A 144,179-nucleotide genomic window follows, 5' to 3' on the forward strand; every position below is an offset into this window, starting at 1 on the left:
GAGCACATAATAAATCAAATGACAGTCTCTAAAAAATAGCTGTCCTGTCTCCTTAATATGAGTGAGAGTAATGTTCTGAGGGCAGGAAGAATTCGGCTTTAGGCTGAAAACATTCCCCTATTGGGGTGCAGAAAGTGATCACTCTGTAGTTTAATCAATCTCAGGCCTCTCTTTGAGGGAAATAGTGTATTGCCTGCAACAGTACATGTAATAATGTTTGCTGAAATATAAACTGTGGCTGTATACCCCAAAATGGAAGGTCAGAAGTCAACTGAGGACCTGGCTGCAGAAGTTCAGCAATAGAGATCAAAAAGCAATATATCAAATCCAGTCCTTTTCCCCAAGGAACAGGTTGCAGAAATTTCTCAGCCCATCTCCTTTCCCAGTAAGTGCACTCACCCTGCATGTAACAAAGCTGTGCACCACAAACTGCCAGGTTACTCAAAGATGAAGTTTCCTAATTTCTCCTTGTCCTGTGCTCGAGGATTTAAATATGTACACAGTGAGTTTGCTCTTATGCACAAACACAGCTCCCCTGAACCTCTGCAATGCTTTTCAAGTCCATCTGCCACAGTGAAGAATCACATGACACACCACTTTGTCCTCCCCCAGCCCTTGACGAAGATTTCCTAAAGCCGACATTTGGGATTACGGAATGCGTTGTAATCAATTCTTAAAGTTATAGCACCACTCTGGATTTTTATTAACTTGCACAACAACAACAACAAAAATCCAACAAAAAATGGGCCCTCATAATCAGTCAGCCTTGTTATATCCTTGTTATAACAAGCAGGGAGTAATATAGTGTAATTGGTCCTCCACAATTTAATTGTTCTGTTCTTAAATCTAATATTGCAGCTGTGGGTTAAGTTTACACCGCAGCTTTCAAGAGAACATGAAAGTGTGGTACATCTGTGCAACAGAAAGCTAAACATCTCTCATCTGATGTGTTTACAATGACATTTGATAGCGTGGAATTGTTTGGAGTTCATTCTTAAAGCTGCAGAGCTGCTTTTCAATGCTGGGGAGGGGAAAAAAAAAAAGGAAAAAGCCTCCAATCTCCTTCCAGCAACTGAGCCCACACAACCCTGATGCTTGTGGCTGCTGGCATTGCAGGGAAGCTACTGGCTGGAACAATTCCTTCAGGTAGCCTTGAGCATTTGTCACTCAGGCAGTGGACAAGGGGACAAAGGCATCTTCCTCTTCAGAAGATACAATAATTATTTGAAAAACAAACAACTCAAAAAAAAAAACCCTGGACAGAACATGCATAAAACAGACGAAAATATTTCAAGAAATGTTATTTCATGGATGACTGTGGCATGTACAGAAATGGTGGAGTTTTCTGTTTAGCAGGTGGCAGAACTGCTTATGGTATCTTGAACTTCACATTCTGCATAACTAAAAGCTTCAGCATTATGTACTTGTTAGTGAATTTATGAGGCCCATAAGTAGTTCAAGAAACTTAGGAATGAGCCCATAAACGTCATCTGCAGTTTGTGAACTGCAAGTATCTGACTGTTTTGATCAAGGTTTTTATGGGAAAGTTAAATGTTTATTAAAATTATTTACTACTGCCCCACAGAAAGAGAGCAAGCCTGCTGAAGAACTTAGGTAGTGACGTGATAGGCTGTAGGTCAAATGAGTTGGCAGAAAAGCATTTCTGTTTATGTTTAAGCCCAAATTTTTGTACAATTCAAAGTTTAGAACGCATTTAAGTGACCAAGAATAGGTCTGGGGAGAGGAGGAATTTTCCCTTTCCCATAACCTGCTGTCAGAAATACATGATCTCATCAGGCTACTTTTCTTGTTCTCAGCATTAGCCTTTTTCTAACACTTTCTTTCCTTGGAGAAATGCATGATAGTGCAACTTAGTTTAAGAAGTCACTTTCTGCTCATTCCTTTGTAGCAGTCCACACCAGCGTGTCGATTTATGCTCTTTTAACAGATCAGTCTCACTGATCAAGCTCAGCTATATTACACTGGAATCTATTAACTTTTTAAACTTTATTATTTCATTCACAATTAAAACTATCTGAAGCCTCTTCATAAAAAAGGGCCATACCAAAAGCTGTATTAGCAACTGGATCAATGGATGCATTCATTCTGCATCAAAAATACCTTAAGAAGGACAGATCTCCTGGGGAGGCAAATCTGTACCAATATTTCAGTCTCTTGGATACAGAAGTTTGGTACAACGTGATGCAACACCTGAGCTTCCCCTCCTTTCAATGAACTGAGAAATAAAAATTGTCCTTAGAAGGGAAGAAATGCATTTGTATTGTCTAGTTTTCAGGTTTTCCGCCCTTTCATAGCATCATAATGTTCTTTTCATGGGTGGAAAACTTAATCTTCAAGTTCAAGCCTAGATTCTTCATACAGTTCAGGATGAGATGACTTGGAATACCGGGAATATTTCAGATGTAGAAAGTCACCCAATTCATCCAGAGCATTCAAAACCTGTAAGACCATGATACTTTGTTAAGTCTATTGGAAAAGAAATTAACTTCTACTAAGTTTTACTTTATTGCAGAACAAGAAGATTATAAAAAAAAATCAATTAAAGTTTAAAGGACAAATGGGCAAACTTTGCATTCAGTCTACAACAGTGAACATCAGAGCAGTTGTAGATGTACAACATCATCTACGAGAAAGGAATTTACTCCTTCAGTAGGCTAGGGTTTATTAGTAAGTATATTAATTGAGCACAGATGAAAAAAATTACTTTTCTCAAAAGCACAGAGAGGTAATAACCAAGATAAAAAGTTATCTTTGCATGTGCAACAGAAATGTGTGAGGCTATACTTCAATATTCCTCTGTAGCTCCCAAAGCCTGGACTTGCCAATGCATTTTCTTAGGTAGTACTCAGCTCACAGTGCTGAGCAGAGTCAGCATAAATAGTCTGAATAGTTTAAGATCATTTTAGTGAGTGTCTTTATTTTCTACATCACAGGGACAAATTTTTGTTCATTAATACTGTAATGCAATTTGCTGAGCAGTGTCCCCAGCTCTCAGTGGATTCAAAAAGTAGCTGAGGAAATCTGTACCATAGGGAAGCAGCTCAGTGTTTTGCAGCATCTGACCCCCATTCAAGAGCAGCCAACATTTTGGCATCAAAGAAGGAAACAGCAACTTTGATTTTAAGCCCGTTTCTATTAAGCCACTAAAACAAGCTCACAAACAAAAAGTAATTTAGAACAAAAAGAAGTAATTTAGAAATGATTTATGCAGAAAGATAGCTTCCAGGTCATTAAGGAAGTTATTCTTGGGAGCTTGCCCTTGCATGGATCTTTTCTCTTTAGTTACAGGCCGGGATACAAAAGGGAAATTTTTTCATTGTGCTTGTTACCTGTTGTTACCCTGGGTTTAGGCACAGTCACAAAGTGTTTTGTCCTAAAATCTTTCTTTCTGCAAGTAATTAAACTCAGGGCATTTCCATCCCCCCATGCTGTAAGAGAGCCACAAGTACTGTGGCAAAAGCACAGCATGTTCAGTGAGGACTGGGGAGTGTCAGACCTCCCCTGGAAGCAGCAAGGTGCAGGCAGCAGGAAGCGAAGGCACAATGGTGGCCCAAAAATGAGGCGGGCTTGACATTTGGGGGTGGGGAGAAAGGAAGAAAATCAAAGCAGCAACCTCAAGAGATAACTCTTCAGATCAACTTCATTGCCTGTTACCAGTTACATATGCCAAAATCTTCACAGTCAAACAGCAAAAGCTGGTGAGGGGCAACAAAAGAACGTAGCTATGCTCTGTTCTATGAAATACTGCCTTGGTATTGTACCTTGTTAATAACTACTGAACCTTCAAAAGCAGCAGGAATTTTGCACTGCACACATGCAAAGCAGGTTTTTGATGTTGTTTTAAGCTACCTACACTGGTATGGGAGCTGCTCAGCAGGGCAGGGCTCCAGCCCCCACATCCACGTGTATCTCAGGATGCACAAGGAGATTCAGGAGCTCTCTGCAGGCCCTAGTGTGTGTCTGCATGAACCAGTGGCACATTTAACCCAAACGCCTTCCCATGTCGAAGGATTTTTTGCTTTGACCATCAACACTCGTGCAAAGAGAGGAAAAGCAAAGCCTGAAATTTATTGTTAAGCCTCTTTGTTTCATGCCTCTAAGTTGGCTTATTCTGAGACTGAAAGAACGTATCTCAAGCCAGGCCAAAAACACCTTCGGCAAAAAAAGGAAATGAAAAATTTCAAAGAGTTTATTTTAAGCATATTTCCATGTTGGAACGGAGGTTTATGATGGAAGTCTCAACACACTCTTAATAGTATTTCTGATATCAGAGAAAGATACAGAACTGAGACTTTCCAGACAGCACCAATTAAACTTGATTAGGTTCAAACAGTTCCAAAACTGTTTGCAATTTCCACCTGTACCCCCAAGGCTGTCCCATATACTTCTGCAGTTCAAGAAACACATGGAAATATGGAATGGAACTGTGGGTATGGAAAACTTGATTTTCAATTATTTCCATACAGTTTCAGGTTTCCTACTCTGATAGTTTTGACGTAGCATTTAACTTTTGTCTTGCTGTGCTCCTCATGTAGGTTTTTATTAATGATGACAGATTTGGTCACTATTAGAAATAGAAGAACATAAGAAGTTAACTCTCTCATAATTTATTTTAGAAAATAAAATGTCTAAGGCTCAAATGCCTTTAAAGATCGAGTGCCAAGGCCACAAAAACAAACGTAAAAATGAATTATTGAGATTCAAAGTAACAGAGGCACAGCTCCTCCCAGCCTCCTTTGCACCTGAAGTTAATTTGGGCAGGACATCTGCTGCACTTACCGTGTCTAACATCTCCCGTGTGTGTGCAGCTGACACGCAAAACCGAGCCCTGGATTCTGTGATAGGAGTAGCTGGAAACCCAACCACCACCACCCCGATGTTTTTTTCTAACATGCGTCTTGCAAAAGCCCTAAGTAGAGAAAAAGCAGAAGGAGAAAAATCAAAAATAAATTGTCCCCAATAACCTAAACAGAAAACATTCACATATAACGCAACAATAGGTAAAATCTTGTTTTCAGTTGATTGAATATTGCCACTGATTTCCGTAAAAGCCAGAATTTTACCAGCAGGACTGAGATTCTTTGCTGCTCAGCAGCTCATGAAGCCAAGTGGGTGTGAAATACTAGAAATGTGATGGCACAGAGGGCTCTGCAGGCAGACATGATTCATTTTTTTTCAATTAAAATCTCTGAGTACAAATCAAACCATGTGGGCATTCACAGTCCCAAACGATGGAAGAGGCTGGGCTTGTGGAAGGTATAAATTCTTGGTTCCTGAACACCAATAGGAATAAACCTAAAAGCTGTGTGATGGTTTATTTGCTCTCACAACTGATCTGCTAGATAGGAAGGCTTGTGTGGCATGGATGAGACCTAAAGCCCACAGCCACGCAAATCTTTCCTACAGCTCAACACTTCTATTATGCTACTACTGACTTCTGGTCTCTGGGTCCAAGTCAGTGCACAAGTGCTGCTTGAGATGAACTGAATGGTAAAATTTGTAAAGGCCATTCAAAGATCAGATGGGGGAAAAAAAAAGCATTCTTCTAAACCAGTTTATACATCAAAGGCAACGTGTCTCCTTTAATAATTACAAATTCAAAACCAAAAAAAAAATCAAATCCAAAATGTTATCAAAAGTATTATTCCAGGCCATGTTAAAAAAAGGAAAAGATAAAAATTTTAAAATTCTGACATCTGGAACAACTCAAAATTAAACCCTGGGGCAAAAAGCAAACAGAACTAAATCACGAATTCAAACTACAGTGTATATGTTTCTCCTGGGAAGCACCTACCACAGAGAACATTATCTTCTGCAGTGTGTACCAAATAACCCACAAACCTGAATAGTGCTTGTTTTGCCAGCAAGGCTTTTTCAGTACTTACCCTATCTTACCAGGCATGTAAAGGAGCAAGGGAACAACAGGAGAATCATCATTGCCATAAATGATGAAGCCCATTTCATGCAGTTTTCGTCTGAAGTACCTTGTGTTTTTCTCCAGCTGACGCACTCTTTGGAGCCCTGAAACGAGCCAGTCAGGAGAAAAGTCAGTGCAAAGATCATAACTGGAGTTCAGTCATGGCAAGGATCAGGGCTGGGGAGTAGCAGTTTGGCTCAAATGTAAATGTTGCTTTTTGATTGAGAGGAAAAACATGGAATGAGCTAAATGCAACTACATTGATTATCATGGCATTGTAGGATGGATGGCTGATACTCCTGTACTTGTAAGGTGCCCTCCCATGGACAGAAACAGTCCCTGTCTGGGGATAGACATGTGGACAATTCCCTGGACTTTGTTGTGCTAAATAAAGCCTGCTAGATGACACACACCTACAGAGAAGTAGTGCAGACAGGACATGGAAATAGAGTATTTTCTTTCTCAACATAACTGACTATTATCTCTGCATTATTCCTGGCCTCATTTAGTCATGGATCCACAGGTGGGACCCCAGCAAAACTGACAGGAGAGTTGAAAACAATTCTTTTTAATAAAGGAAAAAGACAAAAAACAACAGAGAAAAATTCGCTTGAAAAGACATTTCAGCCATTTCCTTTGCAGTGCTACAAAGGAGGTGGTTTCTGACAAGTGCAATTGCTTTCCAACCCATCGCATAAAGAGGCAAGAACCACGCTCTACATTACTGCAGTAGGAGATCTGTCCTTTCACCATTCCACCTGCATCATCTCTAATCAGTGAGCTGATCTTTGTGCTGCTTTTGCACTGCTGTGAGGTGCTGACAGGCACGGTGCCACCTCCTCCATACCCACATGGCTGCCCAGTGCCAGCTCAAGGTCACACAGTCAAATCCAGCCAGCTCTGTCATCTGCCTGACCTTGCCAGAAGCAAAACTGCCAAGCCACCGTTAAGCAGATGGAGTCTCCAAACCCAATCTCCTTCAGTAGCTTGAGTCTGCCCAGCAGAGGTGGTGAGAATGTGTGGTAAGACTGGGAGTTAGCAGGACACAGTTACACTCTTGACTTTCATTTTCCTGCTGTTCATCAGCCCCTACTTTCAATATCATTTACACCAGGCACGAACAGTGAAACCCCCAACACAACTCATTTCCTCTTTTCCCTTTACTTTTCCCTTTGCCTTTGCACAAACATTATGTTTTCACTCTCCATTTACGTTTTCATTTCACTTTACATTTTGTTAGCTTAATTCTTCATTTACCACTTTCTGCTATCACCATTCTCTGACTGGATGCTCGCTTCCTAATTCCCCATCTTGCTCTGTGTAATCACAGCGGCCACTAAGGCATTTGCAGCAGCTACATGCTACCTTGGGCAGATTTGTCCTCAGACCACATTCTGCTCTCACCATCTGCTCTGGCTTTTCTTCCTTTTCCCTCTTGGCTGAAGTGGGGATCAGCACACCTACATGACCCTCTTCTACATTAATATTTCTGAACATGTGTAGGTTTGAACAAGATCTACTGCTTCATTTGTTCTGTATCCTCCAGGGTCGAGGTTCTGCCAGTGTTCTGGCTGGGAAATTTATAGGGAAACTGGGACTTGCTTCACAGTGTTTGGTGTTTTGCTTGAACAAATTAAAAGATCTCATAAAAACAGTGCATTTGTAACTTTATGCACAAAACTGCCCACGCAGACAACCTGTTACTTACAGTCTCAGTCATTCAGTTTAAAGCACTCAGTGGAAGAGATCTGCTGGGTTAGAAAAGGCCACAAATAGTTTAACTATCTCTCTAAGGCTGCTAAAGCAAAAACAGCTGTGCCAGAGCAAGGAAAACAAATGAAACACAAAAGCATCCTACTACAAAGCTTTCCAGTCACTAATAAAAACAATAGTCTGTGGTATTTCCAAAAATATTTTTGGTGTAGTAGATCTCAAAGAAACAGGAGGAAGTATTGAGGAGGAGGAGAAGGCCAGGGGAGATGATGGTAAGGACAGGGAGTTAGAGAACTACAGAATAATGTGGTTGAAGTCTACAGAGAAAATTTTTCCCTTGTTAGAAATTGTTAAGATGTTATTAGCACCTCCTCAATGTCCAAGTTATGAGGAGGAGGGTGGGGGAGTAACCTGAACTCAGCGCTCGAAGCCACTGCTGTTTCTTGCTATCTTAGCAGCCCCTGAGCTAGTTTCCAAACTCTCAGTTGGAAAGCATTTGAAACTACTAGATTTTCAATTAGGGAAAGCTTTTCATAAATGCAGATGTTCTTGGCGAGTGCAGTTGAAGACTTGCTGCCTTCTCCTTTCTATTCATGTGTTTACCACAGAGCTGGAAACACAGTGTGAGCCACGCAGGATTCCAGGCTGCGCTGCTCGCTATTTATCAAACCATATGCGCAGGACCCTGAGCCGAACACTTTTGTCTCCACTTATTTTTGGTGCTGGGAATTTCGACTCCAGCTAAGGAAACTTTAGAGCTGAAAGAGGAGGTTCAGGCAACCCCCTAAAAGTCAAACGGCTCTTCCTTTTCTAATCTTCCTTTCCTGATTCTACATCCTCAAAGAGTTTGTGATGCGAGATTCCCCCCTTCCAAGGCTCCCTATGGAGCTCATTTCAAGCCAGCCAGTGCTGATGCAAAAGAGCCACTTGGATGCTTTAGCAATATCCCAGAATACTAATTTCATTTGCAGGGATGCATTGAAGAGCCAAACAAAAAGATCAGAGCACTCACATATATCTGGAGGGAAAAAAAGCACATTAGGAGACGATTGCTACACACACTGTATTTGTGGGTGGGTGGCTGGGAGGAACCTATTTCTTTACCAAATGTCAACACTTTCCTTTCTCATGTTAAGTTTTGTGGTCAAAGACCACAGACACCCATCATATATGCAGACTTCTTATATGCTGTCCCAATAAGAGCAATAAAGCCGTTAAAATTTGTAGCTGTATTTCAACACTCTTTTTCATTCTTTTATGGGACCTTCCAACATCAGATAAGGAGGCAGATCTGAGCAAAATGTTTATTTTTGTCTCACTGGCCTGATTTGCCCCCCACACTGCAGATTAAGAGTGATGAATTCAGTTTAGAACCAGGTCTTAATCCAAATTCACTGCAGGATGTTTAACTAAAAGCACCACATTTAGAAAACATTTTCTTTGATTCCTGAGGCTGGGATCTTGCATCCTTTAATATTTATTAGTAAAAATCTGTCAAGCAGACCCTTGAGCTAAAAGAATACAGCTGCATCTATGTAAGTGTAAGAATTTACCTGTATGGGACAAATTAGAGGATCAGGTCCCTAGACAGTAAATACGTGTTACAAAATTCTTACTTTGCAAAATCCTTGAGGATTTACAGTCTATGCAAAGAGCTTATAGCACAGCATGCAGCATATCCAGAGAGTTTTATTCCATGAAATATGTGAACCACAACACAGCATATGTTTGGAAAAAACCAGCCTGGACATGGAATACCAACACTCCTCTATTTAAAACTAAGCACACTAATGCTCCACAGTATTCAGCTAAGGCTGAGAACAACTTTATTAAGTGCTCTATATCTTCTTATTGGCTAAATTGAGAAGGGACAGAAGGAGAGAAAAGTGAACAATAAACAATTCCCAAATTTCACAAGTTATCTTCATGCTGCTAGGAACACACACAGGTGGTTTATGGGGATTTTTCTGAAATAAAAGATTAATTGCCAGGATGGCACGAGAAAAGCAGATTTACTGCATCAGCAATCCACCTTCTGATGGCAAATTTAGAGTTTTCATTTGGTTGCACCACCTTAAAAATATTTGGTTTACTGCAAAATTCTAAGGTGTCGGCAGTTCTGGGAAAAATGCTGATTATGTTTTTATGTGACATGCATCATTGCATACTGCTGGCTTTAGTTCTTTAATTTATACAGGCTTTTAGAAAGCTTTATAGCTCAAAGTCAATATGGTCTAGTTTTAAGAAAAATACAAAAAGAAGCCGAGAGAGAGATAAATAATAAAATGCAGTAGCTGATAATTTCTTTGAAGCAACAAACTCTTTCAGAGAGCCACTTGGAGTAACAGGCTTGGCAGAAGCTTTGTCACACATTTTCAGGGCACCTGACATCAGGAAGGCATTCTAGTCAGAATACAGTCACATATCTGGGGGCCTGATCTTAGGCTGGCTTTACCTGGCACAGCCCCACGCACTTCAATAGAACTCTGCTGTTCATGCCAGCTGAGACCTTATCCTGGCAGCAAAAGAGGCAGTAAAACTATCAGCTCTCTAAAACAAAACTTTGTTTTCCTCTTCCAGAGATGTCTGCTTTTGCCTCCTGCAAAATGCTCATAAGCAGAGAAGCTGCCGGCGTCCAATTCCTGCACAAACATTCCACCTTTGAATGGAATCAAAGGTGTCCTACCTTGGAAGTTGTGACTCAGTCTGTTGAAAAGAGAAATAAGCAACCTGTAGCCTTTCATATCAAGATCTCAGGTGTAGGAGGTGAAGGAGAGATATTTTTCCTGAACCCATGCCAGGAAAGCTAACCCCACACCGTACTGGTTTTTGGCAGGAGGTGGACAAATCCACCTGCTTTAATCTTCTCCAGCTGTTGTTTCATAGGGTCTTTCTAGATAATTAGTTACACAATTGAGCTTGTACAGTGTCAGTGCTCCTGGGATGGAGCACTCCACTCCCTGCCTTCCTCTCCTAACAACTAGATAGGAAAAAGCAATCTTCCATAGGCTGAAAAAAACCTGGAAAACAATAGCTCTTTCCCACTAAACTATTGCAGATGTACAGATTTCCTTTTTTTTTCCTCTGGCTCCATTATAAGAGTAACACACATGTAGCTCCATGTGCATTAAATCACGAATAGAATGCTATAAAAACCGGGGTGCCTAAAGGAAATATGTTCTTAGATAAAACAATTTTCCTAAAAAATAACTTTGCTACAAACTGGAGAGAAGTGAAGACATTTACTTGTACAATCTAACTAGAACTCTAGTAATTTCAACTTAATCCAGCTGCTAAATAATCCCTTAAGGACTCATTTTAACTGTGAACTGCTGTAAAACACTTCTCACAGAAGATTAATCAAGAGAAGAAAAACAGCAATTTCAAATGAAGCAGAAAGGAGAAAAAATGGTAAAAATTCTGTCATTTGTATTTGATTTCTCGAATGAGTCAGATCTGCCTACCCAGCACCTTATCTATGTTCAAATATACAGTGCAGGGCAGTGCTTGGCTGAGCCCTGTTTACCCCCAGCACAGGTGATTAATCCCAGGGTGGGTCTGTCCCCTTGCTGAGAAGCAGCCAGTGCACAACACCCTCCATCTGCATCCCATCAGGGGTTTCTGAGGTGCCAGGGATCCATCCAAACGCTGCTCGGATCGGCACCTCCCTGCTGCGCGCTCGGGAGGCTGAGAACAGCGCTGGATTCCTCCAGCAGCATCTGCAGCAGAGGGATTGTCCCTGCCTTCTGGCAAGAAGGACACCCTGGAGAGGGGACTGGGGCATCGGCATGGAGCTGCCTGCTGCTGTCCCTCTGGAAAGCACAGCTTTCACCGCTGGGGGACTGGCGACAGGTGACAGCCCGGTGTGACATTCCTCCTCTGCCTGCAGCTGATGCTTGTGTCAGGATACAGGGAACATCTATCCATGGGCAGAGACTACTAGAGGATTACAGCACTGGTTTAACTTCGAATATGAAATAACTTTGGATATGAAAAAAGTGACTGCAAATGAGGTAGAATTTGATTATTCCTCAGAGATGCAGCAAACTCTCTAGAGATTATTTGCTCTGCTTGTTTTACAGATTATTACTTGGTTTCAAATTTTGATTTACATTTCAGTTTTGACAGTTTGAGTATACAAATATTATAAATTAGGAGGTGATTTGCTGAATTTCCCTAAGCTTGATTTTTTTAAATGGATTTGGAAAAGACTAATAATGACTTAACTCAGGCACATCAGCCAGTTACTTTCCACTGTTGTTTGGAAAACTATATGCAAAGGTAAAAAATAAAAAGAAAATCACTTTCATCATATTTCCAAAATAGTAACTTTTAACTGATTAAAACAAACAAACAAAACCCAGCAAAGCTTCTGTTTCTCTCGACTATTGATTTTGTGATTTTCTAAGCTTTCATGGTAAAGACTTCTTGTGCCTACAGACAGTAATATTGTCATATCAACAGATTCCTTAGTCCAAAACTCCTAGTCCAAAACTCTTAGTCCAAAGCTCCTGCTTGTTCAGATCAGCTGACCCTCCACGGATACATCTGATGTCCTGGCAGGTAGATCACATGGCAGTGTCTGCACTAGAACAGCATGTCTCCTTCATTTGCAGCAAAGATGTCAGAATTTAGCTCTGTTCCATCATCCACTGCTGGGAGAATATCTGTGATGTTCACCTTAGACAAACAAAAAATTGTGGCAGCATATTGTCATCACTAATATCTTCACTGTTGTCATGACTGGGAGCCCTAGTCATGGAGCCAATGCTGTGCAAACAGGGAGTAAATGTGCTTAAGGGCTTGAAATGTAACCACATCCTTACTGGGAATATTAACTTTAAATTAAGCCAGGGTTCAAGCTTTCTTCTTGCTAAGGACCGAAGAGAAGCAATCCGTTCCAAATGAAGCAGCAAAATGAGAGTTTGATAAAGTCAGGCTTTATTTAGCATGACTGATTCTGCAAGCTGTTTTTAGCAGGTCCAAAGAGTCCACTGCTAAGTCACTTGCAGATTTAAAGCTCACAGCAATAGTATCATGATCAGTCCAGTCTGGCACAGATTCATTCTGCTGCGAAATGGATTGTTCCTCTTGGCTCCAGCTGCTCAAGTCCTGACACTGGGACTCATGGAGCCATATGGCAGATTGGCTCTGGGAACCAGTTTGGGTGTAGGCGAACCATTTTGTGGGAGGGTTGGTTATTTTTCAGCTACATCAGCGCCCTGATTCAGTTCATTGCATGGCTGCATGAACACTCACGCTGGCACAGGGAGAAGGGGCACGAGAAAGGGGATAGGCAGGGGGAGGAGAAACTGAGAACAAGGCTGCACTTCATTGCACCACTGTTGGTTTATGTCAGGTCACAGTGATGTGGAACTAAGGTTTCCGAATTTACAGAGCATCCTGACAGAGCAAAACTAATGTTTTCTAAAGACTGTTGAGGACAGGTAGCAGAGGAAGATGGAAACTGATTTTAAGGAGCTGGTCCTCCAGTTATACAAAAAATCTGAGGCTGATGGAAATATCGTCAAAAAGAACCTCTGAAAAACATTTTTTTTAATGTCAAACCAAAACAGAAAGCAGCATTCTGCCATTTCTCACAGCCTGAATGAGCTCAAATGCAAGAACTCAAGAGTTTGCTAAAAACACAAATGAAAACAAGTAGTTCCAAAAAGACAAACCAATCAGCACAAATAACATTTTAAAGAAACACAATCTAAATAACTTCAGGAATTATCTTTTAAACAAAATATCTTTTACTAGTAGATTCCAGAGGACAAGCTTTTAAATGTTTCAGCATCCCATAAAAACATAAAAAAATGCCCGCTTCTGTTGGTGAATTATTGTTTGCCATGCATTAAACAGAAAAAAAATGTTTCCTTTAAAAATGCTGCAATTTGCTTTTTACACCAGTATAATCTATTCTTAGTCATCAAAAAAAATTGCTTTGGACTTCCCAGCAGTTTTAACTCTGTCTGCCTAATGGTTCTATTTTATACCTATCAAATTTAAGTGTAAAAATATGCTTTCAGTATTCTCATGCAGAAAGTGGGGAGGAAGAAAAGGTCTGAGGTCACAGCTGGAGGGCTTGTGTTGCATGCAAGTAAGTGTACTTGCAAATTTGTGCAGGGTCCAAACACTCTGAGTCAACTCCAGTGTCATCATGGGATAAAACCACTAAGGCAGCTGCTGAGTTTCCTGAGGTATCTCCAGTGGTGTAATGAGAAAGCCACGAGGAAAACACATAAAGAATGTCTATATTATGAATTATAAAGAGTAAATGCCACGGGAACTTCTGCTTCCCATATTTCCTAATAAATGAGCAGAGACACATTTGAGATGAAAAGGCCGCAAAGGCTTAAGAGGGATAAAATTATTTCCTTTTTTTTTTAATAGACTACATGAGCTGAACTGCAGAACTTGCTGCCTTATGACATTACAAGAGGAAATACAGCTGCCAGAAGTTCATACACTTTTGAACAACTCTATTATAGGAACTATGAAAGTGTCTATGATGTTATGGTACTAAGAACAAATGTATTTTGTTCTACAAGACATCGATTTTCAGAGTTCTGTAAAACATGGCACTGAGAAAAACAGGACTTTTACTCCACGAAAAATCTGATTTCACATTTGCATATTTTGTAGTCAGTTTCTGATTCTTTGGACATAGTTGCTCAAGGAATACTAGTAATATTGACCTGAACCTGTTCCTCTTTCCCAATGCTGTGTATCAGTTTTGAGGGAGCTACTACCTTCTCCTAAATTAGCATTCCTCACCCTTCATTTTCTCAAGTCACCACAGAAAACATGGCAAAAGAAATGAAAATGTAATAGCTAGCTGGCTGTGGGCTCTGTAACATCCTCCCAGTGACATTATCATGACATTGATGTCTCACAACTATCACAAACATTGATGTGGGATAGACCCACATGTTTACACCTTTCAGCGTGGAACAGACACTGGCTGTGGGTAACTTCCAGCTGAAGAGTTTAGGTTTCACAGAATTACTCTGAAGCTGCTAACTTGCTCCTTCCTTGTGATGAAGCAGCACTCCTTGGCCCCTAAACATCTAATAATATCCTGCAGTCATGCATCCCCTATACTGATCCTATCCTGGAAATGCCCACCTTGATTCATTTTCCAAAAAACCATATTCTTACTAACTGAAAATAAAAGAGGAAAAAACGGAATCTATTGGATACACATCAGGATACACAGGAGTATCTGCACTTCTGGGCTCTGGCATTGCATCTGTGGTAGTCTTTTCTAAATGAGCTGCTTAACAAATTAGTGGAAAATAACCACCAAGAAATTCAAGGGATTGTAATAGTCTTATATCTGGGAAAATAAAGAAGACTAAAAAAAAAAAAAAGGATTTTTTTCTGAGTGGCAACTTAAATGTCCAAGTCAATCTTCCTTCTCTTTGTTGTCTATTAATCTGCCAAGGAGTCACAAAGTTCAGACATAAGAACATGCTGGGTTAACACATTTTTTGTCCCCTTATTTCATCCTCTTTCCAACAAGCACACTCTAATTCACACGGAACTTTTTAGCAAACCCTAATTTCATTACTTTCTAACACATTCCCAGTGATTTCTGCAAGGCTCACCCCCGACAGAAATTACCTCCGGAAGATAAGCCTTTGGTGGGTGGACACCTCCTTATAAAGGATTCCCCAAATTGTCCGGTGGGAAGAGAATGCCATTTGAAATAAATTGCAGAATAAACTCCTTCTATGGATCAGAGAGGCTTCCAGAGAACACATGGCCAACACTGCCCTGCAGCTACTTCGGTTTACTTGAAGCTTCTCTGCTCCACAGCTCGTGCTCTCAACAAGAACGACTCGCATGCAGAATTCACCACTTTCCATGACAGTGGACCAAAAGAACTCTACCAAGGTCATTGCCCTCAGAATGCAAAATATCTAAGGAGAGGCAGTGCTTTCTCCCTTCTTTCTGTTCCTTGCTCCTTTCTAAGCCACCACCTTCCTCTCTCCAATGCCAAAGCAACACACTGTATGTAGTGTGGTCCAGCACAGCTTTTTTTTCCCGTATTTTGGCTTGTGGGGTTTTTTTTTTGTAGTCCACAAGACAGCCTAATGAAGGGAGGCCCACATGAAAGAAAAACCAAAAGACTAAAATAATGAGTCTGGCTCAGAAGGACAAGAAATATTTTTACACATCACAGCCAGCTTGCTAGCCTTTGTGCAATGGTCTAAGTTGTGATATATGATTTATTCATTTGTTTTTCTACTCATTTGCATTTCGTATTACAAGACAGTTTAAAAAATTGACAGAACACTAATTTACTTCATAACAGATTTGCAGAAGGCTTAACAATCTCTTATTTTGTGCAGAAATCCAAACACTGTCTCATTAAACAACACTGCTTGTTGAAGAGAAAACTCTTAAGACTTAAGACAGACACGCACATCTTAAAAGACTCCATCTTGAACCCAGTTCTCCGGTTATCCTGCACTGAACTGCCTGCAGAATCACGCTAGCTGAGGAGCATTTTTAACAGGCTTTGAAGGCCGGGAAATGCTCTGCATGTTTGTGTTTTACAGGCGGCATCTGCGAGCGCCTGAGTCAGCGAGCGCCGGGCAGGCTCAGTGTCAGACCGCCCTCTCACGGCAAGGAGCCGCGCCCGCCGCCACAGCCCCAGGCCACGAGAAGGATGTCAGGGACCGTCTCTTATCCCCAACAGATGTAGGCATCAGCACATGCAACCGGGACCTTCCAAATTTCAAGCTGGAAGCAGTTTTTGTCCTCTGGCTTCTCTGCCACAATGATAAAAGCGTCGTTTTCTCATCGCCCGCGCATCGCGCTGGAGTTTTTGCTGCCTTTGGTCCTGGCACTCAGCAGAATTTGGCATTGGGATTGGATTCTCCATCCCTCCTTCTGTACTCTGGGTCTTGTAAATTCTGGCCTGATGAATGTCTTAATAGCCTTGTATCTGTCATGGCTTGAAACAGCCCTCTAGGGCACTGCAACAGAGCAGTGCACGGCAATATCTTACCTGCTCTCATCTACCCTTTATCTCTTCCATTCCCACCTTATCCCGGTCATATCTATCAGGGAGGATTAATACAGAATTAATTCTGTTAGTCACAGGCAAAGTAGGAGAAAATAGCACTGCAGGACCAGTATAAAAGGGATTGCAATTCAGAGCAGAATCTGTATCTTCAGCTGCACATTAAAGAACATCATGACTCTCAGGCATTCCTGAAAGAAAACTACACAAATTCAATCACTTTTTCTCCATGTTGGGATGTAAATCCTAGATTACCAAACACATATCAGCATTGCTTTGAAACAGTAACAGATAGGTATGTCACAATTGTTTTGTTGCTTGTTGTACAGAGAACACATTACACAGAGGATAAAACATCACACAGAGGATAAAGCATGTCACACAGAGGACTGGACAGCAGCTGCATCTGCAACTTCAAGAGATGAATAGAAATGCACCTAATTTTTCATAAGGACACCAAGCAGTCAATTCTTTTGGGACAAAATGTAGTACAAAATTAGGCTCAGGAAACCGTAGTTGATGCCTGAGTGAGGTAGGAATTATTATAGTCATCTCCTCATACTATTATTTAACATACAATACCTGTTCTGAAATGCTGCACCATGCTTGAGTTGCTTGCCATTTTGAAGGTTTACACTTACAAAGAAGCTAAACTGACAGCACCTAGCCCATAAATGAAGTCATATCCTTACGAAACCCACCAAAAAGTCAAACAGTATACTCCAAGGGAAATCTATGTATTTCAATTTGTTGCTGCAAAGCAGAATGGGCTGGCAACTACACAGCCAGAACTCCAAAATATTTCCATCCCTGCTGCATGTGGATGAGTATGGAAAAAAACCTCAGGGCTGAGAGTACTTAGAAGTATGATGATTTGGGCGTTAATTTTACAATAAGAAGGATTTCTTTTGCACAGCTGTTTGTGATACTTCTTTGCTGCTGGATGATGTTTTGCTTGTGCATGTACCCAGACAGACACTAGCAGCTGAAATAAAGAGAAGGAAGGAAGGAAGGAGGCTTACCTTGTGTTGTCCCATCCAGCCCCATGAGACATCTCATTGCCCTGATGATTTGCTCTGCCACGGGGGGACACATCGATGTGGCGTACACAGCACTATGAGAATGAGTTCGTAAAAAGTCCACAAGGTCCTTACACAAGCAAAACAAAGCATGAATGAGCTTTGAGCTGGCCAAACAGCAGATCTGCCTCTTAACTACTGCAGGAGTGGGAATGTGCAAAGGGAAGAGGACGTTTCACCAGCTACTGGATTGCATTCTTGACTGCCACTGTTAGGACACGGCCTGAAGAAACATCAGGCAGGTCCAAATGCTTTACCATATAAATGGGACAATTACAGCTGAAACAAAAGTCTGGAATAATGTTTACTTCTGTGCTCAGACTTATTCTAAAGGAGCCAAAATAATTTCAAGACCAATGAACGGCCGCACTTAAAATAACACTGCTCAGTTCCCCTCTGGTGATGAAACAAAGGCTATGTGACATCAGTGTAGGTCCTCTGCTACATGACCTAGCCTGGAAAAAACAACCTCACTGAGGTCTATCTTTGTCTATAAGCACATAAATTTTCACTCAAAATCAGTGTGGCAAGTACAGTCATGTCAGAGTTGGTATAATTGCTTTAACATTTCCTAAGAACACGATCTGTCCTCTTAGAAAAACCATTGATATGCTGTAGGCATGTCAAAACACCAGTAACTCTACTGAATTCAGACATGCAGAAGGAATTCAGATCTTACTAAGATCATAATTGTTATAACAACTTATATCTCCTAATGCAAAATATCAGAGCAACAGTTACCACACTAAAAGTTGAGTGCGTGCTAGTGAGAAAGGGATGAGGCCTGCTTGAAAATTGACTTTGATAAAAAAATATAATCAGAAAAGAAAATCCAGTGTGAATAACACAAATCACTACCAAAATACTGTATGAGTCTACGCAGTAACTCCAGAGCTGAGGATAAAGATTTACCTAATCTTACACAGGTTGTGCATGGCCATATTGCAATTGTACTTCTAAAGGTTTGGTTAAAAGCTCAGAAGGCTTCTGGGCTCCAGCTGATGCAGAATAAACAGCGCCACTGTGAGGTTTTGGCTACAGAAAGGAACATAAGTGGGTGAATGGGTGACCAGCCTTCCAAGGTGGAGAAGCCTGAGGCAATGCTTAGTGATACACATAGGCCTGAAAGAGTGACCTGTTTTCACTCAATAAAAACCCCAAAAACCTCCCAAAGGTTTGAGGATAAATTACATGGCACTACTTTTCACAGGTCTAATCTTTCTATACTTTCTAGCTACATTACTCACATTATTTTTGGTAAGAAATAAACATACAGATATAAACTCAGGAAGCCAAGGAAACAAAGAAAATTGATTCTTGGTATATTATGACACTTGGTTTTAAGATCTCCAGGGGCAAACCCAAAAAAGACAGTAAGAAATATACAGTTTATACTTTCTTATAGCTCTTTTATTCTACTGTAGGGCTACCCTTATTAATGTTATCCTGACAACAACCATATGGGCTGAATAAACAGGCTTCCCACTCATTCAGCAGACTGCTAAAAAAATACATTCAGCTGGGTATGAAAAGAGAAAATAATCAGCAGCCATTTGATCTCTCTGTCAAGCAACAAAACCAATGACATTTCACAATGGTGCTGATTATGCTTTCTCTTCTACACCCCCAGTTAAAGCAAGCTCAGCTCTACTTTTTGTTGACATCTGTTGTTGGCAAGAGATTGTTTTGTTAATGTATGCGGAGCAACTGAGGACACAGAATCTACTATTGCAAAAGGCCCCCAGTAACCTCTTTCTCCATTCTCCTAAAAAATGCAACTATGTCAATTCACAACTCTTTAGGAATTTTATTATCAGTGGATGAAACTGTGGTTTTCATCTCTCAATATTGCTTCACATACTGTTTACAAATGTGAAACAAAGTAATGAGCAATCCGCATGCAAATTAATGTAGGGAAGTATATTAGCCAACCACAACATGTCCAAACATTTCCAAGACAAACAACAATCATCAGAGTGGCACAGAATAATCCAACTCAAGCAAATTACATAACATGAACATGAGACGAAAATAAGAAAGTCTGACTGTTTGATGTGCATTTAGGATCCAAGCAAAAATGATGCTAACTTTAGAACAGTGCTCGTGTTAAACAGTCTGTTCAAAAAGATACTGAAAAATATCATACATCATTCAAAAGCAGTTCCCACACCCTTGATGTGAAATTGTTTATGATTTCCTCCTACCTTTTTGCCAGCTATGTATCCTCCAGCTGCGCCAAAGCTCTTTGTGAACGTTCCCATTAATACGTCAACATCATTGGGACTCATTCCGAAGTATTCCACAACTCCTCGGCCCGTTGCTCCCACTGCACCAATGCTGTGAGCTTCATCCAAGTAGAGGTATGCTTTGTATTTGTTCTTCAGGGAGACTATCTCTGGCAGGCGCACGATGGACCCTTCCATGCTGCCCATGGGGAGAATCAGGGGTGAGCAACAAACCCTCTACTCTTTCCCATACTGGCAGAAGATACGGCCATTAATTGCTTTAGCCCACCAAAGTTCATCTGGAATCTCAATTTTTACTTACAAGCCAAAAAAAACAACCTCGCAACCCATTCTCACTTGCAGGTGAGTACGAAACAGTTAAACAGTTTTAGAATTCAAACATTGAAAACCAGTCCAAAAGTCTTTGAATGTTTGTAAATTGTCAACATGTCAGAGGAGAGAAGGAAAGGTCTAAAGCAAGGTGGAGGTACTTAGCCTAAGCAGCACACTACTGTTCATCTCTACAAAACAAATATTACAGAGAACAGCTATAATTCAGTCTGGTCCCTGCTTACTTCATCGTCAGCTACTGTGGCAGTATTTGGGCATAACAGCTCTAGAGCAAATTCATCTGGTGCAGAGAAATTGGGTCCAACATACACTGGAGATGAGCCATGTGAAACCCACAGCTGGTGCCATAAACTCTAAACATTCCCAGTCTTCACAGAATCAGGGATTAAAACAGGCAGCTGAAATCCACTCTTGCCAATTTTTGCTTTGATATGAACTTTTTAGGAAATGTAGCCTGCTACCTAGTAATCAAAAGTAAAAAAAAAAAAAAAAATCCATTCCTTTTCTTTTTACTTTCTTACAGCCATGCAGAAAAATATAATATTTGGAACTGGCACAGGTTGCCCAGAGAAGCTGTGGATGCCCCAAACCTGGCAGTGTTCTAGGCTAGGTTGGATGTGGCTTTGAGCAACCTGGTTTAGTGGAAGATGACCCTGTCCTTGACAGGGGGGGTTGGAACAAGATGAGCTTTCAGGTCTCTTCCAACCCAGACCATTCCATGATTCTGTGATTAATGGTGTACTGAGATTTATAGAAATGGGAAGAGATGATCTTTTGCACTGTTGGTGGTCATGTCAGTAAATGGCAAGGCACAGAGGAGGTGTCCAGCAAAATGAAAGTGCAGGGAGATAAATAAGAAATGCTCTCTGATCCCATAAAGATGACACATGCAGAGTATTGCTGTGAAGACTTGTGTCTTGAAAACCTTTCTGAGATGACCACAGCTATGCTTTGATATGCTCAGATGCACTCGGTATTCATTTCATAATGAGTTAATTGTGTTCTCTTCCACTAACTCTAGTAAGCAGGTCTTTAAAGGCTAAAATGTTCTTATCAAACACAAACTCGGTGTGCTGTGGGCCAGGAAAACCAGGGCTCTGCAGCTAAGGCCCACAGCTAAGGTGTACCCACTTGCAAATGCAACGAGTTTCAGATGACCAGAAACACAGACTTTGGCCCCAAATAGCAAGTACAAAAGAGAAATGCAATCAATGGCATCTTGGAAACTTTTGGATCCTGGACCAATGGCTTTTACAGGCTGCTTTGTTGCCACTTGTGCTGTGCAGCTGGAAGCTTGGCACCACAAAAGGAGCACGATGTGTTTTTAGCACTCGGGAAATTCCTCACAATTTTAGTCCTTCATCCTTTGGTCTCCTGAGTAAACTTGGAAACTGGTCTCCAGTCTTGAAGGAGACCTGCCCAAAGACAAGTCTCCATTAGTGTAACAGCATGGGGGAGTAGCCATGGACAAGGGTTGCCTGTCCTGTTCACACTGGGAGGTTCAGAGAGCCTGGCTGTGTGTGCCTGGAGGCATATTTTTGGCTGTTGCTGACTGCTGGCAAATCATGTCCTTCTGTCTTGCCCAGCCATCAAAGAGGCAGCTGTAGGACTGTGTGTTGGCACCACGGTCCCTTGCAGCAAAGAAGGGTGGGCTTGTACTGCAAGCTCCTGAGGACTGGGCTTTCTCACTTTTCCCAAATGGCACTTGGCAGCTGGGGGAGAAGCAATTTAAACCACCACAGCTATTTTCCTAGTGAATACAAGGGCAGGGCCCACAGTCCTCACACAGCCCAGAGTCAAAGCATTAGTCAGCTAAAATGACACTGAGCCACTGGATGTGCTTGGACGTGCACTGTCGTATGTGCTGGGCTTGGCAGCTTTCAGCTGTGTCTGGTGGGTCTGCAGGGAGAGCCAAGGAGCACCTCTGCAAACTGCAATCCTACCCTCCACCTTCCTGCATGCTTGGGCACAACACCCAGGCACAGAAGGACAATAATGATTTTTCCACATTTATATGGTCATCATTAGGCTTAGTGGCTAATGGAGATTCAGGCAGGAGAGACAGCATTTAACTTCAAAAAGAGTAAAATAGGGTAAATTAAAAATGCTGGGTATTTGTGTAATGGAAGGAAAGTTGTGCTGAATCCCAGAATACATGAAGCTGGTACATGGCTGATGCAAGATTTAACCATTTAGAAGATTTAATGAAAACTTTCCTTTCTCATATGAGTAGGAGATTTCTCTTGGAACTCTAAGCTGCTTAGCAAAACAAGGCACTTAGTTTCAGTTCTGATCTACTGCTCTTGAAAGATGCTGGCTGACATAAATGCAGTAGTTGACAGAGGTCCTAATGTGGCCTTGAAGCACCCATGGAACAGATAAAGTGCTGCTGGAGTCATGCATGTGTTCTGTGCTGCCATTGCAACAGGTCTCAGCCATCCTGATGACAGAGACGAGAACTGTTTTGCTGCCAGCTCTGGTCTTGGTCTCTCTTTTGACCCTGGGAGATGGTTAGTGATATGCACACCACTCTCTCTAGAATTGCTTCAAGATAAAGCTCACTTCACATAACCCCTTGAGTAGCCCCAATGGAAAGTCTACTGATTTCTCCAGTAAATGTTTATGTCAAGTGAGCTTAAACCAAAGAGCCAGAAGTGAACTGTACTGGTTCTGTCTCACTCTGGCTGGGCCTCTTGGCTTTGTGTACAAATGTATTGATCTGTTTCCAGATCTGTTCAAGCACACAGGGCATATAAAAAGCCCCCAGATACAGATGAACTAAAGCTGGCACTGCCCAGGCCAGGTGTTCTCATTGCATGCTATGACAGCCTGTCTTGTAGCACAAATTCCTAGCTTAGTGGCAGGGATGGAGAGCTTCTAGATTGCAGCTGACCCTCATCTCCCTCATGTGGTGGACAGGCATGAAAATTTGGGTCAGTACACACTCATTTTGAATGTACTTCCAGATGTAAGGAGATATCTCAAATTTTTAGAATGCTCCAGTTTGAAACTGGATTCAATCCCCACCAAAGCACTGATGTTCTTTCTGATGCTGCTGTTGAATTGTGGATCCAGGTGCTTTGAGATGCAGGAGATGTGTGCTTGTAATGGTCACTTCAACTGGAAAACAGGCTCGCCCTTGCCACAATATTGATTGGTTTTTTTGCCCAGTTTATCTTGAAACTTCTTGGAAAAAGTGGTTTCTACATTCTACTATGGTACCACATCCTTTTTCTTATTTTTTTTTCTCTCAGGAAAACTAATGTACAAATATTCCACCTCTTACCTACTTAATCTCTAAACATCCCCTAGAGATGTTTAGAGATCCCCTAGAAATCCCCACTATCTTTTCAACATTTGAAGAGTTTATCTGTTCTCCTTTCAGGCTAGTTTGTAATTGGGAAAAATCCCTCCTTTCCTGGTCTGCTACTCACAAGACATATGCATTCCACTTTAACAGTTACTTTAGGTACTGTTTTCTTACATAAACTTTGTACATTCATACAACAATCTCTGTTTTGTAGTTTAGAGTAATAATTTTAAGGAAGTCTTTCAACTCTGCCCTCAAATACAACTCCATTTCAACACTGAAATTATAGAAATTTTAACCTTTAATGCTGGACCTTGGCCAAAGACACTAAATGTTATCTCATTTTTTTCTGGAAGTCCAGTCACCTAATATCCCAGGAAATAAAAAAAAAAAAAACCCTGCTAAATTTCCCATACACTATTGGCATTGAATCCCAAGGAACTTCTAATGCACACAAAAAGGCATTGGACAATATCTAACTGATCAGAGCTATTTTCTTAGCTGGAAGGGAAAATACACAAATTAAATTAAAAGTAAGGAAAAAACAAATGAAAACCAATCTGTTTCGATCAGTTTCTGATTCTCCATCACTTCTGCCCTGAGCCTTGTCCTATCTGACTCCTAAGTAAATATGCATGGAAGAGAGCAGAAACCTACCACAAACCATGTAAGAACACAGTAACTGATTAATCCTGAACTGGAAATGGTAGAAGCCAAGGAAAACATGAGCTGGAATTCAAATAATAAAAATATTATTTAGCAAGTCAGTTTAACTTGTGCCCTGGTTACTGCCAAAACTTGTTCATGCTTTTTGGAGTCAAGATTGATGGCTAGATGGTCTCCCTCAGTTTGGAACACAAACTGAATATATTTGCTCCTAGGCTGGTCCAAGTTAAAAACCAGCTTTCACTAGGAGTTATATTTACTTTTGATGATTTTTTTTTTCTTTTTAAGATAATAGAGACATTAAAAAGCAAACAAAAATATACCTAATGTTATTTATTTGACATGTAGCTTGAGTGCTTCCCAAGTCGAGGGGCCAATTCTGCCTTCAGTTGTAACCAAGCAAAATCTGTGGTTTATGGCTCCAAACACAAGTCTGATTTCCAGAAATGCTCATGTTGGCTAACAATGACCCTTTTCAAATTTTGCCAGCTGGTAAGTGTAAACACTTTAAGATGCTCCTAATGGAAACAGAAGGCAAATTTCTTTCCATACCATAAACTTCATCTTACTAAGACTATGGTGTCCCATATAACAGTATTTTTTTAAAGAAGGAAAGCTTAGTGTTTTCTTTCACATCTCTGGAAAAAGCATTTCTGTAAAAATTTGCCAGGTCAAACTTGCAAATCAAGATATTTTAACTTGGAGAATGGCTCTGACCAAGTTATTTAAATTCTATATTTGCTGTCCCTGAAGCATAACTTAAGGAAAAAAAAAAAGTGGTATTAACTATTGTAAGAAGAATACATTAACTGCATTCTAACTCCTCTAAAACCCTCTTGATGAATGTTAATTTGACATTTGGCAAACCTTCAAGAAAACTATCATTAGCCAATAAGGGGCTGGAAAATTTTAGTCTTTTAAAAACCTAGGCCAAGAAAGGAAAGAACATACATACGAAAAGAGTATTTCTATTTTTTTTATTTTTTTTTGGGATATGAAGTGTTCTTAGCTACCAAGTGGCTCAGAGTGCCTGGGCTGTGAGCCTGCTCCTGGCAGCACCGTGTGTCCCGGGCTGGCAGCGGCGGCAGGGACACGGCGCGGTGGCACATGGTGGCATTCGCCCTCAAGCCACAGCAGAACTGCTTTACAACCAAACCACACTCTCCAATTTCTGATCTGCTTAGACTGTGAAAACAACTGACTAACTAACCAACCAACCAACCTAGCTACTGCTAGGGATAGTTTCCAATGAGAGACTACTAGAGACCTGAGCTGTGTTTTTTCAGGACCTTATGCCTTTCAGAAGCATAGACACTCAGGGCATGAGTGGTCTTAACATTATTTAGCCTTCATGGAGCTGAAAGAACTTTATGGCTCCTTTAAGTAGGTATTCTGAAGTTTAAGGTGCTTTTATTTTGAATTCCAACAGAAGGTTTTTGAATTCTGGCAAATTAAATCTCATTTGAGAATGAACTGTAAAACTGCAGGAAAAGAAAACTCCACACCAAACATAAATCTGGAAATGGAGTTATTAGTTAGTGTACTTTAATAGCTGACAGTGGGCTTGTTCCACTTCTTGGCCTGATCCATGCCTCTGTGTTACCAGTCTACCTTCTCGTTCCCTAGTGGTCAATATTCAGGATAAAGGATTTAAAAGTGAACAAAGCTCAGCAGCTGGAGCCTTTTCTGCCAGCCATGTGACTCAAGGGAACATTTGTCAGTAAAATGTTGGTGGTCCACTTAATTTCTGCGTGATCAAAGTCCTTAAATCCAAGCTTTCTTTTAGTAGTGCCAAGCGATGTTTATTTGTAGTTTTGCTCTGTTTACTCTGGTTGAAAGGACACATTCAGCCTGCTTTGGATCAGCTGATCTGCTGATCCTGTTTCACCTCTGAGTGACAGGTGTTTAGATAAGGACTGATTTGGTCTCTTTGCAGATGGAAAACGTTAGGCAAAAAGAAAGCACTGACAACTGTGAAGTTGTGATGACATGAGATCCTAGAATATTTCTTACAAAAAAAAGCTAATTGGCTAAGCTGTGCCAGCACTTTGCAGTAAAATGGCATTAGTGACTGCCCGTCGAGACTGGCTGCATTTCAGCAACACATGATACAATCCCCACGTATAAAGTTTTAATGTCACTTTTATAAACCCTGTCATGCTCTGTGAATGAGTGGTTCTGGTTTCCTTCTCTCTGGGACAGGTGTTGCTGCTCCCCAAACCACCCTTGTCCTGCTCCCCCATCTCCTGCCGTCACTGCAGTAGCCTTGCCTACATCCCTGCAAACCCTCTTTCTGTTCACACCCCTGCTTCTTCAGCCCCTCTCTTCTCCAACTCCCGCCCAGGAGTGGCTCCTCCTCCAGGAGCTCCCTTGTTGCCTTCCCAGCAACTTTCTCCTGACTGGAGCAGTGGCCGGGATGAAGCCCAGGATGATAATCCTGGCTGGTGCCACTGCTTTGCTGCTCAACTCTGGTGGCTGTTTGCCTTTCTGGTTGGGTGTAAGCTGCACCACACGAGTGCACTACACCGTGTAGCTATCTGACTTAGGTGCTCTATAATTACATTGTATTAGTGAAGCTGCTATTATCAGATGCATTCTCAAAGGCACTTCTCTCACTTGAATTCCTCCAGGACTAGGGCTATGTTAAATACCACTGTATAATTCTTTGAAAGCCAATCTTTCAATTTCCCAGTTAAAAGTGTGAGTCTATTACATCCAGCACTAGTTCTTAAAAAGGTGCTGATATCACTTAACCTAAGTTTAGCTTAAGATTTCAACAGCTGGGCAAGAACTGGGCACGCAGAGCTTAATCAATTCTGCATTGTTGTCTTTTGATCTGCCCATGTGTAACAAACAACTCTAGGAAGCTCGGCTTGCTCAGCAGAACTCACCAACTATAGTTCCACAAACTTTATCACACCTGTCACAACATACATCCTTTCCCTGTCTTGCTCTCAGTGCATCTCCCACTCAACTGTGATTTTCTAAATCAACATTCAGAACAATATACAGGATCTAACTGGAGCTACAGGATGCAAGGTTCAGGCTGTCATAATGGAAATCAACTTACTCATGAGATCACAGAAAGTTAGTGCAACTTCCACTCCTATTAAGATTTCCCTCAGATACCTAGAGTCAGAGTTTGTCCCACTCAATTCATCATTCTGTCCTCAGAAATGATAGAATACTCATCTTCCTACAACACAAACATACCTGTAAATGCCCTCCACCAGGATGATAATTTTTCTCCATGCTCTGTGGGTGCGAGGCTGTCCATATATTATTGCATCTCTCAGCAACTTCTCGAGGCTCTGCATATCTTTATTTAAAAATAAGAACAAGGAGGAAGGAAAAACATTAACAGTTTTTTTTGTCAAGAACTTTCAATTTTCTCTCTCGGTCACTATTCTTCCTATTCAGAAAAAGACAACATTAAAAAAAAAAAGTGTCCTAAAGATAAACTTCTTTTATTAGTAGGCAAAACCCAATAATTCTCTTCATTGGTGTGAATGCAGTTTAGTGACAAGAAGAGTTATAAAAAGCTTACAGTTGTGCACCTGATCTGGGAAACTTCTAGAAATACTCAGTGTGCATTTGTATTTAAAGGCAAAAGGGAATAATTTTGCTTCAGTACTGAGGCTAACTGCCAGCAGTTCTATGTTGGGGGTGCTGATACTCATAATTTATCAAGGCTTCAGTTGTGAGTTTTGGTTCCTTTCCAACCACAAGCTCACAGGCAACAAGCATTTCTTCAGCAAAGGTTTTTTCAAGGCTGCATGAAGCACATAAGGATGGCAGCAAGAGAAGCCTTGTCCTCCTCAAGAAGGAAAGCAAGTGGAAAGTTCCTGATGAGAGAGGAAGAGGCAGGTGGATACAAGCACATGGCATGGATACACTAATCTGGTGCCTAAATGCTTGGCACTGGCAGGACATCAATATAAGGAGGCCTGGAACAAGGTTATGATCCTTAGCTGCTTCCTTAAGGGCTGAGTGTGGGTCATAAAAAAATATCTTGAAAGAAAGCCACTGAAATGTTGAAAAAGATGGAAGAAGCAAGAAAAAAATACCACAGAAATCAGGGTCAGGCCAAATGTGACTCTCAGTGCACCAGCACTCTGGTGTCTCCAATGAATGGACACTCTTCAAAATGAATTATTTGTGTACTTTTCAGGAATCTGAGGTGGCATTTCAAAATATTTTCCAAGAACATCTTGTAGAGTCTCATAATACCCAAAAAACACTACAGATCAGCTCAAACTGTGGGCTGAGAAAATCAATGGCATTTTTCCACAATATAACCCAATTTGCTTCAGCAACACATCTTAACACAGTTGATGCAACCTTCTACAGCAGCACAAAGTTAATGTGTAAAATTAATTGTCCTGAGAAAGAAAAATACACCTTAGAAATATTAATATTGACCCACAGTTTGGTTTCTGCCCTAGGGGATGGAGCCATCTGCACATTAATTGCCCATTGGGAGTAAGCTGTGCCCTGAGAGATGGCCAGGTTATGACCTGAACCCTTCCACATCCTGATGCCTCACCTCTTCCTAGCAACATCCAGTGATGCTGGTGGAAGGTAAAGTTCTCAGTAACGAAACTGCCCCTCTGCACCTGACCTAGCAAGTCCCTGCTGTAGTCTACAAAGCACAAAACAGGCATGGACAACATCAGCCGCCCCTTGTTTCAGTGGTGCAATGGCCTGCACACCTCAGTGAGCTCTGAGATGGAAAATGCTGCTAGGAATAATGCAATGCAGACAGCACTCTTTCCACTAGATGGCAATCAAGGAAATGAAAGTTCTTTGGTGCTCTACATGGGAAAGTTAAAACCAAGCTGAGAATTTGCAGCTGCTCACGTTCTCTTTTGTTTCAAGTAGATAATATTTAGAACTCCTCTTAAAGGGCTCCCTCAGGATGACAGAGAGCTCACAGTAAAATTTGGACACCCGCTTTTCTCCACCAAATTGTTCTCTACTGATGTCAGTGTCTTCTAAATCCTTTTGGGGGCTTTGAACCCTTTTTCTGAATCACACAGGGGTTTTCAATTCAGTGTTCTATGTGCCAGTCCAGATCAGCTCTTGACTTCAGAAAAGCTATTCTGCCTCTGAGCTAAAAGCATGGCTTGAAGATTTAGTTGTTTTGGCACATGCACATGAAAAGAAAAAAAAAAAAAAGGAGAGAGGAAATGAAGTGAAATGTATATAATTCTGTTTTAAAAAAGTCATGGCTGTGAATAAGTCCTCTGTCCAAACTACTGTGGAACATGAGACCTCAGACTGGGGAGAACATGTCCAGGGGATGAGGTTCCCTGCTTTTACAGATAATATAGTCCTGCCGGAGTACAGGCTAAGAACATGTCTGTTTGCAGGATCAGGGCTATCTCACTTTCTTTCTGACTCTCATTTCGAAAAACGTGTATGTGTGACCCTTTCTGAAGCCTGTAATAGCCAACACATAATTTGTTCATGTGCAAATGAATTTTACTGACCTATTACCTGTCTCATTTGGAAAGGGGAAATAGGCAGAAAGAAAAAAAAATCTTTAGTATTCCCCACAAAAGGCTGCTTCTGTTCTTCAAGGTGAAAACAGTGCTCTCTGTGCTTAAGCTTTTCAGAAAGTGGGACATACTGAATGCCAGGAAAAACAACAGCACAACCCCAGATGACTTTCAGATATCAAATTATTTACTCATTAAATATAGTTAGATTGAGAGACGTTAGGATATTAAGATGATGAGCTGCACGAGTCCATCTTGAATAACCAGTTATAGAGAAAATAACAGTCCTTGTTTGACCATCACCAGCCCAGGGTTTTCAGTGGCAATGGCCAACAACTGCCCAGCAGCCCAGGCAGGAGGTGGTGCTAAGAATTTCACTTGATTAATCAGTCAAAGCACAACCAAATCTATCCATGTTTCACTTTCCACCTTCTCCTTACGGCATATTCCCCAGATGTGGAGGACAATGTTTCCTAAGTGGATCTATCAGTGGGTTGGTGGACTTGCATAATCCTTGTTTGGGATCTGTCATAATTAATTCAAGAGTAATACCAGGAACACAAACTGCCAGTGGGCTGGAGCAAGTCTGAACCTGGGCAGGCAGCGTGTCATGCTGCCTCCAGTGCAGGTGGGACAGCAGGCTTCTGGAGGGAGCATGACATGCTCAGGAGACACGATGTCTCCACCCCTCATCCTCACACTGTAATGCTGGGGATGTCATCACCATTCCTCCGTGTGGGCTGGAAACCTCCTGTGTGATGTCAGCTGAATCCTGTTTAATTAAACTAAACAGGCTGCTGCTACTCTTGTCACATTGTTCTTTCTGCTTTGTGCTTGTATTTCTGATTTTCAGTTTCTCCCCTTTTGCACTCTCCTGCAAGGTGGCACAGACCCCGTGGCTGCACACAAATAACTTTCTTTGGAACGTGGGAGTGGTGATCACTGCAGCCACAGCAACAGCCTGAGACTCGCCTCCCTGCCCCTCTATAAATACCAATCTCTCTGAAAGTAAAGGGCAGTGGCTCAAGAAAGCTCCCTGTGCACACTTGGCAAGTCAGATGTGGCTTTCTCAAAGCCGAGAGGGCGAAGGCAGACACGGTGTGCAGGGAGCAGGACAGACCAGTCTCCTTGCCCTGGCAGCGTCTCTATGTGTCACAGGGAATTACACACCCAGCTGGATTAGGCTGCAGTCCACCTATCTGGGCAACAATCTTGTCTCTGATAGTGGCCAGAGGCTTCAAGGAGCACAAAACCTAAGTGGGTAATGTGCCTTTCATCCTGCTCTGCAATAGCTGTAACACTGCCCTCCCTTCTGAAATTCAAGGGCTACCTACAAAGTTTGAAAAAAAAAAAAAATTAAAACCATCTTGTACTAAGCCACCACAAACTCTTGGAGTTTTGCAGCCAAAGAGATTTCTTCCTAATTTTTACCTACTTATTTATCTCTTTCATTTCCCCTGTTTTATTTGCTTGCTTAATCAATTGCACTTAGTTTTCCACTCCTTTTTTTTCTTTTATTTCCTTCTTTTTAGCTAGAGAATATATTTGCTCTGAAAGGTGAAGGCCTTCTGCCACCTAGAAGTTCCTTCATTATTAACTGCAGCTCCTCCAGATAGCTGTGCATTCCCAAGGTGTCCTCATGGCACTTGCATCTGAACTGCCAAGCAGTAATTTGACTGAGTAGACTGAGAAATGCCAGATTAATTTAAATTCACAACTGTATAGAAACCTGGACAGCGCCACACCTGCATCACACACACGTCAACTACTCGATCTGTGAGAAACTAAAAAATCCCTCACTACTTTCACAACGTTGAAAAGGTGCATGAGGAGGAGCTAGGAATGTATTGCCCTGATTGCCATTTCAGATGCAGATTCGAGCACCAGACTACAGGCTGCATTTTCACCTAACCAATGTGCTTGGTTATGCTTTGCAATTCTCTGCCTTCCTCATAGGATCACTTGTTCTGACTGCTCAATCCCTTGCAATGAAGAGAACTGCAAATATTTCTTCCCCCCATGGCCTGAGTTCTGTGCCTTGTCACAATATTCCCACTGATTTTTCAGGCAATTGCAAATCTAAACCTGAAAACGGGACTGCAGTTGAGTTGCTTGATGCTACGTGGGGAAAATGTAGTAGAATTAGAAAGAATAAATAAATCCTAAGCCTTGCATGGTGCCTTCTTTTACAGGCTGGTAAGAACAGAAGTCACTTGGATGTAATCAGTCCATAACACCCTCATTTGTTCACTGAAGGAACACCTGATACCAGAACAAGACCCAGAACTGCTGTGAGAGAAATACTTTGATAAAATCACAGGCTGATTCACGGTTAAATATTTGGTTTTGCTTTTCAGGTTTTATTGGAAGGGTCAAGGATTTTGACTAATACTTAACCAGATAAAGGTCAGAGGTCATGAAAAAGGGCTTTTAAATGTGTGATGTTACTAAAAGATTGCCTTAGAAATTAAAAAGAAAAAAAAAAGGCCAAAAACCTATAGTCAGTCTCTCCCTGAGCCAGAAAGTAAAAACATCTGAGTTTAGCCCCCATTTAACTGAGAGATCCCCAAGCCTGTCACTTGGGGAAGGTGGGAGAGACTCCCTGGAGACCAAGGCTGGTGAGGGTAACATCAGACACCTTCTGGCACAAAAACCAACCAAGGCCAGGCCACTTCTGCCCCAGTGGTGGAGAGATGTTTTAGCATCCCACCTTCTCCCACTGCACACTGGCTGCTGGACTGTGCCACTGCCTGAATTCCAGTGCAGCACTGCAGCTCTGTCCTGTCTTCCCAAAAAAATCACTGCCTAGGAAATGGCAACCTGAGTGGTGTCCACCCCACAGCAGGGGAGACAAAAGGCAGGTGCTTTATGGGCAGGTCAGGATGATTTTAGTCCACTAAAACACCACTGCATACATTAAGGACTGCTTAGACCCTAAAACAGAATTGAAAAAAAATAAATAAAATCCCCTAGAGCTGTGATTCAGAGCAGGAGCTCCATGGAGCTGAACTTTGCTGTCTGCACCCTCAAAACCTCACAAATGCCTGACACAGAAAATCTCCCTTAAAGGCCAAAACCCATGTGCCAATATTGCTGTGCCCTGAGAAGGGTGAAGACTAGAGACAGAGCTAATGAGAGCCCACAGGAAGGGAAGGCCCTGTTCAGTAGATTTTGGCTAAGATGGAATATTCTCTTCCACTTCTCTCACACAGATGATGTATAGGTGTGTGTGCCTGTGCATTTCTCTCAGCCCAGGCCAGTAAATTCCTGTCTGTTTACAAGGAAGGGATTGTTCACTGGCAGTCAGAATGCAGGGCACATTCCTATGTCCAAATAAAAACAGACTTAGAGGTCCACAGCACTTTTTTTTTTTCTATTATTCACTTTAGGGCTTGAAAATCTTCTCTTACACGCATGCAATGTTTTTGTCAAAAAGGAAAGATATCCAGATGCCTTCTATCTCACCTAGGAAAAGCACAGATGTCCAAGGATTTTGTCTGTTCCAGAAAAGCTATACAGAATTTTATGGAAATTGTAATGTCTAAGAGAGCTACCCACTAATTGAAATAGAACTTCATTAACTTTTGTAAGAATAAGAACTACACTATACATAATTAAGGTAATAGGTAGAGATTCTTTCTTCTCTTACAAATGAAATAATTATTAATAATAAAATAACAATTATTTACTTTTGAAAGATGACAAATCAATCCTCTATTACAGATTTCATGCTTTGAAATAAAATAGTTTTACAGAATCAGCTACAGTACAGCCTTTGAAAAGAAGAAGGTACATCACAGCAAGTTTAAAATGGTAGATTTTACTCTCTTTCCTGTGAAATATTTTTATCATAGAAGGAAGTTTTGCGTCATTTTTCTTTAGACAAAGAGTTTTTCCATAACAGAGCAGGGAAAGTAAAGAGAGAGATTTATGCACTTGTTAGGACCTGATGGTGAAATCAATGCTTATTAAAGATCTTGAAGAGGTAAATTAAAGTGCAAAGTTTCCTATTCATGCACAGGGCCAGTACAGCAGAAGGAACCTTGCATTCACACCAAGCAGTGTGACATGGAGCATGGCTCAATTCTCCTGCTCCTAAGCATGACAACAACAGGACAAGCACAGTCTGACAATTTGGGCATGCCTGTAGATGTCACATACCCACACATTAGCAAGAATGACTCTGGGAGCAGAAGCAACACAGCCCTGGTCTAACAAAACAAATCTGTCTAACTGAAAAGAACCCTCCCAACCCAAGCTGGAATTTTTGGTTACTTAATTAATACAGTTCTGGTCCTTAATTTTTATGCTGTACCGACTTGTGTTACACTATTCCCTGACAGACTCAGAGGGCACAAGGCTGTCCTGCTCCATTTTGGGTGGAAGCATGCATCCTACAAAGGCAGCAGTCCTGCTGGGTTATGCTTTCACTGCTATCACCCCCAAAACACATCCTAATCCTATTTCCCTCAAAGCAAAAGGCACTCACATACATCTCTGCACGTGTGATTTTAGTTGTTAGTGATGTGTAACTCGTGGTATGATTAAGGAAATATTAAAAGACACGACTTTCTAAGCAAAGAAATAAAAAGCTGAGAGACTCAGAATGGGCTGAGACAAAGCATGGGCACGTGAAGCTCTCTCTAAATGCAGCTTAGGCTCAAATTGTGACAACAAAATTGTGACAAAAAAAAGCTGTCACTCAATTCCAAACAGTACTTGCAAAAGTTCCCGAAGTTTCATTTTGGAAGTAAGCTAAGGTGATGTCCCAGCAATGGCATATAAGGCTGTCTTTGGCAGATAAGATCTTTAATCTTGAAACCAATGAGTTTTTCCAAAGCAACTTGGATGGGCTTCCGCTGAGGTTTGCCAAGATCCTTAAAGGAACTGTCTGCATTTTCCAGTGCTGTTTGGGTAGCTCACCATTATTGTTAGGCTCACCCATTATTCAGAAGAGCTTTAATTTACTGACAGCACAACAGAAGCTGGTTAGGTATCAGGTTCTGGGGAGGGGAATGAGATATTGAAGAATGGTTAGAGACTGAATTCCTTAAAGTGAGCATGACAGCTCCAGGTGATATCTTCACAGCTAAGAGTAATATACTCCTCGAACTGAAATTTTTCTCTGAAATGATGTTGGAAGTGATACAAGCCAGCTGGACTGCACACAGCATAGGTTGGTGGAGAAGCTGAGAGTGTTTGGATTTGGGTAGTAAGAGGTGAACCTTCAGGATGTGATGTAACCTGATTGAATGGGATAAGGCTTTGAACAACCAAGGAAAAGTTGAGAACAGACTGGTGTGGCAACCAGGCTTAGCATATCCAGATTTGTGGAAGTGGACCAAGTTGGGGTATGCTACAGTTAATCTATGAATAATTAATTCTGTAAAAATATTCCTGTTCAGATGGTCTTTAATCCTTGAATGATCTTCAGAAATTGCTTCTTGCCCAAATTATGACTTGATATTAATTATAACAACATCTTATAGTATAATTATAGTGTTTTCATTCCAACTCATCCTTAGACCTTCTACAGCATATGCATAATTCATTTTTGCTTCCCTTAAGCAACACTTAGTAAAGACAAGGGATTGTATTAGCCATTAAGAGAGGTAATCAGACCACTCTTCTGATTTCTCACCCCTACATAGCTTCTGAACCTTTCTTGCAATCACTGCCTGCTGGCAGCAGTGAGGATGGAAAAGGGAATTGTAATGGGGAATAAGGGAAAAGAACAAGCTCTTGTCATCAGAGGCAGTCCCAGTGTCTCTGACAGTAACCACAGCAGCAGTAACTAAATGAAAGTTAGAGAGCATGAGCGTTTTAGAAGCTAACTGTACAATTGCAAAGTTAATGTGTGATTTCTATACTAAAATACTATTTCAAAGAATATTTGGGATGATGCTGTTGATGGAACCATCTGCATCTTTACTATTAGATCCCAGAGAATCCAGAGTAACTGCTTCAAAGGAATGCCATGTTAAGGTAATTCTGGTTTCACTGAAACTGCTGGAAACAGGCACGTTTTTGTAAGTATGTTTCTACTGTTTGGGCTACAATGACAAAAACAATAAAACTTTTATGGCAGCACACAGTCATTCAGCAAGTCAAAAAGACACAATAGCAATTATAGCATTGCACTATTAATTTTTCCCATCAGAAACCACTCATCATATTAAACAGTTGATCCTCCTGCCTGGACAAAAGTATCATCTGACAACTGACAGCAAAGTTAGCAATAAAAGAAATCATTCTTGCCTTTGAGGTGTGAATAACTCTCTCCTTAAACTTCTCCAACTTCAATACTCACTATTATGCTTGAAGATTCTAATGGTGGCACCTGAAAGCCTCGCACCGAGAACGAGAGAAGTGTGGTTCAACTCATCACTTAAAATGAGGCAGCCCTGTGGAGAAGGAGCACAATGAGCATCTGCATGAACAGGGAGGCTGCAGACTCGTGTGCACGTGTGTGCCAGCATACACATGTGTCTATGACAGAGCATTGCACCAATTAAGCTGTAGAGATTAAACATTAAATGAATTTTCTGCCACTTTCCTGGAGGTGCTGGAGTGTGATATAGGGTTTCTTTGAGTTAGGTCTTATAAACTCCTGGAGATCTATATCACACCTGAGACAGCTCAGCCACCTCAGATGGCATAAAATCAGCAGGATGGCTTCTGTGGCAGTGTTGCAAACAGACAAGTTTTAATAAAAGGCAAAATAACAAAGCTCTTTACAGAGAAAAACCGAGCCAGGGCAAGAGGTTCTTGCTCTTGGTAAAACACCCCACAAAAGCCATTAGTTTCTTTGTTCTCTTCTTTTTCTAGTAAATTGCTTAGGCTGGGCTTTTTGGCTTCTGTCCAATTGGCTGTGGAGGTGAAGTCCCCAAGGTCTTATGAGGTGTCTTTTTACCTAATTGAGGAGAGAAACTTCTGGGCTTTTTTCCTTTTTTAAGACACAAAAAATAGTTTTGTCACTCCGTCAACAGGAGACACATTCCTACAGGAGTGCACTGCAAAGGAAGCCTGAAATAGTGGGATCAGATTCTCGGGCATTCACAGGGGCCCAATATTTCCTGTAACTGGAAAGCAGCAAATAACCCTATTAAAGACTGAGTGCTTTATAGTAAAATCAGGCAACGTTGCTTCCTCTATCACCTGTTTACAGCCTATTTTGAGTTGTAAGGAAAATGCAGCCAACACCCCACATATGAAGAGTGTATGGCAGTAGTGTAAGGAGGAGCAATACTGAGGCTGGCCTGACATCAGCCCTTTGGACTGCAGAAATGAGATGAGGAGAGACTGATGCCTTGCAAGTCCCACCTCCATTAGCATGTGAGTGAAGTTTAGGAACCAGAGTCTTTCTCTGGTAAATGCATATAGAGTTGACCTGTAGTATACTTTTCATTAATTACCTCAGTTGAAAACTCCTTTTGCTTTTAGAATTAAAAACAGAAATGTGGGAGAAGTAAATTTGTCTATTATATTAACAAGGAGCAGGACTCACAGTTGAAATTCAAGCTTGAACCCTTGTTTAGCTCTGCTTTCTACTGAACATGTTTTGCTGTATTTCATTACCCAAAGGGCAACACATAATTAAGCAAAAACTTATTCTGGAATCATAGATTAGGCCTAGGTTGAGAGATACTCACACAATCTCCATAGAGACTGGTTTGCAGAACTAACAGTAAGTGCAGATGCAGCTTGACAAGAAAACGTAGCTGCTAGACTTAATTGCAGAGGAAAACAGAAGTAAATATCTCAAACACAGGGTAGTTGAATAATATTTGTAATATATATAATATCTCAAACACAGGGTAGTTGAATAATATTTGTAATATATATAATAATACATACTGAATTTTCAAATATATATATATACACACACACATATATATTTATTTATTAAACATACATTCAGTAATATCTTTATTGATGCCACTTATATCTATCCCACCTCTGACAGAGGCTTGAATCTCTACATGAAGCTAGGTAAGGGAGGGAAAATCATTATACAGCTAAGACAAGTGTCTCACAATGCATATCTCAATTTCATAAATTTACCTTCATTAATTCTCTTTTCTGTTCCCCTTGAAACTGCTGGACAGGTTCTCCAGCACTGCTGCAGACTGAAGTTTGTGTTCTGCATGACTGAAGCAACTCTCCCTGCCCAACACTTGTATTTTAGAGATCTTGCAAAAGCTGCAGTCATCTTCAACAGAGAGTGCAGTGACTTCACCTCTACGCTGGTGTTTCAGAAGTCTTGGCCATACACTACAAACTGAATTCATTCTACCTCCACCAAGAGGGAGGTCATGCTTTGTGCTTGCATGGGACCCTTCAAGCCGCTCCTCACCTGGACAAGCCAGGAGGAGTTACCACTTTCCAGCTATCAGCAGAGTGATAGCTGGACCTGTTTGTGATGCCCACAGCTACCAGTGACAGGATGATGGGTATCCATGCCTTTGAGTTAGCTACTCCAAACTGGAGAGAAGGTCCCTTCAGCACCAATAAGAACCCAACTTTTGTAACATGATCACAGCTTTAGACTTGCATTTCCTGCCAGCTTTCTTCACAGGGCTGGCCGGAGCTCTGTTCAGCAGGAATGCTAAGCACTGTGCTTTTCCTTTTCTCAAAGTGTTGTAAAAACTATCCTAATCATCATGTTTCATCACAGGCAGCTGGGCAAAATCTCAGCAAGTAGCCCAAATATTTCATCCCACAACACCTGGACATGGGAGTCAGCATTTGGTTACTTTTTAAGGAGAAGCAACTTCCATAAGAGGAGCTAGAGAGCGTATCACTGATCCTTAAGCAGATGTTAGGTATGTGCAATAACAACACTCAGTGCTAGCACAGATGATAAAGGAGCATATTTAAAGTCACAAGGTCATCAGCTTTATGACTCACACATTCCTGATACCAAGCTCTGTTCCTCGATCAAGCCTTTCCACTCACTGAAAGCCCAGAGTACTGCAACAGCAGTGAAAACAATAACTGATTGTTCTACGTGTTCCTGAAGGGAGTACTCACCTTTCCAACAAGGGCTGGAATATTCATTGAGTTAGTTGCAAAGCCCATGCCAAACACCATAGCATCTTCCACACCAAGGAACTTGGCCACGAGTTTCTCTAGTTCTACATGTTTATCTAGGGTGCCTGCAGAAATAAGCACAGGGGATATTAAATCTTGTTGAACTGTGAAAGTTACTATGACACAAAACACACAAAAGAACAGGCTAGAAGTGTGTCATTAAGCTATGTGACATTAAGTTCTGATGAGGGTTTTCCATTTGTATCCTGTGCACGTGGGCTAATGCAAGAGGTGCAAACCAGCTGTGACTAATGCTAACAAACAGTGCTGCTGGTAGGGCAGCAAAGCAGCTGCTATGGAAAAAGCTTCCTGTTCCCACAATAACTTTTGATATAGTTTATCCTGAAGACTAATTTTTTGTCTTTTTCTCTCCCCTGCAATGAGGACAAAAATACCTTCTTTTTGTAGGAAATGTGTCACAAACATTTTAGGCATTCTTGAGTTCTCTCCAGATGTGAAAACAAAAATGGGTGACAACAAAATTCTTCCTTTTCTATTGTCTGTTGATATATGTGTACAAAATTCTTAATTAGGATTTTATATGGATAGAAAACCAAAAGCATTCTCCATATTTTTCTGCTTTGGAAGGTAAAAGCTAATCCACTCCCTATAACTGATGATAACTCTGCTCTTTCCTTCCTCTTAAAGATAAATGATAATGCAACACTAGAGACTCTTCTTTATTGCATATTAATTATCTAATATTAGTGCTTGAAGTCTCCAAACAAGTAAGGTTCTCCAACTCTGCAACAAAAGCAGTATCCTTCCTGCCAAACTCACAGTGAAGGATGACAAAATACAGAAGGCAAACAAACAAAGGAGTGGTGTTAAGAGACTGAGATAACAGATAGCTTTGAACAGTAAGGAATCATCTCAACTTGCCAGCTCTCTAGTCTTTGGTTGCCTGGCTGTGCATTGCAGGGACCAAGGCAGAAGGAACTCTTACAGGATGATCTGTGGGGAAGAAAAGAGAGTGGCCTGTGGATTCGGAGAGAGCATTTCCCCTACGAATAAGGCTGTAATCAGAGAACAGAGGAAAAAAATTAGGCAAGTGAATATGTTACCTCACTTGCACTGCATGAGCTGATGGCACAGTAATATAAAGTGAATTACAATGGATGGAACAAGAAAGCTGTGTTCACTGTGATGGACAAAAGGCAGATGAGTGGAAGAAATGCAGAAGCTTGGCTAGAGTGTCTCAACAAGAATGATGAGTCAGGAAGATGATCTTACCTTCATCATGGAGCAGAGCTCATTTTAAAAAATCAAATATAAACGGCAGGAGAACAGTTTCAGCAATAGCAATAAGTCAGCTGGTTACAGTGAAGGAGTGTTTTCATTATTTTTTCTCATTAAATATCTAAAGTAAGAATGACCTCCATTTGGAAATAGAATGTGAAAAATATCTATCAGGCAGGTAACTCTCCAACTACCAGGGAGATAAGGAGCAAGGATCATGTGGCTTCTTGAAAAACCTGGATTACATGGACAGTAAAGAACAGCCGTAGTGCTGAGATTTTGCCAGAGCCTTCCTAGGTTGTGCTAGACCTGAGCCTACTCCAGCAGAGCTTCAAGAGTGTCTCTGCACTCCTTGTATCACACTGCATGTACCTGGGGCTGGGTTGTCTCTGTGCTCTGAGAATTAGGTAATGTGACACAGAAAATGTGGCTCTGCAGAAACTCCACTGCGTGTGAGCTGAGTCTGTGTGAAGCTCTTTGAGGATGGCTGTTTTTGAATTTGTACATCCCAAGACACACGAGGATATGAGCTGGCTCTGCACACAGCCACTGTTTAGTACCCAAGTTCTGTGAAATACAAAACAGTGTTTCAGAGCTGAGCTGCTCACTGGAAATGTGGGTAAGAATCTGTCTTAAGGGGTAAGCCCAGCAGGACTCAGCATGTATTTCTGAGGTACTGTATTTTTTTGCAAATTGGGCCCATCTAGTCTTCCACCTACAGCACCCATGGACAACTAAGAGTTCCAGCAGGATCAGCTGCCTTAGTGTTCCCTGCAGATGTCATTTTGTCACTCGAGGGCTACCAGCACACCAAAAGAAGATGAAGTCTGAAATGGAAGCTCGAAGCCAAGCACACTGTGGTCACAGCTTGAATTAGAAGGTTTTTGAAAGCATGAGAAACAAGCAGTGTGTGCTTTGCAAGGCAGGCATTTTAAGGCATGACACAATTGTCTCTGACTCTTCCAGGGATAAGGCTGACATTGGGGTGGAGTTAAATTGCTTTTTGGGGTTGCATCACATGTTTTCTGTTTTTATAAACAGGAAAGACCTGACTCAATACAAATTGTTCTGTTAAAGCTCCTATTAGATGACCCACAAAAGAAGAGCACATTTTGCACCTATTTTTATTGACTTTGTCATGGTGAAGAATGACTCATTTTGATAGGGATTGATTCCTACTTATTATTTACTAATCCTAAGTGAGAATGCAGATGATACTGTACATCACTGTTGCCTACAAATCCTGGAATACAAATTGAAATTGGTTAGCAAAACAAAACACTGAATGACAAAGATTTGCAAAATGGTTTTGAATGGAGGGAACTGGGTTTGAGTTTTGTTAATAACTGTGGCAATAATGTTGGTGGTAAGGTGTTGCAGAAGCAATACAACACATGCCAGTACTGTCAGTGGGAGGTTCATGACAGCTGTATACATTGAACAGAGTTGAAAAAGCACATGATTATGCAATTATTTAATCATATCAGGAGATATTTCTACACAGGATGCCCTTCGACACTGTACAAATGGCATCAATTCTATCACCTCTCTCCACTGGAAGAAACAAGGGGTCAGACATGTGCTGCTAGGATGAGGTTTGTCCACTAGCATTCCCAGCTGGTCCCAGCCACCACCATGACAAGCATAAACAGCACTGCCAGACAGATGCAAATCTGATCCAAAGAAACTGGCACAAGCTGAAACATCTCAGCAGCTCAAGCTGCATAACAAAGGCAGTAATTACACAGCTCTTCATTAAATACAACCTTAGAGATGTCAAGTAAGGTTAGCTTGGCCCTTAAAATGTTTTGTATTGTGCTAGATTCAAGACCAGTATCATGATCTGATGAATGAAAAGTGATATACTAGATATATCTTTTTAATTCACTGTATACACAGATACCTTCTATGCTTGCCCTATAAACAGACATTAGAATTTCCCCACTGACTGACTACGGCTTGGCTTGATCCAACAAATGAGGATACAACTAAGCAATGCACACCAAACCATCAGGAAAGATTTAAGACAAAAAAGAGAAAGGTACCTGCATCTTAAGGTGACAGAGTCCTTTTGAAAGTTATTCTTCCCTGCTGAACAGCTGTAAGTAATACAATACAGCAGGAGTTACTGTGATCCAAGACTATATAGGTATTCAGATCACAGATCATATCAAAAGTGGACTTTCACAATAGGAACCACCTCCACAGATTCCCACACTTCTCACAGAAAATCCCCTCCTTTTCAAAATCTGATGACCCAGTTCCCTCCACTAACTTGCCACTGCACTCTGGTGACAGGGAACATGCAGTACACTGTGTTTTGACAGGCTTTTTCATACACTTACCCATGCTGTTGGGCTGAACGTCACTGCCAGACTACTAGAGAGATAAAGCTGGAAAATGGACTTCCCATGATCCACAGAGCCATTATTTAGTTTGACATTTTCAGCTTGGACAAGGTGGTTTATGCCACTGGTTAGTCTGCCCAATACAGTCTTTCAGGTTCTTATACACTAATGACACAGACTGGTTGAACTGCCAGCACTGGCAACAGTATCCTGTAATAGAATTTTATGTTTGGAATTCTAAGACCCAAAGAAGACAGGGGAACACCTGCTCGCCTCAGGTTAAACAAAAGCTGGAAGAGTAAACCAATACAAGCAACAAGGCCTTGAAAGAAAAAAGAACTGGGAACCCTATGCATCCCTGACGTGACTCACCAAGGTGACTGAGAACCATTACACTATGAAAATGAGGGTTTGTCAGCAGCATCCTTGGGAGGGTGGGGAGCAGAGCAAAACATCTGAACTTCCTTGTCACAGCTGAAACTTAAGGTCACAAACTCACTCTGGTAAGATGAGTACACTGCATGGTAAGATGCTTGTCAGAGATGAAAAAAATCTGTATTGTTGAAAGACACACACGCTTTTACAAAAAGCAAGATTGGATGAGTTATTAATGGCAAGATGAACAAACAGAAGCTGTGGAAATGATATTATATCTTTACACTGTGTTTCCAGAGCAGATGGTGCAGATGGTATCACTGTCCTACTGACCCACTAGCAGAGGAAAGCCTCAACTTGCAGAATGAGACTTGTTGGAAAGAGAGGGAGAGAAGCACACAGTAACATTATGCAGTTGCCTCATTTAACAGTGTCTGTGCAGAAAAAAGTCCCAAAATAAGGGGGTTTTGATGAATCATTTGATAGAAAGGAAATGCTCAAGTTTTCTTAACATTGCTACCAACTGACTGGGCTTTCATAAGCTGTCATGGGTGTCATAAATCTAATGTCTAATGTGTAATTTACTGATTCTCAGAAAAAAAAAAAAAGTAGATTAGTTTTAACAGAACTCCCAGCTGAATTCAGATCTTCTGGTTTTGTTTCCTTTTTTTTTTTCCTTTAGAAAAACACAAGGTTAAAATTTCCACTGTAAATCCAGCATCTTCGTGCCAAAGCCTGTATGGCAGCATCTTAAGTATCGGAATATTTTGCATGCAGATAACATCATATATCAGAGACACTTTAGGTATTAAACAAGTCACACAACCCTTAATTCCTACAGATGCCTTCAATTCCACCTGCTAGAAGACGGGCTATCCAGACTATTAATCTTGCATTGCAAAGCATGCTTTTGCAATGGTGAAATACAAGGAACAAACCTAACCCAATGATTATAAATTGATTGCAAACTGGATTAGTTATTTATGAGAGAGTAGGCACAAAAAGGAAAAGGATGTTTGTGGACATGACAAAAGATAATTCTTTGCATGAACTGTTTCCTAATTTATACCATACCCTATCAGAAAATAGCTAAGATTATGAAATATGGGTATAAATACACACACACACACACACACACACACACACATATATATATACATACATGCACACAAATTCTCATTTTTGTGGTTTTATTTCTCCTTAAGATCCCACTTGGAAACTCTAAATTATGGGACATTCAGTTCTTTATCTCTTTCTCCAAACTGAAAAATCAAACATTTATTCATGTTTGTACAGCATTATGTTTAAAATGAGCCTTGGCCCTAACTAAAGCTTTGAAGTAGTATAAAAGAAAGAACAGCCAAATAACTATTTTTATCTTCTTGAAATGCTGCTAGAAATTCACATTAGGCCTTAAAACCCAGTGGAAGGAGGTGAATGAGTTGGAGCTACTTCTGTATATTAAATGTTGGCAAAGATTTTCAGATCTGCTTTTTAGAAATGAGATCACAATCAAGTGTAAAAAAATCCTCAAACAAAGAAAAAGCCCTAAACCTGAGTGCAAGTTAGGTGTTAAAGGGTAATCTCCTAACATGCCCTCCAGAGTGAATCACTCTGCAAGTGTTCTGTGCAGGCTCCATCTTGTTTTCTGGTCCAAGGCATAATCACAGGAGAAGTATTTCAAAAGGCAGGAATCCTGCCTGGCTGCTTAACCAGCACTAATCACACGTTTGCTGCGGTTACTCACGTATGTCATCTCCATGAGGAATACTGGGGAGTTAGATAAACACAGCATTGTTAGCACTGGCTGCCCATGTGACAGTCCTGTCACCAGCCTGGCCCTAGGAGGGCTCAGAGCACGATAATCTGCCTTATCTTAAAAAAAAAAAAAAAAAAGTGTAACTTTGCTGATTTTGTTATCATCTGCAAGCAGCAAGCAGGAAACTAATCTGCATGTTTCTCAATAATTCTCAGTCACATTGCTTAGAAAAGGCTGACTATAAACACTGAACAACAGGATGGGCTCAGACAAAAGGCTTTTGAATCTGCCTTTAATAGTAGCCAGCTCCCACTCCAGCCATTAAAATACATTGCTTTGCATGGGAAAAAGGACTTTACATTCAAGTTGTCATTCTTTCATATTTTTTATTATATGGAGGGAACACTTGCTATTTCATATTTATTTAGGTTCCTATGTGCTGGCAGTTTTATTAAGCTAAAAAAAATCACACTTTTGAGAGAAAAATTAAAATGCATGTAACAGCAGAGATATTTTTGGGAGGCAGTTTATATGGGATGCCCTAACATTCCCAACACTCCAGCTGGTTAAACAGTTGGTGTCCAGTTACTTACGGAATCATAGAATGAATCACAGAATAGTTTGTGCTGTAAGGAACCTTAAAGATCCTCTCATTCCAATGCCTTGGACAGAGACATGGACACCTTTCACTAGATCAGGCTGCTCCAAGCCCCACCCAGCCTGTCCTTGAACACTTCTAGCAATGGGCATCCACTGGACAACCTGTTCCAGAGCCTCACCACCCCCACAGGGAAGAATCTCCTCCTGAAATCTAATCTGACCCCACCCTCTGACAGTTTGAAGCCATTCCCTCTTATCCTGTCACTCCACACCCTCGTAAAAAATCCCTCCCAAACTCTCTTGTAGCCACCTTGAGGTACTGGATGGCTACTTAAATCCTACAACATTCAAGAGTAATTTTCTCAGACCCAACATTTATTCCTAAAAACCAAAACTTCCTACTTCTTATTATGTCCTAGTTGGTTTCTTGACGTATAATGAACAAGACAAAGAAGTAAAAAAGATTACCTTTTGCTGAACCTACAGGAGAGACTGCTGCTGACAAAAGCTGATTTAATTTAAATAACACCCATGGTCAATTTTCTCAGATACAGTAGGTACAGATCACTCTGTATCCTCTCTTGGCATCTCTCAGAGTCAATGACATCCTGAATCAGGTACAGTTTGGGTATTTCTAGTAACTATCAGGGAGCACTCCTCTGCACACATGGCCAGTGTCCCTTAGAACACAAGGGAGTGTGAAGGCCTGGCATCTGTAGTGTTATAGATACATATTATAATATTGGCTTTTTGCAAATATTAAAGTGGATTTTATATGTGTCATGTTCAAGTAACTTTGTTATATAGTTTTTATTTCTGTTGTTAATTAATCATAGTAGTGAAAGAGCTATGCTTGTGTTAAAATGCCTGCTTGGATGGGATGACACCCAATGAACACAGGAAGAGGACACCTGTACAGATCTGCCAACTAGCAGCACCAAGGCCCAAAGTGGAAGTGATAAACAGGAACCAAAACCACACCCAAGAGACAGGCATGCTCTAAAAAGGCAGACGCGAGGAGGGGCCATGTAAAATAGTTCCCAGGATATGTAAACTAGGCTATGCATATGCATAAGGGTCTATGAATATGCAACAGGCTGATGTAAGGGAAAAGGTATTTAAGGGGTGTCCCTGAAAGTGACAGTGTGTAATAACCTTTGCTCCATGGTCTTTGTCTCCTGTTGTCCTTTATGAAACTTCTTACATTCTCACAGGAGAATGAACATGTTTTTCACAGCAGCAATGAGCTCTTTGGGTCTGGCAGCCTCCAGCATGTAGGTGAAAACCTTCTACCAGCTTCATACAATGCCCTGTACAGCTGGTAGTGGGAAAGGACAGTGAACCCTGTTCACTGTGACCACTCTTCCACATCACACATTATGTTGAAAATGTCTATAATTTCTCCCCTTAGGCTCTTCTTTTGAGACAGATGACAGGCATTTGTGACAGCTGGAGACAGCAAGGTCAGCCGATCTTCACTGAGCTATCTGAGGCCTTCATTGATCCCTGTGGCTCTTCTCTTACACTTTCCAGTTTTGTTAATTACTTTTGATCAGACCAGCACAGAGTACTCAAGACAACAACAAACAGCAGTTTTATGCAGTAGTGTACTGAGGCTCTATGGTTGGCTTTCTGTGTACTTTCTAGTAATTTCTAGTGTTTGTTTTGCTTTCTGATCGTGGAACAGCAAGTTAATTCTTCCATGGATGTACCACTTATAAATTCAAAATCTTGCTCCTAAGGGCTAATAGCTAGCTTGGTCTTAAAAAAAGGAAAGTATTTTTATTTCACATTGAAAGTCCCACAAAACCCTCAGAAATGTGTCTGAAATGATGCCATTATAGTAAGAAAGTAATTTATTATTATTATAATTAAGAAGAGCATGGAATTAAAAATGGATTGAAAACTCTTAACTCTTTTTATGGGGGATAAGTCTTGGAAGGTCAGCCACTGTTTTCATCAGTTTTAACCCTGTTCTAAGAGGACACTACCTGCAACAGCATTCTGATATGATAGCATTGTATGCCCTCTCCACAGCCTCCATAGTTTTAAGAGCAGTGAAGGCAGAAGACCATAAAGGACAGTTTTACCATCATGTATTCCTTCAAACATCACTCACATTATTTTTATTTGTGTCCTCTTTGTTTTACCCTCCATCTGAAATCCTCTGAAAGTAGTGGAATGATTTCTCAGAAAGAGAACTACCACTGCTTAGAGAGAGATCTTGGTAAAACTCAGACATGCCAGACACTTAAATGCACACAAGCAGAACAGTACTTTCAAAGTGAATTGGCTTGAAAATATAAATACATTCAAGTGCTCTCTTGGATTAGAACCCTACAGGCAATTTACAGCCTTGGCTCTTGCAGCTCACCGCACTTCCACTTCAAAACACTTTAGCTCCACACACAATAACAACAGAAGTTTTGAAATGTGATCTGCCCAGAAACAAACTCATCCTGTTCCTTTTATCTAAGATGAAGATGAGAAATGATAATTTATAAAGGTAAGATGTTTCGTTCAGACCCTTCCCTGTCTCTCTCTTTGATATATCTAACTCAGAATTTTTCTGTTCTACTGTGATGAGAATGGAGCAAAAGCCCATAAAGGAACAAGGAAAGAGGGTATCCACTGTGAAAAAGAGGCTGTTTTCCTGAGGTCGTTTGTAGAGATCTTGGTGACAGACCAAAGAGCCAGCACCAACAAAGGAGCCACTGCTCAGTCCTGCTCTGTTGAGCCACCTCTCTCCATGGAGCACACAAACACAGGCCCTCTGCTACCTGCCCAAGATGAACTGCTGTGACTGCTCAGTTTCACCAGCTAAGCCAGGCCTAAACAGCCTGCTTTCCTTTCTTAATAGGCTGATGTCCAAGCTGCTCTCCAAAATCCACTTCCAGAAGACTGAGACTCACAAGGCTTTTAGGATGCTCTTTATCTGTAGCCCGTTCTTGCGTTGTGAATAGTCTTGGGACTGTTTGTTGTGAAGGCAATTAGAATGAATCTCAACCCTTGCTCAATCAGTCAAGACAACTTTGAATGCAGCACAGGAGTTCAGATGGAGAGAATATCCTAGAAATCACTATACGTCGGCTCTCAAATAGATGGGATGAAGTTACTTAGTAAGATTTTTAGTATTTGAACAAAGAATCATCTTTTAATAAGTTGGGTTGGGGGTTTTTTGGTGTTTTTTGTTTTGGTTTGGTTTTTTGTTTCTGCTTTTTGCTTGTTTGTTTATCTTTTTAAGAACAAATCTTTCAGTAAAAAAGTTCAGCAAAAGCTACAGAAGAAGAATCACCAGCCATAATCTTAGATGTCCTGAAAACAAGTTGAAATGCTCTTAGACAAAATGGAATCTGGGAGAAAAAGAGAGAAAGCTTCCTTCAATACCTCAAAGGACTAGTAATGGTGACCACTTTCAAGCATGCAATTCAGGTTAAATAATAATATACTGCAGTCACCAGATGGGTCACCTACAAAAGGAAAGCAGGGTCAATCTGTAAACCCTCTCTGAGTGGTGTCACTGACATAATTATTATTGGCAAATCAAACCACAATGACAAGATAAGAAGCAGATCACAAAGTTTGCATTACTTTTTCTTCTGCAATGGAGACTTTATATAAAAAAATAAATTAAATACAGTATTTTTTCTGTAAGATTTATGGAAGAACATAGTTTATGTTGAAGATAAAAATGTAATTTTTTTAGGTTGCTGGATTAGAAAAAATAAATCTTTTATAGACTTCTCCTATCTGGGAAGCCTTCTTCTTCTTCTTTTTTTTTTTTTTTTTTTAATACTCTCAAGAAAGGTAAAGCCTGAAGAGAAACCTTCCCCTGCATTTCTCTGGTTTGAAACTGTTTTTTTTTTGAAATGTAAGATGATTGTACCATAAGGGATGCAAGGCTTTGTGGTGAAGGTAACACTGCATGCAGCCTACAAAGTAACAAAGCAGACAATCATAACAGATAAAACCAAAAATGTCAGTGGAGCCTTCCTGAATTTATTTGCTAATGGAAAACTAGAAATTTCTGGTTTGTGCCAGTAGTATCTCATAAAACATTCCAATGCATTCTTAGAACATAGGATTAAAAACATTATGCAAAAGATCACTTTACTAATCTGAAACCTTTGTGTGTGGTAACTGATATAAATCTGTGATGCAGTTGAATTTGCCCCAGAAAAATTGTTGAAATCTCAATGTGGTCTATGTTTCCATCATTAAAAATCCCAGGCCAGTAGACAACATGTTTGGTTTAGCTTTTCCAAAAACCAGTATTAGTTTTCCTTTTGGAAAAAACCCTCACGTGAGAACAAATAAAACACAGCATTCCTTTTAATTGTGAAACAAGTAATTGCTGATGTGATTAAAGTTCTCTATATCTAATTCTTTTAAGATATCTGTGAGAAGAAGACTATAGTTACAGAACCTTTGGTGGCCGTTTTGCTGGTTACTCACCCATCTCTTGCCTGGTACTGCAGACTCCTGTCCCGTATTTTTCTAACTCTATGGTCACAGTTTTCAAAGCATTAACATCTGTTTCTGCAAAGCCGAGGTAGTTATAAGAACCCATATTGATTACATTCTTGATAGTCCTTCCTGTAAACCTATAATAAAGCAAATTTTGAACAACAGTGCAATTTTCCTTCCAATCCCAAATGAAAAGAAAAAGACCCCAACATTCCCACCAGATTTTGTTCCAGCATCAAATTCCTACTTGTGAATTCACAATCCTAATATTCTAGCAGCCCAAATTTTTTTTCTAGCCTTCCTCTTTTCCTAACTAAGTACTGCTTCATGGTCAGAGTGCTTTCTAGAAGCCATGCTGTAGATGGCAATATACTGGTGTGGGACCACTGGCTGCTTTTATGGATTTAAATAAACAAGCAAACCTACGACTTTATTTAAGGAACAACTTACAGACATTAATTTTTCAAGCAAGTTATCAGCTGTTTCCATTAAGTCATCAGCGTTCTCATACACAGACAGAACTTAAACTTGATGAAAATATGGCAAACACCATGATACATTCTCAATAAGCTCAAATATAGCCAACCTGCACATTGTCTATGCTGTGAATTCCCATAGCTGCGTAATTCAGGTGCAATACACCAAAACCTTCAAGCTGTAATCTGCTTAAAAGCCACAGCCAAAGACTCACTATGAAGGCAAGAAGCCGCATTCATGCAGTGCAAAAAATTATTATATGAAACCTAACCAAGGGATAAAAAAATTTTGTTGTAATATTCAGAGTCAAGGTCTGTTGTTATAAATGGTGTGTGAGCAGTCTTGTGCCAACACAGCCAAACCCATTTGCGATTGAGCTGGAAATCTATTCTGCATTTCCAAACAAATACTCAGAAGAAAAGGGTCAGATTGTCAGCATGGTGCTGACTGCAGAAAGAAACATGCTGGTGGATATTAGACAAGGATGTGGACACAAGTTTCTGTGCTTTGCAGAGGTGTCAGGAGTATGCTCACGAGGCTGAGAGCAGCACAGCGTAAGATGACTCACCTAAATGTCCAATTGTAATCATCTGTAACACGCTCCATGAGGTCAAACTGTGGCCCAGGGACACTGCAAATTGGACGATTCCAGTTATCCCGTATTCTCAAATAGAGGTTTCTGGTGTAAAAGTTCTCAAAATCTTGATAAAGTGGCACAAAATCCTGGTTTGAAAACATGCAGAGGGTTATGTTGCTGTGAAAATAATCTCCTTCTGTACCCAAGTCATTCCTATTAACAAGGAAAAACTGATTCATCAATAAACAAGAGACCCATAGCAGGCACACGGTCCTGTGTCACTTACAACTCCAAACATACTGTATACTTACAATAATCCTTTTAAAACATAATGTTATATTTCTTAGAGGGTAGAATATTTTGTTTCTGTTTAAAGATTGGGGGGTTTTTTGGCTTCTTTTTTGGTTGGTCAGGTTTGGTTTTTTTAAAATGGTAAATAAGTTGGTCTAACTCTCCCTATATATCCTGCAAGTTGGAAATGGAAGATAAAAATCAAGATTCTTTCACTTGAAGAAACCAGTTGCTTCAAATCAAGCATTTTTCTATGTGTGGAGCAGACTGCAGAAAAGTAGGATAAACAACTCACTGCATTTCATGAAATGCTGGATACATTAGACAAAAGCTAGTCCAATGTATGTGATTTGGGCATTACTGGACTAGGGTGGAGATGCAAACATCCAGTTAAGACAATTTTTTTTTGGTTGAGAATTAATGAATATCCATGGATGTTACTTGGAAATTAAATTTAAACAAAGCTTTATATGAAACAGCAATATTTCCACGTTGGGCACTGCATACAATAAACTGATAAAATAACATGGCATGCAGTTAACATGTGTGGGGAAACTAAATAAACATGTAATCCATAGTGAAGGACAAAAAAAAATGTAACTGGCACAATTGGAATTAACAAATGGTCAGATCATAAAGTGAATTGACAGTGATATTAAGTTATGCATGCATCTTTAAAAATCTAAACCAGGAAACAATTTCAGGAGTTTTATTTGCAAGAGAAACAGTAAAACTCTTCATGTTTTTCCTTCATTATGCCAGGTGTTACCAAAAATGATGACTCAAACTGCACAGAGAAGAAGGAGGAACCAAAAATTTGGACGAAAGAGGAACCAAATTCCAAACAAAGTTGGAAGGCAGTTGATCTTGCTAAGGTGCAAATTTCATTTGGAACTATATGAGATGGAAAAAAAATTGGGAGTTACAAGAATTCAATTATAATAAAATTAGAACTTCCTCACTGTGAAGGACCACATAAGATAGCCAGATGGGACAAAGGAAAATCGGGGTTGAAGAGATTTGGAAAGATGATATATTCAACAATAAGGCATATATTTTCTTTTTTCTCTTTTTCTTTGGATTGAATTTTCTTTTTCTGTGGATTGACCCAATATTCTGAGATCCTGTTTTGCCAAGTGTATTATGGCACTCTTAGAATGAGGTGAACATGTCCCTGGGTAAAAATGATGACTTTACATAAATGTAGGTACATAATCATACACATGCATACAACTCCACTGGCAGGGTGTGTCACTCCTCTCACCCCCGTGCAACGTTCTGTAAAATGAAAGTTGTCTGCCTTGTAACTTCCACAAGTTGCTGTAAATCACTTGCAATGAGAGGAAAACTCAGCTGTGGATACATAATGACTTCTTCATACATACTTTTTGTTGTTCTCTCTCCGCAGCAATGTTACGTTTCTCTAGTCCCCAGGCTCTCATGAAATCTCGCAGGTAGCCAAATATTGTTCCCACTGCAAACCCCACGAAAGTAAAAACTGCAACATACATTGGTGCCTGTTCAAAGTGCTCAATAAATGTTTTTTTGTAGAGGGTTCCGTTTGATACTCCATTCTTCTGAAAAAAACAGAACAGAAACTTCTGATTAATACATTTGATCTCATCAAAGCTTTGACCTTAGGGCAATTTTTTTCTCTAATTAGGAGAGACATTTAAACCTCCCACTATGTATCAGCTGAAGAAGAGGACCTTTAACACTGCAGTAGCTACTGACCACTACAAGTATCTTCCATTTTCCCTCCTCTCATGTCCTCAGTTGCAGATGTCTTCAACACCACTCCCCTGTCTATTTTGAAACATATGAAACTTATGAAAGATTGGTTATGTATTATTGTGCAATTGGACAATTATATCAAAGGTGATTAAATGGAAACCACAATACTCTGTCTCGCAAGAGAGGGCTATAAAAAGGGAAGGGCAGCATTAAAAGCTCACCTACACTATCCCTGACTGCTTCTGGAAGTCTTGTGTAACCAACCCATTGCAGCAACTAACCTATATAAAACAAATCCTGCCTAAAACAGGGCAGCTTTACCATGATGTTCTCCAGACCTGAGAAAGTATCCAGAACTGTTATGATCCCTGCCTTCTAGTTCTGTTCTGATTTCACAAATGCTTTTAATCCTATTTTCAGTAACGTCTCCCCTAATTCTAAGGCTACTGAAGACTAAATAGAGAAGAGGAAAAGTAAAGGGAAAAAAAGGAAAAAGACACGCAGTCTTGCTTGCTGGAATTAGTGATCTCATTGTGAGCAAATTCTAGAAATTTACAACAGTGGGTGGACAAAATATTTTTTCATTAAAATACACTGAGCTTTCAATTTTCAAATTAAAGAAGGCAAGCTTTGCAGTTGCCATATTCAATAGGCTCATCAGACTATTCTTTGGAATAGTGGTAACTCCCTTATTTTTGCAAAACATGACAGCCTTTACAGTTACTGTCCAGTAACAGCCAATCTGCTAATTCAAAATTAACAAAACACAATCCAGAAAGAAACACTGCCCTGTTAAAAAAAAGCCAAAACCAAACAAACAAATACCCAAGACATATATTTTGACATGTTATAAAGCAAAACTGCCAGCACATGAAGAAATACCATTAATACATTTCTGCCTGTGGGAAGGATGACCTAAAAATGTGTATTACCTAGTTATGCAATGTAGCAAGCTGAAATAGAATATTCGTATTAAGAACAATTTCCAATTCACTATACTTGTAAGGACAGAATATTATTGATCTTCATATTGCATTAAAATGTATTCATCCTCACAGGATTTAGGTTTCTGTTTTAACTTGCTGGTCCAATCACTGGATTCCCCAGTGGTTTTGGAGGAGAAAAAGAAATTTTAAAAAAAAAAAAAAAAAAAAAAAGCTTTGTTGGGCACTAGAGAAAATAGAAAGGCTTTTAAGAAAACCCAAAAAAGAAAACAAAATGCTGGTTGGGCTGAATAGAAACATAATTAGACTTTGGAAACACTTACTGCCCTGCAGGGAAGAAGGAATGCAGGACTGGCTCTCACCATGTAAGGGAACATCTCTGAAGAAATGATACACATGCACTCCTACCTCAAGCTAATTGCTCTTTTAGGGCAACCTATTTACCATGAAAAACATTTTATGAGTATGAGTTAAATACATGGTGAAGTCAAATTTCACATGAGTCACAACAGCTGTGTGCACATAGTGATGAGATAAAGCAAATATTTCAGAAAGGATTAAGCTTGGTCCTATTACTTTACGTTTGCCATGGGCTAAGAGCGTGTTTATGGTCATCTGTGGAAATCCAAGTGGCATTGTAGTTTGATGTTCTTGAATGAATTGGCATCAAGCTGTGATGATGTGATAATGCACCTGAGCCCAGAGGAGAAAGTCATGATGTTTCTGTTAATTGATTTTATTAAGAAATGCTTTAATGCTGTAAACCTTATTGGTTAAGAAACTGGAAAGCTCCTATCAGACTTCTGCACTGTAACATCCTTCTTCCACAACAAAACTCTGCTGTTGTGGAACTCTCATTTCAGCAGGTGCCATTTGATGCAGTCAGTACGACACGTGTATTTAACCAGGTAACCACTGTCACTGTCCTTAACACCAACAGCTGGGAGGAACAGGCATAGATAGTAGTGAAGTATGAAGAATGTGCAGCCAGATGTGACCCACATTCTCCAGGCCGTGCAGGACAAAACCCAAGAGTCTTCAAACAATTGGTACGAGGCTGGGAGAACAAATTCAAAAAAACACAGTGACTCCTTGTCTGAAAATAAAGTGAGGAAAACAAAGAGTATTTAAACCATCCCTAGAGTCCCACAAATAAGTAAAGAGAGAGTCTCAAGAAAGAATAATCAAAACAAGGGGATTTGCTGCTTCTGGAGAGTGGGAGAGTGGTAGCAGGGATGTTTCTGTGCAGCATTTCTGATCCAAGCATGGGGTGTATGAGTGACTGACTGAACATCATGTGGATGTCCAATTTCAGCCAGTCTAAAGTTGCTGAACTGGTCAGTGAAGCAATGGCTGTCATTTTGCACGACAGAACTGTTGACTTTTTCTATGTTATCATCCAGTTTTATCTCAGAAGAAGGAGGTGGATTTGTGGACTGTGCACTTAGAACAGTGGCTATGTAGTGAAGGGAGATGTAATTCAACTGTTGCTGGCACTGAAATCAAATACAGCAGATTTCCTACAAATGCCTGAAACAATTCAGAGATCATTATTTACACCATTACACAGCAGATACTCTGCTGAATTATGTCTTATTACCTGTAATAACACCTGCAGCAGACAGTACATTTTCTACTCCATACCTGAAACTGTAGCAATTGGTTGGGCAAGATTCTAAAAAACATATATATCCTTCCAACTTTAGCAATTGGTGGCTTTGAGATTTTATGACTCTAAGACTGTATTATCACATTATAACAGTCATCAGGGGATAACTGTGAATGTGTTCATCATTTTTGAACCAGAAAATGTTGGGGAAATAAATTGTGACTTTTGATAATTTATTTCATCTGTAAAAATGTCCTTCCTTTTTTATAATAAAATTACTTGACAGTGTCATGACAGTTTACTTTGACTGCTGTGCTCTCCTACTCAGTCAATTACACAACTCATAATTTTCTATACTTAAATAAATTCTGCCTCTCCATTTGTCTCCTCCCAGCCTAGAAGAATCTTAATTTATGTAATTCTAGTCCCATCTCCGTGTCCTTACATGGAGTTGAACTCCAAAAAATAAATAGAAAAATTCTGTATTTTCATGCTCAACTTTCTCTTCACTCTGCAAAAATCAATAAAACCTTTTTGAGATGCAGAGGATGTGAATTAAAATTGCATACCCCACTTGAGGGCACAGTATGGATTTATACATCTGCAAATGATGCTTTGTCTTCTTTTCTGTTGCTTTTTAAAGACTGTTAACATTCTATTTGCCTCCTTGCCACAGTTTACAGTTTCACCTCTTACGATTGCATATATCCTTCCTCAGTTGCAAAAAGACCAAATTTACAGAACACTGCTGTTTGTGCATTCTTGGGACCATTTTCCCTTCCAATTAATAATTTGGTTTTTATTTAGACATCTGCATTTTTTTCTGATCTTTTGTCAACATTATACACACTACCAACAAGAAACTTCTACAGTGTTTCTTGTTCAGGCCTAATTTTTCAGCAACCTGGAGAATTCTGTACTGTCAACACATATTGTCATCTACTTCTCCTCACCCCTTTTTCCACATCACTGATGAAAATATGAGAGCACATGGCCAAAGAGTGACCCCTGGGGGACTCCATTCCCTGCATTTCCCTCATTAGCTTTTCAAAAATTGTTTATTTGTGACCCCTAATTTCTCTGGCAAAAACAAAGCAACATAAACAGCAGCCCTGAGTTACTCAGCAACTTCATCTTTGGCTTCCTTCAAAAATCTTGAGTAAATACCTCTTGTGATATGTTAATCCACAATTTACTGGCTTTTAAAAAAAATTCTGCTGGCATCTCAAATCAAAATAGTTTCTCAGTGGCTTGCCACAAAGTACATTTACCTTCCAGGCACAAATGCAGGGAATCTACTGGTGCAGCATAAAGACACTCAACACTGAAAGGCAATGGGTGAAAGTCAAAGAGAATGGATTTTTTTTTTTTACCAAGGAGTTTTACAAGCTTAGGATTTCATCAGCTTGTTGGAAACCAAAAGTGCAATCGGGATATGCAACTTTTGTGTGCTGATCCTCTGCTTAGCTGGCTTCCAGTGAGATACCGCAGCAAGAGAATTCCTTGCAGCAAGATTTTGATGCCAAGGAGGTCCACAGGAGTGATGGCAATGCAGCAAAGTCAGCTTTAAGCACAGTACCTCTTAGACTCCCATTTTTCCCATGTAGTATTTCAAAACTCTCCCCTAATAGAGAACTCCTTCCAAAATGCCTTCAGTTTTTCAAATGGAGAAATCAACTCGGACAATAAATCTCAGAGTGCTATTAGAAAGGACATCAGTATAAAATACTGATTTAAATTTAAGGGACACTCAATTTTAATTGAAGTATCTTGCCCTAATAATAATGTAAACTCATCTTGAATTCTATTAAACACACTTCTGGCAACACCTTTACAAGCAATAGTTACAAAACACATTTTCATTTGCAAAGAAGAAAATTATAGCTATGCAACAGCTGCAAATATTTGTTCATACTACTGTTAAAATTAGGAGATAATTTTTCATTGCATTTAGGTCCTGCAGCCCCTGGAATTGTGCTAATTGGCATGAGCCAAATTTGCATCAAGGGGAGAATGAAGAATTGAACAGCCACAGTACCAAACCTGTGTGCTGGCCATGAGTAACTCCCCAGCAAAGAAGTAACCATGTATGCTGGGTGAGTGGAGCTGTATCAAGGAAACTGAGCCCCAAAACCCCATGTTTTCATGCAATTCTGTTCTACAGAGACAACAAGCTCTAATTAAATATTCTCCTGCTATTACCTCTAATTCCAATATAACAGCAGTAGGTGCAGACAGGTATATCCTTGAAATAAAACTACTGGGAGAACAAGTCCTTATCTTTAAATAAAAGTTCCCTGCCAGGAACAAAATCTGATCCAGAGGTGGATGTAACTTTATGTATGTTTCTGGATCAGATTTTATCAAGTTTTTGTATACAACCTATTAAAAACCAATGCAAGCTGACTGATCTCCATAATGCTTCCCATACAGATATGCATATGAAGAGAGAGGTGTTGAAAACTGTGAGCCAAGTGACAGCCATGTTTGCTCAATATCCGACAGACCTACGAGATGACAGTGAAATCTTAAGCAAATGAGGACAGAGTGCTCCTACAGCGAAAAAAACCCCATGGGAGAATAGACACAATTGCTAATGCAACATCTGATTGCTTGCAGACAGTTTGGTTCTGAATAGATGTTTCCTCCCCAGCGTTTGAAGAGCAGCTGGGACAGGACCCTAAATGGAGATGATTTTAGATGTCCTAGGATGTGTGAGACAGCCACATGGGGAAGAATATAAATATCTACATAAATAATGACATAAAAGAGTGACAGGATCTACAGAGGCCTGTGATCTTCTGGAGCACTACAGGATTCCATTTCAGCCACGGGAAGAGCATGGTCCAGCTGAATCCCACTTAGCACTTGCCACTGGATAGTCACAACTTTAAGGGCCTGGTGTGCAATTCTGTCTCCTATAGATCATTGTCACCAGAGGGCTGGCTCCCAAAGATAAAACTGTCAGGTTCTGTGCAAGCTCACCACGTTGACTGTCATAATTTTCCCAAAATCACTTAGGAATCCATTAGACACTGGAGGTGTCTGGGTGATTGTGTGCCGTTCCCAGGAGAGAAAAAAAGGAAATTGAAATTATGAAAGCAGAAGTTCCCTGTAATGAATATACTATTGACACAAATTTGGATTACTTCATAAATCTCCCCACTTACTGGCAGTGATATCCTTCACTTCAACTTAGTGTTTTCTTTTCTGTAACAACACATTTCAGATCTTATAGGCTCAAGTTTCTAAACCATAAACCAAAAATAGCTACACAGGGAATTCATAGATTACTGAACTATAAAGACAAGACTTAAAATAAAAATAGTTGTGAAACTTATAAGTTTCTAACTTATAACTTAGAAATTAACTTATAAATGCTAAAATGAAGGTTGCTGCCTCTTGCAATGTGACAAAGCCACATGAAAGTGGCTACAACACAAACTACAAGTGGCAACCAAGCCAAAAAAAAGCTTTGGTTGTTGTAAGTGAGCCTGCAGAATCCTTGTTTAGACTGATGATTGATTTCTACTGACGTTTCAAGAAAAAAAATATCCACCTGGTAGTAATACCATGAATAAAGACTAAGAGTAAAGTCTCCAAGACAGTCCAGAAGGTTTAGGAAATACAGGACACCCTTGAAATAACTTAGGAAACCGTGTACTCTTGAACTTGCAGAGATTTAGGATTTAACAATTCAGAAACTCTAAGAAGTTCACTCTCTGTAAACAGCAATAAATGCTGCTTGTTCTGCTGTCTGAGGTTTGTTTGAAGGCCGGGTCTTCACCACACTTTTCACAAGCATCAGGAAATGGCTCTTCATTTGTTAATGAACTGTCCTCTAATTGCTGACTAAAAACTTGCAGCCTCTCCTCAAGACAGCACACTAGAGGCAAACACCACAAAGGTATGAAGAGATCTTCACCTTCCAGACTTGCCTAATCTATTCAGCTGAACACAAATCAAACTACAACATATGAATCCTGCAGCAATTCTTTCAGCATCAATACACAAGTCTTGCAATGCTGACTATTACATTAATACTGTGAAAATACAGGCATGAATGACAAACACATTACAATATACTGTGAAATGCTGTTATGTAATGAGGAGAAAAATACTCATACTGGATAATTTTCAGGCTAACACTGTAATGTAAAAATGAAACTTTTGATTGCAATATAGTAGGTTGGGAGGATAGAGAAGACTTTCTCATAAATACCATTCAGGAAGACTATTCAATAGTGGCAAGTGTTCCAAACAGGAAGAAATATGAACACAGAAAGTACACATTTTATCTCAGTCCTGTAAGATTTTATTAAGATACTGATATTAATTTAGTAAGTGACTTATCTGATATATCAGAAATTCTACCACTGCAAAAGTTACAAGCAACATGCACTCCAGCATCAATGAATGTTAATTTCACCTATTAAGAAACTGCCTTCTGCATGCAATTTTTGCAAAACCCACAGAAAACATCAGCAGGTGTTTTCATCTTGCATGAACTTAGTCCAGCAGGCAGAACTGCACCTTGCAGAATGGTCACACCACAGTGCTTGTCAAAAGAAAAGCCACCTGTAACTCTTTACAGCACAGGAGCTCAGACTAATGCACACAGACTCAGGACAAAACCCAGCTGCAAACCATGAAAATGCAATCTGATGAAGGGGAGAAAAATCGTAGAAAACACTGTTCTGAACTTCAAGGTTCATAAATTGCAATGTAAACCATAACAGCTCCTACCCAATATCAAATAATTAAGGCATTTACATCAAACGGTACATGGGGGATAAAAAAACCTGCACAGCAAGCTCTTTTCCCAATGGCTTTACATCTGTACATTTCAAGCAATAGCAAGAAACACTAGAAAGAAAAAGTAACATGATTGTCTCAAAGAGCTGTTATTCTCCTATTACTCCCAGAAACTTCAAAGTGACTCAATGTAAATAAGAAGGCATGAGGGCAAAGATGGAGCCTAATACTTTTAAATTATTACAGACAAAACAATAAAGTTCACTACCCAGAGAGATACTCACAAACACTAAAAGGTATTTCCTAACCTCACAGCAATTACAGAGCAGAAAGCCAGGCATGTGGAATCAGGGAGAAGTGGATGAAACACCTGGGTTACAGCAATCCCCACATAGTTTGTGGTGTCAAGTTGCAGCATTTGCTATGATTTCCAAAGCTTGGGGTAAGTTACAGGATTCACACTGCTTAGCTGCATCAGAATATTTCCTGATCATCCTATCCTATGGCTTTGGCCTTAAAAATACACAAACAAAGATGATGATGAGGTGGTATCTCTTCAAAGGCTGCCAGTTTCTGCACATGACTGGTGGTGATCTGGTAATAAGGGAAGCTACTTCCAGAAGTGATCTAGCATTTAGAAATTAATCCTATGGAGATCACCTACAGTTTTGATATGAAACTGTTTATTGGGATGGAGACTGTAATAGTGTAAAGATTCTCAAGATGTGCCAACCAGATTTTACCCAGTGTGGATTCTGAGTTAATACCCACATGATGCAATCCACCAACTCCTACGTATTTCCTACACAGTGACTTTTCACCAGAAAATGTTTTAGTTAGCTATCAGATTCCTCTTCATGCAAAATTCCCTCGTGGAGAAAATTCTTCATCTTCTGCTATAACTAGCATAGTGAATCCTCATTGTATCCCTGACCTTTCCCCATTACATGGCACAAAAGCTTCAAAGAGGGCCAGGATTTTGCACAGATTTAATAATGAGTTTAACACACACTCCGTATCAGAATGGAAGCGGCCATGGATGCTGGATCATGCCAAATGAACATTCAGAAGCAGTCTCAGGCCATTCTTTGTTCTGAAGATTACGGCGCCAGTTTGGATAAAGACTTCTGGAAGTCACAATAACCTTGTTAAAGGAGGAAAAATGTGTTCACACTACTTACCGGAAAGCTGCACATCATTAGGATAATTTGTGCATTATTTTCCTGTTTCTGAGAGTTATGCACAAGTTCAGCTGAAACTGTGTGTCTTCCAAGACATTCCTATGATTGCAAGGAGTTCCTTATCATATTTCAAAAATGTGATGAAAGAGAAAGTCATTGCCAATCTTGTTAATGCAATCAGTTTAGCTGGATTTATGCTACCTCCTCCAAGGTAATTAACTACTTTAAAATTATATTTAAATACAAGTATCTTGACATACCACAGATGGAGAGGAGAGAGAGAGATGAGAAATTCCATAGCAAAAATCCCCAACAGGGAAAGCAGAATTTCTCATGAACAGCTGAGAAAGAAGCAATCAAACTTGTGCTGCTAGCTTGACAGACAGGGGGATTAAAAAATCAGTAGGAAGATGACTATCTGGGTAGGCAAGGACCACCTCTGAGTTAGGATAAGAATTCAGCATCAAAAGAGAGCCCTAGGGTGAAAAAAGAATCAGAATACATTCAGTTACGGCGTAGGATACAGGTTTGTAGGACAGAAGATTGAGGAAGGTGAAGACAATACCCATCCTTATGAACATGTCAAGAAAATTAATAGCTTCACACCTTCAAACACAATAAAAGATGTTTTAAGCAAGAAGACAAAAACTCATTTAGCCAATCATTAGGCAACCTGGTAGCAGTGACCATGGCTAATTAAAGTCAGTTGTCCTACACCAAAGCCAGCTTCCCAAGCGGTACATGTGATCAAATCTCTGCGCCATTTAATTTAACAACATGATGAAGGCTGTCAACCCACCTATCATCAAAGTGTCCTCAGAGAACCCCAGTCTAGAGTAATCCAGATTCACCAACCTGTTCCCTAATGTAGAAAAGCTACATAGTTTAACCAGTGGCAAACAATTACCTCTTTCTTTTTCACCTAAAAATCTACAGAAGCAGTAACATCCTGCGCTAGCTATTTTTTTTTGTTTGAAAACTATCAGGAAAAGGCAGTTTCAAACTATTGTGGTTAAGTAGTGCCCACACCTACACCTATGAGAAACTCACAACTGGATGCCTCCAGGTACAACAGTTCTGCAAGAGGCTCTCTCCTCTTCCCACCAATTTCAATTTCTGCTTTGTACTACTGGAAAAGATGATCTTGGCCTATATGACTTCTTAATTGCTATTTAATTGTTATATTAATTAACTATTATTAAACTAACTAATTCAATCAGAGCTCAAAAAAATCCGTTTTGCTTCAATTGCTTGAAGATCAATAAAAAAATCTAGAAATAAATTGATGTGGGCTTTTTTAAAGTGCATTATACACTGAAATGCTCTTTATAAGTTGTTCCAGTAATTATCTGAGTCATAACACTGAACATGAGATCTGATGGCTTTCACTCATCTGAACCTTCTGTACCTATCCAGGTTTGCAGAAACACCCTTAAATAAATGCTCTCCTCAGATTTTACAGCAGCCTAGATACAGACAAAAAGGGAAGTCCTCACCCCACCAGGTACTGATTTTCACCAGTGGATCAATGCCTACCTAGGGGTAAACACCTAGAACCTGTGGTTCTTGGCTGAAAAGACAAGGGTTAGGAGAAAGAAGCACATGAGAAGCTCAAGAGACAAAAATCAGGTGCAAGATTACTGAGGTAAAGGGGTGACCGAGGTGTTGTTTCAGTAAAGAAAGACACCTTTTCAAATGCATAGCAAAAAAGTTGAAAATTAGCCTTTGCATTTGAACAATCTTAACCTTTTTTTTTTTTTTTTTTTTTTAAGAAAGCAATGGCTGTCGCTCTCGCGGAATGGAAAACACAGAAACACAGAAACAGACAGAGGCAATCTTGTACAAAAGAATAAGAAGCCTTTATTCAAAGGAACTGCGTGGTTTTTATAGTGTTACGATAGATTCTATTCAATTGGCTAACTAACAAAAACATCTTCCTCACACACTGTCCTTGAGAAGGAGAAAAATAAGAAGTAGAAAAACACCACTTGCTAATTATTTATTTTAACAAATTATCATGTCCTTGCAGCTCCCTCTAAATTCTCTCAAGCCACTGTGAGAAATGCTTGCCGTTTCTCTCTCTCTGTCCCATGGCATCCACAAATGGCCTACTCTCTCATGTTACCACTCGGTCTGCAAGCACCCATCTACTAAAGCTTTTGAGCTCACAGAGCAATTTCAAATCTGATTAGACCTTCATGATATCATCTCTTCTAAAAGTTTCAGGAAAATGTGACTTTGAGAGTGCAAAGGGATCCAAATCTCTCAACTGAAGGACAGACAGCAATAACTTGGCTCTTTAGCCATTCTTGGAGGGAATTACATGAGCACAGTTGCAATAACCCATGAACCAGCATCTCTTTAGGTCTGAACAAGGTTCAGCACATTCTGACTCTTGCCCCTCTGGAAAGAAAGGATGTGCTAGGCAAGCTGGGATGTTCCAGGGTGGTGGAAGATGCTCGATATGTAACAACATGAAATCACTGCTTGTGGAAAAAAATGCTTACAGGCATTTCACAAGTCTTTTCCTTGCCTCCATTGTTATTTCTTCCCATATTGCCATGGGGCAAATTGGAAGACAATACTCAAAACATTGCTGCACTTTGGAAGTAATTTCAGGAGCGATTGATGGTGTATTAACTCAAAGTTTTCATTTCTACTGATCATAAAATGGTAGAAATCAAGGGACCTAGGAAAAGCAGGAGATGGAACAGCAGAATCACAGATTTCAGGAGAACATAACTGTATCCAGAAGTAGCAGGTATTGCTACAGGAAGCATCATTAAAAGTAAAAGGAGTTAGAGAGAAAAAAAGCCATCTCTTAAGAAACTCATGTTAAGGGCAAAAGGACAAATCATTCTAGAGCTACTAAGCAGTAGTAATGCAGGTCTCAGCTGAAGTGTCCATCCAGCTTCAGACACTGCTCTCTTCGAGAAAGAAGAGGTGAACCAGATGGAGAGAACTGGGAAAAGAAGCATAAAGTCTGGTCAAGTAAGTTATGAGGAAAGAATGAATGAATCTGAATTGTCTGGTTTCAAGAGAAGATAAAACCCTAATGACTAGCAGCCTAAGAGTCTTCAAACATGTAAAAGATAACTGCAAAAGAAAGACAGTAATCTGTGCTCTGTTAAGCATCAGTATGCTTAAATTACACCCAAAGTGATCTAAATCAGATATTAGCAAGAACTTTGTACTGATAAAATCAGTTAAATGTGAATCTAGAGCAATGGAGGTGTTAAAGATGGATGTAAACCTCTAGTAGGGACATTTTATGTGAAGTCAAAACTGATATTGTCTATCAGAAGACAGAAGAAAGCAGTCCTGCCAGTCTTAACAAAACCCCAAAAAACAGTGACACATCTTATGAGATAAGAGGCTCCAGAATATCCTTCAAGATATTCCAGCAGAAAACCAGCCCTGGATAAAAGTGATTTGCAGAAATGGACTAGATAACATCTCAAAATACTTTTAAGCCTCATGTCCCATTTTCCTACTCACCTCACGTTCCTAAAGCTCACTATGACATGAAATGTGGAACAGAAATGACTGAGAACTGCAAAAACAGCTGGGACACGTTATCAGAGGGTGAAATGTAAGCAGATAGAAAGAAGCTCTGATTCACAGATGCTGGAGGAAGGAAACAGGTATACAGACTTCCTGCTTAAAATTAAATTTATCAATCAAATTTGGGAAGTACAGAGATACAGCAACAATGGCTGGCAAGGCAAAGACTGGCAGGGTCATCTAGAAGGATCTAGAAGCTCTGATCAAGAACACACTCTCCTGAGCTACCAGACAGGTTTCAAGAACAACAGAAGATGCCTAGACACCAATCTGATTTCTTGTCAACACAATCCAAAAGGAAGGCTCATGTAAATGGAACGTGGTTTTAAAGCCCAATAAAATGTAAAGATTTTTAAATACTAGTAAAGTAGTCTCTTACTTCTGAAAGAAAGAAGTTACTGCTAAAACTTATACATGATAAGCAAATAACAGTAAAAGTTCACACAGAAGATAAAGAAACCTTTTTCAGAAGACTTCATGTTTTACCTCTACCCTTCCACATCTGCAAAAAAAAAAAAAAAAAAAAAAATCCAACCCAAAATACAAACCTGAGCATAAAAGAAATGTTGTGCCCTTCTATAATGGCTGCTACAAATGTATTTCTGCAAAGAGGCAAATAATGAGCAATGACAAAAGGTCCCAGTTTTCTCTCTCAACTGCAGTGGAGTGTTGTTCCAACAACTTTAGTTTGTCCAGGAACTCCCCTGAGAGATGAACTACATACTTACAGCCTACCATCCAGCAGAAAAAATATAAAAAATATAATTACTTGTGAAAAATGTCCACATATGCAAAATAATCCCAGCAGCGTGTTCCATGGTAGAAAACAGTTAATAAGGAATGAATAAAGTTCAGCTACAATAGGGAAAAAAACCCCAACAAACTACCTGACATGACAGAAGCTCCTAGCAAAATCTGTCCAAGGAGACACTCCTGTAGGGAAGTATTTAGAGATTTCAGACATAATTCAGTGAATTCTGAAACAATATTAGTATAGTCTGATAACTCCTGATTTTGTGTTCTTTCCCAATCCATGGGGAAAGCTGAGCACTCCCCTCATACTCAATATGAAATTAATAATAATTAAGAAGTTTTATGTGCCCATCCTGACAGCTCCCTTATGGACAAATAGAATAACATCAGCCTGTGCAAAAAACATAATTTGATACCAAATCAAGAACAGCAAGCAGGACATGCAGAACGACCATCATAATTCAAGAATATCCCCTCTGAGGACCAAATTCATAGATAGTATTGTCTCTTTTTCCACCCCTATTTTTTCTTTATTTTCATGGATCAAAGCTAATCTCTTAGAGCTGCTGGAAGATATTAAGTATAGTAAAATACTATTTGCACTTCCTACACAATAATTTTTTTGTCTGCATTTTGCTTAGGAGGAAGCCCTTGAACAAAACTCAGGTAGAGCTGCCCCCCTTCAGGTGATGAGGCAAATCCACAGTCTCCCAGTGGGGAATGCAGCTAAGAGAGTCTGAGCTCCCAAGAAAGTGCAACTTGGTACTCAGGAAGCACAGCTGGGGAACAAGGCTGAAACTTTTAGAGGAACTTTGAAAAAAGATGAAGCTTGCTTCCAGAAAAACAGCTCCAGAGCCTAATCCCTGAAGTGCTCTGTGAGCTGTAGCTTTAGGTCAAGAGAGAAGTCAATGAAAGGTTTCCCCTTTTGGATGAAGGCAGTTCAGACTAAGCCCAGTGCTCAGGGCAGCCATGTCCATGGAGCTGTTGTGTGAAAATGATACAGAAACGTCAGTGAACTGCAATGGCTTCCCCAAGAGACCTGAAAGGTACCAGCAAAAAGTCATGCCAAATTTGGAAGAGCCAGACAGAAGCATGCCAAGAGCCTATATCACTTGGTAGCAAATATTCTAAAACATAGATTCTTAAAGTACCTTTATGTACTTTACTTAAAGTTCTGCCTTGACCAATGCATTTCTGCTTTATTCTGACAGAATCCCAGTAAGCCAAAGCATGGGGTAAAATCCAGTACCCTCCATTATTTGTTAATGAACAAAACAGATCAGAATTTCATGTAAAAAAAACCTGACCAATGGAGGAGTATCCAAATTTGGATTCTATCAGCCAGGGAGTAAGGCTGGCTCCCACACCAAAAGAAATGAACATGCAACAGACATTGCAGGGAAGAAATACAGGGAGATACAGGAAGAAAAGATAATCATGCTTAAGGTTCAGATTACCACAGAGGTCTTGACTGTAATGGAATGTAAAATCTTTAAAGTATCTTCTCTCAGGTGCATCACACCATATAGATTATTTACATTAAAACAGAACATAACCTCTGGGGGAATAAATCCACGCCAGGAATGGAAAATATTTGACACAGGCATTCCTGCACCATCAAGAGAGAAGATCACAGACCACAGAATTTTGAAATATTTTTATTTTCTGTGGGAGCCATTCCAAAAATCTGACCACTAAGCTTGCAAAGCTGAGTGGAATCATTCTGAAATTCCATATATGTTCCTTTGTCTCTGTAGTGCTAACAACTTTTTCCTGTGTTACAAATCTCAGTATAATAATGTGGAAGTCTTGCATTCCTACACAAACCCTTACCATTTTATTCTCATTTCCTGAGATCCATCTCAGTCCCACACAGCCCTCAAATCTGCTTTTGGTATCTCACGAGGCATGCTGCAGAGGACACCACATTTCCCCAGAAACACTACCATTTTGGAGCTAGAATGAAGATTTTTAAAAATTTAAGTATACCTTTGAAGAATGTATGACAAAATGGATTAAAGCACATTTACAGACTCAAGACAAAGTGAAGAAAAGTATTGCAAGCAGTTACAAAAGAGCTAGAATTTTCCTAATGGGAGTATAGAATAGAGCTGGCAGGAGCAGCTGTACTGTTTTAACTAAACTTTCAGTCAACTGAAGTATTTAATTTCCAAGTACTACATACCAGTCAATACACATGCTACCTGTGATTATTTGTGATTCTGCAGCTACCCACTTCACAGTCTTATTTCTTTACTATTTATGAAGAACGAAAAACAAAAAGAAAATCAATTCCTGTGAAAAATGCCAATCACTTGTTTTTAAAATTTTAAAAGTTTAATAGTAATAAAATGGTTATAATTAGAGAAATAAACATTCGGACTATTAGGATTAGGACAATAGGAGACAATAAAAACAAAGAATTACAGACAGTCCGGGTACCTCTTTCTGGGCAAAACAAGCCTGAAAAAGGACACACATTAACAGAGGATTAACCCTTAAAAGCAACAGCCTGTTGCATGTTCATACACCTCATACATGATGCATAAATTCAATTCAAACACAGAATTCTGTCTGCTCAGTGTCAAAAACTTCCTTTGAATCCTGACGGCATCCTCAGGGCTGAGCGAGGCGGGAAAAAGTTGGTTTCTTCTGATAAGGGAGCAATAAATTCTCTTTCTCTGAAAGATTCAGGTGTCCTGTGGCTGCTATCCCGGTATGAGTCTTTTCTTTAAAAAAAAGTACCTTACATAGCACAGTTTCTATTTTAACTTTATGTTATAAACTGAAACTATATTTAACAGACTGAAGAAAATCAATACAGCATAAGTTTCTAATGTAACACATATCATATTCATTTTAACATTTGCGAAACGCCAATCATAAAACACGCATTTTCCACGATTCCCTTCAAGACTGCAGCCGCTTGCAGATCTCCATCTTCCCCCTCCTTGAATCACTCCTCCCTGCGCTTCCTCGCCATCATCCTGGCTGAGATCACCTGCCACAGCCTCAACCCGTCCACCTTTCACCTCCTCTTGGCTTTCCCCAGTAGCCCGGGGCTACCTGGGCACCCCCGGCGCAGCCGGCACGCCTCTGCCCCAGTTCTCACAGCGCATTTCGCCCCCTGGGGCAGCTCCACCTCCCTGCAGCCCAGCCCCAGCGCCGTGTGAACGCTGCTGACAGCGGCTGGGCACAACCCAGCCAGCCGGACTCGCCGGTCCGGCCGCTGCTTTATCAGAGTCCTTCATTTCCACCCGGCCTGCCCCGCTGGCACCTGGAGAGAGCTGCTTTGTCCCTTCGCTACCGCAGAGTGCGCTGATCCGGGCTTCGAAACGAGGAGGAGTTAGTAGGAAAACGCCAATGAGTTGTTTTTAAAATTTTTAAAAGTTTGATAGTAATAAAATGATTATAAAATAATAATATAATTACAGTAATAAAAATTTGGACAATCAGGATTTAGGACAATAAAAACAAAGAGTTACGGACAGTCCGGGTACCTCTTTCTGGGCAAAACAAGCCCGAAAAAGGACACACATTAACAGAGGATTAACCCTTAAAAGCAACAGCCTGTTGCATGTTCCTACACCTCATACATGATGCATCAATTCAATTCAAACACAGGATTCTGTCTGGTCAGTGTCAGCTTCTTCCTCTGAATCCTGACGGCATCCTCAGGGCTGATTGAGGCAGGAAGAAGTTCATTTCTTCTGATGAGTGAGCAATAAATTCTCTTTCTCTGAAAGAGTTAGGTGTCCTGTGGCTGCTATCTCAGTGCGAGTACCTCATTCCTCTCTTTTAAAAAAAGTATCTTACATAGCATAGTTTCTATTTTAACATTATGTTACAACCTAAAACTATATTTAACACACTAAAGAAAATCAATTCAGCATAACTTTCTAACATAACAAATAATATTCATTTTAATATTTGCGAAAAGCCAATCATAAAATACACATTTTTCACTACTTATTTTATATTGTTTATTTAATATTTTATTATTCAGGTGTCAATATCGGGGACAAGGAATCAGAGTTGAACTGTTGTAACTTGTGAAAAAGTAGTGTGTTAAATATAGTTTTAGGTTGTAACATAATGTTAAAATAGAAACTATGCTATGTAAGATACTTTTTTTAAAAGAGAGGAATGAGGTACTCGCACTGAGATAGCAGCCACAGGACACCTAACTCTTTCAGAGAAAGAGAATTTATTGCTCACTCATCAGAAGAAATGAACTTCTTCCTGCCTCAATCAGCCCTGAGGATGCCGTCAGGATTCAGAGGAAGAAGCTGACACTGACCAGACAGAATCCTGTGTTGGAATGGAATTTATGCATCATGTATGAGGTGTATGAACATGCAACAGGCTGTTGCTTTTAAGGGTTAATCCTCTGTTAATGTGTGTCCTTTTTCGGGCTTGTTTTGCCCAGAAAGAGGTACCCGGACTGTCCGTAACTCTTTGTTTTTATTGTCTCATATTGTCCTAAATCCTAATTGTCCAAATTTTTATTACTCTAATTATATTATTATTTTATAACCATTTTATTATTATCAAACTTTTAAAAATTTTAAAAACAAGTGATTGGCGTTTTTCACATAAATAAATACTAAGTAATATGTAAAATAATTACAAATTGCTGCAGACATGAGTGTCTGATTTCCCAGTATGTCTTTGTCAGGTGTGAAAGTGGGACCTAAACGCAAGTGTTTGTTTATAGTTGTAACATGGTTATGACCTAAGCAGCTTTGTATCCAGCTGATGATCACCCTTAATATGAAACTAACCAGTATTAGGTAAATTAGATATCAGGTAGCTTGAGAATTAATTTTTTTAAGGCAAAAGTGACCAGTATCCATACGTAAAGACCCATTTCTGTCAGTGTTCAAGACATCCTTCCCTTTCAAAGCCTTGCATGTGTATGCACTTTTTTATTCCTCCTATCTCCCCCACCCAATTGAATTCTCTTTTCAAAACTGAGAGTGTTTCAATGTACTGCTAATGTTTTTACCTACTCAACTGTTATAACACTGTTGTTTATGAGCTCTGCTAAACCTTACATGTTGAAGAATAAGGACTGAAAAAAACCCTCCAAAATCACAAACTCCTATTCAGTTTTGCAATGATCGGTCAGAAAATGTGAATAGATAAAGCACAGGTGTGTCAGCTTGTTTTAACCATGGCTAAATTAAGCTAATAAAGAAACAAGACTCCAGCATCTTCTTCAAGTTAAGAAAAATATTCTTTTATCCAATAGCATAGAAAGTAACACTGGTTTATTTGCCTCTACCACAAGAAATTGTGTCAGAAGATTTATCAGCAGACTTAGTAAATGTTTTTATCACCATAATCTTGTAGATAAAGCTCTTTCCTATTCCAAGAAGGTGCAGTTGGCAAATAACATTTGTTACGGATGATCAATGCCCATCTCTGTTACCTCTGCTGAAATACTGCCTTGCAAACCCTGCAATTTCATTCCACATTTTCTTGTGGAAAATGTCTCTCTTTTTTTTTTTTTTTTTTTGGCAATGCATCTAAGCGAGGATGTAGCACAGCCAAGAATGCCACACACTGTGCAGTAGTGATTAAATGTAGTCATAAACCAGGAAGATGTCCAGGGCTAGAAAAAAGAAATATAGGAATAAGCAGCAAACAGTGGAGCGTGAGAACAAATTATTGTCAGTCAACCATGGTGATTAGTTCTTGAGAAGTGTCAAAGTGCAGAGATGTTTTGATTAGCTTCTCCAGCAAAAAAAATCACTCAATAAAAAAAGAAAACCGAAGAATCCCCAAACTATCCTCTGTCAGTCTCTTTAGGCTATATTTTAAAGGCACAAGCCTTCTTGGATATCTGGTTAAAAGCTCAAAGTCTTTCCACACTCTTCAAGTAATTCTGTGTGTAGCCCTGAAAAATAAAATATTCTCATCATGTTCATGTTAATTTCAAGCTAGAAGTACTCAAAGCCCTCTGAGATGCCTGTCCATCAACCTCCAGCCTGAGCTCACACAAATTACCTGTCACAGAGTGAGAGGTTTGCATTTCTGTCTTTAAACTGGTGTCCTGAAACACAGCTCCAATGAGGATGCTGTTGCTGAGCAGGTGAGAGATTTGATCAGCAGGAGGGGAACTGAAATCACACAGCCCTTGTGAACAGGAGAAACACCAGCCAGACCACAACAATGGGTTTGGAACTGCAAAGTTCCAAGTCTGATCCCCTTTGGATTTGGATCAGATTGCTCTAAAGATGAAGAACTGATGCCTGGGTTAGAAGTGAATTATGGAAAAACAATAATGCTTAATATGAACTCAAGTTTCATCTGTTAGATAGAGTGGTAGAACAGAAATGTCCCATGAGAAATGACACCAAAACACACTTCATTCTCCCTTAGGAGCATCAACTAGAACATGAGTCAGGGCAACTGCTTCACACAATACTGATGATAAATCACTGATATTTGAAAAAGTGGCACACTTGGATAAAAATCCCTGTGAACGCAGCTACCCTTAATAGACACTGATCCCTTGTGCATTTCACAAGTATTTCACAAGTAGAGAACAAAATAAAATGTCTTTATCTCAGAAAGTTTACGGACTAAAGGAATTCCTGAGAAATGCAATGGTAAGATACACACCAAGCAGAAATGAGTTGGAGCAGAAGTAAACAGATGTGTGTGAGCTCTGGGAATAATACATTCTGGGGGTTTTATGTGTCTCATGTTGGCTTTCATGTAAAATAAAGGAACACTCTGACAGAAGCTTCTTTCTTATTTGGAGCATAGGTCAAATCTCCTTCCTGCTGCAGACTACCCAGGTCACTGGAGGAAAGAGTTCACACTGCAGCTTCTATGATTTCAGCAGGGAAGGTGCTGGGCCTTTCTCCTGTGTCCAAAAGCCCACTTAAAGCAAAGAGTGGAGGATGTGAAAATGGCTGACGAGTTCACAAGCTGCAAAGGAGTTGACAGACAGATAGCATCACTATATACATTTTGTTTCTTTAGGAAACCAGCCAAGATTTTATCATGCTACCATGCTGAAAGCTCAAACTATGTAGGTGGGGTTTTTGCCCTCATATAACACTCCTCTCCCTGATCACATACATTTTGGACACCTACAAAGTGCTCAGTGGGGAATAAAACCAAATGTGCCTACATGAGGTTTTAAGAATCAGCATAACTTGCCACGGATTGAAATTTTGTTTCCTATAGATGTTAACATCTTTATAACAAAATTCACAAGCTTACAACACTGGTTCTCAGCAGGTACACACTGAAACAGTAAAAATGCCCAATCTCTGATAATGATCCCAAAAAACCAGATTGAAATCATGCTTCAATGGACTTAAATAAACCCATGTGATTCTCAGCCCACATGCAAAAATTCTAAAGGTCTTTGCTTATATTGAATCACAGATATAAAAATCTCCTAATGTTACCCCTTATCTCTGCAAATTGTAAAATGTTTTCTACCTGTTGATAGGTAAAGCTAATTTTTACCTTCTGACTTGATTGATTCAATTATGCTGTGGTGGAAGCATTAGGAAGTTAATACAAGATTTTCAAAAGTGTAAATGAATGAATACTTTGGGTTGGGGATGAGATGGAAGCTAAAAGACCTCCATTTTTGATCTCATGCTTGGTCATGCTATACTGTCATATTATTACTAGTAGAGTGTCTGTTGACTTTAATTCTTGCATAAGCTCCAGAGATGTATCTCTGCTGCAAAACCCACTGTGATTTCTTTACCACATGATGGAGATGATGAGGAAGACAATAAAAGGAAAGGATTTCTCTCATCTCAACAGAAATTTATTAAGAGCCAAGATGGTAATGAAGTGCAGAGAACATTTTGTTGGAAAGGGACAGGCGACCTTGTGTGCTTTGGAAGACATTGTACATGCAGGGAGGTGGAATGATCTTGCAGACATTACTTTATGCTGCAAACTGCTGCTGTAACAACAAATCCTCTCCTAGAGCACCTAGGGGCCAGTCTGTTCAGCTCCCCATCCTTACAACAGACATATGGACAAAGGACAGCTTTCCTGAAGCCCTTCTTGATCCTGAATACTTTTGGCTCAACACAGTCATAGTGTGCACAATTTTATTTCTTTACCTTTCACTGGTGAGTAAGAGATGCAAGGAGGTCAATTAATTCCTCTTCAGGGAGGTAATAAATTACACCTCTTCTTGGACAATGGGTTCAACCCAAGGTGAAACCAGATTTTATTAAAGCTGTGCCTCCATTCCCAAAGCACAAGTCTCCTGTCTCTGGACACAACCTCATAATTATTTTGCTAACTTGCTAGTGCTCATAGCACATCCCACATTTCACACTATGCACACCATTCACACACAGCTGAAAATAGACACAAATTATGGAATTGATACATTTTGTACCCCTTGAAAAAAGATTTTAAGAAAAAGCAATCAGACTTGGCACATATCAAGATCATACTTGCCTCAGAATGAAAAACACATATACCAACCTTTTTCTTTGAAAGTTGTAGATTTTGGCAAACATGTATTTTTTGGTTTGGAATCTCTACTTCCTGCTTGGTTATGGGTAAGAAAGAGATTTAAGAAGCAAAGGTTCTGACTTCAACCTGAAAAGACACTGTTAAAATATGTATTGAGAGCCAAAAAGTAACAATAGACAAGTCTTTGCCACATGGGATTCTTCCCAGATCATTTGATAAAGTAATTTCTTACTTGGGATAAAACTGGTTTAACGCAGAGAGAAATGAGAATCTGCTTTGTAACACCCCTTACTACTTCTTTACCCACAGATGCACCAATCCAATACTTAAAGGCTTATTTCCCCATGAGTTTTTTGTAACCTAAAGCAAGTGGAAAGAAATCAAGGATAAGGCCCACAGGGGTTGATGATTGTGATTAAAAGAGAGGAAAAGGGGTGGAGATTGCATCAGAACAGTTTGATGAAGAGTTTTGTTTCGTTTCTGTCCAAAATAGAACAATCAAAAGCCAAGAAGCCAAGATTAACACACCCTTTTATCTGCTAGAACCTCCCAGACACTTTTACCACCTACATATGCAAACAAACAAGCTGTTTATATAACAGTGATGCAAGGAAAATATTGCACAGGGGAGCAATTTATAAAGACCCTTTTATAAAAAAGAGATGACTTCAAGAGACTTGCAGACATACATTTTGTGCCAGAGACAAAGTAAAACATTCCCTCTGAGCATGACTGATTGTCAAGAGATTGTTGGAAGTTCAAAAGCTCAAACTCAGAAAGTTGCATGAATATGATCTCAAAAAGCAGAGGAAACATGATTTTTCAAATGCTTTCTTGGACCATGAAATGCCTTCAAAAAAATCTTTTTCACTTTGAATTGTTTTGTAGTTTGGTGTTGGGATCTGCGTGGCACCCAAAGTTTTGAGGTTGGTCAGCAGGAAATGCATTTGATGGGATCACAGGGCTGGGATTCTTTCAGGGAACGGCTGACAATGAGGTACAATGTGATAGCCATAGGTGGACCTAAATTGATTTCTCAGGTTGTATTTCCTGACCTCCAAGGTCTCATGTAAATCACTGGTCACTGACACATGGCTGCTGGGACTGGGTGGAAACATCTGTGTCCTGCCCTCTCCAGGCAGCAGTGTGGCTGATCTGTACAGATCTCCTCCACAACAGTGTGCACAAGAACCTGGCTGCAGCTCACCTTTACCTGCAGGAAATGCAACCTGGTGATGACAGGGGAAGAAGTGTTCCTTTCAGAAGACAAGCAAAGTTTTGTGAAAACACAGCAAATGGGCAGGAAATGGAAATTCTAAGCTAGATTGAAGCATTCTCCTGCAGAACAGGAAGCTCAGGAACATACAAATTGGGGTGCTGCTGTGATACCAGGTGTAAGCTGACAGCTTTGGGCTGTGAGATTAGCCAGGCTGAAGTCTCAGCTAGCTACATGTGAGTCACACGGAGAGATGCATGGCAGCTCTTCAGGCCCTATGAATCAGCAGCAGCAACAGGGAAGCAGAATCTCAAATGGAAATTCCTGGAGGAAGCAGAGGGCAGCGTTATGTCAGCTGAAATGGCTACAAGTCCCAGCTCTGCATCTCAATTTTGTCTTTCTGTATTTCTTTTTTAGATGAATAAACCCTCATGTCTTGGTAGGTTAACAGAGAAGACCAAATTTTTTGGAAGAGGGGGAAATGACAGAGCACATGCCTGTGCTTGACCAAAGGAATGAAGGCAAGGATACAGCTGAATGACTTCCAAAAAACCCCTGAGATGATCAGTCGAGCAGATAAGGCATTACTGTATTACATCTACACTGGATGTCCTAGAAGTTCAAAATACTTCAGGTGGAAGAAAGACACCTGGCCACTTTGTTCTGAAGATATGGGTGTATATAGATGGCATCACCCTGGAAATTCAGCTCTTCACCTCACAGTTTTATACTGAAGGTATCTCACAGAATGTTCTGGTCATCTGTCTGAATTCATGTATCTTTAAGTGCAAAACACTTCAGTTCCTCTTCATTCTGGCACAAAACACTGCTGGTCCTGCTGCCTGCTCTTCTCCTCAACTGGCGTTTTTCTTCCATATTCCATCCCATAATTCTATATCCATCCCACAATGACAACTCTCAGACAATAGCCTCACAAAATTCCTGCTGGGGTTGCTTTCTCAAAGTATTTTCTGTGGAAAAATTAGCTGCCAGGAATGGCAGAAATTCTCTGGCTGAGCCACTGGTCATTGTAGGGAAATCTCATTTCCTGCTTTGCTGGTTAATGCCACAGTCCTAGCCACAACAAAAATTACTTTTCTTTAAAAGGAAAGTAAAAAAAACCCAAAAATTCACAAGAGAGTTCATATGTCTATTGGCAGAAGACATAGACCTGCACATCATGATGAATTAGGATCTTTGTGGTTGTCCTGTACCCTATAAACCAGGATTTGAAACACCACTGCACACATGCAAAGAGCAAGCTGTGGGAGAGGCAGCACGACACTAAATGTTTTTCTGGTGAAAAGCCAGATTTTATAGAAACTGTGGGAACATAAAAGAAGATTGTTGAGGAGAATTATAAACATGCTGAAGTGATCTGCAGCTGAGGTGTAGAAAAACACGTATACCAATTGTTGCTTTGCTTTGTGTGTTGGTGAAGTTCAATGTCTGTGTTTCAATAAGAGGCCTGAGATAGACTTACAGGCACTCAATCAAACATGCTTGAAATTCCTTCCCTGCTGGGGGAAAGACCAAGGCAGGCAGGTAATCTACACCTGTGACAGCCCCTGAAATACAGATGAAAACAGCAGGTTCAGAGATCTTCTAGCAAGGACCAAGCAAGAACTGAGTTCTCTGGTGTCCCTGCTCATACGGGTCTGGCTAGCTGCTGCTTTGACAAGGTAAGGGAAATAAATTTACTGTTTGCATTTCATTCAGTGTTCTATGGTCATCCCTGGGTCCTGTACATGCCAGCTCACACAGAGACCCAAACAGGCCATAAGTAACCACTGTCTTATCATTCAGCTCACTATTATTCATGAACTTGCTTCTGCAATGGAACACATCCAGCCACATCCCTCGCTGACCTCACAGGTAGAAGATGCATTTCACCTTTTTCATTTCTGAAAGCCAGACTGCCACTTAAAGCTTGCAAAGGTAATTAATTCTCATGCTGAAGGGATGTAAACAGGCAGGCAATAGCACTAGCCATGCCATGGCTTTCTATTACCAATTACCTCTATTGAGCACAAATAAGCTGCTTGCCAGACAAATATTCATAGAAGCCCGACTGAGGTTCTGCATCAATTCCATCCATTTTTGGATCACTACTGCTGACTCACCACAGAAATGCTGCCTCCTCGCACTGAAAGGTCACAGACTCACTTTGACTGGATGGTCTCTGTATCATCTTCATCTTGAAAAGCCAGGTCAACACCAAATTCCCAGCAGGGTGCTCAGGGTTTTCCCAGCTGAGCCCTGAAAAGCTCCATCTATCCCATTGCTGTTACCCAAATCTTGATTCCCCCTCCCTCTCCACACAAGTGAAACCCCTCCAGCCTGCAGGCAAGTGTGAACCATTAACCAGCACTCTTTGAGCCTGATGATCCAGCCAGTTATTACCCACACAGTAGTTTGCCCGTCGAGTCCGTAATGCCCTGAGTAGCACGTGAGGGTGGTGTGGCCAATGTCAAGGTAGGTGACATCTATCACTTGCCTCTCATAGAAAAATCTAGTCAGCCCAGCATAGAAGACAGTCAGTCAAACATTATTTATCTCTGGTACATCTATGCTCGCTGTTCCAAATCACCTTCCTCTCTATGCTCCCAGAAGCAACCTCTGCAAGAAATGACCTGCCTTTTGAAGACAGGTGGGACATTTCTCTTAAGTTATCAGAGGTCTTTGACACCTGGGAGCTTCCAAAGCTGACAGTGTGTGATATCACCTACCACACACGAGTGCTTCCCTCCTGATCCCACGCTCTTGTATGGGTTGCCATTTCTCAAGAGATCCTTGACTCAACCTTCTTTCACTGCTGGTAGTTTGACAACGCAGAGGCTTGCACGATTTTGATCATGAAAAGTGAGTCAAAGAAAGCACAGAGTACATCTTACCTGCATCTGTGGTCACAAAGTCATCCACCCCATTTGTTGATGGGATGTATTTTCCTTGTTCATTCATCTGCTGCTAATGTAGCAGTAAGATCTGTTCTTGCTTCCCCTGATATTCCTTGCAAATATTGACTCCAGGAGATCTTTGGCTTACCTAATGCCACTGCTACATGCCCCCAGAATGTTTCAAAATTCCTCTTTCAAAGGCCATTCTTGTTTCTATCTCTTGTATACTGCTTGTTTTTGCACTGGAGCTCAGCCATGAGTTACATGTGAGTAGCTAAGCCAGTCTCCCTATACATTTACTTGCTTTCATGAGTAGAAGGATGAGCTGTTCCTGTGCTAAGGAGAGGCTGACCTTAAAGACCCAACATGCTGAATCCTTCAAGCCAAAGTAAATTACTATCTGCTATTTCTGTACAGGCTTTACCTTCCAAAATTTAATTACCTGCATTTAGAGATTTCCAGGTGTTAAGAGGGTAATGACTTTAGAGCAACCTTATGTATTGAGCTATGTGAAAAATCTCAGCCTTGCATGTAAAGTCTCATGCAACACGCTCAAAGCATTGCTACAAGAGTCAGAGACTGTTACATGTGCCCACACAGTGGTGACACCTCGGCTGCAGAAAGATGTCCCCAGTGTTTCCTGCTTCCAATGCATTGAGCTCATCACATAGCAGGGCAGATGACAGAAACAAGGGCGTGGATCCGAGACCTGTGATTATCATCTGAGAGGGCAGGTGCAAAGCAACACATTTCTCGGGCTTGAAACCAAGGAGAAAAGAAGGCAGGAACTGAGGATGAGGAGGTCATTATCTGTGGTGCAGCTGAAGCAACAGGTACAGTAATTGGCAGAGAATTTGACTGAAAACCAAATCTCAACTTTTTCCTGAGGGAAAATTGCATTTGCATTTTCCATGAGCACATGCACAATGAAAAATGCCCAAAATCCTGAGCTGCTGCACATGAAACAGGCTGGACTCAGTGATATTTCCTTTCAATTTGTTTTTACCCAAACCAATATCAGAATATGAAGATATTTCAGAAAAAAATCCTATTATGTTGGTAGATCATTATGGCTGCACAACTGAAGCTGCAAACACCTGGAAAGGCCTGATCAGCCTTAACCCTCTCTCCTTGCTCTTCCCTTATTAATAATAAGCCTTATTGCTTGACCCTGATTGTGGGAATTGGTTTATTTCTGTTCCTACCAGACTCTTTATTGAGTATGCATCTAAAATGCTCCCCTTACACCAGGTTTGAAGTGCTGTCTGCATTTGTGAAGAGAGAGCAAAGAAATTACAGGAGGCCTTTTCAACATACAAAAAAGTTACTGCCATGAGAACAGTTGCATGGCATATTCCTTTCATGACTCTCTTTTTTAAACAATCAATGTTTTCTTTAAGATTGTCATTAGGCAATAAATGACACTGGAAAGCAGAAAAGAGAGAAAAGAAACTAGGGTGCCAAGAGCATGGAAGGGACTGAGACTGGATGCTGGAATGTTGAACCAAACAGCTAAGTGGAGCAGCTAGGAGGAGATTCAGATGCAACAGGACAGAAGTTAAACAGCTTCTGAATTTTGGAGCCTCCAAATGTTGGAGACTTTTACATTTTTGGGCCATCAGATAAGTAGGGCAGATGTTACTGTGTTGGATCTCCTCCCAGGTTCTTTTTTGCTTTCACATAGGAGCTTGAAATCCTTGGAAAAGCCTATAGTCTTGTTGACTACACATTTCTTCCAAGCCCTGCCATTCTCAGTGCACAACATAAAAATAACGAGTGTACAAATAGCTTTATAATGTCTTGGAGGCTAAGGCATCCAAGGAAATAATCTGTCGAAGAAACAGAACTGTTGCATGTGCTTTACAGGGAAAACAATTTCCATTAGACAAAGATATTTATTTCTTTAAAAATACAATGTCCCCTATTATTGGTATCAAATCAACAGCAATACAACAGCAAAGAAACCATCACTAGGGAAATACCTTCTCCTGGCCAATACAGTTACATAAATAAATAGGTTAGCTGCTGAATTGTGCTTTGGGCAAAGGCAAGTCCAGACTATGGATTCTGGAAGAACATGAAGCATCTGCCTCTGTTAAAAGCATGAACAAAGTGGAAGACATGGTCCACAACCCACCTCCCAAAGTTTACCTCTTACTATGGCCCAGCTTCCAAAGAATACCAGGATGCAGCACAGCTGTGGGGAGATGGTTAAGCCTGATGTCCATCAGTACATGGAGAGTCTGTGCTATCAACTAGAATTGAGTGAATTTGACTTAAAATAATCACAGAAGCTATCCAAACAAGCAGCCCCCCCCCCAGTGCTCTCTAGCACTTCCCCAAAAGCAACAGCTTCTCTTCTGGTAGGATGCTTCACTGCTTCTTTATCACTCAGCTGCCTCCTTTCTGTCCTTGTATGCCACAGATTGCTAGAAGCAAAGAGAGCCTCCCTGCTCCCCCACATTTGATCATCCCTAATTACCCTTCCCAACCCATTAAACAAAATCCTTTCTTTAGAAACCCAGGGGGTTTTATGGGGTCAGAATTGCTTCTCTATTTCTGTTAAGCACGCACAGACGCACAAAATGTTCCTACATCATTAAGATGCAAAACATCTTGTTCCTGAGCAAGTGTTTTCAAAAACAATGCTTCCAAAGCCAGCATTTCCTGAAGCCAGTGCTTCCTGCGGGCTCCCTTGGAAAAAAAAAAAGGGTTTACAGAGCTGATTGTTGCAAAGGCTGATGTTCCAGTCAGACAATTGTATAGGCCTAGAAGCCTTCACTGTGCCATTCACTCACTGCAGTCTCTTCACTAGTTGCCTCTCTCAAACCACAGCATCTCTCCCTCCTCCCCTCCCTGCAAAGTAGCACAGCTGTAACTAAGCCCAAAAGTTTTCGAACTATCACAAGTCTAGAAACAGCATCACCAGTCACATCCCCTGAATACACTAGCACTATATTTCTGCTATATAAGGGGTTTAATGGTCAATTAATTTACTGCATGGGCAACAACAGACAGAACAAGAGGACACAGTCTCAAGCTGCACCAAGGGAGATCCAGGCTGGAATTAAGGAGGAAGTTTTTCACAGAAAGAGTGGTCAAATACTGGAATCATCTGCCCAGGGAGGTGGTGGAGTCACCATCCCTGGATGTGTTTAAAAAAAGACTGGATGTGGCACTTGGTGCCATGATCTAGTTGAGGTGTTAGAACATGGGTTGGACTCGATGATCTTCAAGGTCTCTTCCAACCTAGAAATTCTGTGTGATTCTGTGAAATGTGTGTGTCAGATTGTTAGGGGAAATAGGGGTAAGGTGCCTGAAGAGCAAAAGAGGAAGAAGGAAGAATGACCGGAATTAAGAGAAACCTGGAAGCCTTGTACAGGCTTCCTAGCGCACCAAGCTTCCATATTCCCTGCTTCTCAGATCCCAGCTTGTAAAGTGGGAAGCACACCCCAGCGAGGAGTGGCCAGTGGGAGCGCACGGAGGCGTGTGCGCACACCTCCAGCAGTGAGGCTCCTAAACAGCACGGGGAGGAAGGAACAGTATCTGTTCCTGTAAAATAGCATCAAGCATAAGCACTGAACAGGGTGAGGCAGCTGGGGCGGGGAAACAGACCAGACAGGAATGGGGAGATTCCTGCCAGGAGTGAGATTCCTGGTTCATTCAGGACTCTTGTCTGTTATTGTTTCCTTCTTTCTGTGTTTGGAGCAGGAAGAAAGGGGAAATGGTGTGTAATTGTGAGCACGGTGCTCGACCCAGACTTACCAAATCTGCCTTTGATAAGCCTCCTGAACTTACTCAGTCTTCACTTCCTCACCACTTCCCTCAGCCATGAATGGCATTTGCAAGTGGCTCAGTGCTACTGTCAGATGTCACACAGCAGGGTGAAATACTTTCTCCTCCGACCGTGTGGTGCTTGTAAGACTTCACTATTCTTGAAGGTGCATCTAATAATATTTCCTTCATTTCTTTGCCACCCCTTTCAGGCCAATTTTTTTTTTCTTTTGCTCATGATCAGTAATATTACTTCTCTAGCTGTTTACTTCTCTTTTTTTTTTTTTTTTATTAAGGAGGAAATCCTAATTAATGCCCTCCTGGGATTTCAAAATCACTTATTTGCAGCAGGTTAACAGTAACTGAATGGCAAAGCCTAGTCCTTAAAATCTGTCACAAGTGGAAAGTAAAGACTTAGAAGACCATTGTGGCACATAGCTAATGTACAAAATGACGAGGAGGTATATGTGATATATAAGAGGAATTAGGTTTCTGGAAGTGAATCCAAGAAAGGCCTTTTTCAATCATTGTGAAAGATTTTTTTGCTTTCCTCATCCAGCACAAGCCAGTGATTGGGAAATACTCATACCAGGGGAGACACCTAAAGCCAGACAACCATTAAGCATGACACTGGGCGTGCCCTCATTAGAGGGCTAAGGCGTGTGAGAGCCCCATTTAGAGAAAGATAAAAGATAGCAGTTTGTTTGTAAAACAGCAGAGCCCTCACCACAGTCCTTGTCTAAAGCTTCCTAACCTAACAAGGATGGTTAGGTGAGCACACAGGCTCCACAAGCAACCTTCTTCATCCCCCCTGTCACCACACCATGCTGTAAAGCCACACTGCTGTAAAACCAGACTTCTTATAGTCACTGTAAGACTTTCTCCTAATGATCACATCAAGATCCAGAACTGGGACATTCCAAGACAGACAGTAAGCTCCCAGTCAGAAAGGTATCACAGAGAGATAACCTTTAAGATCTGGGCTCTTCTGGTAAAAGTATACTTTTAAATGTGTTCATTCCTCAGGATGTTACATGCCAACAGTTCTACAAAATGTTCATGTATGTGAGAAGTGCTGCTTCAAAGAGAACAGCCTAAGAAAATAGAATGTAAACTGGCTTAGATTTTAAGCAGTACAAGGCTGGAGAGCAAGCATCAGTAAAGTATGGGGATCAGCTACACCACCCCTGCATAAATGTAAACATCATGAAAAGGCAGCTTTGCCTGCCTACATATTTTTGTTGTTATACTTGTACAGCAACAAATCACACTTTAAAAATTACTCCACACACACTTGAAGCTGACAAAACAGCTTTCCACTAGTGATTAATACGTTGCAAAGTCAAGTCCACAACTGGTTAAGCTTCAGAAGGAAGTTACTACTTGTGTTTGTTGTGTTTGATATGAACTAGACACTAAGTCAGTCCATGGGATCAACAGCATTTGCATGAGCATTCCCAAGTCTCTCTGCAGTTTAGGAGACACAAAAGCAGTGTTAGGTCCCACGATTACAAATTAACACACCAGCCTAATCCGTACAAGCTGTTCAATGGACACTAAAATGATCATAAAAATAGCTCAATAAGCAATGTTGCAACTACCTATTTGTTTTCAATATTGAGGCAATAAGGGTAAGCAATTAAACCTTACCTTCGTTCCTTTAGTGATTCCATTTTTCTTAGATATTCCACTTTTTAAGAGGTTATTCTGTTTCTGATGATGATGATGATGTAGATGTCCATTGCACACAGCACTGGGATTAGCCATCTGTTTAAATTAGTCAGATTCTCAGTTCTTAAGGGTGTCTTGGGTCTTTCTACTGTAAAAAAGACAGTGGGATGAGAAGATAAAGTTCTTGGTTAAGGCCTGAAAGGTATCCAACTGGTCTGTCAGGATTTTCCAGGATGAGAGGAGGAACTATCTTTTGCAATCTCTTCGAAACATAAAACTTTCTTTCATACAGCTTCAGCCCCAGCAAGCTAGAATGTGAAATACATGGCAGGAGGTGTGCTGTTAAAATCTCTGAAAATTACTGCTCGTTGCTGGCTCTTGCATGAACACGGCTTCTGTGAGTCAACAAGGCTGCTGCAGCTATCAAGAAGTGGGTGGATTCAGAGGCGGAGACACTTAAAGATACATTACCTCTCAAATACCTCGAAGGGAGAAACTTTGCTTCTTTTCTCCGAATTACACTCGGTGTAGAGTGATGTCACTTCATAGAAACTGCCAAAATGTTTCGAAAATTTTCACAGTGTAATCTGTAAAATTACATGGTGCATCTTGCTACGAGTGTATTAGCTGAAAACGAGTAGTATTGCCCTGAGTGAAGCAGAGAAACGCTTCAAAAAATTTCTTTTAATCTCTTCTTATGTGAGTAGCATGACAGACACAGCATTATACCTGCAAAGAAATGGAAATAATTTTAGTAATAAAACGAAAATTTATCTAGAGCTAGATACTAGACACATGCACATGTATTCACTGGAGTGAGCTGTCCCTTTAAACTCAGTTTGGCCAGGAGTAGGATAAATGGCGTGCTATTACAATGAATGGGAAACGGATTTTTATAAAGCTGATTAATTTAGTTTTAAAACAAGTCAGGCTTTAATCACATGTGAAACTACTAAGGATGACTAACATACATCCTTTCTTTTAAGAAAAAAGGTTTTTAATTGTGAAAATGCATATATGATCGTTGCTGAATCAAATTCTCGTGCTTCATATTTTAGTGACAAAAAGTAAAAGTAGAAACATCTCTGGTAGCATTTAATAGAATCTCTTCCTCCCAAAATAATTCAAATTAGTGTGGAGACACATTAAAGGAAAGCTGTATTATGATTATCAATTTTGAAAAACAGATAGGGGAAAGGGTGGGAGAATAAAAATAGTTGAAGTTCTTTAATTAGAAAAAAATTGCTGTGGCATCCTGGCAATGAAATGTAAGTTATACACAGAAAGAGCAGCCCAGAACTCGAGTACATGGAACGCAGGGGATGAAATGTTAAACAAACCACTGTGAAAATACACAGGGAAATACTCTGTGTTGGTTTTGAAAACTTATCTTAGACAAATATTAAATTGCTAAAGTATATTTTCCTCTTTGAAGTAATTTGCAAAATGAGATATCATCAATGCACTAGAAAACTTCTGGGTCCTGCTTAAGAGTGATCTAAACTTAAATTAATGAGACTGTAGTATTTTGGGGGAAGAAAATAACCTCTTAACTGATTAAAATGACACAGAAGCCGTAAAACATCAGAATGTTTTGCCTCAAAGTTTTACAAGATTCACCATCAGAAAATAGATTTTTTAAAAAAAGTTTTATGTTTTTGTTGCTTTTCCTAGGCAAGAATACCTCATTTATGTATGAATCAGTTTTGTTTAGGTTGCATTGAGGCATCTGTAAGTATAGCTCACTGACAATTGAATTGTGAATATAATAAGGTCAATTATAGTGGCAAAATACATTGTTGGTCTCAAGTGGCTAAGAGTTCATATTTGCAATGAAAAAAGGAGACTGAGATGAGGATAAGCCTGCAGGAAGAATGGTTGGTAACACCTCCTGCACACCTATCCCCTATGGGCTGCTGATAAATGGAACAAGGCAATGCAAGGCATTTTCTCTGCACCCGGCAAGCCTCTCCCATCAAGGAGCTTTCTTCATTTGGGAAGTGTGTCCTTGATTGTCACAGCAAATCAAACACCTGTAAACATGCCATCAGCTCAGTCAGTTACTGATCATCTTCCCCCTGCTGTGATAAAGACAAGGACACTTACAAGAGCAGTGCTGTTCCCCTTAGCAGCTTCTTGTGTCCCAGCCAGCACCTCTGTCAGGTGCTTTTCCCAACAGGCTCAGCACCTTTCAAGGCACAAAGCAATGAAATTAACATATCATATGTGTCTTTTTTCCCTCCCCAGTTAAGCTCATGAGGGAAGTGGAATCTCCAGGTAAAACAGTCCAGATAATGCAAATTCTGTTGCTAGTCCCAGGCTCTAGGTCTATAGTTGTTATCTGTTTCAAGACCCATGAGATACCAGTGTCCTCACATGAATAAAATAGTAAGTTAAATGTGTTATGGTAATTTTAGTTTTCAATGTCTATATTATTTAAGATAACAAACAAATAGAACTTTAAAAAATACCACATTTAAATAAGCAATTTTAAAAAATGAACTCAGAGAAGAGCAGCCCATTCGGATACCTGTTAACCATGACTTAAAAGCCAGGGTTCACAAAACAAATACCACTAGAAGCTGACTAAAATTCCTGCCCTGATCCTATTCAGAGCAAAAGATCTATAGAAGGGATGAGTTTGGCCAAATACACAAAAATTATCTGTAAACAGAATGTGGTATTTCTCCAGAACAAAAAAACCCCAAAAAACAAAAAACAAACTAACAAAAAAACCCCAACAACACCACTCCCTGCCAAGAAATCTGCCTAAGCTCCCCCCAAAACCTAAATAAACAAACAAAACCCCCAAACCAAACCAAAAAATAAGCAGAAAAAAAGGCCAAAAAACTAAACAAACAAAAAACCCAAATCAAACCAGAAAAAAAAAAAAAACCCAAACTCAAAAATCATTGTGCTCTTCTGAACTCTATCTTACTCAAAGCCATCTCATCATCTATTACTCAGGCTTCTATATACATATCTATCATGTTGCCTGCACCTAAATCTGTTACTCAAATGTATGAGGATCTGTGCTGCCTGGACACTGGAGGAAGGACTCAGTAATTCTCTGCTTTGCAACACCAAAACCACCACTAGCAACATCCTATTGTTCTGGGAAGTGGGAGGAAATCATCTGCTGTGCTGACCATACAAGAACTGCATGTATTTAACTGCAGGGGACACCAATCCTACTAAAATTGTATGTGCACTTCTCTTTAGTGGCTTGGGTACTGGTCATTCTTCATACTTTGACAAGAAGATGGTGAATTTCTAAGATTACCAGCAGACCACACACCATGTTCTACAAAAACGCTAGTAAAGTTTCCATACAATTACTATAAAACTCTAGGAAAACCATAAATGAATTCCCAGGTTCTAGGTTATGAATCCCCACGTTCTAGGTTTTATTCCTTGCTTTGTCCTCATCCTGTTAACACCACTGCATTTTTGCTAACTCACATTAATATTGGAAGAAAAGTGTTTAAGTCCTTTTTAAATGCTCTGAGACAAATTGCTGAGGAGTATGGTGCAAAAGTGAAGTAAAATATATGCAGTTTAATTAGCCAAGGTTTAGCCATGGAGCAGAGAGAACAGAGAGGGGTAGAGGTCTGTCTAAGTAGTCTCTCAGTGTTTGAAGAAAATCACTTTCCTGGTAAAAATTCCATTTTTACATGGGACAGGTTAAAAGGTTGAACTCTGCTGATGCACTCAAGAAACGGGGACAAAACATTCTATTAGACTTTTGGCCCAGTCAGACATGCAGTGTCATCAGTGTCACTGTAGTGGTCACACTACAATGTGTGACCCCATTTAAAATAACAATAATGGATTCACAGTGTCTCCATTTATAATAGCAGGACTGCATTACCTACCAATAAAAAAAAAATGTTGCAAGAAAGCATGAGAGCTCATCCCAGAAAACTGTCATGTCATAAGCTGGAAGGATTTCGTAGGATTCCTGCTCATCCCAGGGTACAGTTACTTACAGCAGAGTTGTGAAATGGTCTCGCAATCTAATGGCAAGACCTCGACAATTTCAGTTCATGACAGATTCCCATTTACATACTACATGAAACAATAAGGGTCTAAACACAGACACCAGGTACCTTTATGCTTGTTTTGAGCGGACAAACACGGATGTGAAACAAGAGCTGAAGAAACTGGGAACCCAGATCTATTCGTCTGTTAAAAGCCAAGATTCTAGTAGTGTTTAAATTGGCAACAGAGCATGACAGTAATGGAGCGTACAGTAAAAACCACCTTTTTTGTTCTCACAATCCTTTCCCTTAAAACAGAAACCCATCTCATAAATTCTGTGTACCATTGATGACTTATATTTGATGTATGTGGAGACATGGATGTTGGAGGCAATTCCTGCCTTGGATATGTAGAAGACTTTATGAACAAATAGGGAGACACCACAACAGCAAAGCAAGACCAAGTACCAGCCATCAGCTGGTCAGTCACCCCCACGTGTCTTTTGAGTCATCCACATTTCACCAGCACCAGCTATAGACTAAATTCCCTAAATCCTTACATGGAAGACCCCCCCCCCAAATCTGTGTTTGCTTCTTTACACCCTATCTAGCAATACATATGTGGGATTGAGTAGGGATATGCCACTACACCTGGCAATAAAACTGCACACCAATACTGAAAGATCCCTTCAACTGCCCTTGCACAACTTGAGGGACACACAAAATGGTTTGATATTGGTCAGAGAATAATCTAGGGCAACTCAGAGTCATGGCACAGGTGGACTCATGCAACCAGTGTTGCAACAGGGCAGGGCACGGCACAACAGGCAGGGCTCCTCTGTGTCTGGCAGGTCCATGCAGCCCCTACAGAGCCCTGGGGCTGGCACAGTTGCTTCTTGACACCTCTGCACCTTCTTGTTCTTCACGGGGCACAGTAAGATGACAAGACAATGCTTGAAAACCTTACGCATTTAAAGATGCCGTCAGCCTGGTCTCTTAGGCAATATTACCAGAACCAGTTTTCTGACTGCATCTGGGTGTCAACAAGCTTTGAGTACTCCTAGCATCAGGAAATTGTTGGGATTTTCTGTCTGATACAAATGTCTGATTGATATATGATACACAAATCCGGTTAGGAATCTGTACTTATCCTGTGGACAGTTGTAGCACTTGCGACCTTTATCTCCTTTCAAAGATGAAGGCTTCATAAATTGCACAACTGGTACAGTTCTGTCCTTATCTTCTGATACAAAAATAAAATAAATCTGACTAGAATGTCATAATCAGATAAAACCAACATAAATTCAAAAAAATCACACCATGACAAAAAGAATAACCATATAGCAACTAAAAGCCTGCTGCAAAAATCCAGCAGCAAGTGCAAGAGAGCCCAGTGTGCCTTCTGCTGTATGTTTTTGCAATTGCAAGGCTGATGCCATTACTACACTCTTATCTGGAAATTTCTCATAAAGCTGAACCTGCAATTCTTACTCCTTAAATAAAAAAAATTTAGATAGCTAGACCCAGTGATGCCAATAGAACTACTCAGCCAAGCCAAAGGCTAAAAAAACAACTTTACAAGCACTAAGTAGAGGCAAAGGCTCTTTCGTGGGACATTTCTCTACTGACTTCTTTCAGCAGCGATGTGATCTTTAGCCATGTAGCCTCTAGAGCTGTGCAAGGCAGATTTCAGTTTACTTTCCCAAGACCTCTGCCAGTCAGGCTGATGTGTTTGCTGAGCTCTGTCGTTTGCTGAGAACCAGCATGGTATTGTCATTGTTTCCACTGGACATGATGAATGGAGCAGGGGCAGCTCTGTGCCATCTGTTCCTCCTCTGCGTCATCACCACGTTGATTCAGACAAGTGGTTCTCCACCACAAACATCTGGAACATTAAGACAACTGATACTTAACCAGGTAGACAAATCTCATCATTATTATTATTACTAATAAAACTGAACAAAACAGCTTTAACCTATGTTTAATGATGGAATTTCAGTCTCTGAACAGGAAATTATGAAGTGATTTCACACAAAAGTTAAAAGTTATTGCTTATTGTTCTTGTACTGTAATTTTTCAGTGCTTCCAGAAGCATGAGATTTATGCAGGCCCAGATGAGAACTCGTTACGCTACTCAGTTGGGGAAAAAAAAAAAAAAAAAAGTAGCATTGCAAAATACCCCATTTTTTAATCTAACAAGTGGCTCTGTTTTGCAATTCTTACTCATTCAGTGAAGCACTTCATTGAATTAGACCCAGTGAGGTCAATAGCCCTACCCATGCAAGTAGTAGTTACGCTTCAAAACCTTTTTATTAGCATTACTAAACTTAGTGACATGATACAGTAGATAATTTGCCTTCCCCATTGCCAGTGACCAAATCATTTCAAGACATGCCACAGAATTAGATTTTTGTGTTAAATGTGACTCCATACATGGGCTCTCTGGAGACTTATTTCCTCTTGTCACTGCCTACAGTTTTGTTATTCACCATTTCAGTTTTGCTCATCCTATCTCTTAGGGAAATACAGTTTGAGAGAGGAAAAAAAAACCCAAACAAAACTCCAAAACCTGTGTTTGCCAGTTATGGTAAAGGGGTGGTAGCTGTGTTGCCTGATAAAAACTTCATATTTTTTAGTTGCCTCATGATACTTTACTATGGTTGACATTAGATATTTTTACCCTACACCGTCAAACAGATGGAAGAAACCAAACCACTGTTCACTTTCCCTACTGAACCGTAAACATTCAAACTTTCAAAAGCTTTGTCAGATCCAGTTTTTTCTATTTTCGCTTGTGGAGAATTTCTTTTGACTATTGAGAGTTTGGTCTCCCTATGGCTTGGCACAAACAGTTGCAATTCTGATTTAAGCAGACTTCACTACAGTTCTTTCTCAATTTCATGCCTCACTGAAGCCAATGGAGGTCTGAAGAGGCACCAAGTGTCTCCCAAGATGGGAGACTGAAAGGGGGAATGAGAATTGTGAAATTCATTCTAGAAATTGTTGCCAAATGCAGGAAGGGCAACTGTCTAAAATTATCTCGAGAGATTTTTTTAAATCCATGAGTTCTAAGAAAGGTGTTTTTTGAAGCTGGTTTAAGACTTATCATTTTGACAACAAGATTAAATATTATTCCTTACTTGAAGTTATTTGTATTAAAGGTTTAGTGTAGAAGTCTGAATCACCCTGTATTTGTTACAGAAGCTTTAGGAGCACAGGCTGGTATTCCAGAAACACTGCCATGTTTCAGGAACTACAGTCCAAGAGTTCAGTTCAAAGCTGGTACATACAACAGGAAATAAAATCAATTGAAGGTTTCCCAGAGCAGCAGGTCCTGTTCACACAGCTTCAGTCACAAAAGATTTTCTTTGAACCCCCTCAAGTTTATTGGTGTCTTTTAACTCTCCTGCCAAGACTCTAGAAAACTACAGTTCCTTTCTTGTGATATTTGTTTGTTTTTATATTCCATGCAATCTCTAACTTTTATATTATGCACAGTAAGCTTGTCAGACCTCAGTAAATAATTGGAATTAAATGTTACTATTTTCCAGTCTCTACAGTTCTCTTTTGAAACAAACCCCTATTCAAAAAAAAGCATATTTCATGTCATTGGAGAAGAGCTGGGCATGTTGAGCCTTAGAGTACTTTTAGACAGGTGTCATTCCACTATCCAGCCATTCATCCCCTAGCTGGGGAGGCAACTGTTGCAACCATCACAGCCACATTTAGCAGCCTATTGCTTGCAGTGGATTTCAAAGCAATCTTTTCTACACAGGATAGAGGTCCTGGGCTGCTTCTTCAATGCTGCTATAATTTGAAGCCATCAAGTGGTCAGCTACAGCTTGCTCTGAGAGCAGTGCATGTCCTTCAGCTCCTGCACTCCCACTGCAGCTAACAGACATCTGAAACTGCCTCTTACCTGGAGTAGCTCCTCTCCTCACCTGCTATGCAAACAGCAGCTGATGTCATAGAGTTACTGCATCATTACTGTTTCTTTGCATAAGGTTTCTTCTCTTCTTTTATCTGCTAAAAATGGAACAGGGGTGACTCATGACTGAGACAGACAAAAATTAAATACTCAGCAGTAAAGGCTCTGCTAGAGTTTCCACTGCCTGAACTGGTTCCCTGCTTATGCTCATCCATGGGATAGACATTCCTGGTACCACCTCAGCCCCTTGGACTGTGCCACAACCATGGGGGACCTGGCTGAATGCCCCACCCCAGCCTCTCCACAGACTGGCAAAAGCAGTGCTGCTGCAAGGTCTTCACCTGGCTGATGGTCCAGAGCTTCAGCTCATCCCCTTTACCACGGGGCCTGGCTGTGGTGCTCCTGCCAGTCTGTGCAGCACAGATGAGCATCACCCCCAGCAGGGTGGGGGAAGGTTTAATATACTGTTGTCGTGTAAAGCAGGTGTATAGAGGAAAGGAGCAGAGCAAGGCTTGAGAACTGTCAGGAGAAATCCTCCAATTTGAGGTTTGCCATTGTACTTCTGTGAAAGAAATGCCAGGAAAAAGCCCTTACACTCCTCCCTTCCTTCCCACAGCATCTGCCATGCTTCAAACTGCAACCTTTGCCAGTCCTAGCAGCCAGTTTAGCTCACAAGATTTGTGGTCCTGGTAACGCAGACAGCTGAGCCATGGCCCTTTGACTGCTCTCTTCTGTCTGACGAGGAAGGCAGTGGTGGAACAGATCTGGCAGGAGCACTTGCTCATGGGGACCAGTTTCCACAGCCCTGGGAGCCAAGTGACATCAACACATGTGTACAGGATGTGCCACTCATTGTCACGGAAGAATTCCAGAATTATGATACTGTTTTTAGCCTTTTAAAACAGTGTGACAATTACATCTTTATCACTGGATTTCTGAGGCCAGGAGACACTGACAATCATTAGATTCAACATTAGAATAATTAAATTCAAGGTTAGTACAGTTTTACTCAGACAGTGTAACACTCGCCTAGACCAAAGCCTGGGGCTCTATCAGTGATCTGAGTTTGACTAAAGGATCTCAGGAAAATTCTCTGATGTAACCAGAATTGCTCAACAGTGGGAAATGTAACACCTTTGCAACATGTTCAAAATTACTCAGGACCAGATTTTGATGTTTAAGATAAACGAACACACACACACACACACACACACACACAGTCATCAGTTCTGTATAAAAACAAAATCCAGAGAGGAAACCAAAAAATCCTCTAATCACTCTTGCAGTGAGTCATGGCCTTCTCCTTAAGAAGACACATGGGCCTCTACAGGGCTTTGCTGACTTCAGGCACTCTGTCCAGATTAAGATTTATACCTGGGTCTATCTAGGCCTAGTTTATATTTGCTTATACTCTTACTATTTAATTCACTATTCTATCGAGGCCTAGATTAAATTTGCTTATATTCTGACTATTTAATTCACAATCTTACTGAACTTGATAAGCAACTTAGATATCAACCCTGACACCAAGCACAAGAAGTCTCAGACCAAACCCAACTTACACATGATGCTTAGGGAAATACTTCAATTAACTTCAGGAAGTAATTAGAGATAAATCCCAGATTTCATATACTATAGAACAGGAAGAAAGTCATCGACACATTTGCTCCTTCCCACATAAGCTTAACAGTCAGTGGACTTCACAAGAACTCAAACCACTGCTCACTATCATGACCTTTGGATAACACAGACCAAATCTAACTTAAGTCTTTATACCAAACTAGTCACTCCCAGAACATCAAGGCTTTTCCTGCAGACACCCTTGCCTTCCTACAGTTCCATACATACTTTTGACACTTCCAATCAAATCAAGACAGCTGTTCACAATGTAAAGTTAAGGCTGAAAAGCATTGTTTATAAATGACACCAAAATTCCTGACCCTTCTCATAACATTCCTCAGATCATGATTATTAAACGTGGTTACAGTTTGGATTCTAAGGAGTTTTCTTTCCAGGGTTGCCATGGCCTTCCTAAGACCTAATGTTTTACCTCTGTTGTTCAGCATCACTGTCAGTAAAATACAAGTTATTTTGCAATCTCCTAAAGGCATGAGACAGGTAATTATTGCTGAATGAACACCAGTAAAAAGCACAGACTTTTGGGTTAACAGTAGCTAATGTGGCAACAAAAGTCAGGATACTGCCATGTTAAGTCTCTCTTCTGACCTCACAGCATACATGATAATGTTTGAGCTGTATTTTATGAGATACTGGTATGTCCCAAATCATTCAGCAGGGCTGGGAAGGCTTTCTAGTTGGTTCAAAGCTGGTTCTCTTAACATGTATTTACTGGACTCACATTTGAGCTAGATACTGGGAGAAAATTCTCTTCCCCATCCTCAGCATTCCGACTGGCACAGTTTTATCAATAGTCTAACAGGATCTCATGGTTTTTCCTGCAGCTCCTGAAGCAATGGAACTTTGTGAGAGTAGTGCTTCCCCCCCCCCCCCCTTTTAAAATGACTTTTAGTCATTTCAGTAGCACTTTTTTTCTTTTAAACTGACTTCAGTTCAGTGCTTTTTCTACTTTCATATGGTCCTCTACAGGCACAAAGATAAAATCATGGTATCCTAATGAAAGCTGAGATGATAAATAGCTGTGGGAACTAGGCTTCAAAATAAGCAACCAATATAGACCCATGAGAGAGAGTGAGACCCATGTTGAACCTGAAGCCTTGCTAATTCTGGCTGTGCAGCATTTTGTAATTTTTATTATCCTCTGGGACTGAGTCTCAGTGTTCCAATACAATCAAGTTAATAAATTGCATTTTTGATTTTTAACTGACCTTCGACACTTGAATTTTATTTTCAGACCTTAGTTACAGATAAGAAGCAGTTCACATTATTATTTCTGCTGCCCAGGGAATGAATAATCATATTTCATAAATTTTTTCCTATAGTTCAATATTTCTTTTGGGTCAAACCCAAAGTTGTTTAGCAAGTTGTTCCTAAACATTTAAACCCACTCTAATTGCCTTTTTTTTTCTTTTTTACCTTTTCAGTTTGTCTCTAGAGGGCAAAGATCCCATAACTGATAGACCATTTTCATAGTGAGAGACAGAAGTTCAAATTTATTCTCTGCCAGATTCATAACAGAGATTCTCAGCTCCTTTCTGCACCAGGGACTTAAACCACCAAATTCACCGCTTACTTTCACTCTCTGCCCCTATAGCCAAATAAAATGTTATTCACATTCCGTTAGGGAAAATCTTTCAGTGAAACAGATACAGACGGGTACAGAAATAAGCACTAATTTGGGGAAATAATTTCAGAACTTCCTAAATCTTTTTTTTCCCCAGAGCTTTCCAATTTTTAGCAGTTCATAGCATGGGCTTTTTATTTTTCCTTTTTAAAGAAATATGTTGTAGAATCACTTATAAATCCACAGAATGTGGCCTTTGAACCTTTATGTTCTTTAGCTGAAGACTATTTAGATTTTTTTTTTTTTTGAAGTGCACTTCACTGTGATCCATTAGTACTGGACTCCAATGAGCCTCTGAAACAATACATTGCAGGGTGTAAGCTCTTTGCTCTAGCTGTCCTGGGGCCACTCTTAGCCCCTTTAGCTTCATAACCAGCAGCATTAATGTCAAACAGAGCTCAGTGAGGCACAAGAATTCACCAAAACCTGGAAGAGCACTGGCTGTAGCTATTCCACCCATTCCAGTCCTCTGTCAAGTGCTGAGTTAGACATCCAAAACTAGAACAAACATTAAGTGGTGCTTTTCCTGGGATACTGCATGGAGCCAAGACATTTGCCTAAGCATATATTTTGTGTTCATCAGCTTCTGTTCCCAAGAACCTTCCTACCCAGTGAGATGTTGGAGATGTGAAGGGTCATTTGTGTGATTCGCAAAAACCTGCTATGCAAAACGGGAGGAATAAAGGACCTGAAAGCTGCTTGGATGAACGAACTTGTACTGACCTCTGATGGCTGGGAATGGGTATGAAACATGGTCCTGCAATTATCTGTGCTCTCTTAGGAGCTCCAGTGCTCTCATTAAAGTAATGTTGACATGACAAGAAGGAAGAATTTTTTAAGTGGAAACCAAATTATTTATAAGGGAGTCACCATTCTCTTTTGAAACCATGGTGAATATGTATTATCAAGTGTTTGCAAAAAAAAAGAAGCTATTTTCAGTGGGAAGTTGTTTTTTCTGTCTCATCTGTTTGGAAATTTCCCAAGAATGTTTTCTTAAAATAATTGTCCACTTCATTTCTTCTTTATAAATGATTTAATGAGGCAGAAAATAAAACCACATGAGCATGAAAAAAAATTGCTGTCACAATTTCCACGGCTGCTGAGTTCACAATACACTAGAGAAGATCCAGTTGCTAGGGCTGCTAAGTCAGGAGAAACACTTGTACTCAAATCAATGTCAGCATGGTAGAAACCACCTTGTGATTATTGGAATGGACCAACCTGGGCCACCAAAAAGGGTAGGGGGCAAGGGAGAAGCTGACTTTATTCTGACAAGATTTTTCCCTTGTGTTTGCTCCTGATGCAAATTCTGAGAATTTCTAGAGCTTTACCCTGTGCCCCTCCTTTAACAGAGTCTTATGGGCAGCAACTTTCAAGAGTGAGACTATGTGCTGGAAAGTATCTAAAATAATCCAGTATAACTTCTTTAAGAGTATAGTCAGGAAATTCTGAGTGCAGTGGAAATTAAGAAAATATTTTTTTTTAACATTGATGTACAGTTTTTCCTTTGTACAGTGAAATGAAGAAGCTGAGTGGCACAGGAATAGGGTTAAAATCTCTCCTGTTAATTCAGACAAGAGAAACAATTAAATAAGAATCACAGGAAATGGAGTTTGTCTATTTAAGTGCAGGAAACCAGCAAATCTCAAGCTGCCACTCTGAGGTGGAAGGATAAATTGTGCAGAGATAGCAAATGTTGGTCCTAAGTTAATCATATCTGCTTCAGTGGAGAGCAGGTGACAGTGGAACAGGAAGCTCACAGCTGGACAAGCACTTGAAAAGTGACTAAATCTGAGCAGGTACCTCTAGGAAGGAGAACAGCAGAATGCCAGGTGAGTGAATCAAATTGAAATATGCAAGTGAGTAACAACCAGGAAATGAAAGAACACTGCTTGCCTATGGGAGGAGATTGACTACTTCCAGGACAGAAATTCTACTGTCAGCACTGGAACCTCCACACCAGCATATATTAGGAATTTTGCACCTAAAACAATGCATTCATTGCTCAAGATGCTGTAATTAGCACACACCTACACCGGGTTGTGGGGTTTGTTTTGGTTTTTTTAGACAAAACAAACAGCAATGTCAGAGTACTTCAGTTCCACTGGGAGATATGTCAGGTTTAGGTAGATGCAGAGCATGGATCTTATAAATGGAAGTGTCTTGCTTTCACTGTGCTTTACCACAGGAAAACAAAGGTGCATTAGTTACCCTGAGGTAAAAGAAAGGAAGAAAGAAAAAAAAAAAAGCTGCTTCAGCCCTAGTGACAAGTAGTCAGTTTAATTTATTGTAAGATAAGCAGAAAGGCTATGCCTAGATAGGAATACAGCACTGGCCTCACATACCTAGCCAGAGGCAAGCACCTCAAGTGTCACCTTCCCCTTCTGCATTTGTAGTGACATAATCCACACCTGTTAGCTTGCTCTAACAAGCTCATCTGTCTTGAGCAACAAAGGTACAACCTTCTTCTTATCTTGGTTTTGGGGTCAAAGGCAAAGCCTGGATAAGGTTATTAACAGAATCAAACATATTCAGAATTCCTGGGAAACCATTCCATTCTATCAAAGAAATTGATTTGGTTTTGTTCCAAAATTTTTAAGTGTTTTTCTTTAGTTTCCAGTAAACATAAAGCCCCCCATCACCATGTCTGTCAAAGCTGTCTTACCTTTCCCTTGCCAACAACACAAACACAATATACCAACTCCCACACCCCACTCCAGATTGCTCTGAGAATGAAGTTATTCATGCAGGATAAAAGTTGTACCTTCCTCTGGCACTAAGGATCAGTCCTTCTTCCCCAGAAGCTTCTGGAAGTGAACACCCCTGGAGACCTGCAGTCAGCAATTCCAAAACCAGGTCCTTTAAATTAAAGGGAAAAATCCAGACTTTCTAGATTAAAATGGAGGCAAAGTCATGAAATTCATATTAAATATAACAAAATCAGAACCAGTCTAGACCTTTTTTGTCACAATTTGCTGATGAAGCAAGAGTAAAACCTTACCTAGCAGAAATGCCAGCTTCTCAAATCCAGCACACAATCTGTCAGGCATCTCCCCTGAAACTATGTAAACCTTTTCCTTCCATTCTTTCAGGGGTCTTGTGCCCTAGGTAAGAGGACTCTATTAGCAAGTGGGATGTGAGGAATATTCCTGTTCTAATAGTTGCAAACACATACACTGGAATGCCTTTCCAGCTGAATTGTCCATTGAATTTGGACTCAGACCACAAGATCTACCTCCTGTACATTTAGAGAACACTTCTGTGCATTAAGGGTATATTGCCACATCAAAGAATGATTTTAAACCTCTGCTAGGGACTGGAGAATTCATAATTAACAAATTTTCCCTATCGAGCTTTAAACTCTCAGAGACTTACAACCTGAGTGGCAGCATTCAGCTCCCAGTAAGATCTGTAGGGACATTAGCAAGCTGGCCTGCCTCAGCTGGTGCCCTTATCTTTCCAGCTCTATCAGTTCAGCATTAGCTGAACCTCACTTAAACCAGAATATTGATCTCCTGTTGAAAACACAGTATAAATGCATCCCAACCAGAAGCTGTCACAACCAAGTTGAAGCAGGGGCGTGAGGGGTGGGAAAGAGCACAAGGATCCACAGTATTAGACATGATCATCACATGGAATGCAGCGGTCAAATCCTCAGTGTTTGCAAACAGTTTGAAGATCTCCACCAAAACAATCACGGGTGTCAAATGTTCACAAAGGATGTGTGCCACAAAATACAGCAAACAGATCATTAGGGCAGTTCAACCAGTAGAGCCTTCTGCTCCATTGAAATGAGTCTCGTTGTCTGACTTAATTTTTTTAGGGGTACCATGTTTCTACAGGATTTGCTTTTCAAGGCCTAGGATGGTGTTATGGGCCATAGCATGAGGCACAGGGTAGGTTTCTAACTATCCTGTGGTGGCTTTTACCATTGTGAGCACGTAGTGCTTGCTTTGGCGTGTTTGGGGCAGTGTGATGTAGTCAATTTGTTAGGTTTCTTTATATTTGTACTTGGATTATTGTTTACTATACTATAGGGGTTTCATTTGTTTGGCTTGTTTGATGGTAGCACACGTCTTATAGTCGTGGATAATTTGCAAAATACTGTCTATGGTTAAATTTATTTTTCGGTCTCATGTTTACATATAGGTGGTATTTTTATCTTGATGACTTGAGGCATCATGGGCCTATTGAGTTAGGAATAACTTTTTTTTGTTTAAGTTTATTTTTGACACTTTTATCTTTGCAGCTTGGTTTACTTGCTTATTGTTTTGGTGCTCTTCATTGGCTTTACTTTTGGGGACATGGGCATCTACGTGGCAGACTTTTACTGGTAACTTCTTTACCTTGGTAGCAATGCCTTTCCACTCATCAGCAGCCCAAACTGGTTTTCTTCTAGGTGGCCAATTAGCCTCTTTCCACCTCTCCAGCCATCCCTGTAGAGCATTGGCTACTATCCATGAATCAGCGTAGAGGTAGAGCTTTGGTTACTTCTCTCTTTTGGCAACGTCCAGGACCAGTTGAACAGCTTTGAGTTCAGCAAGTTAGCTTGATCCACCTTCTCCTTCAGTGGCCTCTGTGACCTGTCATGTGGGGCTCCATACAGCTGCTTTCCACTTCCAATTAATTCCCACAATGCAGCAAGAGCCATCAGTGAAAAGAGTGTACCGTGTTTCTTCCAGTGGCAGTTGGTCACATGGTGGTGCTTCTTCAGCACGTGCCACTTCTTGTTCCTCTTCATCAGCGAGACCAAAGTTTTCACCTCTTGGTCAGTTTGTAATTATTTCCAGAATCTCAGGGTGATTCAGTTTACCCATACAGGTGTGCTGTGTGATGAGAGCAATCCATTTGTTCCATGTAGCACTGGTGGCATGGTGGCTAGAGTTATTGGGGTTCAGACACCCTTGTTGCTCAGCCTTTATCTTTTACAACCAGTGGTTGTAAATCCCTTCTTGTGATTTCACTGATCTACAAAAGGATATGTGAAGAACTTCGAGAAAAACTCCCAAAATTAATTTACACTCATTTAAAATTACATTAGAATGAACAAGGGGCCATTTATTTCACTCTAATTTTTACTGAAATTCAATCTATCTGTGCTCATAAATGTACAGGTGTGATTTTCAACAGTGGCTCAGTTTTTCCCAGTTTAACTATAGTTGGCCACAGCAGGGACCAAAAAAACCCCAAAACAACAACAACAACAACAACAAAACCACAAACGAAAACCAAACAACAAACAAACAAACAAAAAAACCCTGCAAAGCCAGAGGCCTCTAGAAAATTGTAGTTTGTGCCAGATAAGAAGACTGATAAAATTTCCATTGAAATTGCTGTGTTTTGGAGCTTAATCCTGAGTACCAGCATGCAGCTGTATTGGCTATTGTCAGCACAATATGTGAGAGGCTCACAAAATCCCTGCCCAAACACACAGCACCACAGCACCATATCAAGAGCACTTCTTCATGTTATTGTCACTTGAAAGAAATATAATCTGCTCAATCATTACTCTGTGGTAAGAGGGAGAGCCAGTATATCCACTATTTTGTCTGTGTCTAATAAAAAATCTGGAGACAGACAGCTGAGTAAAGTTACCTCTTTTTTACTGGGAATCGAACTTACCTCAATGGTCCCAGATCCTGGAATAGTTCAAAATAGTCCCAGTTCAAAATAGAAGCCTGGGAGAGTATCTCAGATGGGAAGGAAGATGTGCTGGTCAGCCCCTCAGCACAAATGGCAATGATATGTGACTAGTCTTGTTTATCAAATCCTAAATCTGTTGTCAGGAGATCTAGGACAGTCAAAGACTCAATTATTGACTGTTTCATTTAATGAAATGTATGATGAAAAAGGTTTTTAATAAAAGCCAACAGCCTACAAACCATAAAGATCCAAGACACCTAATTAAAACTTTACCGTGATCCCGAGTATTTAAAGATAAATTATTTCCTCCACTTGTGTGCTCTTTACAATGTAGATCTGAAAGTGTCCCACAAGCCCAGGGACAAGCAAGTCTCCTGCACTACACTGCCACACATTTAGAGATCAGCTGTGCATTTGCTCTCCCCAGGAAGTGCATCAGTGCTGAATCCATCACCCTTGACAGCACCTGGCCACATAGTCCTGCAGCACAGAATTGCTACTTGGGAAATACAGGAATGTGCTTTTTGTTGACAGAGTGACAAAACTATCTTTTGTCTTTTTAAAAAGGAAAAAAAGCTTAGAAGTTGTTTTTTTTAATTAGGTAAAAAGACATTTCATAGGACTTGGGGGACTTCACTTTAAACTTAAGGATAGCTAATTGGACAGGAGCTAAAAAGTCTTGATTAAGCAATTTACTAGAAAAAGGAGAGAACAAGGAAACTAATGGCTTTTGTGAGGTGTTTTACCAGGGGCAAGAACTTCTTGTACCTGGCTTGGTTTTTCTCTGCAAAAAGTTTTGTTATTTTGCCTTTTACTAAAACTTTTCTCTTTCCAACACTGCCACAGAAGCCATCCTGCTGATTTTATGCCTTCAAAGGTAGCTGAGCTATCTTGAGTGTGATATAAGTCTCCAAGAGGTTATGAGACCTGGCTTGAAGAGACCATATATCAGGGAAAAGATGCAGAAATGCTCTGTCCAACCAGTGAGGTGCTGATGGCAGAGCCCTGCCTGTGTCCCAGGTGTCTGCAGCACTCCCAGCACCCATTTTCACAGGCATATACTCTCTTAGTGGACTGGTGCTCAGCCTGAATTCAGGCTGTGCACAAACACCATCTGCCCTCACAGGGAGCACCGTACTCATTCCTGCCTGGGCTGCAGGCAGCCTGCCCTGGGACTGGGAACCAAACAGGTTTGTGCACAAGCCAACAGATGGCTGTCTTGCATTTCTTTCCATTAACAACCACATTTGCTACAGAGAAATAACTGTCACTGCTCTCTGCAATCTATTTCCCATCAGGATCCCACACGATTTTGCAAAAAGAAGGAATAAGAAAGTATCTAAACCATTCCACCTTGTATATGGAAAAAATTTAACTATGACTTCAGTGCTGCACTATTTAAAGATGTGACTACTGAACTAAACAATCCTTCTTTTCTTATTAGGCCTCATCAACTACTATGTCAGATTATTTTTTTAAAAATTTATTTAAAACTTTTCAGTCTATCTATATTCAGCAGAATAAAAATAATAAATGCATATGGATATAATCATCATCCAGCACAACTAGGGAAGGATACCTGATCAATACTACCTAGAAAATAAAAAAAAATGACCCAGTAGTACTGCCTGGCCTTCAGAATCTCTAAGTCAGCAGTTATTTATAAAGCCAAGGCAGACTTGGCTGAATACCACAAAAAATAGTGAATAATTTTGTCATAAGCACTGTCAGCTCTTTCAGTTATTACTTGTGGCTTATTATTAACGACTGCATATCTGCATGACAAATGTTTTTTTGCCCCAAAGATGTTTATGAATACTAAATACTTTGCAAATACTCAGTGAATAATTATTCATGCTGAAAAGTAATATTGCAAGTCATTGTGGGTTAGATATTTTTGGTGGTTTTCTCATTTTAGGACTAAATTATCTAATCATAGTGTAGAAACAGAAGACTTGAGTAAGCAGACAAATCAAATGCCTGAAAAAATTAACAGATTTGTAAAGAACCAGTAGCAGGGGATTTATAAAAAGCCTTTATAACAATTCCTTTTTTTCTTAAATAGGAAATATTAGAATTTTTGAGCAATTAATGCATTCATAGAAAATCTAATCAGTTCATGAACAGAAGAAAAAAAAATTAGTTCAATAGTTCATCAAGAATAACTTTGAACACTTCTAGTCTATAATGGACTTAAAGATTTACAAAAAAATCACCATTTTCAGAATGAAATTCCCAATCTACATAGAAAAATAGTTTCAAATTAACTATTCTAGGATAAAATCAAGAATCCTGATAAAAATGTTTATGGCTCAGCCATTAAGAGGACAGAAACACTGTCACACAACTAACACATCAAATAAATTATTAACTCCTCTGAACAGATGTTGAAAGGAGCTCAAAGTTGCCCAGGTAATCATTCTTAACAAATATACTTGGGAAAACACTGCTGCTAAAGTCAAAACAGAAAGGAAAAGTTAAATGTATCAAATACATTTTCTGCTGTTGCTTACTTCCCTTAACACACAATTTCTCAGTATGCCGTTGCTAGGCTTACAAAACTGGGCTTCCAGAGGAAAGAGAACAATGATGGTTAAGCAAAAGGTTCTGTTAAGAGAGAAAATAAAAATCTACAGTTACTTACTTTGGAGAGAGTTCATATGGTATCAAATCCTCATCTTGTCTTTTCCCTCAGTCTTGGGAAGGGTTCTTTTTTGACATGGTAGAGGTCAAACATGAGCATGAGTTCAGAATCAGAGGAAGAGACAGATGATGATTTTGTAGAATGTCTTCGTGTGGAGTCTCCCCAGAGTCCAACCTCCCAAAGCTGCCAAGGACTGTGAGGATGATGATGAGTACATTCACATGCTGGAGAGCAAGAAGAGGCAGAACACCAGGGATGTGACACTGATTACAGTCACAATACTCTTGAGGTCTTTTTGTTTCCATCCACCCTGACGCTTCATCCTGCAACAACATTTGGAGACAGGAGAGGGAATAAGAAACTCACATTTCTTCTGCAAATGACTACAATCTTGTGTTTACTGTGGTGTATTTTTGAGAGCGTGTACTGCACAGCAGGTTTGTAATTTGCAGTAATCAAGGGCAAGTATTTTTGTGTAGCATTAAAAGGAAAACCAATGACCAGTTTGGTTTTTTTTTTCTGGAAAAATATGTAGCCCACATTTATATGACAGCAGAATGCATTAAAGAGCAGTATAACTGTGAAGTGAACAACCACAGGTAAATTTACCTGGCCTAGTACTTGACACAGCTCGCAGCCTCAGGCAAATTTTATTGTTTATACAGTGGGGACTAACCAAGCAAACACCAGCACCATCTCTTCTAAGAACCAAATTCTTTTCAGACTCTCAGTAACTCTTAAAATCTATGGTCTCATTATCTTGCATAGAATGTGCTCTTTCTTGTAGGACATTATTTATTTAAACACAAGAGTTTTCTACAGCCAGGATGGTGGGAATTGTCCAGATTGCTGGGTTCTGCTGAAGCTGCACAGCTTCTTCACAGACACTCATCTCCACGTGGGGCTGACAGAGAGACTGACAGAGTGTCCTCAGAAGCTGAGCTATCACCCACAGAGGAACAGCTACAGCCAGGTCTCCTTAACATACTCCAAGGTTACCTTGGCATCTAGATGAAACTTAAAATCCTTAGCAGCCAAAAATAACTTGTGGCATTAGCAGTAGAGAAAAGTAACATCCTTCCCTATAAGTGTATAGGAAAGGTCACTGTGAAATATTACCAAGACCCCTATCAATATTAGTTCCTTTTAATTCCAGTCTTGATGGACACCATCCACAGCTTCTGCTAAGCGGGCTGCGTTTCATATTTACAGCTAATGCATTCATACTGGAGCTGCCAAACATTTTCTTCTTACTTTAATTTGCTTTCATATCACTTTAACTAGAACTTGCAATTCTTCCCCGGAGTCTCCATCCCTTTATACCAAATTCCCATCTGCTTCAGAATATTGTAACTTTTTATGTTTCTGAGTTGAAGCTAGTGAGACCTGCTGGCCTGCAAGTGAGCAGACTAGCACCACACCTCTAGATATGGACTGAACATCTCCTCCTCTATCAAAGTCTTTAAGACAGGGCTCCTCACGCCCAGAGCTCTTGCGTTTCTGCAGTCACTCACAGCCCTGCCCAGGAATAAACTTTCTATTGGGAAATTGTTCACAGTTGCTGATGTAGGGGATGCACAGACTGCATTCCTCGACCTTCTCATCATGATTTAGCTTCATGATTGACATCTCAATGTCACTGGAGCTGACTTAAAAGACACAAAAGGGGCAACTATGCTTTGGCTTCATGTCTGCACACTTATCCCTATGCTCATTTTAGGAGTGTTGGTAAGATTAGGTTGCTATGATTTTTCTCTATATGTACTTATGCTTGGCTATTTCAGATTAACTGGCAAACCATAGGAATCTCATTCCTAGATTAAAAAAATGGTCTTGGGAGATTCTCATGGTGTCACAATCCAGTAGGTCTTTGGCAATACCTAAATGGATGAAGGTTGCATAGGTTATTACAGAAATTCTGTAGCAGGGGGTCTGTGTGAAAGAGATAATAACAGCTATCGTAGGAAAGAGGTAATTTAGAGGTGCAGGAAGATCACACAGATCTTAGGTTAATCTCATAAAGCACTTATCCTTCATTAAACAGGGTTATCATTCTGGATCTCTGCTTTCATACTCTTCAGGAGAGGAAAATATTTATTGTGGAGGAACCATTTACAGAAGTAACAACACAGCTGGAGAAAACATCCTGTTTTTCTAAATGAAGTATGTTCATAAAAATATCTTTAAGCAAGTCATACTTCGTGTAATGATACTAATATTAAAAACCCCAAACCTTTCAAACATTCAATAGAAAAAAAGAAAAATGTATGGAAGTAAAAAATAAATCATACACAGAAAAAAAATCCTGAAAGAAATAAAAATAAATCATGACAGAAAATAAATCATGACAGGAAAAAAAAATCCAGTATTATATTGAGTTTGGAGACAATAATCATTATTTCCTTCTTCTTTTTCATTAATATTTGTTTTCTTTTACTATGATGTGCTTACTAATAGCATGTCCAAAAGTGATTCTGAATACCTGTCTCCATCCAGTCACTTACTGGAAAAGTTTATGAATGAACATTCTCAGTTTCCTGACTGAAACAGCAAACTGACAAGGAAAAACATTTAAATGTCAATTAAACAACAATTCAACAATTAAACCTAACAGGTGCAGGTGCATATTCAGCCTAAGAATGGTAAGAGTCAAAATTATCCCCACAGAAGTAAAAGAAGAATGTTTCCAGAAGATAGAAGTTCCATGGTCCCCGCTAAAACCATCACTCTTTAATCCTTTTTAGAAGAGATCAGATTAAAATTAAATCAAGGGATATTCCTAGCTAGAAACTGAGACACACTGCTGGAGAAGCTTATTCACTCAATCAACATAAAGTCAGCAGTTTCTTGTCTTGTTGTAGCTGACTGTGTACTCTGCTTGCTCAAAAGTCAGTGATAAAGTTCATATTGACTACAATGGAGCAGACCTGACCAGACCATGGGACTGCCCTTTAGGAAATTCCACTCATGTAATAAAACAACAAAGAATTAGGACAAAGAAGGTCTATATTCATCTCATAGCTCTTTCTTAAATTTCCTGTGTGAGTGAAAAAAAAGCTAAAAGGCATGCCATCCCTCTGTATCAGAGTTGTCAGATCAAAAGCAAGGCAAAGAAACTTTCCATTTCTTCACTCCTTGTATTAGTCTAAAAGGGGTAAAGAAGATTTATCTCCATCTCTTACTATCCTGACACCATATTTGTAGAAACATAGAATCATAGAATGGTTTAGGTTGGAAGGGACCTTAAAGGTCATCTAGGTCCAATCCCTTGCTGTGAGCAGGGACAGTTTCCACTAGGCCAGGCGGCCCAGAGCTCCACCCAACCTGGCCTCGAACACTGAAAATCTGTTCCAGTGTCTCAACACCCTCACAGTTTCTTCTGTACATCTAACCTATAGCTCCCCTTTCAGTTTGAGCCCATTAGTCCTTGTCCCATCACTGCAGCTCCTGTGGAGTTGCTCTCTGGCTGATTTGCAGACCTCCTCCAGATACTCAAAGGCTACTCTGAGGTCTCCACACAACTTTCTCTTCTCGAGGCTGTACAGCCCCAGCTTTCTCAGCCTGTTCATAGCAATGAAGTGCTCCTGTGTGCACCAAACCCTATGTGCACAAGCCTGAAACTGCTGAGACACCGAAGCAAAGGGTTGTTTGAGCTCCTGGGAACAGGGCAGCCCTTGGACACATTGCTCTGGGACTCACCTCATCCTGTCCATTTGCACAGACACCCTGAATCTGAACACCTATGAAGCAGAAGCAGCTGAGCTGCAGCAACATAGGACTTTGAACAGGCTGCTGTAGTTTTCCAAAAAACCAGCTCTGGTATCTCTGCCCTGTGCTGGGGCACTGATGTTTCCTTTGTTACAGGCAGGACATCGCTCATCCCTCTCTCCCCAAGCACAAATGTCTTACAAGTCAATTCTGTGGTTAATGCAGGCTGACAAAAGGAGGTTTATGTACTGCACAACAATACCACTGCCACTCAGTCGAACAGAAGATACTTCAAGGGCAGCCTGCTCCTGTGTGACACAACTACTGCTTTGCCAAACAGAACAGATGACTTGCAGTGGTAATGCTGTTTTTTGCTTTGAGTCCCTCAGCTAGACTGTTAACTTCTCTCTTGTGGCAGATGTGCAGATTAATCGCTATCTCAGCCTGCAGCAGTCCAGCTAATTTAAACACAGATGCACTGTGGAGAGTACAGAGCCTGGAGGAAGAGGGAGGGGAAAGCTTTGAAGGAAGCACAGCCTGATAATATCTACAAAAACTGAACAAGAAACAGACAAAACTAAATTAGCGATCTATTAAAAATAAATTAATGACATCTGCAAATGAAACTAAATCTAAAATAATCACTCTAATAGCAGGGTCTCTGGTGAGCGTTAGTGCTTAATTTTTTCTTGTATTTGATGAAGGCATCTATTAATTAAAAATATTTGTACAAGGTAGAAGCTTGACAGGAATACTCTGTGCAGCTGTTCTTAAGGGATCTTCTGTTAATCAGCTGTTCTAGAAGAAAATGCCTCTAGTCTATGCAATGAAGGCAATATTGTACTTCAATAAATCATATTTAAGGCCTGTGCTTTCTAACACTCTCTGCAGCTAGAATTGGATGAACTAGGCTGCTTTCTACAGATGATATAATACACTTTCCTTTCCATTGTTTAGCTGACTTGAACTGAAAAGAAACCTTCATCTTATCCTCCTCCTTTTTTACCCCTCTTTTATTGCTAACATCAGATTGAATTGTTGAACATCCAGGAACAAAAGAAGATTATCTGATATGTATGAATGCACTGTAAAAATGAGGAGGACAAAGCTAAACATACATTCAATAGGAGTTATGAAAATATTATCAGACATTGAGGCAGGGACAAACCAAGACTGTGTGTCATTAATGAGGCTATTCAAAGTAATTTTGATGAAGTTATGATTCTATTGTCATCCAGGACTGAAAAGGAATCACTTATAATTTGAAAAAAAAGAATTGTTAATCATTATGCAGCTATCTGGGGCACTAACTTTTTCAGAATTTTCTTCTTTGTCTCTGGTCCTTCCCTTTTTCCTCTCTCATCTTTTCACTGCTGTAAAAACAGAGAGGATTAGAAGTTGTCCCTGACAACATTTCACTGTCAGGTTGTTAGTTTTGTCTTTCAGCATTTATTAGTTTGAACTCTGTGTGAGGCACCTGTTGGGCGATGAGAATAAATCAACAGAAGGTCACACATGGATTGGTCACACTCTTGCCTTTTTTAAGCCTGTTGGGAACTCACTGCTTTCATACACAGGAATTAATGCTGGAAAGAGGGCAAGCCAGGCTGTTCAACTCTATTTCATTATGGGAATTATGTGTGAATTATGTAGGCTCCTTGAAGAAAAATGAGGGTTAAAGTCCTGTTGCTCATGTTGTCATAATTAACTCAGGCTAGTCAGGGCAGGAGTCTCAGGTCATGACACCAGTTAGGCAACCCACAGCTCAGCTCACCTAGCACGGCTTTTGTGATGCTGCACAGAGAGAAATGAGCACTGCAAAAGAGTACTCAGAGAAATAAACACGGAAGGTGATGGATGGATGGATGGATGGATGGATGGATGGATGGATGGATGGATGGATGGATGGATGGATGGATGGAGATTTCTGAAAGCTCTGATAAAAAGGCCTGGCTGTGCAGTCCATCATGTTTGCTAAGTTGAGGATGGGTGGCATAAAAGCAAGTGATGGATGTCTTTAATTGCTAAAAATTGGTCAGGGGGCAGCCTAGGTCTTGGACCTAATGATTTATTTTGCTTATGCTACTGCTATGATAAAACACTGTGGCCATCCAAGTGGGAACAACAGAGTCCCCTCACTCTTTTAATTCAGGGAACAGAGCTAAAGTGCACTCTAGAGTAAAGAGCACTTCTTTTAGAGAAGGGAAATAAAAGAAAATACATTTTATTTTAGCACACAACTTGATATACATCATGGCTTACGAGAAGGTCCAGTTACCCATACCCTGTACGAACTACAGCTGGGCTTCACAAGAAGATCTATTTCTCAGCAAGACTGCCCATTTCTTTAACACTGCAGTATATCCATAAGACTACCTCCTGAGCAATGGAACACTAAACCAATTCCCACTTTGGGATCAGGAGGGAAAGGGATGCAACCCTCCCAAATCTAAAAGCTTTTCTCATCTGGCAGTCAGCTCCACAGGCACTCACTGCCCCATCCCAAGAAGGTGCATGAAAGGAGAATTCAGGACTGAGGAGGCCATAAAGAGGAAGCCAGGGGCTATTGTGCTCCAGTCCCTGTCCTAAGTCATGCTTATACATAGCTAAGTGTCTTGTCTTGGACTTCTCTCATTTTCTCACATGCCCAGAAAAAAACATTCCTCCTTTCTTTCTTCTGTATTTGATATTGATATTTTTAAAAATTATATAACTTGATATTTTAAAAAGTTCTATTTTTTCTATTATTAAAGATACATGCTATTGATACATTCACAATATTTTGCATCTGTGGCCAGTTATATCCCCTTTTCCTTTCATCAATAAAAGATACATTTAGACATTTATCTCTTGGGTTTTTTTAATCACATTAGGTGTTTGATAATATATTTCTTTTTCTTATATAATTTTTTTCACTCATTCCTGCCACTTTGAACTCCAGACAATGCCGAAGTCAAAGCACAGCCAGAACATCTTTTTATGTGCTAAGTGAAACCATTAAGAGTCAGAAGTTAAATTCATTCTTTTCAAAGCTCATGACAAAGCTTCTACTGGTTTCAGTGAATATAACAGTTTTCCAGGTTATTTCAATACATGAAGAGACAAATGTTACAGGGCAATCTACTGTAATTTTATATAGCTTTAAGGAACATTCAAATTCCAGGTAGTTATAAGAGTCAGGCAAAACCCCCTCCATTTCTAACCCAGGAGGACAGTTTCAAATGTTGGTGAATCAGATTGCTTTTTCTATAAACTCACCAATATTCCAATTCCCATTTCACAAATGCCATATGTACTAGCATGGTAGAAATACATATTTTTCAACTTCAAGAGATTATTCCAGTAATGATCAATTAAGAATTCCCAAACCTTTAGCATTTGCCCATCATTAAGACACAGCATAAACTGGCCTATTCCCCAGGCATTTCATTCAACAACAAATTCTGATGATACCAGCACATTAAGCAGCAAAGAAAAATAGATAATAGGAAAAATATGAATCATAATTTTGCTAGTGAACTGGCACTATTAATGTTTTTCTAGTTCCATTGATGCTTGCCATGCTGCACACAACATGCAGTGCCAGCTCAGCAGCTCACGTAATTTGTCATTTTTCTGACAAAGGTAATAGATCTGTGTACGTTTTCTCCCCAGGTGAGAATGTGACCCAACATTTAGACATGGCATCGCTTTGATAAACCTGCAGTATAAAGAAGATGGTGACATGACAGGCAAAAGCCTCATTGGGAAGGCAGAAACAAAGACAACTGTAATCTGTCAGCACAGGTGAAAGAAGAGGGGCTGAGGAACACAATAACAGTGATAAGTAGCAGAATTTTATTTCACTACCTAGAGAAGATCTGAGAGGTTTTGCTGGCCATTTTACAATTCTTTCACTTGACTTGTTTACTGATGGAAACGTTTGCCAAGGAACTTTGGAAAAATAATGACATATGAACAATCTGTTGCGGCATATTGTAGTGGTGGTGTTTGTGCTGCTATAGTTACCAAGATTTTAGCATTTTTGTAATTTGTCTTGAAAAAACTGGAATTTGGCATGAAGTTTCTGGGTACCCCTGTGTTGAAGTCAGATGGTTTTCATATTTTTTGTTACATTTCTTATGCGAAGAAAAGCCTCAAGATAATGCTGCGTCAAGGAAAAGGGAAAAGCATGCTCAGATAAGGAAGGAAGCAGAAGGTGGGAAAGGAACCAAATACATTGCAAGATGAAGAGGAACAGATGCAATCTTCTTTTCAAGGTGAGAAGAGTATTTACAGGATACTCACAGGTCTTATGTAACTGCAAAATTAATCAGGGTATGCCAAAAACGCCTGGTGATTTTTTTACTTTAGTTTGATTTCTGATCTGACACTAACACTGTAAGGCTGGTTTTCACTGCAGGATAAGCTTAGAGCAGAACCTCATGTTCAAGTACTTGAAGTTCCACATGGCTCTGCTGTGGTGGGACACAAAACCTCCCACCCAAAATGTGGCAGCACAAGCAAACATCAGTTAGAAAGAAGTCTAGAGAGGAACTGAAGAACAGAGAAAGAGCAAAAAGGGAGCAAAATGCAACAAAGCTGTTGACTAATCGAACAATAAGAGGAGAAAATACCATATAAAAGTTAGTAATGATGGAAGCTGGGAAGTGAAAAGTGTGGTCAAAACACTGGTGTACATTATTCCATTTGGGAGCCCTCCCATCACATCCTAGGGCTTCTGTGTACAGGTACTTCCCAGTACAGCTGAGTGCATATGAAATACTAATTTTCTGTCAGGAGAAGAATACTCTGCCTCCCTCTTCCTAAACTGCAGCCCACACAGAAGATCCTGCACTCCTGCCAGGCATCATCCTAAACACACAGAAAATCTTACTGACACATGTTAGATTAATAAGGCATTTAGCCAGTGCTATGAAGTCTGCACTGCTTGAACCTCATGCCTTATCACAGTTCTACAACAATTTTCTTGACATTTTGAACTTTCCAGAGGTCTTTCTGAGGGAGAAGGAGGCTGAAAGGAGAGTATTACAGTGCTGTTAATGGGCCTATTAGCAATCACGCTTGTTCTGTACTTCTCAGGGAAGACAATATCTAGATAATTCTGTTTGCTTTCAGCATTTTGCCTTTCAAAGTAGTTTAGCAGGTGGATGCGTAGAAAAGTTGACTATAGCAGCGTCAAAAATAGGTGAAAAATTACACAGTGTATGTTTAACCAGCAGAATTGATTAACTAAGGAAAATACAGCAAGAGGTTTGTTGTGATTGAGTGGGATCAGACATGCACATGTATCGTGACATATAAGCCATCAGCATTTGTATGGCAAGATTAATATCCTGTATTACATCACCTGAAATACATACATATTCATACCCATATATATATTTTACAAGGTATCAATGCAGGTATTAGAAACAATTATGAGCCAAAAGAACAATGGCTAGCCCAGAGCTCACTGAAGGTTATTGGAAAGAAAATTCCCCACTAGGAAGTTTATTCCACAATGTATCTTCTAATCTAGTCTTTAGGAGCTCACAGCAGACACAGTTGTATACTGGATACCTACTTATGACCCTCCAGTACTATCCTGCAACACGACTCCTGCATTCTGATGTTCTTCCCATCAGTCTCTGTCCTGCTGTCTCGTTCTATGAAACACAAATTACCCATAAAAATGATAATTCTCTTATTAGTTTTAAAGGTCAAATCAAATTATGTGGAAAATATGTGGTGGTGTGACATATAATTTGCATAGCTGCCACGAAAACACTGCACTAAAGCTGTGTGGAAAAATAATAAATGAAATAAATCAAGCTCCACTCTGAGGAAAAGAGAATCAGCCAGATTTGTGGTGAGAGTAAATGAGGGCTGCACCACCAACATACAAATACCTGCAACCCAAAAATCCCCACCACATTCAGGTCTGAATTTACTCACCTCTCCTCCTCATCCCTTTCCCCCAAATATACATACACACACTCTGAAAAAGGAAAAATTAGATCTTTCCCACCAATCCTGGATTTTAAACTGATTTGTTTCTAGGTGTGGAATGTCATTTCCGAAGTCCTTATATAGCACACTACACTTGAGTGAGGGGGGGACACAAAGATGACATTGCCAGTCCTACCTCATCTCCCAGACAGGAGAATATGGGAATAATGAGATGTGAGCAGAGTCAGAGCTGGGGCCCTTTGCAGAATTTGCTTTTCCCTTGCCCAGGCTCTCAAATCAAGCAGATAAAGGACTCCCTTTGGCTTTTGGATGAAGGTGTTGCCAGCACTGGCCTTCTCTTCCAAGCTTGCCATAGTGTGTGGATCCTGCTTCTCCTCATGTGGAGAATTCATGTGGGAATAAGCAGGACCTTCAAATGCATGGGGTGCAAGACCTCAGATCCCAATGGATCTCAAAAAATCCAAAGCAGCAGTGCCTGTACAGGGAGGAATGAAACTCAGCTTGTAGCTTAATTAATGACTTCCTAAAAGTGCTCACTCACAGGAAACAGACCCGGGATCAATATAGTCTGAATCCATTATAGAAAAAACCAAACCCCAAACACCACACTTCAAACAAAACCTGAGCTGTTTAAAAGCAAGCTTTGGATTTCTTCTAACACCCTGATGGTGCTTGACTGCTACAACTGATTAACATGGCGGCTGGGCTTGGCTTGTGATTTTAGAGCTATTTTACACAGGAATTAGACAACTCAAAATATGGGCAATAAGCTTGACATCTGCCCATTTTTCTGAAATCTTAGGGTGCATCCCTCTACTCTTCCTCCCTTGCACAGCAGTCATTAAATCAGCTTTCTGCTTGGTGCATCTGGCAGCCAACACAATGGTATTTATTTCTGAAATGAAGACAGCAAGTTATCCCTCTTTGTGTCAATGAAGCATAAACCCCAACTACATCCTTGGTTACTCTGACTCAGTTTATTAGTATATCTTCTTTTCTTCTTTTATCTGAATTTATCTGTACTGTGTTAACTATGGATACATCTATTCCCCTTCTTTTAAAAAATTAACTATTACAAAGACAGTCTTACTCTCCTTTGATTAATTAAGGTTGATCTTACCTTACAATAATTAAGCTGACAATAGGTGTCTACACACTAGAAAAATGGAGTATGATGTTGGAAGAAAAGGTGGGTTTATTAATTACATTACATCTACATTTTGGATTTATAACTCAGTTCATTTCATATAATATATATTTATCATCTATGCTCTTAATGGAACTTTTTAATCAGCAGAAGTAAGAGAGATCACTTATTCACTTGACATATTACAAATTAATAAAAATTCAGTGAAGGAGCACCAGAAACTTTGCTGCTTCTGAAGTGCAAAGCTCTCTTATGAAATAGAAGAGCTAAAATTCTTTCAGCTATCAGTGGGCATTCATCTAATTCACTGCATATATTAAAGGAATCCCCACAAGGTATCTATTCAAGGTCAAGTTATTTTACATTTCCATAATATTAAAAAGAGGAAAAAAGTGATACAATGACACACTGAAGGAGGGGATTGGGTAATTAGATATGGAACATTTGTGATCCGGGCATTCAGAAAGCTTTAAATTAATTTTAGAAGTAAGCAATACTGCTTTTTTTTTTTTTTCCAGATCTGATTAACAGCAGCCTCAAAATATGGCTGAGCTGAATTATACAAGCATCATGATAAAAATCATTCAGCAAATAACTATCGGAGGTACCACAGGTGGAAAAAATTCAGGCAGTACTGATCAATCACCACAAAGTCCTTACAGTTCTGAAACCTTACCAGAAATTCATAGATATAACAGGTTTTTTCCTATGCCTTCACAACATTATATATATATATGTTGATGTACATTAAAAGTATTAAAGCTTAGCAAATAAACAGCCAAGTACTGCATAGTCAGACACCTAATTTTTACTTTGTCATCCCACCTCAATCCCCGGCTTTTGTTTTTCCTGCCTGTGTGCTCTATCTTGTCTCTGACAGTAGATTAGAAGGGTGAGAGCCACCACCCTTGTTACTACAATTCCCAGCACAGCCAGGCCTGCAGATGTTGCAGCAATAATAATAATAAACCACAGTCTGAAGGGACACCTCAAGCAAGAGAAATATTCTTTGGCACAACGTACTTGGCTCTTCCCATTCTGAGACAGGGGGAGTGAGGAGGATACACCAGGATTTGAGGTTGTGACAGATGGGGATTGTGTTTCAATCTAGATTTGATTTGGATGAGTGGAAAAGATATTTTATGAGAAATATCAGACGAGAGAACACCCTGGAAACATAGAAGAGAGACCCAGCTGCTGTTATCTGACCATTGAAATGTTCCTAAGCAAACATTTTGATGTGAACATACTGAATTTAGGTTTCAGGACGAGCCTGGGTCTGTATAGCAATGGACTCTCCTGAGAAGCAGCAACCAAATGTTCCTAAATGCAAACTGCCTCCTCGGCCACCCTCCCTGCTGACACTCAGTATCATCATTTGGAGGCTGTGGGTGTAATAGTGGTGTTACTTGAAATGGTTTCAATGGTGCAACAGCAGTGATTTGTCTACCTAAGGCTGGTCTTGACAGTAGCTGCTGAGACATCAGAGTCAGGCCAAGAAAACCATAATTACAGATTAATCTGACAGCCAGTCTGTCAGCAAATTATTGCCTAACCTACAGCTACTCATGGCCCATTCCCAAAAATGAGTAAGGCTCAAAACAGATCATACCCAAATGTATTCCAGTGCAAGAAGAGCCAATTTACTGACCCCTCACCCCCTGCAGAAGACACGATGCAACATTACTTATGCCTGATCAGACTGACAGCAGGGAGGAGGAGCTTCAGATCTGGCATGAACAGCAGCTCATCTCAAAGGTTTCAGCTGCTTGTCTAGAAGATGCCAAGTCCTGAAGTGAGCTCTGTGAGGTGTTCATCTTCTGATGGCAAGGTTGTTTTTTTGTGTGACTAAACCTTGTAGTGGTTTGGAAATATCATTTTTTTCCCTTTTATTCAAACGGAGCCAAACAACAAGATCACAAAAACAAAGCCATGGAATGGAAAGAAGCCCTGTAAAGTACATTCACAGCCGTATTTCAAGAGCTGCTGTCTAGATTTTTGTAAGAGGTTTGGAAGCTTTTCCCTCAAATAAGCTCTGTGTGAACTAAGGTACAGATGAATAGAGAATGCAGAACAAATGGCATCATGCTGGTTTGGTGGGGTTACATCACATACTCACTAGGGTTAACATGGAAGGCTGTTCTGAGCCTTCTGTCACTATGTTTTATAAGCAAGCTGCAGCAGGACTTCTGTCAGCAGAATTTAAGTGTACCAATTGAGGGCAGTCTATCATCTGCACAAGAACTTGCTTCAAAATGGAGTGTGTGTTTGTTCAGTAACATTTTTTCAGCCAACTAACTTTTCTTCCTTATCAGAATTTTTTTTCCAGCAGATTTTTCCAGCCTGTTACAGAATGGATGTTATGACACACAAAAAAATCCAGTCTGTTCTTGTCTGTACAGAACACAATATTGTTTTCTGGCTTAGCCTTTCAGTGATCACCAAACAGTGCAGCAAATTATTGCTGCAGGAGGTCTGAAGCAATTTATGCAATTTTTTTTTTTTGCGAAGACCTACTGTTATTTCTCAGTAGTCACAATAGAAAAATATATATTGAATACCTTTTTGCTTTTTAGCATTCATAGAGTTTGTGACAAACACGTTAGGAGCTGTCAAATGCAGATAGAGGCCAGATAGAGGCAAGGCTGTTGCACTCCACGTTCCCAGGTTCCATGAGTAGTGAGGCTGAGTGTCTATCCCAAATAGGTGCCCATAAAACACAGGTACATGACCAATAGATGTGTAGGCACATGGCCAGCTATACAGCTCACAGCAGACAGAAACACCAAGCACTCAAACAAACAGCAACAGCTTCCTCTTGTTTTCCTCTCTGGCTGAACAGGATAAAAGTCTGTTGATGGAAAATACACACACACACATATTAACAGGTGTATCTACACATCTGTACCTAACTGGCCTCAGACAGTCTATCCACCAGCCTGCCCCCAGTCCTTGTTCTCCCCAGCTGCAGCACCAGCAGCCCCACTGCAGCTGCTGGCCCCTAAACACTCTTCCATGCACAGTAAATACCCCTCCAGTGACTGGCCACAGGCACTCAGCCTTCCAGCATCTTGCCTTGGATCCTTTGACCTCTGTTTGCTTCACAAAGAGACACTCACATGCAAATAGATCCCACTAAGCTGACCCCAGCTTATGGACCTTCTAGTCTCCCTAGTCCTGGGCTTCTGGGACCCTACCAGAGCCAACCCAACTGCTCCCTGGTGTCACTGGTATCTGACCCAGACTCACTGTTGCCTTGATACCCAGCTCACAGGCCTCTTATACTGGTAATCCAGTTTTACACTCACTGGCAATCATACACAGATGCACACACAGTTGGTCCTTTTGCTGTCATTGCAGGCACATGAGCCCCTTCTGTGGTCCAGTTCCACTTGCTGGCCATGAGACCACCTTGCACAGACAGATGAATTCAGAACAGAGCCCCTCACTCAGCAAGACCTGTAGAAATTGAGATAACTGAGAATACAGGACAAACTGCAATCAGCAATAGATCAGTAACTTTTGCCCCCTATTTCTCCTTTCTGTTTCTTCCCAAAGCACCTTGATCCCTCTCCTTTCCTTTCTCTCCTCCCTTAAGTCAATAATCTCAACAGCAGATTCAAGGCTAACTACCCAGTGCTCCATTTTTGCTGTAGAACGAGGCATTCCTCAGAGGCAGAGTGAATTAAGAAGTTATATTGTACTGCAGAAACACAAATAGATGTAGAGCTCAGCAATACATTTGCTATGCAACCTATTTAATCTACAAGTTAATACAAAATGTTTCCATTTTGCATTCTCATTTCACTGTTACATGCTAGTGCTTTCTGGATGTAAGCTTTATACAGAACCACCAAGATTCTGTATATTTCTATACTTTCTGTATGACATTTGTAAAAGACAAACAGTCATTTTGTCACACTCTAATGTGCATAAGGTATATAACACATATATTTCTGCATCTATGAAAACAAAAGTACACACAAATACAGTTGAAATTCAAATATTTTTTGGATTATTTGAAGCTGACCACAAGGTGCTAAAGCTGAGGTATTACCAGCATGCCAGGGCTGATTGTACAGAAAATCTGGATCCTGTAGTTTCCATGCAGATCTCTTTTGTCCCAACTACTTTCTGATGATTTACTGTAAATGAACAACCTGGCATAAAAATGGCTCACTCAAGATGGGAGCTGAAACAAGATAAATGGCCTGAGATCTTGCCATCAATGTGGTAACAAAATCAACAGGGCAGTTTGATATGGAGTCTCTATCCCTGATTAATGGGACCAGAAACTCTCTGATGACCCCTAAAGGGGATCTTGCTGTCTGCAGCATTAAGGTGAAGGAAATCTTTAGCAGCTGAAAAGTTAAGAAGGAAGGCAAACACCCCAACAGCATAGAAGGAATCCACAGCATATTCAAAAAAGAACAGTGTGTAAAGATTATATAGGATAGTGAAGGAGCTGAAAACATTCTGTTCCTGAAAGCCAGCACAAAGAGTCAAACCTACCCTACAACAGAAACTAAACACTTCTCAGAGTTTCTCAACAGAGCTGTGTGAAAAGTGACCCACCAGGAGCTGCTCTTTGGCAGAATCAGAGAGAGATGTCAGATGCACCAGGCTGCATCCTGGTGAAGGTTGGGGTGGTGACCCGTGTGAGTCCATCCCCTGAGAGCCAGTCCATGACACAACTTTGAGGAGGGCACAGAGCTTGTGGGAAAAAGCAGCTCCAAAGCAGAGAAAAGCACCTGCAAGAAGTGACAATATAAGGAAGAGGTAAGAGTTCAGACCTTCTGTGGTGTATAACAGAGTAGACACAGGAAGGTGACACAAGTAAAGACTGAAAACGAAAATAACATTTTAAATGTTCTGATCAGGCACTGTTGACAATGAGGTAAATCAGTGGAGATTCACCCTGCTTAAAAACACAGACACAGACCCTAAACTTGGCATTAAAACTGCATAAGCATTGTTCTGATATTTCCGCCTAGCCAATGTCTGAGAGCACAGGTGAGACAGGGGCAGCAGGTACACTAAATACCAAAGGGGAAACTGGAAAGGAGGTAGAAAGGCAAGGTTAGGAAAGGCAGTGTACTGCAGACCAAGCTGCAAACACCTTTTTCCTCCTCATGTGAAAGGAACTTTCTCTGGGTTCAATGGAACAGCCAGCTGCTCCCCAATGTTAGACAAAGATTTACCACCTAGCACACAGAGTAGGCTCAGAATTATTCAGCCAGGCTGTGATTCAGTTCTGGCTGTAATTTGGGCATCTGTTGAAATGCTCTTCTGCATTATAACATGCAATTCAAATGCTCTACCATTGGACAAACTGTGATTGTGATGGACTTGGCACTCAGTATAGACATCAAGAGTCACGGAAAAGCACAGAAATGACTGGGCTGTTTTCCACAACTAAAGAGCACCCAGTATTCTAAGAGCTCAGGGGATTAAGTGTTAAAGTTTTGGTTGGTTCTGTTGTAAAGAAAACAGATGCATATATGTATTCAGCTGAACATCTCAAAAGTTGAGAAGACTTAGTGTGATTATAATTTGCACCCAGATCATCTTTGAAGACAAGAGATGAATCATCTGCAAAATTAGCTGCAGATGGAGGCTCAGGTCTTGGGAGGCTTGAAAGATTCCAGGCTGCCTGGAAAGGTTTCAATTTGTATCCACAGCCAGTTCAAAATGAAAGATAAACCAAACTAGCTAATACACATTGCAATAGACTGTGAGGATCTCTTTTGTCTGTCCCCTGGAGGAAAATTCTGGCTTAATAAAAGGCTGCTAAAAAGAAAAATAGTATTTCTTTTCATATATTTTACCCACATTGTAAAAATCTCTTTATTGTTTTCCTGTACTGCTGTTGTGTGCCTGCCATAATTGAACAGCCTAATGCAAAAAGAAATATTATACAATCTGAAAACAAACATAATGGGTATTGAAAAAAATCCCTGGCAACAGGCAGAAGTTAAACAAACAAACAGAAAAATTATCTTGCCGAGACACTGCATTTCTATTAAAGAAGGCAAAGAGATGAAATGCCTTTGTGTTTGAAAGCAAAGCATTTCTACATTTCTCTATATACTTGTATATATTCAACTCTAGCTAGTTGTACACTTTTGTGACAAAAACTTTTGTGATTTTGGAGCATGAATATCTACCTCTGCTGTCCTGGAAAAATACCTTTGCTATTCAAACCTGTAACAAAGGTTTGGAGAAGTAGAAATGGAATGAACCACACTGGGTGTTGGGGTTTCTGCTGACCAACATTATCACTCAAACATGATCTTGCAGGAAATATTTTAATATTTTTTAGATTAACAATTCAGGTTACACAAGGAAATTAAGGCTGCATGGTACAGTGCTTAGGAAGAATAACCAACAGGTTTGAGATGTAGAGCCATCAAAAGCAGAGAGACAGTACCGCCAGTGTTTGTAGATTTGATAGGGTTGTTTTGTTTTAGACCTGTTCATATCAAACAGTATTAAGAAAGCTTTATGCCTTTTTGTCTTCCCGTTTAGTTATTTAGACAGAGCAACAAATTAACTGGTTTTGACAAAAGTTTGGAGGACAAGCTGATGAGGAATGAGCTGTAAATCATGCAGGGATTTAATTAAAAAACAGATGTTGAAAAACTGAGAAAAGCGCTGATTGGAATTTTCAAACTATCAAAGAATGACAAAGATAAAAAATGTAATTAGCATACAAACCTATATCTTCCAACAATTTAGACAGGAACAATAGCATTAAATCTGCAATTTTCCAAGTTCTACTAAGATATCCGCACCCATTGTTGTAACTCCAACCTCTGGCAAAGAATATTAGTACCTTTTATTGTCACCACATCTGTGAAGGTGACTGTCAGCTTCCCACTGTTCCTGCTAAATATTTTATGTATTTCTTCCCTATAATAATATAATATAAAATATATATACATATATACACACATATCTATATATGAAATGTGTATATATATTCACACGCACACATATAGATCTATACATACACACATCCTTTTATGAAATATATACATTTTTTCTCAACACCCCAGAGGCCACAGCAGACATATTTTGCTGGCTTTACAAGCATGACATCCCTCAATGATAACTTGGAATGAAAGAGATTAAATTGCATGTGAGTGTAGTATCAATTCTAAACATGTCAGGGCTCTAGGCACTTAACTGTATGAATATTTTGGAATATTAAAATATGCCCTTTTCAAAAAATACTGGAGAATAATGCTAATTGAAAACATTTTTCTTTGGGCAGTATAACATTCTACCAATTCTTAATTGCCACACACATTTCTCACAACAGTCCACTTGACACAGCACAAGTCTTGTGAGTGAAAGATTCTCCTTATCTCCATTTTTCAGCACTTTGTCTGCTATTTTGGGATCCTTTAGCTGATATTGTGAAATTTTATTTCTGGAATGAGAGATGGCAGATAGTATGGGAATTAATTAATCAAGCTCCATGGATGTCTTACAACACATGCACATCATAGCTACTTCTTTACATAAAAAGGACTTTTCCAGCTATGACTGGGCTACAGTGTCCAACATGGGTCACATGGAAACAAGCTCCCTTGCTGGATCAACTAATGAAAACTGAAAATCCACATTAAGATGTCTTCTGCTAAACTGGAAAGTTCATTCATACCAGTCCCATTTATTTAAATTCCTAAAACACACAAAAGGTTCTGTTATAATGTCACTGTCCCAAGAAAGCTGTAGAGGATGAATGCATATCCAAGAGAACTATTCAAGCAAGAGTAGATATATTCTAGATATATGCTAGATAAAGATTAGATATTAGATAAAGCTAATAAACAGCAAACACGAGGGGAGTTGTGCTAAAATGCTAATGCCAGTTTGGGGGAATCACCTTTTAAATAGGACCAGCACAAATATCTGTGTTCATGCACTTCTCATCAGTTGAATGGGAATTGGAGTGATCCTGAAGGGCAGAAGCTCTCATGCATCTTTGGGAACCTCCACACCAATGAGTGCCCTTTTCCCTTTTGCAAAGGCACAGTTCACATTCCCATCAGGAGCGCCCCTGATTTTCTCCTACATAGAATGGCCACTACCTGAGAGAACTACTAACATAAATAAATACTTACTGAAATTCTACAACATACATCTGAGGACTCTAGTCCATGCGCAGTCCTTCTAGAGGAAAATTTTGTGGCCCAAATAAGGAACGAAATCGAGAGGTGTCTCACAGTGTTGATGATGGTTTTACAAATAAATGGCTCCAGTCTAAGATGTCTAATTCTGATCAACACACTGATAAATAACAGCTGCCATGAAACCACCTCAGAACAGACAGTCCCTTAAAGTAAGAAGGGCCCAAGCTACATTTTGTGCTTAGTCTGGCTTCTGTTTGGCACTGAATTTCTGTAAGTCTGTACACTCTTAATACATCAAAATGAAAGTAACATCATTCCTGCCTTACAAAAATCAATGTGTAAGTGTATTATACTGTCCATCAGGCAATAATTGTTGCTGCCTTCTGGAAGCACAGAGCTATTATGGAAAGCAACAGAGCTCCAGCTCAGCAAGTCACCTACAAGGGGTTTTGCTAAATAGTGCTTGATTAATGTCTAGTCCAAATCCACATCCAAGGTGATTGCAGATTGAGATCCATAGATAAGGGATGCAAACTTTGTAAATGCTGGCCAGGTGACTGGAACAGCAAAGACTTATTAGCTGTAGCCTCCACTCATTTTGGGCTGTTTTGCTTTTTTTTTTCTGGCAGGGGTTAGTTCAGATTGTTCCCTTCCTTTCCAGAATATAGGATTTTCAGAGGGGTAATCTCTGCAGCGCCATATTCAGGGTTAAAAAACAGCACTCGAAACTTATCTAGTGCAAAAGTAAAAGCCACATACTGTCATTACTGCCTCACAGAATGGGTGGAGGTGACAGAGTTTACCTTAACCTGGGTGAGCTGAAAATAATATTGTGAGTGAGCAGCAATGGATGGTGTCAAAGCACACTCAGAAGGAGAAGCCAGAATGGGAAGATGTCACAGAACTGGTGATTCTATTCAGACCCTTCTAGTGTATTTGCTATCATGGTAACCAAGGGTTTATCTTACTCTTGCAATTTACACCTCATTCATGTCACCCAAAAGCTGCTGCAGGGCCATGTTGGCACAGGACAACAAGGAACATTTCCAATGTTGCTCTACACACAAAGGTATGAGGTTTGTGGAGCATGTAGGACAACTTCCCTTTAACATGGAAACCTTCAGGTGCCTCTAGGAAATGTTCAAGTATGTGTCAAGATTTGGAGCAGTTGGGATCAGGTGTCCCTTAAGACTGCTTTGTCTAAGTCCAAGCAATCATGAAGAAGCAGACAAAATAGAATACCAGTCAGAAACCCTGTCACTGCTCTCTGTGGCCAGCTGTGACACGGGATCATCACAGCTGTTGAAAACAAAACCAGACAAATGGATCTTTGAGGACAGGAGTAGGTCCACTGGCAGAAGGAATGAAGGTCGAGGAATTCATGAAGGATTGATGGAGGGAAGATTGTTCATGAAGAGTGTCTATACAGGAAATTTTACTGGAAGCACATTGGTATTTGTGTCACTGGAGAGCTGAATCCATACTGGTATCAATCTGTCTAGATTTCAACTTTATGCATGGATTATTTGAATAGTGAGTGATCACTGTGTCCCATGAGAAAAACTAGGAATAAAGTGAAAGAAAAGACTCACTTTCAGGGTGATAGCAGTTCAATGAACAGGAGTCATTTGTAGTACTGTGGCATCCCTATTGCCCAAGCAACGACACAACATGAATCTAATTTATTTAGACTCTGCAAAGGTAGATATCTTGTGATAGCCCTGACCCAAGAGCCTTGCTATTGATTCCAAAGATGCAGGGGGAATGAACAAAGACAGGGCTGAATGGAGGGCCAAAATGAATGTATTTCCCCTCTTCCTGGCCACCCATAGCTTGCTCACTGCTCTCCACAAAACAAGGTGTTTTCTCCTCCCCTCTGCAAAAGCAGATGAGGTGGTAGAGCAAGTGTCAGGAATAACAAGCAATATTGCAGGATAAGTAGCAAAACCCTACAGAATATATAATCCTTTATGAAAAACTCTTTCAAAAATACTATAAAAATATCTATCTATTGGCTTCCTATCAGTCAAAAACAGTCAGCATGGACAAGCTTTAATTTGCACTGAAACTTGGGACACAAGTTTCAGGGCACTAACACATAACTTATGCACAGAATATGTTTTTGCTTATGAAGTATTAATGTTAATATAATTTTATCCCTGAATAAACAGGATGATAGGTCTACTTCTGTACATGTGCTCTTAAGAACTAGTTTAAGAGAGCTAGTTCTAGCCCATCCATTGAATAATAAAATAAACCCAAAATCAGGAGGAAAAAAAATACCAAGAGATTGAATTTAGGGTTAATTCTTTCAAGCTCCATAAATCTTCAGTGTCTGTCAAGGAGTATGCAAGGCATACCTGTACCTGAGCATCAAAGATTAAAGTATAAGATCAATAGCTGTAATCAAAATGTGTTTCTTTTTCTTCCTCTTTCTCAAATGGTAGCTATGAAGACCTGGAAAAAACTGAGAATATGTCTGCAAAAAGCAAATAAACTCCAGAGATACAATCTCTTCAAATAGAGACTGGTTAAAGGTGCTATTGTTGGGAGCAAGCACTGGAATATTTTCAGTTCTCTGCAACTTGTGGAAATAAATGAGATTAACCAAGAAGCTGACACTAGTATTCTCTGTGTACAAATACACAAGGACAGAAATACAGAGCCTGATCCTGAACTCACTGTAGACACAGGGTTGGAGTGATTTAGGGCCAGAAAGCAAAGAGCTTCATTACAATTTTGCCTCTATGTTGAACCCCAACTGCATCAGGAGTACAGTAATCTTCTGCCAGAAAGGCATAAAATTGCTGTGCCTTTCATGGATAATCCCATCCAAGGTAGATGGAATGAGAGAGGTGCAATTTATCACACAGAAAGCCACAAGTTTGCACATGCAGGTCCATGAAGAGTAACACAGCAGCTCCCTGTGTACACTGCCAACCTTGGGAGTCCAACACACACCTCCGGAGAGCACCATGGCAGTGCCAGGCTGCAAACAGCTCAGTGTGCTCCTCTTGAGCAAAGCTTTCCAAGAGTGCCGTTCAGTACCTAAACAGGTGCCAAGTTTTTGGGATCTGATGCATGAAAAAGACCCAGTGTCTGTTAAAGATAAGAACTTGTTAGAGAGTGCCATAAAGAGCTGGATGGAAGCAAAGAGACTGGGATGTGACAGCAAAGAACAGAGATAAAGTCACATTTTGCCAAAAGGATAAGCATTAGCAGATTAATGGCCACAGGATAGTCTAAGTATAGTTCTTATCTATAAGTTTGAATGGTATTTTCTGGTGAACAATACTCCCAGAACCAGTATCTAATAAGAGGGAAGAAGAGTTAATTAAATAATAGCTTGAAAATGGACAGGTTGCCTGTGCCATGTCTTGAAACTTTCCAAGTTTGTAGAGTACAATTATCTGCTTAAGAGCACAAGACTATCTAGAGCATCTGCAATCTAACATTAAAGAAACATGCATGTTGTTTAAAAATAATGTTTTTCACATTTGCAAAGCCACGTTTTCAAGGTAAACCTATTAATTTATCTTTCATCTTGTCTAGCAAAAAATCTGACATTAAGTAACCTGACATGCATGAAGCAGCCTGTACTTTTGTGGGTGGCAAATCTGTTCACTGACAAACTCCTAGAAAATCTGTCACACAGCAGGCTCTGGAGGTCCCCAAAAGCAGTAGGACAATCTGCTACAGACCTGCCTGGGCCTAAGCTCTAGGTGCATAACACACATGACCATATTGCAGGGCGTTGCTCTCTCTTGGCAAGCAGTAGCCAAGCATCTTTGGCAAATGGCAAGAGAGCAGGGAAGAAAATTAGAGGTTGTGAGGATCACCATCAAAATGGATTTATTGGCAAATGCCTGTTGCAAGACAAATAACTACAGAGAGGCAGGAGCTTCAGAAACACCTGTGTTCACCAGCTGACTTGCCAATCACTACAAACTGTCCATTTCCATGCCTGCAGCTCTGCATCAGAACGTTCAAAGCTTATTTGATATACTGAGCATTTGTTGCTCCTGTATTACTACTGATATGAGCTACAAGATACAAAGTTGAATTGTATAACTTAATTATGTAAAAGTATTTACATAATTAAGGCCTTTTTTTAGTTTGAAAACAAACTGGAGTATGAACGGGCTTGGTTTTCCTGTCAAAGCTCCCTTTTTTCCCATGCCAATCCATTTTAGGTAGAAACTATGTAAAGCCTACCACTGGATAGCAGTTCATCAAATCTATAAAACTCAAGGCTAGTGATAATAAAATATAGCAGCAGTAAAATTCTGCTAAATTATCAAACCCGCGTATTTATGAGTCTACAGGAAAACTAGGAAAATTCTCATAGTCTAAGGAACAATCAAAAGGCATCACCACAAGAAAAAGATTCTATATATCTGAAGGTGTCTGCAGAATTTTGATTTAGTACTGCAGGTTAATCCATCCTAAACTACTATCAAGCAGTAATGGCACCATTCATCATTCTTTTAACTGGAAGTAATGACAAGATCTCTAATGCTGTGTGGGGAAACAGGAATTTTTGTTCCTCAAAAGATACAGAATTGGGATTCTCCAAATGGAAGTGGAAAATGCAAAAATTATACCAAAAGTATTTAAGAGGGACATTTTAAAAAGCCAGTTTAGTTCTTCAGACACTCAGATTATTTTGATTTTTATTTTTTACTATGTAAAAAATTTGAAACTAATCTTAACTACAAAAATCCCAAATTATACCAAGTGGAACCTTCAAAAATTAATCATTTACTCTTTCATTATTCCAAACTTATATAGAAAATTTATCTACTCCCCTCCTCCCCAGAGAGGCTTATTTGTTCATCAGGCATTTATTTAAAAATACTCTGCTAATTTCCATGCACATTGCAGAGAAAAATAGATGCTTTTTATAGATTTATTTAATTCACAGATGCTATTTTAATTGGTCTCCCATACAATTGTCTCTCACTGGGAAGGAATCTGGATGGCTCTGGGGAATTGGCAGCAACTTTTAGAGCTTTTCCAGGTCAGTGATTCAGATGTAACCAGCATCACTGGTGGTTGAGAATTAATGTGGGAAAAACTATTTGATGGTCTACATGAAATAAAGTAATTATTTCACTCCAGTTGTGGTTTGACAGATTACCAGCAAAAATAATCAGTGCTCTTATGGTTTGTTTTTTTTTTTTTTTTTTTTTTTTTTGGAAATAGACCCAGAAAATTAGCTTCTGCAAATTATCTTTCCCATTAGGGCAGAAGGCAGCCTTCAGAGTCATAAGCATGAAGCCTTTATCATCAGTTCACCTTTTTCATGATTATTTATGAAGATTTCATGGGTTTTTTCCCAAATTCTGTCACTTTAATGTTCTGGGAACTGTTTTCCATGCTCTGCTTTAGACTAAGAAAGTTAATCTCTTTAAGATTCATCTATTGTCCCAGGGAAGGTGGAAGGGAGAGAGAAGAGAGGGGAGGAGATGCTTGTCCTGCATTATTCTGTACAGAACCTTACTGAGGGAATTTGGAGCATCTTTCTGCAGTGATGGAGAGACTACCTTGGGCGTGTAACCTTTAGAAAGGTGAAATTTGCTTTTGTAACCTTCTCCCTCATGTCCCTGCAAACATACTGCAAGTATTAGGGTAGATTGTCAGAAAATGTGTCAGACCATGAACTGGGATACAAACATGTTAGCACAGCAGTGTGGACTTTATCCCTCATCAAATATTCCAGTAAATCCCAACTGGATGTTCTGCTTACAATTTCTGGTAAAAACAGGCAGTTATCCACCTCACACTCCTGTTTGATTAGCACATGCTTGTTTTCTAAACTCCCATTCATCCCACCAACAAGGCTTCCTCAAGAACTGGCTTTTAAAACAACAGCACTGTTAAAAGACATAGCTCAGGCCTTTGCTTCATTTTTTTTCCTCACAGGAAGAATTCACAAAGAAAATTTGCACATGTAGGGAAATAGTTTTCTCACAGGCCACAAGATCCTGCAGTCTTCAAGGACTGGATGCACTGATGCAGCTAAAAGTAACATATAGAACTAGGATGAACAGAAGATCCATATGTTCTTCAAATTCTTATAGAACCTTTTCCATTATCCCATTAATTCCTACTTAAAAAAAAAAACAAAAAAACAAACACCCAACCTAACCCAAAAACTAAGGAGATTAGTTTCTTCCCATTTACTTTGGCTCTCAGTGGTGCACCAACACAGGGATATTTGGGCTGCTTTTCTTGTGAGGTTTGTAATGAATTGCCTCTGGTAACAAACTAATGAGGTTGTCAGAAGCTACAACAAAACAGTTTTGCAATTTATATGAGCAGGATAGGGTCTATTCAAAATATATCAAAAGGTACACAAAATCCATCTCTCAGTGCTATACGGAGAAGAAAAGGCACAAACATCTTTGTTTAGTGTCATGTAAATAAAAAGAGTAAAAAGGCAGAATGAGAAATAAAAAAATCCCAGGAGAAAGAAGAAAAAATGCAGAAAGAAATCTAATTACCCATTTTGTCCATGGCAGTGGAATTGGGAAGCAATACACAGCTAAAGCCCAGATAGTAAGTACTTGTCTGGTTTTAAAAGCAATTTTTTTCTGCTTCCTATTCATAACTTATTCAATAGTGCTTTGTGCCAGCAAAGAGAACTTGCCTATGCCTAAAGATGTCTTATCTGCTTCTCGTACTTTGGAGATCTGGAGTTAAGAAGTTCAAATTCAATTTACAATTTATGACTCTCATGAGAAGTTTAGAAATTCAAACTCACTAGAAAGAGGGAGGAAATCAAACTTCTGTTGCTTCACACTAAGGGCAGAGGATGCTGGGCTTCCTTCTGTGCAACAGTGACAGCTGATTTTCTACTTTTTTTTTCCTCCTGCTATTCAATGGTCAATTTGCAGCTAGCTTTATTACCTTCTGAAAGTGTCAATGGTTGGGAACAGCTGTTTGAAATCCAAGGCAGTCCCCAGTCCCATAGAAGAATTTAAATAGGTAAACTGCTGTGCAGTAATCCAGAAATTAGTAGGTATAATACATCATCTTCTACTATGGCTGTCACTTCTGGAAGGTCTTGGTTCAGTGCCAATGTGCAATCAGGCTGCACAGGAGGCTGCACACCACAGAGCCTCCTAACAGCACAGCTCTGGAAACCCAGGTGACAGTCCCCAGGCTTCAAATGTCTCCCTGAGCACAGAAAAAAAAAAAAAAACAGCAGAAAAAGAGCATTTGCTCTGACAAGGGGTCATTCTAATTACCAGAACAAAGCAGTGTAGAGGTAGATAACTCCCAGTCACAGGAACTGGAATTATATTGATATCCAGGATGTGGTAAGATATGAACTGGTGAAAATCTTCATGGATCAGTTAAAGGAACAGTTATTTAAGTGAACAGAGTACCCAGGCTTATTTTGTTGATCTAGTGAACAACATACATGCCTTGTCATACTGTCATGGAAGCATATGGGATAGCAGAGTAACTCTGTGCCAGAGCATACATACACACAGTTCTCATTCCACACTTATCCTCAAGTGTGGAAGAACTTCTGGTCAGGTGTGTGTCAGTTCTGGCTTACTGAAGCTGTCAACTTGCTCCTGGGGAGGCTGGCTGTAAGGCATGCAGGTGACAGAGGGTACAGAGTTATCCACAGAAAACCTCTGGATCCCTAGAGAAGCATATGGCTGAATATTCCTAAGACCAAAGGGATGGGGTCAAATCAAGTTCTGAAAGCAGGCTGGAAGCAGCCCAAGGAAGACAAGGCAGGACTGTGACAACATTTGGCCTAGACACCTCAGCAGTGTCACCGACAGGTGTAGACATCACTCCACTTGCCAATGTGAAGGTACTCATTCCTGCCCCTTCCCTTCTCCAAGCTCCCTGCTGCTGCTGAGCTCAGGTGCTGCAGCTCCCAGCTCCCTTCCCAAGGCAAAAGACACTGCTTTTCTCTCTCTCTCTCTCCCCCTGTATTCCTATACCTATGCAAAGCAGTTCAGCACTTGACACACAAGACACTGAGTCAATCCAGCAAGGCAGGCAGCAGCGGGCTAGAATTTCCAACCAAAATGTTAGGAGCCCTTGCTTGCAAACAGGCTGTGCTGGGTGCACTGCAGTTGGTGGGGGACCAGAAGCACACTCTGCTGAAGGAGAGGAATCCATAGGCTGCAAATATAGGAGAACAAGTTCTTATTCCACAAGTGAGGCATCCCTTGAAGCCAAGTTAGGAGCTGAGAATTCAGCTAAGGCTCCGAAAGGCTTGGGGGTTTAACAGCACCAGACCACAGCCAGAACCAGCTTTGAGGAAAAGCACCCCAGACAATTGCTGGTGCTGCTTGAGACACAGGACCCTAAGGAGCAGCCCATGTCACCCAGCATTTAGCTGGGAAGAAGCATTGGACCTGAGGATCTGTTGCTGCACCTTACACAGCAACAGTCTTCACAGCCATTAAATTCCACTCCCATAAAACCAGCAGCACCATAGTTAACCAGCACAGAGAGGCAGGTGGCGGAAAGGAGAACTTACTTCTAGTTCTGTGAATTTCCACTGTGCTGTGTAGCCAAATGTAAGCTTTGTAGAATAACTGCTACTCTCAAGGAGAAGTAGAGCTTGCAAGGAAGGGATAGGTTCATGTTCCCATCCATTGAAAGAAAGCACCCATAATAATGACAGGAATCAGAGCTATTTGATAATTTAAATAATTATGCAACTGCCAGACTGTTCTTCTGCAATCTCTGCCAAATACCCATTTTCTGGGTAGAAGGAACATTAGGCTGAATTTTGTAGGGAGTGCAGAGCACAGGGAAGATGGAATAAAATATGAAAGAAATTAGGAGTTTCCAGCATATGAGGCTAAAGAAATTACATATTTACCTGTTGCTTTTCAGGGTGTACAAGTGCACAAATTCTGATTGCTCTCTCCTGGAAGCAAAGTATGTACTAAGGGGTGCATCAGCCTATCTGCACACCTAGAACACTTGAACACTCAGGTCTTCCTCACATCCCTGTGCTCAGGTACCTCTTTCAGAGCACTATGATACACAGAGTCTGTGTCACCTGCTTGACACCTGCTTGACTACACATGATTTTGGGGACTTATTGCTCTTGACCAGCAGAAGCATCAAAACAGTGGAGAGCAACATTTAGTCAGCAGCAATTCATAGGTAATTGAGCTCTTGAGGTAATTTGATTTCTATTTTTAATGCTATAAAGGATTAGCCTATGTGCTAAAGAACCTGTGTTGTCTCTTTCTGCCACCAAACCTGTGCTCTTCCGAAGGACTGTGAAACAGGTTGTTGCTGAAATTTCTTGGCCATCACCATGGAGAATATCATGCTCACGGAGGAAACTTTGAAGTGGCAGCTGGAAAAGTTCAATGCCTGACAGTGTTATGTCCCAACAGCAGTGACTTCTTAACCCACAGTTTCAAACAGCTTCCAGGAACAGAGCTAGTTCTGACATACTGATTTTAAACTCTGCTACTACTCATGTAGCTGAAGCTAACAGAGGCCCTTTTTGGTGAAATATTTTTCTGTGTTTCTACTGGTTTCTTGTGTTGTTTTGCAAAGTATTGAATTATTCACTGTAAAAATAAGGAGCACTCTATAAGTAAGATTTTGAGACTCCAGGTATTTCAAATGTTAATTTTTATGTCTACATGCATGAAAAGCTCTTGACTTTTTTTTTGGCAAGAGGGTAGAAGTTGACTTGAACTTGAGAAAGGGGCCAAAGACAACCTCTAGCTGGCTGCTCTAATTGCTGTGAATAGAATTATTGTGTATTTAACTTGCAATAAAAAGATATCCTGGCCAAAACCTCTGTTTCCTACAATGACTGTGACAGCATCTAGGTGAAGAAACTCAGTTTTAACCCTTGACTTGAAAGCTTATTATGAATGTTAGGGGAAAAAAGGATTCAGCCTGATTGTATTTGATTATGCTCATGGTCAAGCACAACCTGAACTTCTAAGGACCCTTTTTCCTATATTTACAGAGGTGAGCACTTCCAGAAAGGATTTTATCCCATAGTAGGGTGGAAGGCATCATTCTCTAGGAGTGTTTACCTCTCTGTGTAAATCAGTTTAAAATAGCTCCTGACTTTGGGGCTGCAAAAACAAAGTAAATATCACACTATGAATATCATACTATGTTTCCATATTTCTCACAAAGAACATACTTTGCTGGAAAATTAACAGCTACAATTACATGGTGAGAGACAACCTCAGATCATTGGTCATGACTGCTAAATAGCTCAGTCCTAAAATACATGTTAAGGGAAATTTCTTATGGGTGAGCAGACTGAGAATTTCAAATAAACACTGAGTGAGATAGTGATTCTTGTAGGTATAAATTTAAGATAATTTAAATAATCCTTGTAAAATGCTGAGGGGTTTTGGTTGGTTTGCTTGGTTTTGTTTGGTTGGTTTGGGATTTTTGGTGTTGCTGGTTGGTTTGGGGTTTTTTTTATGGTTCATAAAAACCTCTGTAAGCTGCTTAAAATTTCTCCTAGTTTAAGGTGCATGGAAGCTCCAGTTGATTATCCTTATTGCTCTTCATTTAAAGGAAATACAGAAAGTGAGAATATTTTCAGTGTAACTAAAAAATTTGGGATAGCAACACTGCCCAGAAAAGAGCTGAAAGTTCATTCTTTGGGGAAAAAATTCAGTTAACACAAGTAAAGGCATTGCACAGATGAGGCATGCACACATTCCAGGGACAGATGTTCCCTGTACTACAGAGTATCCTAGGAGGCTGTTGTTAGCTAAGGAGAGCAGGCATCATTTTTACTGTTTCAGAAGAAAGCAATGAACACTTCACATGTAGGCACTTTGGAAATGTGCCTGAGTGACACACAAGAAGACCAAGTCAAGTCCCAGCAGAAAGGGAAAATTAAATGTGAACAGATGGGCTAATTCAGCATTTTCAAGGAGTGAAATTCAAATGTGAAAGAAACCTAGCCAGCTACAGATGACAAAGCCTGTTTCAGTTCAATCTTCGAGCTATAATAGCAGATTCTTGATTTTTTTTTCCTCCATCAAATTAATCTTCTTGAGGAAGTTGGCATTTCAGTGAGTTTGGAGCAGTCGAATAACTTTCCCACTCCTGGGCATTCAGTTTCAAATCAAAATTCAAGGTATCACTTACTAGACTAGTTGCTCAGAGTCTACTGAAGAAAAACCAAGCCCATCTGCACAGTTTGCTATTTATGTGTGCCAACAGCATCTGCTTGGAAAAGGTCAGGGTAGAAGAAAAAGTTTTCATAGGTCAGCCTGTGAATGCCCCACCAGAGCTACACGCAGATCATGAAACAACAATGAAACTAATTTTGCCAGTTTCCAGCACAAGCTGATGATCCACTACTTTTCTGAGCACTACGCTTGGACAAATGATTAAAAATGCTTAACTGAAGACAAAGAAAAGGAGAAAGAACACCCACTAAGCTCAGCCTCACTTTCCAAAGCTCCCAACCACACAAAACTCAGTTACCTATAACCTACCAGTAGCACAATTAATCATATAGGGTGGGTTGTGGCCCTGAATAACAGTAAGAATATGAGGGAAAAAAAGTGATTTTTTTTAAATGGGAACAAAGATTTGTGGTTTCTTAATATGAGGGGGGGAAGAGTTTTGGGAATTCTACACCACCTTGCTGTTTCTACTTGACGTGAGTAGGAAAGTTAAAGTAATAAAAAACCCTTTTTCAGTATTATGACCTATAATATTTTGAAATATATAATTTAAATTCTTATGATTTAGAATTTCAGTAGCTGTTTTTTAGATAAATTGGCTTAGTCACCCTCAAATAGATAGCAATTCTCCTGTTAAATTTTTAGTTCTCTTAAAAATGCAAAGCACTGTGAATTTTGAGACAGAACAATTTTTTTTTTCTTCCAGCTTTGTGACTAAACTGAAACCTACAGGTATGTCCACAAAAAATTTTTTAAGGAAAGTCAGGTCAGAAATGCAGGAAAGGAAGAATGTGAAGCAGAGGTAGCAACATTTTAAGGCTGTGACAGAACTCAAACTTACATTATCTGAATTCCACCAAGCATCTTGAAGCTTACTATCTTTTCAGAAAGAAAACTTAATTCTTAATGTCACATCATTATATTTCATCTGAAGTTTATAATCTATTCATATGGGCTCTGCTGCCATTATAGATTATCAACAAAAACCTAAAAAAGGAAGAAGATCCATACTTGTTTACCTATAATGTAGCTGTTCATTATTTGTACCTCTTTCCAAGGATACATTTGGTTCTATGCTTCTTGCTTGGTTTGGATTGTTTATGGAACCAGCCCTGATTGTTCCCCTCACAACTGCTGAAACACTAACTCCCAGCTGCTGGAATAATACAGAGATCAGCAAGGGGTCAGTGGACAGGCTGCGAGCAGCTCAGTCTCTAGACAGAAAACTGTTCAAGGACCCTCCTCTATAGACTCAGGTCTGCAGTGACCACTGTCAGAAGCAATTAGGGAGCCCATTTATCATCCTCATTCTAGCTCTGTGTTTGTCTAGTGGCTTGTTGTAGAATCCTTTGAACCCTTCAGGGAAATCCTCAGGGATTTGAAGAATATACCACAGAGTGTCCACCCAGGCTGAAAGAGGAGACTTCCCCCATGGAGCCTTGCAACACTACGATTCATCCGAGCTCCTTTCCCCATATGTCCCAAATTCTTGCTGTTTCTCCTCTCCCTGTTTCCTTGGTTGTGGTATCCCTGGTGGCTGGTCCCTCTTCCCTGTAGGCCAATGTCCTTTGTCCTGCCCTTTGTGCCAGCCCTGTCCCATCAGACCATTGGCCACTGACCCCATCCTTAACCTCGTGCATACCACATGGCCTCGTCTTTTGTCCCTGATTTCTCTTTGGCATGCTGGAACAAACCTTCACCTTCAATTTTTTATGAATTTATCATACAAAAGGCCCTCCTGCCTCTCTTGGCTGAGCTAGCTGTGGTAAATGTGGTCTGTGGACTTGACTGCTTTGCCTGACTGCTTACCCAAGTGGCTTTTCCACAGGAGATGCTTTTTGGGAAATAGGTAGCAGCATCCACCATCGAAACCTCACGCTGCTGCAGCTATTAGAAGAGATTTTTAATTGACCTGAAACTGCAATCTATGATAAATGACAGTGGGAGACTGATCTGTGCTCCAGCTCCCATCATTCAACAGCATGTGTATGCAAGCTGATCATATTTAAGAAAAAGAAGGTGAACTGGTTTTGAAGCTAAAGGGAGCAGAGTAGCTGGAGAATTCTTGTTATCCTACTTGGTAGGTATAGACTGGATAAGTTTCACTAAAATGTCATTCTTTCACAGTGATTTACCATGATCTACTAAGGAGCAAAGCTGAACTCCTACCAGGAAAGTAAGTATACTGATATATCACAGGATAGAAAATAAAATCTGGGAACCAGTGGCAACACTACAGACACACAGCTAAATTGCTGAGCATAACAAATACATGAAATAAAAAAATGTGAGGCAGAACAGCAATAAAGTAGAAGATTCTGACAGGAGTCAAAATATACATGTACTAGGAAATCCAAAATATATGACACTATACTGTAACAGAATGTAATTACCTTTATGGTGAAGAGCATCACAATCTAGCAACTGCATTGTAATTCTTGTCAATAAAATTTAGATTGAATCACTGGAAATGAGACATTAGTTAATAACTACATCAAAGTATTATAAATGGGGGAAATGCCATTGTAATATCTCATAAATTTGGTCAAATATCTTTCATCAAAGAGCTCTGCAGATCACACTGCGGCTCGACCCAGCTCAACTTCTCAATTTCAGAGTAACAGAATTAGTCCTTGAGAGCTGCCAGTTTAGCTGCATAAATAACACCACAATTCATCATCATCCACAAGTTTGCAGGACCTTGAAAATCTGGAAATATAAAAAAAAGTAGAAAGTCCCAAAATTAAAAAAAAGAAAAAAAACCAACCCAAAACCTTATACATCTGATCATTATTTTAGATATTTTTCAGTTAGACTGGTTTTCAGGTGAGCGATGCAAAGGGAATCAAAGCACAAGTATTTGCTCTTTAGATGAGCAGTCTTCAAAGTCCTCTTACTCTGGTTTTCCCTTTGTAAACTTCCCTGTATTACTGGAGTTTGTGATACATCACTGATCCAACAGGGGCAAGCTCCTTCTTCTGACAGCCTTTACAGCACAGAAGGTTTGACTAGAGCAGGGAGGGAATTTTTCTCCAGAGAAATCTTCAAATTGGCTTCAGCCAGGTTATTACAACTTAGCAATAATAACACAGACTTTTGGAGTTCCAGTTCTGTGTAAGCCAGGGGCAGGGATGAGCCCTGCAAAAGCTTTCTCTGGCTTTGCTTCTTTCTTTACCAAAGTACTATTTCCTCAGCCCTTGATCACCACACCACAGTTTGATCATTCTCTCTCATATTCTGCCCTCAGCTGTTCACAGTTTCCTATAAGGAACGTGGCTGAGTTCAATAAAAGAACATAGGACAGTGAAATGAATAATTTTAGTAATAATCTCCAAAGAAAGGAGACACCAAGTTGTGGAGGCCTTTGAGCCTATTAATGGAACTATTAGGGTAATGCCCTGGAAGAATCTACCACAGGTTTTGAGAATGCCTCAGCTTAGGGTAAGACAAAGGGGCTTCTCCCATGGGGCTCTGCAGCACTGTGTTAATCTACCTCAGTTTTCTATAGGTCATTGCTCTGTGCCCTGCTATTGTACTGCCCCTGTGCCCACAGACCACTGGCCCCTGTCCCCATACTTTACTGTAGCAGGGAGCCCCGAAACGGGGAATAATGTGCAATGACTCCAGTGATTTCAGAAGGCTGAACAATTGCTTTATTAAGTCATACAATGTTACACTACATTATATACTATACTATGTACTAAAGAAAAACCCGTGACCCCTTTCAGACAGTCATGGCACAGCTTTGACCCAATTGGTCAATCAATCCAAACAAGCATCACCAGTGGCCAATTCACAAATCACTTTTGGTAAATAATCTCCATAACACATTCTACATGTGCCAAACAACAGGCACAGCAAACAGATATAAGAATAGTTTTCTCTTCTTTCTCTGAGCTTTCTCACTGCCTTCCCCAGGAGAAATCCAGGGGAGGTTGTGCCTGCTGCTCTCTGTGAAGAGAGCTGCGGCCACACATACTTAACCCAGGATGCTGCACTGTTTTCTCGTCTTTTGTCACTGGAACCCTTCAGTGTGTCTCTACAATAAACCTTGCTGGAACTCTAAACAGAAGACCCTTTCTGTCTTTTTTCACTGACCTAACTGTGGTGTGAGTGTGGATTGAGTGACTGCCCGTGCCTGCCCGAGCAGCTTTCTCAGGAGACGCTTTCGGGGAGGTAGCAGCAAACACCATCCATTTTCCCCGTTGGTACACCAAGTGAGATGGACTGGCTGAAATAAATTCTGACTTAGCTTTCAAAACCAGGAGCACATATGCTTTCAGTAACCTTTCAGTTCTACTGATCAGGTCAGTTCTATTCAAGTCTGCTTATCTTGGATACCTCTTTTTTTTCTAATCACATAAGAAAACTGCTTCCGCTGACAAGAGTTCTGCTTATTCTGAATAAATATTAGTAGGTGCAAAATTAAAAAGTGGGAAAAGGGGAAGAGTATGCCCTTCCTTTGTTGGAGCCCTGCAGTAAGTGTATTTGCTTTCATTAATTTTGATTATATAGCAATGAGCATAGCTGCAAGATAAATTCGCTTTGCAGGCAAACTAGCACATACAGCATTGAGGTCTATAGTAAAGGCAGGACCAAATCTGTCCACAGGTAAAGTGGGCTCAGGTGTTCTATTCAGACAGGTGGCCTTAGCTTTCACTAAACTTTATTTTTGCAAATAAAAATCACACCACTTAAGGTGGGTCATTGCTTGGTAGATTTAATTGAAAGATGGTGCATTTTTGTGGTGAGCTGTGTGTTTGTTTAGAAGCAGGAGTAGGGGGGGGAAAAAACCCAAGTAAGAAAATTATGCCTACACAGATATTACTCTTCCATGAATTGAAAAGGAAGCAATTGCCTGTTTTTCTGATAGTGCTCATTAGTCTACTGTCCCATACATTATGAATTAAAGACCCCCTGGAGAGTAAAAGGGAGACAGAAGATGAGTCTGTGCATGTGCACAGAGATAACCAGTGACAGCTTCAGTGTAAGTTAAGGCTTAGGTGAGCCTTTAGTGCAGTTGATGGTATAAACAGAAAGGCAATTAGGCTAAACTCAATGCCTTCTACATTAGTGTAAAAGGTACTTAGCTGGGGCAAAGGCAAGCTGAGTTGTAACTCTGGATCAGGCTGGGAAGTGCCATGAATATGTTTGTCACCTCCATGGTACAGTGATCACAGAATTAATCACAGGTAATTGTTAATCCTGAACAGTTTTGCAGTACCGATCGATAAGCCTGCCTGACAATGCCTGGGCTTTGATGAGCAGGTGGGTAGAGTTTTGCAATGAGAAATTAATTGATTTGTCAAAAAACACTTCAGCTTACTGAGCACAGGTAGATGAAATCCAATTTACCTAACACAAAGCAAAACCTGTTCCAGTGATAAGCAAAATTAGCTAAATTAGACTTAAATATTAGTTCTAAATGGAGCACTTACAATTCTAAACTCCTTACTTTGCTAAAGAAAATATTTCTTTATTTTTCTTTAGCAAGAAAAAGCTAGTTCAGCTAAAATAAACTCAAGCATTATTGTTAAAACAAAAAAAAAAAAAAAAAAGCACAGGCTATTCAGACTATTTATGTACTCCTATTACCTTGCTTCCTTCCCTAAAATAGAGACCAGTTCAATAACAACTAGATTTGCCAAAAGCACTGCTGTGGCCAGATTAGGCCCTTTAAGAAGTTCTGATCAAAAATATCCTTAGTCATTAATTTGCTTTGTTCTATTCACTGCCACCTTTCACCAGGCTCAGAAATTCCTGCTGCCTGGAACATGCCAGCCACATTCACTCAGCTATTTATGCTTTCATTAGGAACATATCACTACAGATATATTTTCAACCGTACTACCAGCAAAGTAGTTAAAGATAAATCAGTAGAGCTATAAAACCCAAGGGAGTTAAAATTGCTAAGCTCACAAATAGATTACATTCCCCAAAATCACAATCAAACATCACTGTGCTCCTGATTTCAAACAGTCCTGTTCCAGCTGTGCTCATTACTCACTATTCATCACTTCCTTTTTCTGAAGATTTTAGGGCCTGAAATTCTCACACTGGTGTTTATAACATCCCCAAGGAATACTAAGAACAGTTCCCTAACACTTGGTCCCAAATACTGTTGGGCCAAAATTCACATAGACAAAATTCACATAGACAAAGACATTTCTTCTCACATATTATGCTGTTAATCCATTATTGAAGATAACACAAAATAATTTTCAAAGCTCCAGAGCTTCCAATCACTAAGTATCACTTCCAAATACCCTAGACCATGATCAATAATTTTCTGTATTGCTTCCAAAGTAAACCTGCACCACACCTACCCACAAATGAACTGCCAGAACTGCTGCATAAATTCTTTGGCTCAGGCTCATGACGGACACCCAGGGAAACTCATGATTCAAGCTAGGTGTCTAATAACCCTGTAAAAAGGACAGTAAGACTTTAACACCTAAAAATGTATTAATAAGTCAGCACAGTGGAGGAGGAAGGGCTTGCTGGGAGCTGCCTAAGCCCTCTAATAAACTGAAAATGAAGCAAGTGTTAACAATTCAATGACATTTTTCTCCCTACACCCCAAGCCTGCTATACTTAGATGTAGCCTGAAGAAGTCACGTGTTGGACAAGGGTCCACAGATGCTTTTTGCACTTGATGGCTCCTGACAGCTCTTCCTCTCTTTTAAGCAGCATTTACTGCACTGCACTCAGATTTTGGGAGAACAATGCTATGTTTACTCCTAGCCCTTCCATCTCCACATCTGTCTCTGACCACCTGCTTATGACCTGAAGTTGGACATACCCTTGGGAACCAAGAAATGTAACTTTGAATCTCCTTCACCTGAAGAGATTATTGATCCAGGACTCTCAATTTGTGATCACCAAGTGCACTGATCTGATATTACACACAAGGTGGATGGCCTGTCCTTTACCCCAACAGTCTTTCCCCTCCTTATGGAAATCAGTATCCCACCATTCAGGGCAGAGGAACAACTAACATTGAGGCAATCAAACTAGTTAGAATGCAATATGTTTAACCCAGCCATGATGCCTGTGCATTTTTACAGGCTTCAAAGTTAGGTCCAAACCACAGCAGGAAATACTATTTTTTACCTAAACTACATTACCATAACCAATGCATTTATTTTTTATCATCTTAATCCCTTAAAACAAACCAAAACCAAATTGCAGGCTTACAAAATCTTATTTCTGACTCTCAGTTGGACTTAAAATCATCTTAGAGAAAATTAGGCTGATGGATACTAGACATTAGTCCCTTTCAGAATAGAAAGTATTTTTCTCATACTGTCATGAAAAATTAACCATATTCTTTGAAAGAAGAAAGAACTTGAATAAAAATCTGCTGTCAATCAGTCAGGGGCATTAAGGAACAGCAGCAACTACTCCTTGTAGTTGAACTCTGTTCATTGCACATTTTTCCCCAGTACCTGCACTGACAGATCTTCACTGGATAATTTATTATCAGACACTGATGAGTGTATTAGCAGCCCTTCACTTCTATTCTGCATTGTCTGATCCAGGACACTGTTAATTATGACAAAATAATCAGCTACACAAATAAACCTAATTTCCAAAAAAAAGTGGATGTGATAGAATGAGGAACAGCGATGACACAAATGTGATGTAACTGGTCAGGGATCAGCTCTTGAAGGTATCTTCATTTGCAATCAGAACATGTGGAAAAAAGCAGAGGAACTAACTTAACACCAAACAAGAGCTTGCTCCTCAATGTTTCATCTTGTTCTGAAGATTAATTTTGTTGAGTGCTTTTAGGTGAATGTTTTAACCAGTCACAGTCCAGAAGATGAAAGATTGTGTCAGCAGAACCTCCACAAAAAAATAAGGATCGCTCTCTAATTAGGATCATCCAGTTGCATATCAGACTTCTGTGAAAGGATTTCAGAAGAATCTGGTAACTCATTCACCAGAACTCCTGTGAGCCTGGGTATTGCTTATCTGTTGGGCAATATGAGTGAAGAATCCATGATTCACCACAAAATAGGCAATCTTTACCCTTGGAGAAATTTAAAAAGTAACAGCATGATCAAGTTTCTGCCAGGAATGAGAGACTTTTTAAATCCTGTCTCTGGGCAGAGGATGAAACAAATGCCATTCTGAAGACCTAATAATCATATTTCTCATGGAAAAAGTGACCATTTTCTGTCCTGACCAGTAGACAAAGTTCATACTTTCCCTTCTCAATTCTCTTTCAGGCAGAGCAGGCTGCTGTTTAGATAAATATACTTAGAAAAACTTACCCTGAACAGAGAGATTGCCATCTACAGAGAGCTGAGGTTAGGAAGTATTACTTACTCCATTTTGTAGACTGCCTGTTAGACAGGAAGAAGAGAAGCCTCAGGGAGGAAAAAGTTTAAGCTCTTATTCACAGCTGAAGCCTTGATACCCTCTTGACCCTACCTGCCTGAAGATAGGTACTGGCTTAAATGCATTCTTAAATCAGGAACTGACAGAACAAATTACTCATTTAACTCAAGGGAATCTATGCTACAGCCAGAATTGGAATCCATGTACACAACTTGTTGGACTGTGAATCAGTGACAAATTTACCCTTTGCCTCTCTGTAGTGCTGCAGGAGGGAAACACTTGATGTTTATCTGATTTAACACAAGCCATGCTAAATACTGTACCTAAAATAGAACATATAAATGGTGGATGGGGAAGAGGGGCAGAGAATTAGGCTGGGAGGGAAAAGAATTAGGGATGACATTTTATGTCTTTTAAAAGTCTGACCTTTTGGAAATATCACTGTGTACATTTTAAATATTAATAAAGGCAGTAGCTGTTAGGAGGCACAGGACTGTTGTCAGGGGGTGACCTTTTATTGAAGTAAAAGAAAATTGACAGTTTTATTAGCCATAGACTACTGCAAACAGAAGCTACAGGAAAAAAAGCAAGCAAGAAAGCTGTCATTGTAATTAGCTACATTCTGTAAATTAATCTGAGGATGTGTCTATGCCTAAACATTGCTGCAGGTCCTTTTGTATCTTAGCCTAGATTTACCAAACAGCTTGAGAGTTAAAAAGAATAGCACAATCCACTTAAGCTCTTTAAAGAGATATTGTTCCTAGAGAAAACAACCATGACACTGGGATCCTCATGACTCCATGATCATCACTCCTGTGTCCCACTCTATGAACCCCCCTCAGCTCTGAGCAAGGCAAGAATCTTTTTGAAGCATCACCAACAGGCACTTGATCAAGGATCAGACAGCAATTACCTCAGGCCTGTTCTTGCTTTTCAGGAGTAATTCATTGAAAGGTGCTTCTTCAAATTACCTGGACTTAATCAGATTAGAATTTTGATGCTACATGACTAGGAAAGAAACAATCACTCTGATTATTCATCCCAAACTGTTTGGGTTTTTTTACTAGAAGTAAGCTGAATTAACTTCTTGTCTTCATTTTGCTGGCAGTAATCTCAAGGGTTCAGCTGTGTGTAAGCCAAGGCCAGCTGATGCAGCACAGCTCTGTAACCTTGACTCCAGCTTCTGAGAAAATTGCTGAGTTGTGAGAATAAGCTGTGAAAAACAAATCGAGCAGACCTGTCCAAGGTAAGAAAAGTAAAATTGTAGGCAAAGGTAAGATTGTTCACATAGGTGAGTTACAAGCTCAAAGACTTGATAGGGAAAAAATAATCCCACCAACATGAAAATGTTTAAAGCCCTGCATGGAAAAAAAAACACACCCAAAAGAGACTTGGAAGTTGATGGTACATCATCAAGGATCTCTGTTCCAAAGGGGAACAGAGGTCATTCCTTCCCACCTGACTGCTGACTGCCTAACCACCTTTATCCAGCCAAGGAAACAGGTTTATGAAGAGTTAATTCAGACTCTTCAACACCTAATGGGAATGAAGGATCAGAGAAGGAATAAAAAACAAAGAAGAGCCTCCTTCGGATACCCTTGAGTGACAAACAGGGTGTTGTGTAACATTTTTGCACTTCACTACCTTTTACCTAAAGTGATAAGGTCTTTCATGTGTTTCAGCTCCATTCTGTGGTATTTTTGTTGTTACTTACTGTTCGCCACAGAAAAGGCTGGTTTATAAACTGTGTAGCATAGTCATAGAAGGCAAAATCTGCCCTCCTTTGTGTCTCATTCTGCAGAAGGTATTTCAATGCATAAGATTTAGAGTTCATGTGTACCCCACAAAGCCAGCTGAATCTCTTCCTGAACATGAGGACACCACTAAGGCTGGTGGGAATCAGGAGGACACACTGCAAATATGCACACAGAAGGATAACTAGAACCTTAGAAAATAACTCTCCTTTCTTTTTTTAATGGAGGTATAATTTAATTTCCCTTTTTTTTTTTCTTTTGGAGTTTTGTTCTTTAGCTGACAAAACACAAGCTGCAGTTTGTGAAAACTGGCAGGATGGGAAAAGTTAAGCCTAAACCAAATATTTATTCTGAATGACAAACTTTAATCAGTTAATTCACATAGAGACATCAACATGAGCTCAAGAACAAGCTAAAAATATTGTCAGGAAGTCATGGGTAAATCAAATAGGAAAAAAAAAGTCAGTGAAGTAATCGTAAGGAGATTTACAAGTCTGGAAAAAATATCCCAGGTGCTGCTATTCTTTCAAGTGCAGGAAGGTACTTTAGACATAGAGAATGACAGCAGTTACACAGAAACACTGTGAAAGCATCTACATCTCTCACTGTTTAGTTTTATTTAGAGGAATCAAATTTCTCCTTCCTCTTTTCTCTTAGTATTGGCAAAATTTAGGATGCCTTGAGGGCATTTTCATATTACAATGTTACGGAACACCCAGGAAAGAGAGACAAGCCATTCCATTGAAACTGAGGGCACGAGTCCATCCCAAGGAAGGCAGACCTGGCACCCAGCGCTGCAATGCAGCTGTTTAGCAGCACACAGAAGGTCATACACCCCTCTGGGAGCAAAGCTTCAACAGAAAACAGAGTTAAGGAAAGTA

The 144,179-nt window shown here is 40.1% G+C and overlaps 1 protein-coding gene across 2 annotated transcripts; it reads right to left on the reverse strand.

Moving 5' to 3' along the window:
- Nucleotides 1–665: 665 nt before the first annotated feature.
- SPTLC3 (serine palmitoyltransferase long chain base subunit 3) lies at nucleotides 666–84,292 on the reverse strand. Of its 2 annotated transcripts, XM_038132328.1 has the most exons (13): nucleotides 84,088–84,292; nucleotides 83,596–83,764; nucleotides 52,432–52,623; nucleotides 50,747–50,901; nucleotides 49,690–49,838; nucleotides 38,854–38,978; nucleotides 36,131–36,224; nucleotides 27,533–27,638; nucleotides 19,972–20,191; nucleotides 17,711–17,837; nucleotides 5,907–6,042; nucleotides 4,801–4,930; nucleotides 1,998–2,460 (listed from the first exon to the last, which is right to left on the reverse strand). In XM_038132328.1, exons 2-13 carry the CDS (start codon nucleotides 83,710–83,712, stop codon nucleotides 2,347–2,349), a joined length of 1,665 nt encoding a protein of 554 aa, XP_037988256.1. In that variant the 5' UTR covers nucleotides 83,713–83,764; nucleotides 84,088–84,292; the 3' UTR covers nucleotides 1,998–2,346. The 2 variants fall into 2 exon arrangements, with proteins under 2 accessions (XP_037988255.1, XP_037988256.1); XM_038132327.1 differs by lacking the exon at nucleotides 84,088–84,292 and having other exon boundaries at nucleotides 666–2,460; nucleotides 83,596–83,993.
- Nucleotides 84,293–144,179: the final 59,887 nt, after the last annotated feature.

The sequence above is a fragment of the Motacilla alba genome, chromosome 3, assembly GCF_015832195.1.
Source record: "Motacilla alba alba isolate MOTALB_02 chromosome 3, Motacilla_alba_V1.0_pri, whole genome shotgun sequence".
Classification (NCBI taxonomy): Eukaryota; Metazoa; Chordata; class Aves; order Passeriformes; family Motacillidae; genus Motacilla; species Motacilla alba.

What these genes read in the sequence shown, in the direction of transcription:
- SPTLC3 (XM_038132327.1), bottom strand. Translation starts at nt 83,712, where the DNA reads ATGGCTAATCCCAGTGCTGTGTGCAATGGACATCTACATCATCATCAT. An exon ending in CGGAGAGAGAACAACAAAAA is followed by an intron (nt 50,902 to 52,431) that starts GTATGTATGAAG and finishes TTTTCAAACCAG; the next exon opens with GATTTTGTGCCACTTTATCA. An exon ending in TAGAATCTTCAAGCATAATA is followed by an intron (nt 27,639 to 36,130) that starts GTGAGTATTGAA and finishes TTTTAAATAAAG; the next exon opens with ATATGCAGAGCCTCGAGAAG.